This window comes from Pempheris klunzingeri, chromosome 9 (assembly GCF_042242105.1).
Source record: "Pempheris klunzingeri isolate RE-2024b chromosome 9, fPemKlu1.hap1, whole genome shotgun sequence".
NCBI lineage: Eukaryota > Metazoa > Chordata > Actinopteri > Acropomatiformes > Pempheridae > Pempheris > Pempheris klunzingeri.
In genome coordinates, this window is record NC_092020.1 from 20173010 (window position 1) to 20317188 (window position 144179).

General features: G+C 41.8%; 2 protein-coding genes across 2 annotated transcripts in view; both read right to left on the reverse strand.

The window, feature by feature from the left end:
• Positions 1-5111: 5111 nt before the first annotated feature.
• Positions 5112-84438, reverse strand: ppargc1b (peroxisome proliferator-activated receptor gamma, coactivator 1 beta). Its single transcript, XM_070836774.1, has 12 exons — positions 84358-84438; positions 28344-28529; positions 24303-24506; positions 16673-16798; positions 13625-14684; positions 12987-13032; positions 10489-10553; positions 9291-9945; positions 8182-8239; positions 7711-7829; positions 6442-6569; positions 5112-5832 (listed from the first exon to the last, which is right to left on the reverse strand). Exons 1-12 carry the CDS (start codon positions 84436-84438, stop codon positions 5741-5743), a joined length of 2820 nt encoding a protein of 939 aa, XP_070692875.1. The 3' UTR covers positions 5112-5740.
• Positions 84439-137817: 53379 nt separating this feature from the next.
• LOC139206824 (serine-aspartate repeat-containing protein I-like) overlaps positions 137818-144179 on the reverse strand; it is a 13646-nt gene continuing 7284 nt past the window's right edge. Inside the window, exons 2-3 of the mRNA XM_070836422.1 lie at positions 138377-138709; positions 137818-138219 (exon numbers count right to left, since the gene is read on the reverse strand). Of these exons, the coding sequence (XP_070692523.1) occupies positions 137818-138219; positions 138377-138709 (735 nt within the window). The remainder of the gene's footprint in view (positions 138220-138376; positions 138710-144179) is intronic.

Genomic DNA, 144179 nt, shown 5'->3' on the forward strand with positions numbered 1-144179 from the left:
TAAATAGACAATAAAATCAATAGTAATGAAAAACAACAAAAACAATGTATGCCCTTTATGTCAAAATATTTTCTTCACCAAAAAAAAAAAACACCCGCTCACATTTAGCAGATTTTGACAGTTTGCAGTCCCTACTATGTGTCTATTTGACATCACTGTTGCCATCGAGTTTGACAGATTACCCATTAGTTTCTGTTTATTGTACAACTGTTGATGTTTAAATGAGAAATCTTTTTGCAGATTAAAGACGGAAGTGGAATCTGAAGCCAGAATCAGGCCGATATTGCAAGCACTTCTGTCCCGGTAGGGGCTAATTTGTTGATGTAGCTAGCTGACAGATACATTGTTTTCCAAACTAACGAAACAGTAAGTGACATAAAAACAAAGAAGAGTTTTCAGTGGGTCATGGCATTGGAAACATGACATTTATAAAACTGACTCTGACGCGGCCGCCAAAAACGTCACATTTTTCACGAGCCACACTCTTTATTGTTGAAGTTCTATTTTTTGGTCAACTTGCCTATCAAGTTTTATGGTTTTCTTGCCATTTTCCATTTTTGTGAAATGAAGATTGGAAAGAAAGGTATTGCATTCTGACAAGGGTAATTCCCTTTGGAAGGATTTTTTTTTTTTTTTTCATTTTATTTTTTTTACTTTTTTTTTATTTATTTGGATTCGTTGTCCATCGACCTAGGACCTAGACCAAGCGGACAGCAGTATTATGTTGAAATGTGTCAACGTGTTCTCAAAACACTGAGGAGAATGGTCAACATCAAAGTTTTCTATAAGAAAGTATATAATCATCTAGATATCTACACAAACACACAAATATATATTCATATATATGTATATACCTTTTTATAATATGGCTATTGAAAAAAGTTTTAATTACGTCAGTAATTATTTAATAATAAACCACATTGGATTGGAAAGAAGTTGAAACAGTAATAATAAAAGCTAGTGGTAGCTTCATTTTCCCCCCAGATTGATTTTTAAGGCTTGCCATGATGAAAAATGGGGTAGTTCCGATGTCATTCACCTCTAGAACAATGGAGGTACCCTCACAGGCACAGCACAGCACTGAAGAAATCCCACCACATCCTTGCACTCTTAACATTTTCTCAAATAAATGGAAGCTTCATTGTTGGATGTAGGAACTGTATATGCTGTTCCTCCATGAAAAGGAAGCCAAAGCAACAAGGGCAAACATAATTTTTTTTTTCCCCCACATACATCATTTGTCATGTGGAAAGGTTAGCAAACAGTTAACATTTGCTAAATAGAAGCCTTTTCAGGTAATATTTTGGTCATCAACAAGGTCTTAGTTAGATCTTCTGCTTTTTGCACAGGCATCATTCACAAATGGGTCCAATCAGGCTGCCTTCAGCTTTATTTTCCACTCTACTTTAGCATCGCACGATCTTGAAAATCAGCTTGTTGGCCCATTATACCATTCTGTAACTGTAAAAGTGTCAAGCCCAAAAGCTTCCTTTTTTGGACCATGTAAAGGTGCATCAGTGAAACTGGGATTTCTACAGTGTCTACCTCATCTGCATCAACTAGTGTGGAACTGTAACTGGGTCAAACCAGCGACGACTGTTTTTTCTTCTTTTCCTCCCTCCCTTATTTCTCATACATGTTTACTTAGTAGCTGTTACTGTAATACAAGTGTCCAATGCAACTCAGATTTGAACAAACCTGTGTGCCGTCAAAACGTGGTAATAACATTGTTACGACAGCTTTCTTTCAATGAGAAGAAAATATTGTGAAGATATTTCACTACTTGGGACATTATTTGTGCAAGAGTATATTAGTACGATTTGTTTTGTATAAGTGTTATGTGTTTACGACGCAACTGACCACATTCTTCCTGTAGTTTTGTTTTTGATTTTTTTTTTTTCTTTTTTATGTTTAACAGCAGTCTACATACAGTACAGTAGCCTATTGAATCCGCAGCTCGAAGATTGCCCGTGTCGTAGGTCAACAACCAACCACACACTGTACATTATTACCTCAGGTTTCCGGAAAGGCTGTCTTACAGATAAAATTATTATGTATTGCATTTCAAACTGCATTTAACGAAAACAAAAATTCAAAAATATTTAGTCATTTCATTAATAGCAAAGAAATAGAACCTTCTAGTGTGATAGTCTAAAGGGATACTTGTATCTTTTTTGTCTTTCCTAAACAACAGTGTTGGACTTTGTGTGAAGTCATTTAAACTCATTTTTTTCCCTTAATTTCCTCTCTGTACTGAACAAACATTAACTTATTGGAACAAAAAAACTGACCCGACCATCTCCCAATCTCCTGTCTGATTAGCAATCAACTATGACCCGCCACCTATTAAAAAAACACACAATACATTTTATGTTTACAACGAGGCATAGTGCTATATACACATTTTATATTCATATATTATATTTTCTTTTTTTAATATGTAAACCAGCACATTCTCTCACTTTTTAGTAGTATACATACTAAGCACAAATACTCATTCAGTTGTTCGCAATTAATTTTGTTAAATTTTTTTTGTCCTCTTTTCAAAGTTGACACCTTGTTTCTCAATCAGTATGTATAGCACTAAATTGTTTTTGTTAGTTTTGGACATCAGTGAGCCCAAAGGAGACGCATCCCTCTAGGCCACATCTACTTGCTGTTATTTTTTTTTTTTAAACACTGAATAAGGCGCCTTTGTACTTAGTGTGCGTTCCTAATAAAGTCAAAGGAGAATCGAGTGATGTAAACATTCAATTTTTTGTGTGTGTTACCAAGGAGTTGATTAGATAGAGGAAGGACAAGGAAGAGCAGGGGGAAAGAGGGATTATCTGTTAAAAAGCGGAGACTTTACCAGGATTTGGGAAAGACCTGGAAACAAGGCCTTGAACCCACTGAGAGACAGAAAGCGATAGAGTTAAAGTTAGAGAAAGAGTCGGTCTGCATTTTATTAATATTTCCTAGGCAAGGAGAGGAGGAACAGGGAAATCGGGAGGAATGGTGTGTCCTTGAGGAAAACAAGGAAATGAGGGCAGGGGGAGAAGATTGGGAATCCTCCCCTACAAACGCACTCAAGGACCAACCAACCACCCAACGAGCCACCGTTCGACCCCTCCTGTCCCCTCCTCACCGACCTGCAAGCGCCAGCAGTGTCCGACTCAAACACGAGACAAAGACAAAACACTCAGTTACACGACGACACAAGGTCGAGACTCCAAGAAACGGACACGCTAAAAACCGTTATGAGGCAAGCGCAGGAAAGAGTTAGAGAAAGCGAGATTATTCCCCTCACATGGGGCTTAGTGGTAGGTAAGGAGTCATAGTATTAAAAAAAAAAAAAAAAAAAATCAACCAAAACAACCCCAAACTACCCATAGCCCCCGTCAGCCGGGGACACCCTCACACAGAGAGAATTTCTGACAAAGAACAAAACAAATATTGAGAGACTTATAAAAGAGGAGGGGGGAGAGCATCCAGTTGAATAAGGAAATAAAAATACAGGGGGAGAGCAAGAATGGATGGATGTGAGGTAGAGATGCTCAGCTGATACAGTACCTCCCAGACAAGAACTCAGATTCTCGGCTGAAACTTTTTGTTACTTTCAAGCCCATCCCTTGCCCTTCCCTGGCTGTGTTCTGGGTGGCGGTGTGGTGCCACCGGATTGGCAGGCTTGGAGGCTCTCTCTCCCTTCTTTTTTTTTTTTTTTTTTACAGCAGGTGCTACTGGCTGCGTCAGGAATGTAAATTAGGCGCTACCCGACTGCACCTCAAGCCAGAATCGTTCACATGCAGTCAACCGGATGACTGAGCAAGTCTACCTTTTTAAAGCACCAAAAAGCTCCACAATCTTTGGGCAAGCAGAACTGGGGAAAACATGATGATTACATTCAGATTCTTGAATACATTCCTTTTGAACCAACAGATTCATCTACTTCTAGAAATGGCAATATTCCGTGGGCGGGCAAATTGGTCTTGCCTTCCTTTGCACTCTCAAACCTAATGTCAAGCGTTAATATCACCAAGAAAAAAGGATTCCTAGACAATCCAAATGGTTTCATTCTATTTACAGTACTTTGCCCTGTAATGACTGACGGATTTTTACGCGAAAGAAGATTGGAATGAGATGGTTCGGACAAAGTGCGGGTGTGATGAATTCATACTGAGTTCGTTACTGAAAGCGCCAAAAGCTCCCAACTTTATTTCCCCTTTTCAGTCCTGCTTGCTGCAGTCCAAATGTAAACAGTAACTGTTGCATTGGCTGTGGCATTCGGGGGGTGTCGTTAGGCTGCGGCCTTTATCGGACACATGTTCAGTGGGACCCTATCAAAGATACATCAAGACCCCTCAAGATGTGGAAAAACATTTACCTGGAAGCCCACATATATTCCTTTATAAATGCTGACTAATCTTTTGAATAACCAAACCTTAATAAGAAATTTGACTGTGGCAAATGAATCATATTTCAGAAGCAATTGACAGACTAACTACTCAACAGTGTCTGACAACAATGGTCCTCTGCATTTTGGTGTCAAACTACTTCTAGAATGAATGTCTGGTTGTTACTTAACCAAAAAAAAGTAAAAGCGCTGGGGAACTACTGTAAGACCCAAGCCTGGCATATCATTTTTGAAATTCTGTTGCACTTATTAAAACATAAGACATTTCGAAAAATAAATTGGAATTCACTGGGTATCACATTTTAGCTTGTTTTGTCACAGTTCACAGAATGTGCAACATTTAAGATGAACACTTATCTAATAAATGCTTTAATTTGCATGGGCTAGAAACAAATGTGAGGCAAAATTTTTCCCAGAACCAAGTCGGGGTCTTAAAATATAAAACACCTTCCAAACAGAGCCTGTAGCAGCCAGTAGCAGAAGCCAAAATAGTCAGCATGGCAGAGTTAGAGATCAGAGTCAAAAGGGGGAAAGTGGGGGACAGCGGAGAGATTTACCTCCTTACAGTGCATAGATCAAATCAAGGAAGCACTACAATTACAAAAAGAAAAAAACATGATTTTTTTCTTCTTCATTTTAGATTTGTAAACTTTATCAGTCATCAAATGATTACGTTAAATGTTTTATATATATATATATTCTTTGTCCATAACGCACACACAATAGATTTTAAAATTTATAACATCCACAATTTTTCGCTAAAACAAAGCAGGGTTTTTTTTTTATCTGGTTATATAACCGCGCAACTTCCTGGCGAACATAGCTTTTAGGTTCACCACCCGTGACCGGAAAGAAGGAGGTTTTTTTTCTTTTCTTTTTTTACAAAACAAACAGAACAAAGAACACGCACACGCAGAAACGCACACCACAACGACCAACGCAACGCAGGAATAGCAAGGAATTGCTACAGAGGTCTCTTATGCCCGCTCTCCCAAGGCAGGGCGATGATGTCAGCACAGACAGCTTTGTTATTGTTGTTCAGCAGAGAACTGTATCATTATCATTTGTAGTTGTACCATTGCTGTTAAAAGTCCTATTTCCTTTATTGTCTCTTCACTCCTCCGAACTCCCAGTGGCTTCCTCGTTTTTAAGCAGTATCCTCCGGTGAAAGAAACTTAAAAAACAACAAGGTCCTTATCGTTACTTTATTCCAATGGTAAAAATGTAAACATTTTGCGAGGTTGCCTTGCATGGAGGTACTGAGAGGCCTGTCTGAGGGCAGAGCCGTGTAGGTGGAGGGGTGTTGCTGCAGTTTACTAAGGCTGGCCAGTCAGGGGCACTGTGCTGTCAGCGGTGCAGGGACTTCTGGGCCTCCTTCAGCAGAGTGTCAAAGTCCAGTGCATCGTACTTGCTTTTGACAGGGCCCGGACCTGCCTCATCTATAAGACAGAAAGAAAAGGTCATTGTCAAACAAGAGCGTTCCAACTCAAATTCCTTGTAGAGAACATTTCCCCGGTACAGTTTACTTAAAGATCATTTCAGATGGACTGTGTGTGTCTTAAACCCAGTAAAGGTGCGGTAAACATCTGCCTGTACATTTCAGCTTTGGTGAATTTTGATGTGCAAATTTGTGCCACTCTCCAACTGCAACTGTTATGTCACAAACAAAACTAGCTCCAAAGTTGCAGCAAAACCAGTCAGTAGTCACTACATTACCAGCACTACTAATGTTGCAATGATTGTCAAATAGCTTTTCATTCACCACAGTCGCACCAAAGGGTGACACATTGAAAGCAATGCCTTTAAATGTCACCCAGAAGTAGCTTCACAATGCATTACTGATGCTACGCTTGGAAATGTGAAAATCTTTGGACACATTAGTTGGGTTTTTATAAAAGTCTCGGACACAAGCTCAAAAGTGTTATCTCTCACATTCAAGAGGGGCCACCAAAGTCACCTCGTGAACACTGGTGCAGTTCATGCTGGTTTACTGTTCGATCCACTCATTACTTTGGCTGTGTGTGTGTGTGTGTGTGTGTGTTCATTACCTAGATCTATGTAGCGTTTTCTTGCCAGCCTCCTTAGGCCCGCAGGTCCATTCTGGAAAACAGTCTCCCGTTCTCTCCAGTGTCTTTGAACCCCCGGCTGGCGGATCTTTATCACCCCACAGCGCTCCCTACAACCAGACAGGCAGAGATGGACACACGCACTAAGATCAATCATATGCATCAGTCAGTGTACTCTTGGAATGAAATGGTCCAGTACAGACCAAACCCAAAGCATCTCCCTCATCACTGATCTGCCCCTTGACTGTATATTTCAGCACTATATCCACTTTAAAAGAACAAATGGCCAAAATAGTGAAAGGACAAATGTTTGGGTTTGTCTGCAACAAAAAGAGGGCATCCTTATTAAGTTATTTTTTAAAGTCATATTTAATTAAACCCCATGGGGAAATGTGTCCTCTGTAACTGACCTATTCTATCTATCTAGGAGCAGAAGCCAGCAATACTGAAAGGCCCAGGGCCCGACTCTGGGGGGCCCAGTTCTGAGGTCAATGCCTTGGTCAAGGGCGATAGTATGAGTATTCCTGGTGTCTAATATTTGAATTGTTTTTACTTTTATGAAAACCAGAGCACCTGGAAAATGTTGACTCTAAACAAAAAGTGTGGAGTTTGAACTTCTGTTGGTGTCTCAATGTTAGTACTCAGTGGTCATCTGTGTTCCAGTATGAGGGGCCCCAACTTTTTAAACACAGAAATGAAAATGGTTGCATAAACCTATGATTCAGCATTAGAGCAAAGACAGGAACACCAGAAGCTAAAGCTGCTGCTTCAGTCATTAAAAGTTAGTTTGCAATAGTACAAATGTGCCTGACTTTTTACGATATAGGATACATAGAATGTGGATTTAACAATTGTGTTGCAACAAATCATCAAGATTCGGATTAGTCCCTCAACAAATGCTCCCTATCATTATCTTTTGTTGTGTTCATTGCAGCTCAACACTGTTTCCCACAGATTGCCAGATTACTTCAGTGGAATTGAGACAGGCATTTCTGATGACTGCTGCTAATTACACTTCATTTACCAAACCCAGTAACTCAATTTTTCAAGCACTCACGTCTCAATCTAGTATGAATGACAATAACTTTATCCGACTAATGTACGCCATCTGAATAGAAAGGCTGCAGAGAGTCACAACTGGCAGTACATCTTGCGTACACACAAACCACTACACATGGCACGAGAACCAGGTTTACTGTGTCTTTAAAAAAAAGTTCCCGTATCTCCAGGAATCCAAAACAGGACACTCACTCGTTGCAGATGATGACTTTGCAGTCCTCTGGTTTCCCGAAAACCTGGAAGCGTTTCCTCAGCATGTTCTGGGTCACGCTGGTTGGCAGGTTGTGGATGTAAAACACCTGGCAGTTGTCCTAGCAACAGGGAAACCATGGCAACAGTCAGGACAAAGGACAATACAGAATACAGATAGACATGGGAACTGAAGCAGGGAGTGAGTGTAGGGTGTCTCAACACTTCAAACACTGTGTTCATTTACATGCATTCTATTATTCTGATCTTGCAGCTGCTGTATGTGTGTCTAAACTCAAACACCTATGGGGCATAAGCCATTTTCTTTAAAGGTGTGCTTTATTGTCTTGGCCACTGGTGAGCTCAAGGGTACTGTGGTAGAATTTCCTTTTTTCATTTAAGGCAAAAAAAAAGTATCTATTTCTACAGTATTGCGGTATGCAGAAGGCTGTAGAGCATGCGTGTTCCCCGTACCTCATCAGACTTGGCTTTGTTCCTCTGCTTGTCGTCGGGACAGATCTCCGAGTTCTCACTAAAAGAGGACGAGGAAGAAAAGGAGAAAGCGAGAGAGAGAGAGAGAGAGAGAGAGGATAGAAAGTGAGATAAGGACGGACACAAGGTGAAACTGAAATGTCAGACATGAGGAAACAGGTGAACTGCGGCAAAAAAAGGAGACTTTCTCCCACTGACTGCAGTATGGCATCGCTCTCTTTCCCTTAATCTCACACTCCTCTTCTGTCACTGTCATGTGCAGAAATAAAATGACCACTGACTGTATTCTACGTGAGAAGAGTCAAGTCAGACTGTAACTTACTCAGTCAGACTCTAGGATGGAAAAAAAGTACTGACTTTATTCTTACTTAGACGGGGCGGTCCTCAATTAAAGTGTCTACATGAGTTGTCTATTCTATTCATACTGTATTTCCATTTACATGCTACAGATAAGAACACAGTTAATGACTGAATACATCACCTTCACTGTGCTGTGCATTACCCTATGTACGTGCAGAAATTAATTGCTGAGAAACGCACCAAGTAAAGGTACTGAATCGTAACGAAATTTTACTTAAAATTTGAAAGCAACAAGGTTAGTAGTTGGTCACGTTGCTGCCGTGCAATTAGGAAATGCAATGTAGAGGTCAGAGTTCAACCTTTTTTTTTAGGCTCGTCTCAGGGTTGGGTTAAGATATAGTCTGTGGTGTCTCTTACTATAATATCTCTTCATTCAAATCTTCTACCCATTGTTTTTTGCAGCTACAGAAGAATAGATTCAGACTGAGGAGTCTGTGTGGTGAAGCAGTTGGTTTGCCGTATGTGGCACAATATGCTCAGAAAACTCCACTAAGGAGTCAGACTGTATGAGTGAGCGTATGAATGTCTAAATGCCCTTCAATAATGCAGAATTGTTCCTTCTTTCTCTTGGTGTTTCTCTTTCCTCTGGTCTACATTCTTCTACCACATGCTTCCTTTCCTCTGTCTATCTGACGCCTCCCTCTGTATTTCACTATTAATCTGATCTCCTTGACCCACATCTTCACACCTGTCCTCTCCCTCGTCTTGCACCTACTGTCTCTCTGTCTCACCTGGAGTCTGTCTTGCTGGCAGGAGAGTCGGGACACAGGTGGAGGACGGGCGAGGGTGAGCGAGATGCAGATGAATGCTCCGCCTCTTCCTCTGAGACCGGTGGTGTGGCTGCTGACGACTGGCAGTCTGACGGCAGCGATGACGATATCACCATTGTCACTGTCTGCTTCTCGCGTGGTTCTGCCACTTCCAACACCACCAGCCTTTCCCCGCTCTCCTTGCCCTTTCCGTCTGATACCTGATCGTCAGCTGCTTTGGATGATTGGGTGCCAGCGCTCCCTCCTTGTGTCTGCAACATGGCCCCGAGCATGGCAGCGCTTCGCTTGCGGCTCTCCCCGAGGCTCAGCGCACAGTAGTCGTGGTCGCCAAAGGTGCGGTGGGTGTCACTGTCACCGGCCTGGCCCATGCGCCGCAGTTGTGCGTACAGCTCTGTCTGCTCTGGAAGCTTCCGCTGGTGGTGGGCGCGGCTCAGCCAGGATGAGCCCTTAGTGGCAACGGCGGTGTTTGAAGCCGGGTGAACAGGCTCGCTGCCACCTCCTCCACTATCGCCGCTGCTGCCACCACCTGCTCCTTCACCACCTTTTCCTCCCTCTGCCGGTTTGAAGAGTTCATCCTCCACCGGTTTATGAGGTGGGGTGGTGGGAGGGGTGAGACCTGAGGGGGAAAAGGAAGAGGTACTCACATGTTCAGGAAATGAACTGAGCCTTGACAAAAAATAGTCCAAACCCCCTGCATAACCAACATGAAGTTTTTACAGTTCAGTTTTTGAATGGATTAAACACATAACATGTTAATTATTGCCCTTTGATGTACTAATATGCACATTTTGTTATGTTTGGACATAACCAGGTTCGCCGTTTTCCCCTGTTCTCAAACTTTATGCTAAGCTAACCAGCTGTTGGCTCCAACATAATATGCAATGTACAGATATAAGAGTGATAGGAGTATAGAAATAACAGTGGTATTGATCCTTTCATATAACTCTCTACAAGAATAAGCGTTATTTCTCAAAATATTAAACTATTCCTTTAAGACACTTGACAGACTTGACATCTCTGTTGCTGCTTTCTGTTACTGTTAATCCCACAGATTCGGTCCCACTATAACCGTTCCTAATGACTGTATCTTTAGAGCTGTAACCTGTTGACATCGATGTATATCCAAACAAACACCTGAGTAAACATGAGATGTGTTTACCTGCCGTTCCACACAGATCCACACTGAGCGTCTGCTCAAAAGGCTTGGTGCCGTACTGGGACTCTCTGGCGGTGAGAAGACAACAGATCAAAGGTGAGAGAGAGAAATTGAGGTTTGCTGTGTCATGTTGGAGTCTGTTGTATTTTTCAACCATTCAAGTCCAATAACAGCCTTAAAGGGTTCTCAGTAAAAGCTCCTTTTCCCACTAAAATAAAAACAGCACAGTTTCAGCTGATGTCTGCTGAATGTGAATTATGTTTCTCCCTGTAAATGGTACTGGCGCTTCTCCGCGCTCCTCATTTCTTATCACAACAACCATATGTACTCCTCTGTCCTCTCTCCTATTCTTCTTCTGCTTTCTATTTCTGGCTGTCTGTTTCTCCAGTTGCCATGAAAGGCAGGAGCGGTGCCGAGTGGATTGGCTTCAGGCGGGATATTACTTACCCACCAAAGAGAACAGGAGAATAAAATAATAAAAAAAAAAACACAAGTTTTGTTTTTGTTTTTTTGGTGAGTGCTTCAGAAGACAGATTCATTTAGAAGATGGACGGATGCCAGGGGTGTTTACAAGAAAAACATTCAGCTTTGTGACTGGCTTGAGCTGGAGAAATTCCAGGGTTTGAGGCTGGACGGGTGGGGAGGTTAATTCGGAAAAGTAAGAGCAGCGAGGGCACTCTGTCTGGCAAAGATTAAAATCTGAGTAAGCCCGCCAGGGGCCCCCGATTCATTAGGGATGTTGGAATAAAATCACTGAATTTGGGCCTGGTTTATCTTGTTACAAGTTCAGAATATTATACAGTCTTATGAGATTATACATGACATGACTGCAAACCGTGCTTACTGATATGCATTAAAATGAATCCAGGCTCTCTTTTTGAAGCATGAAGACAATTTTGTCATTTTGTTCACATTCTTACTGCCTTACAACGTTTCAGGTGGTGTGAGACTCAAAATCCGGTCTGGTCTAGATGGTCCTGTCGAACTTTGATGTGCTGAATGTAAATGTGTACATTAGTATTGTGTGTCACTCGGCTGTATTAATGTTCCTTCTGAGGTTTTAATCCTGCCAACACCAAATCCCCAGGACAAACTTGTAAAATGTAAATTTAAAACATGTAAAAATTTATTAATTATGGACTAGTGCCAGATTGTGAAGCACTGGATTATGTAATTGAGACAATGAAACAAACACCCAAATAGGATCAAATCAATTAGTACTGAATTTTAGAAATTACAGCAAAGGTGATTAAAGCAGTAATTTGCATGTTTACAGGCTTTAGATTAGTTCAGCTGAAACAATCCTCTGCTCCTTAATGGAATCAGTCTCTCGCTCAGCACTCATGAAGAAACAATTCACATGATGTTGAATGGTTTTCCTCAGCAATGTGGAACTGTGGCTCCCATTCAATCCATTTGGAACTCAGACACAAAGCGGAGAAACATAACCTGGAAAAACACCCCAGCCATGTTCTGCCGTACAGACAGCACAGCCATTTTACATATTCTGTGTCAAAATAACAAATGAGAGCAAATTTATCAGGAGGATCTGGAGGGATATAAGCTTATATTTTAAGTTAAAATCTTCCACTTTGGCTAGATCTAGATCATAACCTACTTGCAAAATACATCATAAGCTAACTTCACAGCTAAAGTTGGCAATCATAGCTTTTAGTGTAATCTTTCACTGAGATGCATACTTTGTTGGGTTTATCTGGATTCCTTTCAATAACATTAATTCTCACTAAAGATGCACTTAACTTCTTTTATCAGACCCAATAGTGAGCCCAAATGAACAATTTTACAATAACAGACTTCTGCTGGGGTCATTTAATAACAAGCAGGTGCTATTTAATGTTTGCACTTGTCTGGGATGGCTTGTGAAGTGCAAATATCTACCACTATGAATTTTAAGAGCCAATTTACATTAAGGTCTACGCCTACCATTTCATTAGAATGAAATATGTTTGCCATTGCAGGGTTTCCCAGGAGACATCTACCGTCCACCTGGCTGCTCTGCAGAGGCCACTGCAGCCTAGCTACAGCTTAGCTATAATCAACATTTACTCACAGTAGTAAACTCTTGGTCAATAATTAGCAATGCAGTTTTAATGAGTCATTTTGAATTATTTGGTTATAATCTATATAGTCGAGTATCTTGCACACAGATGTAGCCTTTAAGTTTCCTAAGTAGAAGCTGCATTTTAACTCAGTCCTCAAAAGAAATGATTTAAAAACCTACACTTTTGAATTCTTCTAAGCTTATAAAATAGCTGGTTATGAGCTGGTAGCTATTTTTTTTATTACAGTACAGTTTTATGATTGCACTAGGGAGGATTAAAAACAAATGTGCATTAAGAGGGCCAGGAAAAGACACATTCATAAAGCATGTTTCTGCAATGTACTCTGCTACTGCAGGCTAAATGCTGTATGAAAGACTCTTTTATGAAGCTACTAGCATGTGATGAAACACAGCAGGTACTTTACATAAAGATACTCACCCTGTGGACTTGGGGTTGAGTGGCAGACAGAGGCAGGCTCGCTTTTCTGCAATCAGAACAAAAAGCCAGTTACGGCCATGCATGACACTACATGCACACTCAGAAGATGCGTGTTGAATGTCTTTATGTGTTTGTGTCTACGGTTACAATCACACTGCAACTGAGTTTCTCAAAGCACCCGTCATGTGACTCAGATTAATAATCAGTGTGATCAGCAGTCACATTTCCTCAACTCTGGTCTGGATCTCATGGATTATATTTTACATTAACTTTCTATGTTTATGTGCTTTGGTTTTATTGTCATTTTAACCGTCTTGACTGGTTTTATTCTTTTGTAAAGCACTCTAACGTTAAGAACACATACGGTTTATTACTACAAGAGCTACAGTGTATGTGACTATTACTACGCTCACATCTCCAAGCATATTAGGTAAATCCCACACCATTCACATTGTCACATTTCTCCACTACAGTAGCTTCGTTAAGCCCATGCTGCACAGAGGATGCACAGAGACACGACAAAAATGGAAAGACAGCCACACAATGAACCATGAGATATGGATTACAATTAGAGTTATCCATATAAAACCTGATATCAGTGGCTGTAAAGAAAAAAAAAAGCCTGTAGTCCATCTCACCGCTGTGGCAGCAGGGTTTGGTCGGCTCCGTTGTACCAGTGCTGTTGTCACCTGACGTTAGCTGCTCTGGCTGCACCTCTGTTGTGGTTCCCCCTCCTGCTTGGGTCGGTAGGAGTTTGACCCCTGCTCGTCCCTCCTCCTCCTTGTCCTTCCACTCTCCTTCCCGCGCCCGTCCAGGCCGCAGCCTCTTGGCGAAGCGGCTGGGGAAGGAGGCCAGCCGTCGGGAGCGCCGAACTGAGAAGGAGCCGCTGTCCTCTGCTGACTCCCCTGGGCTTTGAGGTGTCTCAGAGGAGCAGTTGTTCCTCTCGGGGGAGGAAGAGTCTTTACGAAGCTCCAGCTTAGGGGCGGTGAAGCTGGGGGAAGGGGCTGGGGCTGATTTAGCTGGGGCAGAAGGAGCAGATACTCCTGATCTGTTGGGGCTGTGGGAGTGGGTGTAAGGAGGGCTGTGCAGTCTGTAAGGCTTGCTCACGTCGAACGAGCTGCTCTGCTGCAGGAGCTCACGGAGAAGGGAGTTTGCCTTCATCTCCCTTCGCTTTGCAAAGGGGAGCCTCCTTGGGCCATTGTTAGCTGTCCCATTCAAGCCCCCACTAGTCCCAGGAGTAGCCACCAAGACAACTCTGCTATGAGAGTTTGTGGTAGCCAGACGGGAGGCTTCAGGTCTGGCCCGAGGCCTCTGGAGGTCTCGGTCCTTTCGCTCCCAGCCCTGCTGCTTGCGTGAGGGCAGGCAGTAGGTGTGCATGTACGTGATCAGCTCCACCACTGAGTGCAGCTCTTTTTCTGAGCTGAACTGAGGCTTGGCTGGCTCAGTGGGGACGGCAGCCACCACTGCCACACCCTCCACCTCGCTGCTGGAAGACTCCTCTTCTTCTTCCCCTTCCTCCTCTTCATCCTCCTCCGACTCACTGTCCTCGTCCTCCTCTTCTTCTTCTTCGTCCTCCTCTGTGTCGGGGGCCGGGGTGTCCTCCGAGTCCTGGGCTGTGGTGAGGTGGCGGTGGAGCTCAGTGCACAGGCGGCCCACCGGACGCACCGCTCGGGGCTTCCGCTCCTGAGGGTGGTCACTCTGAGGGGGGAGACACACAAGCATGAATACAGATGCGAGACTTTATCCTCAAACTTTTCGCTCTCTACATGTCAATAACAATTAGCCAATAGCAGTTACATTTCAACAAAAATTTGATTCTCAATTTTGTCCATATTTTGCATTCCATTTTTGTTACAACCACATTATATTTTTAAATCAAAAATCAAAAAAATGCACCTTAACTGTATATCAGTGTTTCCCTTTGCCTATTTTAAACATTATTATTTGTTTTTGTACACATTCAACGGTGACTTTTGACCCATCTAAATGCAACATATCATCTATCTGGGCTTCTTTCAATAGACATCGATGCGAAATGACAACCTTGGAAAAAAGCCCTCTGTCTTCGACTCTGACACTAAACCTTGACATTTACTATTGATGTTTTAGATTAAACAGTTCATTTTCTATCAAACTTCAGCTGCGCAGAAAATAACTCGCCACACTGTTTACAGTTGTTACATGGGAAAGAGAAAAATGAACCACCAAACAACAAAAACAGACTCGTGAACGTATGGATGTATCTTCAATTTCCTGCCCTGGATACAGGAACATTGAGAACACAGCAGTAAATTTTGCTTCCGACTTCGTGAGGGATGAATCAGTGTGCAGCTGCGATGAAATGGCTGATTCTATATTACTCATAAAGAGAGAGGAGTGGGAGAGAGAGAGAGAGAGAGAGACTATGATTCAATGTTGCCCTTTTGCCCTGTCAGTCAATACTCCTGCCATCTGCCACAGCAAAGCCGCACTACTCTAAAACTAAAGCTCAGACACACGCACATGCACCCTGCCAGCACCAGCGAGGTTAGGAGGGTGTGTGATGGATATGAGCTTGGCTTATCCCCACGCTGCATCTTGTGGGTACTTTGTATCCTCCTTGCTGGAGCCACAGTGGAAGGCTGTGCAAAGGTTCACTGTGCTTTATGCTTGTAGAAGATAAATGACTGGTGTTGTAATCAATGGCCACTTGAAGCACAATGCTAGCAGCTATCCAATTACTGCTAAGTCATACAACAGTAGCCATTGTAGATGTCCTCTCTTTCCCAACACCACATCTATCGTGGGCAGCAGCTGAAGGTCCCCACAAGCTTTACGGCGCAAAGAGTTTCTCATCTAAAATGAGATATCTGTCATTTGGAAAAAAAAAAAAAAAAAAAAGCTGTTGTACTAGCTAGAGAACACCTAGCTGGACTTTGAAAAGTTTGCTATTTTTTTCCAATTCCTCTCAGGAGTAGGGTTTCGCTAATTCAAGTCCTTCAAGGCTAAACCTGATGGCTATCATTTATGTATAGGAGCAACTTTCAAAGCCATCCATGAGCCTGACATCAAGCCTGGTCTGCGACCTAAAAAATGTAGGCAACTAAAACTATAGTTCAGTTTTAGGAAACATGTGGTCATAGTTAAAAGTAAACAATGTTGACTGTTGGTAGGAACTAGGATAGAAATGGTTGGTTCTGGTGTCAAAGTCAGACCTGCTACATTCCTCTATCTCCTCCTTTTGGTTTAGAGGGAGAGAACAGCTATTATTTGCATGAGCACAAGAGGTGACTCAGATCATTTCAGGCATCTAAACAACCAAAATGCTGATATCTGTGCTATGTACTGGTCTGACTCCAAGTGCAGATGCTTGAGAACCGACTTTTGCAGAGCCAGTGATGCTGACTGAAGGCCCAAAATGCAACAGTGAATTACTTCTGCCTTAACTCGCCACCTCTGAGGGGAAGTGATTGGAAAAATCCAATTTTGTTATCTCGCCAGCTCTCAGAAGACACAGGGAATGAGGCGTTAACTCAGGAATGTAGAGATGTGTGTCTGGGGTTACAACAGAACAGACTGCTAAAGTTCAGCTTCACAGGCTGACAAAGACTGAGGGAGGATGGAGCTGTATTGCAAGTGAAGGGAGAATAAAAAAAAAAACAAATCTACCTTTTATCGACAGATAAAAACAGTAATTCATGCCTCACCTTGACCAGAGGTCTGACCGGCCGTAGGTGCAGGCTTCTGTTGCTATAGCGATGTCCGTGGACTCTATCTTTGTGTGCATCGATGCCCGTGGGCACGTTGGGAGGAGTCAGGAGCAGCTTCTTCAGCTAGTGAGGAAGAGGGCAGGAGAAATCGGTTACTTTACAAATTAGTATCTGACATATTTAGTTGTACTCATGACGACCAAATACAAAGTTGGAAATCTTTCAAACTGACACCAATTTTTGAGTCCTTGCTTACTTAAAATGATATTTAGGATTAAAAACTTGTCATGGGGTTAAGATTAGTCTTGATGTTACCATGTAAACAAATGTAATCAATTCCAGCGCATAGTAAAACGGGTCTGTATATAAATGGAGGGGAGGGGATGTCTGTAGTAAAATATTGCAGCTTTTTACCCATTTTATTCAGAACACCAAAAGAGATGAGCTGAAAAAATAAGAAGGCTCTATAGCAACATGAAAGAGTCCAACATGTGGCTACTTCAGTCTTTTCAATTTTCAATATATATTCTGTTGGCTGTTAACACACTGCAGATGGATGTTTGTACAAGGGAATAATGTGCAGAAGAGGCCATGAGGTTATGATACTGTACATTTATCATGTCCTGAAAGCTGACAGCTACATGGCACAGTCACGTTTCCCATTAAAGAGCTAGATTCAGCCATTTCTCTCGCTATAGGGACATGGAATATGACTACTGCTCCTTCCTCCTTCGCCTCCTTCCTTCCATCTTAGCAGTCTTGCCTTTTATCACCTTAGCTGTTCTTTTTCTCATCCTACTTCTTCCTCTGTCTCCTTATGTACCAACACCCCTTCTTCCTGTCTTCCCATATTCCTCTAAAACCTAGCTACACCCTCTTGTCCTTTCCTTTAATCCTTGTCCCGTCTTCCATCTCCTTTTCTCCTTTTCCATCCATAAATCTTCGCTACCATTCCCTTCCCATTTCTCATCTTCACTCTTTCTCTCAATCCCTGACAACCACCCTCTGTTAAACCTATGTAATGTTACATCAGCTCTTCAACTGTCCTACTCCTTCTCTCCATCACCCCCCATTCATCACCCCCAACTCTTCCATCCCTCTTTTCTGTGCTCTCCCTTCTTCGGATCAAACAGGATACAGATACAGATAGGAAACGGAACAACCCCCTCCCGAATCCTTCCCTGGGTATTACCTTTCAAATGGATATTAACGCAACTGCTCCTCATTCTCTACTATCCTTTCATTGCTTTTTTTTCATCTGTCTATTCATCCATTCATTCCAGTGCCTAGCTTCATGACAGGGCTATCAGCTGATATAAATCAGCTTAGGGAGAAAATCCCCCACTAAGCTGTGCAGCGTTTGCTCCAGAAGCAGACGATGTGGAAAATACAGATGTGGTAGGAATGAGGATTGGAGCAGTAGGATATACTCTACCAGAGCTTTATAACTACAGCAACCTACAGCAAAGGGCAAAGGGCGAAGGGCGCTGCTTTAGGTCGGCCAGAGTGGAGGTCCTCATCTCTTTGGAAAAAGTGACTGTGGTCACCTGAAACAAAGCCACACCTGCTGCAGGTGAATACAGTCACTGAATTGTATTACACTGAATATGATTTGGCCATTGCAGTGGAGGTGAGGGAAAAGTGTGTTTCTTTGTTGTGAAACACTGAAAATTGCTTTAGTACATCAGCCTGCTGGCTAATTAGAAATAGATGACTATTTTACATTGAACTGAAGAACAGACAGAAGCACTATGCACTCAAGTAATCGTTTTGAAAGCAATTTACCTAATCAGACTGTTTTCACTTTCACTCTTAATCGACTTGTAAATTGACTGACTAGGCATAAAACCACCCTACAAATGTTTTATTTAACCAGATGTTGTATATTCATTAAGCTATGACATCGAACTATCCACTGGTATTCAACAATGGCACCAGGACATCTTCAAAAGTATACATTAATCCTGCTGGCTCGCCTGTAGTTCAACTTTATATGGGGAAGTACATATATCTGAGAAGGGCTCTTAATACCACTTTATGGGCGTTTTGGGTTGGCATGCACCCTTATGAGAAAGTAATGTGAAACATTATATAATGAAAAGTTATAAATCAAACTGATGAGGTATTAAAAAGATGCTTCTTACAACAAATAATTGTTCATAATGGTGGTTGTTTGCCATAAAGCTACAAATCATTGTCCATACTGTTATTTACGTCACTATCGGTGTATCTTGCTGTTATGCTTTAATGAATACAACATTGCCACCAAACAAATCTGGCTGTAACTACAGAATACTATCTGGGTCAAATGACTGACAGGATGATCGCCTGCATCACTAATGGGGCCACCACGGCCCTTTGTGGGCGAGCCAACTTGGCTCAGTGTGTGTGATGATGCTGCTCTGTGAGTCCCATTGAGGAAAGTGAAGAGGATACTGAAGGTTTGTGTCTGTGTGAAACACTGAAAACCCTTCGGCAGCATCCGGGCCCCTCAAACGCTCTACTCTTCTCCGCTCTACTCTACTCTACTCTGGACGCCTTCCAGAGCTCCACTGGCAGCATCAATGGAGGCCTTGTTCGGTGGTGGGACAGACACACACACACACACACACATTTATATATAAAGAAAAAGTGGAGGTGCGACTGCAATCACAAAAGAATATAGTGACATACTCATTATGTTATGTAAAAAAACACAATGATGGAGCAAATACACTTGGAATGACAAGTGCAAATACAAGAGGAAGAAAAAATCCAGATAACTGAGCAGAGAGTGTAATGCAGATGTTTCCATAAAGGCCTCGCTGAATGGTTTTAAATAGTATGAAAGCTAAGTGAGTCATGCTATGGCCGTCACATGATAAACACCTCTGGGGGATTTTGAGGCAACAGCCATCATTAAAGCACCAAATGAAGAAATATATTCTCTCTAGTATATAGACTCTCTAGTAGAGTTCAGAGACTTGGAGAATGTGATAAGGAGCACTGACTGACTGACTGACTTATTGAGAGATGTTATGTGTTTTTTTCCTTTAATTTGTCACCCATCTGTATTTCCTAATACATTTCCAATTGCCTGGTTTCCTTTAAAGATATTAGAGATCTTAATCAGTTGCAGCGATTTGTGTATAACTTATCAAAACATGAATATAAGATAACTGTGATTACATTCCTTTTGTTGATTAAATTGTATGAAGCCTTCAAACCCATTTTCTACATCTACATCTACATGTATAAATACATCATTTAAATTACACAGCAATAAAAAAGAATAGATTTGGACTGAATTAGAGTTACGACTACTTAATACGTTTGAAATTTTCACAGGTAATGCAGATATCTTTAATCTGAGTCAACAGATTGGCATGTGTATTGTACATGTACAGACAGACAGACGGACAGACACACACACACACACACACACACACACACACACACACACACACACACAGCAGTATCACTTCTCACCAGTAGAGGGCAGCGCCACACTCAGGCCTGAACATGGTGACAGCAGTCATGTGACAGTAAACTACTCAACTGATGGAAATAGAGGATGATGAGCGCGCACACACACACACACACACACACACACACACACACACACACACACCTGGAAGCTTCAGTAGAGTAAACAACATAATGTTATTACACTAGGTTTTTCTATGTGAGTGGATGTGAATGTCAGGTTGCTATTTTTGCCACTGATAGTATGCGCAATGGAACCAGAGTGAGGACGCAGGAGGATATGATACATATACAGTTAAGTGAAATATTCTGCTCTCTGTCGGGGGTCAGCCCTCAGATTACTGGAGCCTAACTGTTTGAGACATTGCATGTCAGACCAAGTGACAAAAAAAGTTCAAAAAAGTGTATTTTACTCATTATTTTATAAGAGTGAAGCAGAATTATAGTAGTATAATGTAGTAAATTTTGGGGGGGTGGGAAGACATGGAAAGCATGAACTAACCATGCAGAAAAAAGAAAAACAGCGGGTCACTAAAGAGCTCTGTTATAAATACAGGTACTTGTAGTTGTGTAAACAGCATTTTAACATGTTAAAGGTATTATTACAGTTAAGTAGCTGCTACAGGTGAATAGAAGGAGTCGTAGTGTAGTTATTAACAGAGCCAGTGAAGACGAAGGAGACCTGAAATGCTAAAAATGGCAACATTCCCAAACTCAAAAATTTAAATTTTAAATAACAATTAATAATAAAGAACGATTACATTCCTACTGTCAGCTGCTCACTTGACAATTCTTGGTTGATCGTAAGTGGAAAAAAAAAAAGACATTTTTCTGTTCACCAGTGTTCCTGACATATCTGACAAATCATATTTGACATCTCATAACTTTAGATGTGGAAAACTCTGAATGCCCCAAAGTGAGTGGAGACTTGGCTCGTCTAGTCACAAACTTGCTGCCTGGAGGTGCTGCGAGATGATGCCCAGGGGAAGTGAGTTTCAAAAGTTGTAGCGGTGGCGGATGTAGAGATAGAAGGTAGAAACTGTAGTAGTAGCCTAGAAGCAGCAACAGCAGTAGTAACAGTAGTGCTAAGATGTAGTTGTGTGACAGAAAATGGGACCTGTGTGTACGTGAGGAAACTTTTGGAAAACGGTGTTACCTCGCAAGTTGTCAGAGGAATGAGGTAACAAGCAGTTGACTGAGCGCTGTGTGTCTGGGAATAGAACAGACTTTCTCAGCTCTACTGTTACAGTATTTGTGGAATAACAAGCTGGAATGACATATGCAGTGCTGGTGCAGGATAAATCATGAATGGTCCCTGCGGAGAAAGTGATATTTCTCTTTTTCACGTCATGCAGAGAGGGATGTCATTTGCACCCAAAGTCATTGTGGTGATGACAGAAAATTCCAGGAGCGAAGCTGACAGATGATGTAAGCTTGATGGAAGGGTTTTCTACAGTGACTTGACTGCACCTAATCAGATTCTCAGGATCTAACTATCCAACAGAACCTAGCACTTCACATTTGACCTTCACTGTCATTTCTTAGTAAATGGAGGTGGAAACGGGTAAAACTGGCAGGCGTAACTGATTAACCAGCCTGCAATCATTCTGATTTGACTTATAACCAAGGAGTCTTCAGGGTGAAACAAGGGCAGTCATATGTGGGGCCACAATGTTTTGCAACACAACAGCAAAGACGATGGCAGCTGGTGGTTTGACCGCTCAGTATCACTGACTTGTTTTGGACCAAACAACATGGCATTTAACAGCAACAAAACCAATTCTGTCTCACTGCGTACTGTTTGCTGTCACTATGTCACCAGTGGTTATCACTGCAAGGCTTGACATTTTTTTGGCTTCCTCAACTGCCAAACTATCCTTATTCCTGTGCTGAACCATCTAAGGTCATTAGAGTCATCATCATTTCCACCAATTTGGAAAGAATGCCCCGTCCTCTGGTCATTTTTCTCTCTGATGCTAGTCATTTAGATATACAGAAGGGTGGGATGTGACGCTTGATTCCAGCTCCTTAAAGCCTGTAAACTTTGAAAGCCGTTCTAAGGATAAAACAGGTGGTCCTATTGAGTCCTGTTGCTCATTTAGTTTACTTCCTTGAACCTCAAGTGTTGCTAAATGTCCCACCTTTCATTGTAGAGCTTAACAAACCTCCTCCATCTTCACTGACAGAGCTGTTTTATAGAACGACTCGGTGTGTAATTGCAAATGGGGAAGGCAGTGCAGCACGGTGAATATTTAAGCTGGAGTTATTCAGCCATCCAGGATGACTCATGGCCGCCGAACAATAGTATCTTTGTAGAATGCTGCTAAATCAGAGTGCACAAGAAAACCCTGTAAGCAGCCCCTTTGCTGTGAAATTTAAGTCAAATTAAGGAAGCAGGCTGGATTCATCTTGACAAGTGCAATAAGGCCACATTACAGTCATAATCATAAGCCATTTATTGCAGTGAAATAGTTTCCTGCTTCAATTAAGCTCCAGAGCAGGCCTGCATTCTTCTGACAGCAGAGTGAACCGAGGGGAAAGTAGGGCACAATATTCACTGGAAAGGGATACAGCAATTTGTTGTTCCTGCATGATGAGATGGACGTTTTGTGTTTTTTTGGGGGGGGGGGATGTGGTTCAGTTGCAGGCAGGAGCTGATAACGGGGGGGGGGGGGGGGGGGGGGGGGGGGGGGGGTACAGGGTGAGGGGAGAAAAACAAAGTTTGTTCCTAGAAGTCTGGTTCAGGGAATGATGGAGGGGCCTCGAGAAAAAAAAAAAGACAGAGAGAGAGGCATCCAGCAGCACTGTGTGAAAAGAGAGAGAGGGGGGGGGGGATGGGGTTGAAAACAAGCAAACACATAAACTGGAGCACGTGCTGGAGGACCACACACACGTTGGGTTACTAAACTTGTGAGGACTTTTGACTACTTTTACTCCTGATCCTAAAACCCGATCCAGAAAATAACATGAGTGTTACTGTCCTAGTTTTGGCAATTGTGTTGATCAGTAATGATAATAACTGCTGAGATCTGAGGGCATAAGAGCATTGCTACAATAAAGTTAGGAGAAACAAGATCCAAGCTGTAGTAAGCCTGAATTATCCTTTAATTCCAGCTCTGTCTTTAGCTTCTGCCTTTCTTTAAACTAAATATCTTCTAATTAAGTCAATTTTCAACAAGATATAGGGCCCTTACCTACGGTTTTTTACCAAAAACAAAAACACACCTTACGTTATTCCACATATTTAAAAAGACTATGTTTTATGATTTGATAGTTTATTTTTCTTTGTCATAATCCATCTTTGACATTGTGGGTAACTGTTGTCTTATTATTTAGGTAGATGTAGCTCATTTTGGGTCTTTTCTCTGTTTGTGCACATGACTTTCTTTTGTTATTTTTATGACATTTGTCTGATTTTAACTGATTCAACAAAAAAAAAACCTTACCCAACTTTTAGTTTCAAATTTGAATATAGCTGCAATCTAATAATACTGGCCTTAAATCAATTGACGACTAAGTATAATTCTAATCATTGCCCAATCATTCCTTGAATAAGCATCTATGACATGTCCTCAGTCTGATGGACAAACTCTATTCTTGTACGGACACGTGGTCCCTAGAAATACAGAAATACAGCACACACCCCACACACACAGGACGGGACTGGATGAAAGGTCACTGTGTGCCTCAGCGCCCCTCTGTTTTCCTGGAGTTAAAGGCAGACTTTGAACCTTGCGGGCCAACAAGGGGAACATCAAGGTTAGCAAATGCAACACAGATTAACATACTGGGGAGAAAGAGAGAGGAGAGCATGGGAAAGGAGAGGCACGACGTCGCGGGGGCGAGAGGGGAGGAGTGCTGGGCTGGGGGAGTGGATGGCGTTTGAAGCATATATGAAAGGCTCCACTTCAACAGGCGGCGGTTTTTGAGCTGCCAGAGACTTTTTGATTCGCACACCAGTGATAAATAAAAAGGGACATGAGTGTATTTGAGATAAAGTTCTTAAACAACGGTATATGTTCAGATATTGGTTGCAAAAGTGAGTTCAGGTACCTTAGAGTGAAATGCAAATGAGCGCTCAGATCAGAGGTCCCGCCGTTTATGGCAAATGCAAAAGACAGAAAAACTCCCAAGTTTACAAGAAGTATAAAGGTGTTCTTACTAGAGATGGGTCCTCTGTCTCGGCCCCCAGGGACTGGCTGAAGTCCTCTGCACTGAGAGGAAGATTGTCTTGTTGTTCTTCCTCTTCCTGGTCAGGCTCCTCCCCTAGGGCGGGGAAAACAGAGAACCCGCCCACCTCCGCATCCACCATGCCATCCAAACTGTCGGTCAGAGCGGCCAGCAGAGCCGCATTCTCCTCTTCTATCTGGATGGAGTCAAACAGGTAGAGAGCATGGCTGAGAATACAGGGTGACAGCAAACATGTAAAGGAAAAGTCCACTTCAACACCCACAACATTAGGCCAAGCTGGTCAGCACATTTCTAAAGTAACAAGGTCCTGACACGAGGCCTCTATCTGATTTGTTTACATGTACTGTTGATGTATTAGCTCATTGGAACATTTTATTAGTTTGACTGATGTAACATTGTCTAATTTTGGCCAGAAGAAAACCACACAACAGCTAATTGGACCCACAAAGCAACATGAATCAATATCTGTTTTGTACCAGTTTCCTACCCGTTCTAATTTTAGGGCTGCTTTAGCAAGAACCAAGGCTTGTATAGTAGAAACAGACAAGCTACAGCGATGGATAAAGCTTTAAAAAAATATACCTTGTTTAACAATCGCTCTGCAGTCAACAGAAATGAAACAACCACATTTGAGTCATTTAGTCTTGAGTCATTAAGACAGTGGGAGAATAGCCATCCCCTGACAGTTATATATGTGTACTGCATTTGTGCTTGGAAATTATTATCCTCAGCAGTCTTTTGGAAGCTCTTTGTCATTGCTGAATCACTCCTTCAATCCCCCTCTCCTCTATCTTCCTCTGCTATTCACTCTAATCAAATGTTACCTAAAGTGCTCTCCTGCTTCTTTTCTATCTTATTCATTAACATGGTCAGGATGGTGTAACTCTGACCTCTGACCTCATTAGACAGAACAATACACAGGTTTGCTGAAACAGGACTTTTTGGTCCAATTTTAAGATAATCAGCTGAAAATATATTGTTTATTTGTAATTCTCCATCCTTCCATCCCTCCTGTTACATCCTCTCAGGGATTGTTTGGTGTTATGAAGCTGCCATCTTGCTGAGAGCAGAATCTGGTGGAGAGGTGATAGCATGGCTGGCCCGCAGTAAGCCAAGAAGCTTCATTCATCTGTCGGTCCCTTGTATCATCATGCTCTATCTGTCCCTGGCTGCCAAACTATTTGCTATTATTATCATAAGTATTATTATTTATTCTTTGTCTGTCAGTCTTGCTGCCTCTCTTTCTCTTTGCATGATGCTGCAATTTACAATTTGAAAAAATCTCTATAGGATATCAAAAGCCATAAGTACGCAAAATCAAAGTTAAAGTGTGCAGGGATAAATGATAAATGATGCTATTCCTGATAATTATGGTTGTCTTTGGGATACATATGTTTCTGCCTTGCCTAGTTCACTCACTTTTCCAGTTAGTACTACATCACCACCCAATCCTCTGATACGTGTTCTTTTTTAATAATTCAGTTGAATTTTTTTCCTACTAAAATGCTCTTCCCATGTTCTGTGTCTTCATCCATCTCAGTAGATATATCATAATTAGAAAGGCTTTATTTGCATTTCTAGTATGTTTGGTTTGTACATTCAAAAGCACTCGTGAATATTACCTGATTATATTAAATAGATTAGATGGATATTAATTTGATTTCCTGGATAGTAATTAGATTCCACAATGACTGGGAAAGAAACAGAGAGGCAACAGAGGGGAAAAAAGTTACATCTCCGAGGATTAGAAGGAATCATAATGTAATTATTTCTTGATAAATGCATATGCTGCATTCTTCTTATTATCATTAAAGTAATAATATATTAATAGGCCTAACCTTTCTGACTCTATCCATTTTTCTCTCTGTACACTCTCCAAGGTTAAATGAAGTCGTAACGCCGATCAATCTCGCCCGACATGGGATTAGGTTCCGATACAGTACTGTAAATAAGTGGCGTATTGACGGACAGCAGAGACAGGGACAGCAGTGGGGGGGTGGGGGTGTCATCCATCTGCTTATCACTCTATTTATTACCGTGTGTTTATAACCGAATGCTGTCTGACCGCCGGCGCTGCTGTATTAGTCTGATCAATACAATACTGGCTAAAACATAATATGATGTGGGAGGGATTGAGGTTGGGGGTTGGTGGCTGGCAGCAGAGAAAAAAATATCTATACAGGTGAAAGATGAGAGAGAAAAGACACATGAAAAGTAGGAAAAGGTAATGAAAAAAGAAACAGTGAGACTAAAGAAAGTGAGTAAAAGGGAGCAGGAAAATGGAATGAAAATGAAAAAGAAATAATGTAAATAAAATAGTGTATGAGAAGGGAAAATTGGAAGTAAAAGAGAGACAAATGTGCCTGTTATATCTTCTCTTTTGTCTTATAGTTGCATCACTCTGAAAGATTTTGTCTCAATACCAATATCTATTACTGGTAATAGACTTAAGATGCCAACTGTGTCATAAAGTTTTGTGTCGACAGCAGGAAGAAAAACAGTCACTCAGGCGTTGGCTAATGGGGATCGAAATAAGAATAAAAATTTAGAGAGACACAGTTAAGTGGGCAGAGACAGACAGAGACAGTCTGTGTTCACCTGCATTCCCATCATGCCTTGCCTGTCTTCATTTAGCCAATACTCTGCGGCGCATCACAGTATCTGAGCAATTTCCACCAGCAGAGTTGCATTACATAGCTGATGATCTGGACCTAAATGCTACTTTATCTCTTTGTTGCTGTCTTTTTATTCTCAAGATGCACTCAATTTAGCCTTTGTAATGGGACCATGAGACATTGCCGGGGCTGGGAAACCTATAGACAATCAATGATCCAGGGTTGGCTTTCACACTGAGAAAAACAAGAAGGGTATTCCCTGAATTCATGCAGCAAGGGCACCTGATACTGGAGCCTTAAGGCTTTCATTGGCTGCGTAGAGGCATCTGGCCGACCCGAATTAATGGACTGCCTCCACCATCATGTTACACACTGCATAACAGGGAATTACTTTCTTGGAAGCGCCCTCTGAGACACACTGCATGCTCCAAAATTTGGTTGTCGTGTCAACTGACCCCAAGGTCAAAATGTATTAAAGGTGTAGGCAGTTAGGAGAGTGCTGTATAAGTAAAACGTCCAAATCCAAAAATAGCAACCCTTGTAGAAAAAAAAGCATTGGAATAGTCATTAACTGTATCTATCATAATTTGGTCATACTGTAGATGTCTTGTCTTTGTTGGCAAAGTCATGCAAAACAAGACAGTACCTTAATCAAAAGTTCAACTGATTCTGACTTACCACAGTTTTCTGGTTGGATCACTTAAAAAAATCCTCCAGCATGTGAAAATATATTTGTGAAGCTGTGGGCTCCTCTCATTTCAGAGAAAATAGTCAGCAAAAGCAGATAAATTGGAGTTAAAATTGTAACTATGGAAAATTACTTTATAGGAACACTGAACGATGGGCAAATGTTCTGATCTGTAGGACTATGCCTTTTCACTGACTAACACTGCATGACATTAATTACACTAACTATTTAAACCGATAAACTTTGAAAGGTGTCCTCCAGACATTAAGCGATGGGTTCAGCCATTTAGGGAGCCTTCTGTCATTGCTGAATTGCTCATGTTGTGTTTCGGGGTCCAGCTGCATGTTTTTTCCTAAATCAAATCTGATTTGAGAACCTCTATGTGGCTTCAGGGTGCCAACTTTGGGGATCAGCCTTGGACTTGGATTAGCCCTAAACCATAAGCAATCTGGACTTGATGAAAGGGGTTCTTTTCTTGTGTAAGAGCTTGTTTGTGTTTTTAGTATTTGCACTTTGCACCTTGTGAACTTCAAGTCAAGCCTTTGATAAATCTTATTAATATTGATCTTTTCATTTTAACAAATGTAAACAGTTACATCATCGATAAAAGTGTGACTAACGCCACTGCAGAAGGTAGAAGATGGTCAGTCTATACATACATCCACTGCAGACTTGAGAGAAACATCAGTTATACAGTATTCCGTCTCACCTCAAACAGCTCATCTGCCGTACTGTAGTGGATGGAGGCTGGTGACGCGTCCGCTGGCTGATCATTGCACCACTGTAGCTCGCTGAGACAGTTGACGCTGTCAAAGTCACTGGTGTCCAGCTGGGAGAGGTCGATGTCCGGGAAGTCAGTGTCCAAACGGTCCGAACACACCTCCTCCTCCCCATACTAAAGATGGAAAAAGAGAGTGAGAGAGGGGGAAAGTTCACGTTAGTCAAACATCGAGATTAAAGGCTAAATTCCCAGGCGGTTTGTCTTTTTTGAGATGCAACAAAAGTGCATGAGTCACTTTGTAAAACATAACCCCAAAAAACTGGAGGTGCTGATCACAGCTGGAGAGATCCTCGGTGAGAAATGAAAAAGTTTGTATGCGTCACTGGTGTCAGCCGCTCTGCTCTCTTACAAGATCACAAAGGAAATGATGCTGTTTCTGTAACCAACGCTCGCTGAAACAAAAGCTACCAAACATGGGAAATAATCCTGTTCCCTCTATGAGACTGCCAGAGTTTGCGTTTTCTGTGAAGTTCATCGCTCAGCGCAGCACTGCCATTGTTAGAATTACGGGGGTTTAGTTCCCATTGGGCCACCCTTTCTAAAATATGTATGCAGTTGAAGTACTGTGAGGCACTTTGGATAAAAGCATCCATCAGCTGGCATATACTGTATATTATTACACTGTTCACTGTCGGAGTCACAAGGAGCTCTCATCAACAGCCCCTCATCTCTCAACAGCTACTCATTATAGATAATGAGACTTTCATGTTAGAGGAGGTTCGACACTGAAACCAATAGAGGAATCTTCCCCAGCACAATGCAGGATCAGAAAATGTGTCACATGCACCAGCAGCACCTATCTGGAAGTGTAACCGTGCAGTTATCCCGTACATCTCCCAGTGGCTCACAACAAAGTGCAACCGTGACCCAAGAGGTCCTCAGGTGATTAGTTCCCCTTCGTTGGTTGAGGGTGTGTTAATCAGTGAAATGAGCTGCTCTGTTTAATCTGTCAACTCTTTGGTCACGGTGGCACACGGCTGATCAATCTTTGTTTTCTGTGTCAGTGTCATCCAGCTGGCGAAATCCCCTGAATCATGATTTGAACCCCTTCGCAAACCCTTGCAACCTTGATAGGAATCACTAAAATCCCTCAAGGATGCTCAAAACGCTCTTAACAACGCATGGAAACCTCTTACAAACCCCCAGAACACCCTCAAGAACTCTTCAAAACACTTTCAAGAAACCCTGAAACTCAAGACAAAAGCCCCACTTTGTGACGTCCTATAATAAGTTAGCAGCCACGTGGTCCGCAGTCACGGCACATGGCTGAGGTTCAGACAGAAACACTGAGCCACGTCACTGGCAGAAAAGGAAAAAAAAAAAAAAAAGGGGAAGTGTGTGTACGTGACTCAGTGTGAAGGGAAGAGACTGTGGTGTCCCGGCGGCAGGAGAGCGAGGGAGGAAGAAGGAGCAAAAGTTTGGGGAAAGAGGAAGGAATAGTATGAGGGGGAGGAGAGAAGAGAGAAAAGGGGGGAGCATGTGGAGAAAGAAACCAGTCAAACCAGATTTTTTTACAAGCACCGTCTACTTGAAGAATGTGTGTTGTGCATGTGGGCACATGAGCTGTTCTGAGAGATCAATGTCCTATTGTATGTATGATGACAAAAAACATGCTTCGTTATTTGTCTGTCTGATTCTCATTCACTTACTGTATATGCCTGCCCACACACACACACACTCATCTCACTAGGCTAGCAGACAGGGTCAACCTGTTACACAAACCATCTTCCAAAGGGAATCTAATGGACTTCATGGCTTTCATTCACAGACCTCATATAAAACTGTGTGTGACATGTTTAAGGTGACCCAATGGCACCCTTGAAACTACCGCAAAACCTTATCATCTGATAAAATTAATGGCTGATAAAGTCCCTCAGTTTGAAAGTAAACTTTAACAACACTATGCCTCTTTTTTTATATGTAAAATATTCTAAAAAGTAATCACTGTATAGCCGAGCTGGCCAGCTCAATCTGATCTATAAATTCACTAGAAATTCAGACTGCAAAGGGTCTGAGACGTATGTGAAAACAGCATGATCCACTTTCAACCGTCCATAACAAATACATTTTCATCATTTCATTCAGTTAATGTTAAACATCGGGGAAGAAACACTTGCATGTTGACATGCTGTCTCTGACAGTCCTGTTTATCCCCTTCCTTCCCTCTCTACCGTGGCTAATCATCAGAAACCATCAACAAAAGCAGTTCACATTTGCAATTTACATTTCACAAACAGTTTACACATAAACTTATGAATTTACATATTGACAATACTTCATAATCAACGGTTATCTCCCCAGTGCTTCTAAGCTCCACTCACTCTGGCATACAAACACACACACACACACACACACACACACACACACAGTCCACTTCACATCAAGCAGGAAACCATATACAGCTTCAGTTTTTTAATTACTACAATATCATGTCTTTATGATTGCTGCTCATTTTGCTTTGATCTTTATGACCTCATACAACTCCAAGTACAACTGTTCTCACTCTGCCTCGCCGTGTGTGTGTGTGTGTGTGTTTATTTGGTCTATGTGACGAGTGTTTATTTGGGTCAAGGAATGGATAACATTAGCTGATATCATTTATGGTTTCATAAATTAGAGAGCAGAATTGCATAGCAGCGCAGACATGATCAAAGAGCCAATGAGCAAAGTGGAGAGCGTTTAAAGGGAGAAGGATGAGGGGGGGGGGAAGAAAGAAAGGAACGAGGTAGGGGGAGAAGGAGCTGCACGGACGGAGGTAAGGAGAGAGGAAAGGAAAGAAAAAGGTGAAAGCCAGAACGAAGAGAAGGAAGAGGACGGGGACTGAAAAGATCGAGTGGGTGAGAGAGAGAAAAAGAGAGATGTGGGTCAGAAGAGAGAATAAAGAGCGCTGGAGGAGGAGCGATGGGGAGAGGGAGAGGGAGAGGGAGGGGGAGGGCAGTCGTGACTTGAAAGAGAAGCAGAAGAAGAAGAGGAAGAGGGGAAGGAGGGATGGAGCGAAAGATGAGAGTGAGGAGGATGCCCTCTATAAGACCCTCCCATTGCTTCCTCACCCTCCAGTTGCTGATGCAGGTGTGTTTTTACCTAGCTGTGTGTGTGTGTGTGTGTGTGTGTGTGTGTGTGTGTGTGTGTGTGTGTGTGTGTGTGTGTGTGTGTGTGTGTGTGTGTGTGTGTGTGTGTGTGTGAGAGTTAGCATGCAGCTCACATCCCTCTCACGTGCGCCTGACTCATGCCCCTCCACCACTCGTTTGCTCAGCGCACCCCTTCCTTCCCCATTTCATCCCATTTCTCCTCTCTCCTTTCCTCTCCCTTCCTTCCTTCCTTCCTTCCCCTCTTTGAATCCTCTAGTCTTTCGTTCACCTGTTTTTCAGTCTTTAGTTCTTCCTCATATTTCTTTCCCCATAAACTCCATGTCTTTCTTGTTTTCTTCTCTTTCCTCCTTCACTTCCCCCATCCCTTATCTCTTCTCCATCCTTTCACCTCTTTTCTCCCCCCTCACTTTTATTCTTTTTTCCTCTGCCATTCCCTTTCCTCCTCTTCTGACTTTTTTTATGCTTTCCATCTTGTTCCTCTGCTGTTTCCTTCTGTTCTCCTCTGATATTTCTTCTCCTCTCCTTCTTCTCTTCCCTGTCTTCATTTCCTCCCACCATTTTTGTTCCTGGTCACCCGTCTTTCCTTCTAATCCCTTACGTTTTCTTTCCTACCTTGTTTCTTTCTTCATCTACCTTCTTCCTAAGGATCCTTTCCTCTCCTCACCTCTTCTCCTCCATCCTCATCTGTCTAGCCATCACCTTCTTTGCGATCTTTTGCTTTTTTCTCTCCTCTTTTCTCATCCCCTTTCAGCTCTCCTCTTTTCTTCTCTCTCACCCCTTGCTCTCGTTTTCCCTCTCCTTCCCTCTTCACCTTGTTTTTGTCCTGTTTATCATCTCATCTATCTTCTAGTCCCTCTTTTCCTTATCTCTCCTCTCTTCTGTTTCCTCTCCTTCTGCTCTTTGCTCATCTTCTGCCCTTCTCTCCTCCTTCCCCTCTATCTTCTCTTCCTTTCGTCTTCCCTCTCTCCTTCTCGTTCTCTCTCCTTCTCCCTCATAAACTCAGAGGACAGGCTGATTGATTTCATTGTTTCCACTTAGCCTCTCTCTCTCTCCTCAGTCATCCCTCACCCCTTCTCTCTTTCTCTCCATTGCAGCCGTCAATCAATAAAAACATCCTTGGGCATGACACGCACACATTTCCAAACACATACAACAAATAACACGTGCAGACACGTCGTGCCAGAAAACGGGCAAAACTGGACATATATGCCAAGTGGAGAATGAGCAAACAAGTGCACATGAGAGCAGCGCCTGCCTTATATGAAGCTCTGCTGTTGGGTCCTGCTGTCTGTCACACACACATACACAGATCGAGATTGGCCCATGTCACATGAGGAAGACACACGCAGCCTCTCTGCTGCAGCAGAAGGCGATAGGCGGCCGGTGAATGTGGCTGCGGCATGTTCCCAACACCGCGCTGACTCTGAATAATGATGAAGCCCCCTGACAGCTACACAACATGACTCACAGACGCTGGGAGGAGGAAGCAGGCAGCCGAGCAGCTCAGCGAGAAGCAACACCTTCCCAGCTCTGCTCTTTTATCCTGTTACTTGCAGTTCTGTATTGTACACGATCACCGAACATCATGTCGAATTTATTGTCTGACTGCAGTGACCTCAAACATGCTTACTACTGGGTGAGCTCAGAAACAGACCAATGCTCCACTGGACACCTTGGAGCCTTGAAGAAAATGCTTGCATTGAAAGAAAAAGAAAAAAAAAAGGAAACTTTTGTAAATGCTGTGAACTCTTAACTGACCACAGCTGGCATGCTCTGCCAAAGAGAAAGTAACAAACTTTTCAGAGCGACCTTTCAGGCCTACAGTGGTGTTTGCTACGTCTTTAGTCACGTACTCTGGCACGTGTCTGTCGTAACATGCCTGCAAAAAAGATGCTTATTGGGGAAATATACACACGGGTTGCTTTAAGCGGTTGAACAAAGACCTCCTGGTGAGGATTGTTTCATTGTACAGTAGGAAGTAAAAATGATAGTTATAGTCTATAGCCCTCCTGCAATACATAACACAATTAGCCTGGTAAGGAAACCTAGAAATGAGAGGAATGTGTCTGTACCTACGTTTGAATCCATGAAAAAATTAAAGTTTGAACCTCCCCTACTGAGGTGGCCTTAAGCAAGAAAGGAGTTTGAAATCCAGAAGCCTGGGTATATGAATATAAATCAGGGTTTTTGCTGAAAAACATCAGTGTTTAGTCATACTTCCCTGGGAAAAATAAATGTGTTATGGCCGCTGAAAGGAAATAAAGAGGAGAAGAAGTGGCTTATTCTTCTCTGTTTTAATGCACTATAATGGCAATGGCATAACACAATAGCGTTGCAGGAATGAACACATCACTCACTATGTCTCTGTCTAAATCTTATGGCTTAAATGGAGCATTAGAATGGGCAGATTAAGCAAATGGGCATGAAATTAACGTAGAATACAGACACCTTTGAAGTTACTGAAAAGGCACACTTCAGGGAAAATTGCAATAAGTTCATTCTGAGTTTAAGGGGTTCATAAACAGACGATGCATTATAAGCTACTGCGTAAGTTAAGTCAGTAATGCTGAAACAGAGCAGAATAAATGCAAATGAACTGAGGAAAACGTTGTAGCACAGAAGGTGGATTTCACATAAACTCACAGTATCTACATCTATAATTTGTGATGTGAATGCAAAACTTAGGCCTGACCTTTGACCTTTTGAAACCTATTAAACCAACCTGCTACTATGTGCTTGTAAAGGGCATCACAGTGTAATAATTGTGGTATTGGGGAAATGGTGTGTAAAAAAATGAAGTGTGGTGACTTCCATTTGTGGTTAATCTCTGCCTTAGTAACAACAGTGAAAACCTACTGGCCCGTTCAGTCATAAAAAGCCTGCCGGGACAATCGCGCATTAAACCTGCGCTATTTATAGCAGGCCTGCACGTGGGAGAGCTATCTGGGCTAAAACGAGCGAGTGGATATGGAAAGGCCAGCGAGACTCTGCGCTGGTGCTGTAGCATGTGGATGTGCTGGACTCCATCCTTCACTTCTATCTTTAAACACACGCACACACGACACATTCTTTGAATGATTATCTCTTGTTTGACTCCTCACCATGGTGCTGAAGTAAAGTCTTTCCATTGGTATTCTACAAATAGCATATTGGGGTTTTAGTTACACAAGAAATTCCTGGAGGCTGGAATTATCTTATTAGACTTAAGGCTAAAAATATGAAGCTGAGGAACCTCAAGAAACATTACAAACTACTTATATGCATGCTTAGCTTAACATCTAAATTCAAACTAGCGATTAGTTGACCTGAAACAACTGTGCTATGTCCCAATTCCACACAACATATAGTGCAGCAAGTGCAATCTCACTTACATCAACTGGAAATGATACAAATGCTGTCGGACATCATTCAAAACTGCGAATGCAAATAGACTTTAGACTTTAATATGAATATCACCTGCAAATATTTAAATTTTTTTCTTCTTTTTCTTTTGTGTTCCCATTGCGGGACTTTAGATCATGCATGTTTATTATGCATATTAACTCTTTTCAATACGCAGTACTTTAGTGTAAACACACTAGGTACTCAGAACCTGCCTAGAAATAAAATATGCAAATATGACCCAGCTTTTCTTCACAGTGCAGAGATTTAGTTAGTTAGTTTAGTTTTTACTTTTCCCAACTTTGGTGTCATAAATTATGATGGGCATACAAGTCGTGATGAATGTGGTGCAAATCAAATAAGCCCCTCACATAAACTAACCACTCCTTGGCTTTGATAATAATGTGATACTTTATTGATCCACACAAAGAAATCAAAGCTTTCCTGGCAGCTCTACAGCAGGGCTTTTGTAATGTTATGTAAGGTCGGTCACAAGCCCAGTCATGTGCCAGTGAGTCCTCGCCAGCGTTCTGGACTGTCCAAACTCCCCTTTAGACACTCACTCGATCACACGCACACACGCACACAAGATACTCCACCACCACCACCACCACCATACAAGGTCAACTTCTCAAGTCTCTGTAGATCACAGGAGAGTGAAGGGAAAGAAGACTATAAGTCTCTTCTGAAAATGAGGGATGATTTCTGAGGTTAGCTGGTACATCCACTTGATTTGATCCCTGAAGAATTTGGTACCACACAATCAAGAGGTTTTAGATTACCAAGTAAAGACGTACATGCTGCAGAACCCCCTGTTACTTCTTGCAGAATTTGCTGAAAGCACTTCAACTTTGACTCCTAGGAGGAAAAAAAGAAAGCAAATTTTGCTCTTTTCAAGCGAGCTACTGTCCAGCACGGAGTTGAATTTTGCTGTTGACCTTTATGGATATTACAGAGGTTCATCGCTGACCCCAACTTTACTCAGATGGTTGACCAATTAGATTTTTTGTAATAAATTCTAAATGTCTAAAATGCTAATTTGACACTGTTATTGACAAGCAGCTGTAATGCAGGAGTGATCTGAGTAAATGCAGAGGTGAAGGGTCTTTTCCACGGATTCCCCCTGATCTGAGGGGTTTTGAACTTTAAATGATCAAATCTGACACCTTAAATCTGTCTTTGAGAAACACTGTATTACAAAAAATGGAGAGGGGGTATGTGTGAAGGTTAAATGACAGACCACAGCCCATATAGCTGAAAAATGGTGATGAGAGGAGCTGGATGGAGAGTTGTAATCACCTTCCAGCCTCACACATTGAAGTGACATGGAAGATATAAGGCAGGGTGCCAGGCTAGGGACTATGTTAAGTGTCCCACTGCCTTAACTCTCACTTTCTTGTAGGTCACTTTGACAGGAAGCGCTTTATAAATGACACCTCAGACGTCCCTGCAGTACCACTCAAACTTATTGACTCCCGACCTCCATAAATGAGAAAACCCTGCACGTGAACATCTAGCATCAAGCAATGAAAATTTACACTAAATTAGCAGATTTTTTTTGCCTTTTGCAAATGCTCAAGTCTTGATCCTTTTAATTTGGGTGAGTGCTAATTGCTGCAGTGTTTCAGTGCTGCGTATGCCAAAGAACACTTGTCAATTAGGCACTCTGGGCGGTCTCCTCTTTAGATGTTTTGGCTGCACTTTTGTCAGCACAGCTATGATTGCTTGTTCTTTCATCACTTTTTATTTATTTTCAAAACAAACCAGGAACTTTAAATTCATCCTGTACAGAAAGAGATTATTTCCAGGAAACAGTTCACAGACACGGCAAGTTTTTAAAAGAGGAAATGGATAAGCTCTCATGTGATGTTCCATATTAATCATATATCAGGATCATGAACACACACAATGTTTAGTTTGATTAATTACCGTAAATGTGAATATATTCAAAATCAATTCTGTGCACATTCAGGTCCTGTAATATGTTTACTTACGTCCCACATCCATCAAATGACCCTGTAGAATTATGTTATGACCTTCTGAAACACCCCTTTCTTCAGGTTGACAACCAATGCTTCATCGTGACATGAAATGGTCGCCTATGACTTGGTGAGTAATTTGTTGACAGGTAATGAGAGGGTAGAGCGGCACGATTTAAACTTCCCAACTCATTTTCTCCTCTGCAGCCAGCAGAGAAGGGATGTGCTTAATTACTGTGAACAAAAAGGAAGCCCCCTCCATCCACGGCCCCCCTCCATGTTTAATAAGGGCCACAAAAAGCCAATTATGTACAGTTTGATTATTGAGGTACAAAGTCAGACAATGAAAACTCACAAGGGTATGGACGAAAGCTAAATTAGGATGCAGATCAATGGGAATCATTATCTCATGGCGTTTAATCTTTATTTATCCAGAGAAGCTTGACTGAGCACCAATTTCTTTTTTCAACAGTAATCTGCTTTACATTCACAAAGTTAGCATGCATCGACAGTCGGTTGCTGCAGCTTATTTCTATCCTTTAGCATGAAGCATCAAACCTGGGGCCCATTAACCCTTCCAAAATCAGATTAGGATTGTCATAATTTGTTATGTGTAGGCATTGTCAATGAGCTGATCAATTGATTAATGAATAAAATGTTAGAAAATCATGAGAAATGCCTGATAAATGAATCGGAGACGGTGTATCAGGATGTGCCATAAGGTTAGCATGAGACACTGAACAAACCAGAACTAGAATGGCGGAAAGCTTTAAGGTAGAACTCATAAAGCCTGTTTACGTTTAGTTATGTTTATGTCGGGCAAAATCAGAAGTCCAGTTCAGTAATTCAGCCACGGGTGAATCCGCCGTCATCTGCTCCCTTGTAGGTATAATTTTGATGCACACAGCGTACACATCACAGCTGCTTGATTCTGCATTCCCATTGGTTAAAAAGAACTATATCATAAGCCTAAAGTAAGAGACAGTGGAGGAAAGTGTGAGGAAAAAAAGAGGGACAAAAAGTGAAAATGAAGTCTTCCAAAATTTGATTCTCCAAAATGAAACATGTTTCTGACAAAGCAGGCGACCGGTCTGATCCTCAGAGACTAACAGGAAGACAGAGACAGAGAGGAAAGAGAGACAAAGATATTGTTACTGTGCTCCCCCTGGAGTTACTCTTTTCTTAGTGGGAATGAAAAATGAGCAAGAGAAGAAAAAAATAAATGGAAAGAAAGGAAACGTTATCCTCGATGCAAATGTAGCCTCTGATTCTTTGATAAGTTCAGCAGTCCATTCAGATACTGCACTTACACAGAGACAGCTGTCTGTGTATATGTGTGTGTGTCTATATTTAGCTCTTATTCTGGTCTCATGACCAGTTCTTCCACAAGCTGCTGGTGACTTGAGGAGTCACTGCCAGACACAGATGACCTCTCTCACACACACACACAGCAATATTATGGAGTCAATTAAGTCAAACAGAAGAGCTCCGGTCGTAACTTTGTGTGCGTGCGTGTGTGTGTGTGTGTGTGTGAAAAAGAGAGAGAGAGACCTTGACCTCATGTAGTGTTGCTACGGCTTCAGTGATTTATGTGAATGTGAGCCTCTGTGTCACACACACACACACACACACACAACACACACTGAATGAGTGAATAAATGAAAGGCTTAATTGGCAGCCAGTGTTTCTTATCACATGACTCAGTGTGTATGAATGAGAAAGAGTTTAAAGAGAAAAAAAAAAATCTTTATTACATTTGCCAAACCTTTAAAGGAACATCCTGCCTAATTTTCCTTAAATTAATTTAGTTAATTTGCTTTAACCCAGTAATTGACCAGCGGGGGATCATTCACGCAGTCAGTCAGTAAGTCATGAGGTCAAAGTAGGTGTGTGCGTGTCTGCGAGTGTTTGGTCTGCATATGTGAATGTGCTGTGATGAGCACAAATGAGGCCAATTGAGAAGGAAGTGGGACGCTGCTCAAAACCAGAGTGTTGTAAAGTACTGGCTGTTCCAATCACTGCTGCTCTAGGATGTGTGTGAGTGTGAGTGTGTATGTGTTCCAAAGGACTGAATGTCCTTATGCACTACAGCAGGGTAACATCACTCACCTACCATGCTGAGGTGCCTATCAGCAAAACACTAAGACTCCACCAGTCTGCACCTTTAACAGCTGTTTGCTGAATGTTCTTATGCTCAACAATGACCAAAATTGTGCATCAATTGTGCACCTGCATCTACTACGTATACCTACTTTAATGTGGTACCGGAAGATGCTGCAAGAGTCTGCTGTTCTGGTAGGTGAAGGTGGCCTTGTTGGTGCAACCGGACATTTAAATGGCTAATCTAAGAAATTGCACTGCTAGGCTCTCACATAATCACGGGAAATTGAGGCACCTGGGCACCCCAGTTGACGTCTGACGTCAGGCTATAGTCTAACGTAAGGGATTAGACTTTATGCAATAAGTATTTATGACAAATTCAGCTGCTTTCTTTCATTTGTGCTATGAATGTTGTAGTTAGATTATGATCTCTGACCTTTGACTTCAAATCAGACAACAGGAGAGCTAAACTGATGAAACGAAATGAATAGATACAGAAAGGTAAGATGTAGTAGATGTATTGCCTCAGTGACAAGAACACACCTCTTTCTCTCCATTACACACACACACACACACACACACACACAGTCACACATCAAAGAGTCTTTCTCTTTTTGTCTTGACAAAAACATGCTCTTTCACTTCCTTTCTCTTTGTCTCTCTCACACAACCACACACACAGTCTCCAAATGTTTCTGTCAATACAACAAGTGTTACTGAGTGCTGCTGATGCCACTTCAAGTCTCAACTCAAAAACGTTCAGGAGTTTAATCAAATGCTCATTCTCTCACTCTTCTTTCCGTTCTACTGCTGCCTTTAAAAGGTGAAACGTGGAAGTTCCAGTTTGAGTCTTTTTTAACAGTTTCAATTCAAGTTTTGTTCCATATTAAACAAAAGTTTGATTTTGCTTTTGATCTGCCATGCAAAGAAAGTTTCAACGATCTGTTAGCTTTTCTGTTAGCCTCCTTGATCAAAGTGGCCAAAAATAGAATGCTTCTTAAAACTGCAGTGAAGAAAACATCCCTTTTGTTTTGTTTCAGTGCTTTTTTTCTACCTTGGACACCCAAAAGCTTCCCAAAAGAGTGGAGAACTTGCTCATAATTTTCTAAGTGACTCTCGTACATATTTAATCCTGCAAAACAGCTGGATTAGCGAGATATTACACAAGAATCCATTTTGCAAAGCTCAAAGTTACTTGTTTGTGGCCAAACCACAATGGTTCCGACCAGTCAGCATAAGCTATGGGAAGGGGTTAGCTGTGACAACAATGAGAAACAACTGTTTGTTTGTTAACAACAACAACGGTGGTTCCGAATGAGGTTGGCGCAGATGCTGCTAAAGGATCCGTTATATCTGAAATAGGGAGTTTTTCTTCATTGAAGAAAACAGCAAAGAAAAGCATTTTAAGTTCTTTAAATGGCTTGTTGATCAGACTGGTTAAAGCTGTGTCAGACAGTGAGACAGATCTTTGTTGTTTTCCCCCAACCCAGCAATGGGTTGCACCACTGACAGTGGGTTGAAATTCATCTAAATTACATTCACAGCAGTGGCATACAATTAAAAATCAACTGTGATCTCCCAAGGAGTCACTTTCTTTGGCTAATTCAAGGTGTCTTTGGGTCACTGACGGCATGGAATCCAGTCCGTCTATGGCTCTTCCTTCCTGCTGCGAGATCTGTTACACTGATCTCACCTCCAGCCAACCTCTGTCACTCTGCAACCTAATCTGGCTCTATCCCTCCCTCCTCCACCATCTCTCCATCCCTCGGCTAGGAAGAGCAGTCGAGGCACAGAGGCTAAATCTGGAAGCAGCAGACCAGGTGAACCCTCGCCTGTCCCTTGCATATAAGAGGCTAATGACGGAGGGATGGAAATACACACATTAAGCCAAACAGACTTTACTCGATTCAACGGGCTGATTAAAATACTGTATGTGGAAGAGGTGTGCTTGCTTGGGTTTTTTTTTTTCTCTGTCTAGGCATAAGTGTCTACCTCAGCTGCATGCAGAGGCATCCACCGATCAATCCTTCTGTCAGAAACATAATGTGGCAGTCACTGTACTTCCTGCTTAGATTCTCTGAGCGCTGGCCAAGGCTAGGGCCACGCCCATCCCTGCTTAATTGTTGTCAGATTAGCAGTCAAGGCTAAATCGGACAATGATAAATGCCGATGGATAAAGCCACAGCCAATCAAGAGCGAATGAAGGATAGCACAGCAGCTCAGTGAAATGCGAGAAGGGTGGGAGGGTGACAGATGCTGAGCTGGGAGCACGGTTGGAGGGTAAAATGCGGAGAGAGACAGTAAAATACATTTGGGACACAAAAGTCAAACCCAGAACTTTGATGTAATATCAATTACATTTGATGAAATTCAAACATAAAAACGTAATACCACCTGAACCCTTGTATGGACGAAAGCTTGTCTAATCCTGATTATGTTTTTGAATACTGTTTTTAATCTTCTTCCTTTTTATCCAATGCCAACATTTCCTTGCATCTTTATCTGTGCAAATTGCTGGACAATGGTGCCTATCATGTCTACAACAAAGAGAGATAGTTACTGCACTAAAAAGAGCAAGCAGTCATCCTCTCTTTGAGGATTTCATTAGTTAACTACCATGTGTCACTATTGGACATGAGGTGCAATAGTGTTGGTAATGCATTCCAAAGGGGGCAAAATGCTTAAATACGTCAATATGTATATAAACCTTCTAATTTTATGGTCGTAACAACAAACAAACACTTTAAACTAAACAACCTAAAACTAGTGGGATCTGTTTAACCCATCAAAAAGCCATATACTGGCATCCTTCTAGAGTCAAACCTGGGTTGACAGCAGCATCGAAGTCAAAACTGTAAGCATCCACAGCCGCAAAGACCCGAAAAGAAATCGTGAGTGACAGTGTGGCTAAGGTTGGTGACAGAGAGATGAAGACAAGAGAGAATAGTGGTCTAAAAGGAGCAGAGAGCTGCCGTCTTGACTCTGCAGGTGGCAGGCCTGCTGGGTAATGGGATCGGAGGGGGAAAGCCGATTCAGAGCTCAGAAATAAGAGCAGTGGTGGCAGCTGAGATGGCATGGAGGCCCTGCCCGCCAGGTTCATTCAGGGCCACACTGGACAGACCGGAAAGAAAGAAAAAAAAAAAAGGAAAAACATAGGGGTGTTCAGTGGAAAAAGGTAAGAGGGAGTCGGGAGGATGAGTGCGTGCACAGACACTCAGGGTTTAAGAGGATTGAAATCCTTCAGTTACACTTCAGTTGAGCCGTGGGTGTGGGTTTGCGTCAAATTTAAAGTTCAATAAGTGAAAGAAGGCAATAGATAGGTAAAAAGGCAGAGGGGGACAAAATGATGATAATAGAAAAACATGATGCAATAGAGCAGGTTCTCAACTACACTGGCTTCTTCTGAATTTCATGGAGTCATAGCTGGAACTAAAGATGGTTAACCTGGATTTTGATGAAGGATTCAAATCTGTTACCTAACATTTGGCTGGTAGACAGAAAGTTAAGACCCCGTACACTATTTACATTTAATCTTAACTAAATGTCAGCCAATTGTGTGAATTGTTCATTAAATTTAGGACATGAGCTTCAATATAAAGCTTAGATCAAATTGCAAATTAGAGAAGTGATTTAAGGAGATACTTTAGATCAGATTTATTAAAATTCACTTTTTCACTATACAATTCACTTTAAGTGAAGTACAGGCTGTTGTACCAACATCTACTCTACATCAAAATGTCCTCTGTGTCCTTTGTCGTCATTCCTCCAACATGTCGACTTGCAATCTCTTTAAGCACTGGTAACCACTTTCCATATTCCCTGTGAGAGACCTCTGTTGATTAAATTGCCACTGCACAGGTTTTAACCCTCGGTGTCTACCGTGTTCCAGTCTCAGGTGTCCATCCGTCTCAGTATCTAATTCCTCAGCACTCGGACTCGGCCTTTAGTTGCACCAAAACCCTTGCACCCTACCTATCAATCCATTACACCCCTCTGCGTGGACATCTTTTTATAATGTATGGTTGCTCAGACAAGGAAATGCCACAGTAGCAGACGTGATTTTATCCGGCATTATGTTACTGCTGGTTGATCTTTCTTGAATGTTGAAGAACAGAAGAAATGTCAAGTGTCGTTAAGCAAGGAAGTAAAAATGGACTCCAAAAATGTCTAACTATTCCTTTATTCACCCTGCAATCCCTTCACATGTATTTTATGACCCTGTAGATGGGTCCTGACCCCTTGGGTGGGTCCTGACATCTTTTCTCATTTTGAGAAAGGCCATTACTTTTTAATTTTGAACAGATCAGACCAGGGCCTAATTAAGCTTAAGCAAGTTGTCTCTCAGTGTGCAGAGCCTGAAGTTGCAACCTTACCTCTACTGCTTCAGGAGTGAATCCATCACTGTGAGATCAGTGTGTCTGATGGCATTCTCAATAGCTTTGTTAGCAATTAACGGCGAACGCTGATCCCAGCTAACCAGCGGATTAGATTGGCTAGCTGTCCAAAACTACATCCACAACTGAAGCTTCAGGTCTCAACATGCCATCCATCATTTCCTGTGGTCCATCCTCTTACTACATCTTTACTTCATCCTTCTATTTCCCACCCTTGTTCAATATTTACCTTCTTTCTTTCTTAGTTCTTTTCCCACATTACCTCCCTGCTGTCATTTCCCTTTTGACTCATTTCCATTCTTCCTTCCTGTTTTACCTTTCCTTGTTTTACATTTAAAATTTCCTATTTTTTTTAACCCTCCTATCATGCTATTCTGTAAACCGCTCTCCCTTCCCTTCCTTCTTTTCCATCTCTACTCCCATTTTTCATTTTTTAATTCCTGCTGTTAAGACAACCATGTGACTTACAATGCTCCATCCTGTGTTTGCATTAATGTTTGATAAATGCTTGTGAGTCCTACAATGCAATAAACAGCATACGCGCTTGGTTCTGCGCACAAGGCATCAAGGTCAAACCTCCACAATAACTCGCACTAAGGAACTCATTAGGAGGCAACAAATAGGAATACCCATAAACCCGTGCAACGTCTTGCTTCTCATTTTCCTCCTCGCCTTCCTATTCTTCCTGTCACATGTCATGGACAGTCTGAGGCATGACACTCATTATTCCCTGCAAATTACTTTCCACTTAAACATCTATCTGTCTTACAGTGGAGGATCCTCCATCCTGGAACACTGAATTCTTTGGATTTTTTGGGGGAGGGGGCATGAAAATGGTCAGATTTTAAGTAACAGGCACTAAAAATTGATTAATTGTAACTTCCTGTTATCTGTAAGTGATCGCTCTCCAATAATCCATATCTGTTAAAATCTTCTTTTCTACCTCCATCTTGTCCATCCATCCCTTCATTCCCTCTCTTAGCTGGTAATCTATCTGTTCAGGCGGGCAGTGTTTGTAAAGCTCTTAACAGGATTGAAGAAAATCTGAAGTGAGTGAACCTTATCACAAGGGTCAGGTCAAAGGTCTGCAGAGGGGTTAATGACGGCGCGTACATGTCTATGTCTCTGTGGATTACCTGTGTGTGTGTTTGTGTGTGTGGTGGAGGACGATGCTAATTCTGTAGCATCGTAAGAATCTGCCAATCGCGTCGAACCACGCTCATTTTGAGGCTCCAAATCCATTGGTTCAAATGGCCCTAACTCAGCAGTGACAGCCAATCAGATTACTTCACTTTAACTCCGCTAATAGGCAGCATCTATCACATTTAATCAGCGAGACTTCCAGTATTTGTTAACCTTAATTTGTTCAAATTTATGAAATGTATCCATGTATTTCAAAAAGCAATTTGATCAACAAGAAAGAAGAGTCAGCATATATTACCTATATTTTCCAGATTCATTTCGGTGGTTCAATTAAAATTCAATTTAACTTTAAAAATGTAATTTTAGAACTTTTATACAAGGACTCAGTCTGGGATCTGGTCCAAACATGGTCTACTTTGGATTCTGCCAGCTCCACTGCCCTGATCCTGGACCAGCCTGCTGTCTGCTGATGTTGTGTCGTCCTTCCTGCTTCCTGACAACACCGTCTGCAAAATAAAAGGACGATGCTGCCGCAACACAAGCACTTTTTGCTTATTCTGACGAAAGGGCAGCTGAGGCTCTATAACGTCAGAGAAAGGAGGAGGAAGCCGGCGCAAAGCAAGGGCGTTATGTGGAAATACGATCCTGTGGCCCCCGTAATACGATATCACTGAGTCACCGGTGGCAGCGGGCCTTAATCAATTATCAAGAGTCAAATTAGATAATGTCTCTGTGTGGAACGACCTCAATGTGAGCAAAGTCCCATGAGGAGAGCTTTTCATGGTGGGCCAAAATTCGGGGGAAAGGTAGTAAGACATGACAGGTGTGTTCACTGGAACCACTTTATCATCAGTTTCCTCTGCAGCACCACATCCCAGACGCCACTGCTGAAATTTGACACTGAAATATCAGAGAGAGGTTGGGTTCATACAAAGGAAGCAAAAGAAGAGGGGAGAAATGAGCAACCCCCTGTAGTAAGCTAATGAAGTGAAAAGTTGTGGGCATGTCGTCGCCTTTGCTTTTGTCGTCTTTCACCTGTTGTAGCGTCTCAACAGGACTGTGATGCAAGAAGTCTTGCTTTTCTAATTATAATATAGTGGATTTGGAAGCTTGTGATTTTTTGGTGCGGACTAATACCAATATGTAGCAGTGAAGTACTAGCAATCATTTAATGTTTGTTCAGATATGTAGTCTTCTTTGATCGCAAGTAGATCAAATCTGAAGCCGAATGTTAAAAGGAGAAGCTCCTTATGTTTCAGTCTTTTCACCCAGCCGTCAATCAATCAATCAATTAATGCATCAATTGCCTTGAAAATGAACCTGACAAGGTCAGCGCTGAGATGGGACAGAACCCATTGCTGAAGCAGATGGATCAGACTCGAAAAACTTTGATGCATCTCTCCCTCCCTTCCAGTCGGGTCGGTGCAGTTCGCTAACGCAGCCCAAACAGACTCATAAACCTAATGAAAACTTTAGCACTCACAGCTAATTACATGCCTAATCACATCCTGTTTGCTTTCCCACAAAAACATAAACAAACCTGTGTTTGTTTGTGTGCGCGTGTGTGTGTGTGTGTGTGTGTGTGTGTCTGTCTGTAAGACAAATTGCAGCTGATTGTGATTTCTCCGTCGGTTGCAGCCTCCAGATTATGGTGTGGAGCTGCATCGCGAAGATTGGTCACCGGGCAAACTGGCTTCTCATTACTGAGTGGTAATGTGATGCCTGGCTTGCGGATACACACACGCGCACACACACACACACAAAAGTGTCAAAAACACATTCAAGCAAAGTTAAAAATACCTACTCATGTAGAAGTAGCTGAAGACTAGCTAAAGACACAAGGAACACACACTGTCTGTCTCACACATAAACAAATTTACACATTTTAATGATACACACAGGGTAAGTAGGGAAACGCACAAATTAGAACTAGACTAGAAAAATGAATACATTTACATTTTAAAAGAATGAAATACTAGAGAAACACACACCTATCTGCTAGTTAAAATATTACAATGCATACTGTATGCACAAACAAATAGCAGAGGAACACATGCAAATATAAACCAAATACACGGATACACATGTTAACTCTGGTGTCCCCCCCAGCACACCGAGTAGGAAGGCATCGTCATGAAGACACACACGCGCACACACACGCGCACACAGACACGCGCTATCAGTGATCCAAAGAGCCCATTTCTGTGAGTAAATCCTATAGTCTCAATTCAATTGTAATGGGCTATGTTCCCCTACAGCAGGGTGGGCCTAGCTAGCTGTAACTAATAGAAAAAGCTTATCACAGCTCAGTTACACACACAGACACACACACACTCAGACACACACACACACACACACATACAGACTGGTGGCTTCTCAAGGTCGATTTCGAGGAAATGTGTAGATAAACGAAACTCAGCATGTGAACTGAGGGGATGGAGGGTTGAAGAGAAAAAAAAACAAATATAGATAGAGGAGAAACAGGGGTTAAAGGAGCTAGCATCAAATAGCATCTGATATCAGCCAATCAAAGCCAAATTAATTATGACACCTTTGCATAATTACTGTAAACAAAAGAGATCATGGTGGAGCTGATGGGAAGCCTTTATCTCACATCAATCAAATTAAGATTGCATTTCCCACTGCCTCTTGTCCTCCATCCCCTTCCTTGAATGTCCTTACTTCATGTTTTCACTTCTAAGAAATGTTCTTGCTTTCACATCTCAAACTGAAGACATGACCACGGTCTCTGAGAGGATTTGTCCTAATTTCCTGTTATTTTATCAACTAATGTCAATATTACACCACGATTTTTCAAGCGATTTCACTGATGAAGACAAATTTCCAAAGTTGGAATAAAATTATGGGAGTTTTGGTAGAAATAAATCAATCAAACAATAATAAAATCAATAAATCAAACAAACATCTTTAATATTTATGTAAGTTTATAACCTTGGCTGATTTAAAAGTCTTTTAAAAGTCTTTGAAAATCCTTCTAGTGTTTGGTAGACATAAATCAATCAATTAAAAAAGAATCAATATTAATTAATAATAAAATAATCATTAGCCACAGCCTTGCCGTATTGTGCCATACGGTCAGGTTGAACACCCCACCACACACCCACCATTTGTCTGCTGCTGGTCAGCCCAGCTGGCAGCTGTCTCACACACACACACACACACACACCTACATACACATAACTGCATAACGCTTGCATTTTCCCAGGACATCAGAAATACAGCACACATACAATTTACAGGGGTTAGCAAGTCAGTCAGCACTTTGGTATCCTTTACACAGAGACAATGACAGTAGGTGTCTAACGTTACAGCAGCTTGGATAACACACACACACACACACACACACACACACACACACACACACACACACACACACACACACACACACACACACACACACACACACACACACACACACACACACACACACACACACACACACACACACACACACACACACACACACACACACACACACACAGGGACTGAGACCCAAGGAGAAAAATTAAAGGAGACATTTAAAACCTGAATTTGTTTCCACCTCACAAGCAGGCGGCACCACCTACAGCTGTGTTTGTGTGAGAGAAAGAATGTTCACAGGTACTGTATCCAGGCAGATTAAGCACTTATATCAGGGTGATGAATCGCAATGGCCTGGTCACACACACACACACCCACGCACACACATATACACAGCAAGGCTGATTTATGGCCTGTATTCTGTATCGCTGCCATTCTATTAGTGCGAACGGTGACTAGTTTCATTACTTAGGACACGTGTGAAGGAAGGACGTGAGACTCCGATAAAGAGGGGAAGCAATATGAGCGATTTAAGAGGGAGAAGATGATGAGTGAAAGAGGAGAGAAAAGAAAAGCAAGAAAAATGAAGAGTCTGGGATAAAAAGAGAGAAAGAGGGGGGAAAGGAAGGAGGAATAGAGGAAGGTAGGGTGAAAAGGTGAGATGACAGAGAAAAACAGAGGAGGCAAAGATTAACAGAGGATGAGCAAGGAGAAAGGAGAAAGATAAAAGGAGAGAAATTGGGAAGGGGACATGAAGGAGAGGAGGCAGACTGAAAATAAAAAAGAGAGAAAACACTAATGTAAAGAGAAAAGGGAGAGAAGAAGTGATAAAATTAGAGGATGCAGAGATGGAGGGAAGAGGAGAAGCAGGTAAAAGGTAACGGACCAGACCTCGGTCACCTGATCTAATGGCTCATATAGCAGATGCATCACGACCAAGTGTGTGTGTGTGTGTGTGTGTGTGTGTCCTCTTGTCTCATTCTCATGCAGCGCGCGGTGTGTCTGCAAACTCACCCTCTCTCCCTCCCTTCTCCCTATTAGTCCTTTTCTTTATCCCCTCCCTCCTCCTCTCCATCCCATCTTCTTTCTTTTTAATGCTCTCTCTCTCTCCTCTTTCTTTCATTTTTCCCCCTCAGCCCTCCTCTCTTCCACCCCGTTACTATGCTCTTCAACCCCCCATCCACTCGCTTTCTATCATCCCCTCCTCTCCACTCCTCCTCTCCATCCCTTCTTCTCTTCCTAGCGCTGCAGAGCAGAGAGGTGAAGCTGAGCATCACGACGCACCCGTTTCGCCCCTCCTACCCTCCCCCTTCCATCCCTCCATCGATGAGTCCCAGCATCCATCCCTTCATCCAATCGTCCAGTCACGACTCCTTAATGGTGCAAGGAGAGGGAATGACAGGAGAGGAAAACACTGAGTCAGAGAGAGGGTAGAAAAGATGGAGTCAAAGGGGAGGATGAGAGCAAGCAAAGAAAGAAAGAAACTTTGACTTCTAAGTCATGGTAGACTGCCACAATAGTGTTTTTGCTGATTTATTTATATTTTTCCACTTTCCTAAAAGCACCTGAACAGAACTGTTGCTGCTTTACGCTGCATCCACAACAATAACTTTGATAAAAATGAAAGACGGCATGCTTCTAACTGTGATGGATTACCTTTTTCAAGCAAGTTTCAAGTCTGTGCTGAAATGAATGGAAACTAATGGCTGCCTTGAAGGCCAGGAAATTTCATTCATCAATCTAAAAAACTATGGTCTGCTACAGGAAATGGCCGGCATGAGTTGCGTTTAATACACTAAAAGTGTTTCTAAACTTTTGAATTTTGAAACTCAGCAAATCATTGCACTGTGCTACTGCTCACGGTGTTTCCACTTCAGTAAATGATGTGTGGAAATTAGAAAAACTGCTACTTAATAGTTCGATCTGAAGCATAACACAATAGCCTGTTGGTTACACGGAGCAAGGAAACGTTGATTTACAAGGCAGGAAAGATGGAGTTGAAAAGGTTGTGATGACCTTATAGTTACACTCACTAGTTTGGTTTGAGGTCACCAGTGAAGATGCACAGTTTTCCAGGAATCTCTAAGGTCAATTTCATGGGTTCTTTAGGATTTTGAACTTTCTACAGGAGGATCATAAAACACAGTTGAAAGGTCAGCGTGCAGCTAATGAGGGAGAGAGGTTTGAGGAGACAGGGGAAGACAGAGATATAGACAGCATGTGTCTATATGTCTCTGTTCTAAATATAGAGTCAAGCTATCTGACAAGTACTCATTTCAAAACATCAGTACCAATGAGGAGAAAGAGAGAGATAAGAAGGTGAAAGAAGGAAGGTAAGAGAGACTTTTTTTCCCCCCGGTGTCGGTGTTCATGAGTCTCTAATTTCAATTACTTTGCTTTTACTCTACTAAAGGCCCCTACATACTGTCCATTGCCGCTTTTGGTCTTTTAAAACGCAAGTTGGCCGTTGGTGGACGAGCATCACAGGGCGATTTAGGACACTAATTTGTTTTCGCAGAATTGGTCAACTTTTGTCTGGGGCAGCTCAAAACTGTATGAAGCTCCTCTCTTAATCCATCTCTCACAGGAGCTCTCCTCTCTACGTCTCTGTATCTGTCTCTTTCTGAGTCTAAATATGGAAGTTATTTTTGCAGCCATAGTCGTCATCTCTCTTCCTCTCTCTCCCCTCTCCATTGCCCCTCAGGGAAATGCTCCCATGCAACGAGAGAGAGACACAGACTTCCTAACAATAAGCGCGACTTTGACCAACACTTTCTTCTTTAAATCACCCATTATCCTGCATTGCTACTTTCTGGCTACACACCATGTGCATTTGCAATGGCGCAAACGAAGAAGGAGGCGGTGAGATGTTCTGGATCAAAGTTCATTGGGAAAATTCAAGGATTTAAAGAATCAACACCAGACTAATCCAACTTCATTATAACTTTGCTTCAAAGACCCAACCTGAAGGTGTGTAGGCACCATGTGCATACATGTGAGAGAGGATTTTAGGGTGTCAGTGGAACCTAATCGCCCTCTTCATGAGGCAGTGGGAAATGGCGGTGGCTTGGAGGGGCGGTAGAAGTTTGTTTTGAAACTCTAACGTGGTCTGGAGGAGTGGAGCTCTGACCTTTACACAGCAGGGGTCTGTGTGTGTATGTGTGTGTGTTGCGGTTGAAAAGGCAGTGTGAGAAACAGCTGTCCCAAGTTGCAAACACACAGATTTCCAACAAACACACTCTATTTTGGTCTCATAAATACACACACACACAATGCTGGCTGCTAACATAGCAGGTCTTTTCTCACACACGCACAAATAGGACAAATAGGTTGCTATGCTCATCTCCCATTGACTTCCATTCATTTTGATGTAGCAGGCCACCTGTCCAGTACCAAAAAGGTTCTAGCTTTGATACAGCTGATGTGCCCTAGGACAAAAAAAACAAAAAAACCCTTCCAGCTGAACACAGTAACACAGGGTTTTCACAAAAACACATGTTTTGACACTTTCAATAGACACATGTAAATAAACACCAAAATCTACTGAAATAAACAGTATAAACACACACAAAAACCTACAAATATATACTTTTATCGAATGCTTCCATCGCATTCCCCATACAAACACACACACACTTCCAGCAAATAAACCCCTCCCACACCATTTGGCCCAGAAGGGATGGTATTACAGTAAAAACGAGCACAGCTGTCCCTTACGCTTGGCCACGTTAACACACAGCAGCGATTACAGCTGCAGCCACACGGCTGATACTGCACATTTAAAGATGTTATACAACCAGAAACTACTTTTTCTATACTGTTACGGCAATAATCCATAACTTTTCATACATCTAAATGCCCTGCAATGCACATTTGTGACTCCACACCACTGTTTATCCAGTCTACGAAAGCTCAGTGTCCGATCCAGTCAAAGGTAGGCCACTGAACAGGATTAGATGTGCTTTATGTTTATGGAAACACCAACTTTAATTATTTAAATCAATTTTATTCTCTCCCTCTAACTAAATCGCAACAAACAGCTTCAGGACTGTGTTCGCCCACTATGCTGACTGCATGCATGCAAGCAAGATGGACAATCATTTTAAAAATAACTTAAGCGCCTCTTCTGCAACTGCTAACCTGGCCTGTACCTCATCTGAACTGCCCGTGTCCTCACTCTCAACCTTTCCCAAAAAAAAAAAAAAAACTCTGATGGCTTGCAAATGAAATGCTACCAAGCCCCAAGAATAACCTGGCTGGCTGGCTGTGAATAACGATAGCACAGCAATTAACAGCCAGCTAAACTAAGATCAAAGAGTGTTCTCACGTCCTGATGTGTCCCCCTGACACTAATTTATACTCACTGTGCGTCTTTTCTCACACAAGCAGCTTCATCCAGGGATCATGGCAGTAAAACAGAAATTTTGGAAAGGATTTGGCAATCTCCCCAACACAAGACCTGGAGGAATTCCTGGGAATATTTCTTTGCAATGCTAGGGTGAAAACTTTGCACGCTTGACTCCAGACTTCTACAAAAGTGGTATCAGGTGCACGAGGATAAGGTAAACAGTCCTATTATACAAAATTAAGTCCCCTGACAAAGAACTAGAGGAAGCTCTTTAGATGAACAAAACATCAAATTACTATTTTTGCATCGAAAAGTGAAACATGGGAAAAGAAAAGAAAAAAAGGTAAACATTTTGACAATGACACAAAAAAATGTTTCTTTGTGTTTCCTAAAAGACTAAGAGTCTCTACCAGTTGATCCAAGCAGCATTTCTTTTTCATTTGAATGAAATTGCAAGTTTGAAAACCATTAAGGCTGTTAATATTTCTAATTAAATGTCCACAAATTGGACTGTTTCCCAGGCCAGGGTGCTACCAGCTGATAATGAGATTAAATTACACAATTATAATTGGAAAACCACAAATATTCTTCATCAGCCATTTTTTGAAAAAACTACAATAAAGTGATTTTGTCCAGTGCGTTGCTTAAAGGCATCATCTGGTTTTGTTCTCACTTATCAGGACCGTCATCTTTCTCTCTTTGTGTCTCTGCCTATCTCAACATCTCCCTGGTATCCTATTAACTTCTAATAAATAGGCAATAAAACATTTATCAGTCCCAGCGCCCTACACGTGAATCACAAATTTACTCTCACTGAGCCCGCTCTGTGTGTTTAAGCAGGCCTTCACGCTGTATGTGTGTGTCCTGTGCTTATAAATCTGCATGTATCATTTCAGCTGATGGTAATGGCAAAGCCTTAAAAAGTTGTCCTGTTCATTTTGACATCTTATTTCTCTTCAACACACACACACACACACACACACTAACCCTGCTTTGATGTTCCTAGCAGCAATACAGAATGGTATAATCAGTTTTGCAGTTAATACACAGCAGTAGAGGGAACAGCATTAGTTTTTTATTGGGACACATTGAGCGGAGCCTGGACCCGCTAACGCAACTTACAGCATTATAAAACATTACAGGCAGACAGCAGTAACTAAACATCTCACCTCTGACTCTGCCACACTTACATCTTTCAGATTTATCTCCAGGGGAGGCTGGATGAGCAGCAGAACCCTCTGTACCGTCAGCCTGAGGGTCAGTTGCATTAAAACTTGTGTGGATGCATTAAAACTATATTTTAAAAAAACATATTTACCTCAAAAATGTTATTAATCCTCTACTGCGTTGTTTAAAAGAAGAGCAGAAATACAATAGCTAAAGTTTTATCTGAACTCGCCTTGTTTTCTAGTATATAGTACCTTAAACACAACATCACAGATAAGAAAACAAAGAAAGAATATTACCAAAAATATAAAGTTAAGGGAATAGCTTGACATTTGAAGAAAAATGTTTTCTTGCCATGAGTGACAGCATTAAGGCGTCTTATTGTCAACAAGAATTAACAGCACCTAACTCACAGATTTTTATCTTTCTGGTTTTTCCACACCAAACAGAACTAATGCTTTCAGAAAGGGATGAAAACCCTTACTTGCAATATAAGAAGACTTTAACTTGAACATGCACAATCTTCCCTCCAAACTTGACCAACATGAATAACCTGAGTTACATGAGACACTTAGTGCTCCACTGCTCTACTGGATAACAATATCAGCTTTGTGTCTTATAATGTAATAAAAGCGGATTGTATACCAAACTGTTTGAGAATAACTCAAGTTTGATCGAAGTCCAAAACCCTCCACACTGAGTGTGCTCAGTCAGTGCATCCCGAAGTATGAATCAAATGCCCATTTCTTTTATGGCTGTGTGTGTTGAATAGTAGATTCACTCCTCTTCCCCAATATTAAGGTTTTTCATCCATAATGTCTTTATTTTTTATTTTCCATACACCTTCCAAGTTCATCATATGAGCAGTGGATTGTCTATCAGACACAGATGATAGTAGCCCATCTTGACATTAAGTTTGCTCTTACAGCCAAAGCCTTCAAACACATATACACATAGAGATGCACACTGATCTTTTTTCTCTCTGGAGTCTGATTGGTTTTGATGCATCGTTCAAAAAACATAGCTTTCAATCAGAAATACTTTGATTTTCTATCAGAAAAAGCAATTGCATTCCCCCGGCAGCTTTTGTGTTTCAGCAGTCCTTATTACTGAGTGTGTGTGTGTGCGCGCGTGTGTGTATCTTGGTGGATAGTGTGAGTCAGCGATGTTCCCTGCTGTCTCAGAGGAAGCAGAACAGAGGAGAATGCTTGCAATAACACACACACACACACACAGGTAGGTGCATGCATCTATGGGAAATCTGCAGACACACAGTTCATGCGTGAAAATGACAATACATAGACGCACACACATTTAAACAGACAGCCCCACACTCACACAGAGATGTGACAAGGGAAGTGTGTGTGTGTGTGTGTGTGTGTGTGTGTTAACTGACTCATCTCATCAGTATCTAGCTAATGTGGAGACAGACGGCTGGGCCATCTGCTCACAAGGCAACAGCACACCAGCAACTTTTTCAAGCAACGTCCCCCGGCAACATTGCTCTTGGTGAGCAGTGATTGGCTGATAGATGCTCCAACTGAACAGACAAAGGAAACATCCTCATATGGCACATTTTGTTATCAATTTGTTTTGAACACCCTTTGGACACTTGTGGCTATACGGCTAATCTTTGCCCTGGTTGCGCCTATAAGGCTAAATAAAGATAAAGTCCACTACGCAGGGCTAATCTTTAGCCTGATTTTGACTAAAGGGCTTCTAAAGGCTACGCAAAGGTTAGATGTACAGCCTAGTACGGCTATATGGAGCTTAACATGAGTCTGCTGTCTACGACAAGGCTACCAAGGGTTTATGCAGCAGCCCAAACAGGTCTAACCAAGCCGTATTTATAAGGCTGCTAGCTAGAAATACACCATGTCAATATGCTAGTTTATACTTTTTCCATTTCATCAACACCTAATTTATGAGCTCGTATAGTTGCTGCTACGATTTTACTTTATTAGCATTACTGTCCCTGGATTGCTGACATTAAAAGCACCAAGTGTCCAACATACAACTGCAATTTGCACCAAGTGGCAGAAAGTAAGACAAGCATCAATATTGATAACACCAATGAGAATTCTTACGCAATTCTTAGCAAGCAGCAATTATTGGCAAAAATCACATCTGTGCAGTGCACTGTGCCCCCTTGATATCCCAGAATGCATCTGCTAGTCAATACAGAGGGATTAGAGCGAGACCTTGTTTGGGTGAGGTGGGAGATTTGCAGCTTAAAGACGCAGCAAAAAAGGGGTGAAAAGGGCGTTTAGGGTGTAGGAGTGTGCCTCTTAAGGGGGGAGGGGAGCATGCACTTTTGGCAAAATCCGAGATTACACTGACTGGCAAACCAAGGTCATTCGTGGATATTTGGGTGAATTAGGGCCATACACTATATCAGTGCTAACGAGTAAAAACCCTATCACTCCAACTTTGGTGGTTTGGATGTTATAACTTCAGCTGTAGGACAGCAGGCCCTTAAACAGGTTGAGGAATGAGACTTATGAAACCCTAAAAAAGTGCAAATGCTAAGAGGATAAAAGTTCACATTCCGGGGATACAAGTCTTCATCCAGAAATAGATTCTTCTGATATTACGACAGTGGGTGTCTTGTCACTGTAAAGATTCAGTTCATCAATTGAGGTTTTGCTTCAGTTATTGTCATTTTATTTTCATGCAAGCACACACACATACATCCATATATCTCCATAAGCACAGCAAGGAAAGCAAACTTTTAAGGAAGTTAATTACAATGACAAGGTCTACAAATGAGTCAGAGACTCAAAGTTTTCTGTCAAACAGACAGATATCCACAGTGACAAAAGGGTAGGGGGTGTAGTATTTTTTCTGGCAGTGTCGTGTACACACATACACACACACACAAAATTAACAAAGCTCCAAAAATATAACTCAAAGCCATCCAACTCTGCCGCTTCACACACTCCTCCAGTCAACTAACAACATTATTCTGACAAATAACCTGTAATTCCCAGTGCTGGCCAAACGCCAACACAAACCTTCATCTCGCTCCAGCCACGCACACACGTATGCACATGCGCACACACACACACACACACACACACACACACAGTTTCATTATGGCATTTCCGACAACTCAAGTATAAATGTCTATTGATTGCCAATATGGCTCCATTATCAGGATATATATGTTTTTACACGTGTTTGTGTCTGTATAGGGCAACACAGAGTTACACAAATAGAGAAGTGAAACATTTCAAAAGGACTCTCTTTGGACTGGAGAATACCTTCAAATGTTTTTTGAACACAGATGTTTTCTTCCCGTCAAATTCGTCTAACAAACCAATTTTCCCCTCATCCTTTCAGCGTGGCCTCAATTTTCTAATTTGTTCAAACGTTGTAATAACAATTCTGTACAAACAACAATACAAGTTCGGATTGCAATCAACGTTTCATTAACCTGAGAGGGACCAGCGTTGCCATAGCAACTTCACCATATTCCTGCTGGACCGTTGGCAGTCACTCAGTTTTTTGTTGTTTTTTTTACCTTAGGAAGCTACTTGAGATAGTTCTGTCAATGTTATTGCTCAGTACAATGCTGAGGTAGGAGCAAATGAGCATCTTAGGAGAAAGCTTGAGGAGAGATTACGAACACACAGTAACAGTAGTACCGTCATTCCAACTGCCATCTCACCTGATCTACGGTATGTGTGTCTGTCTGGGAGCACATTTTAGAGAAAGAAAGAGTCACACCCAGCAGAAAAGTAGCATCAGGGTAGCCTCAACAGTGTGTGTGTGTGTGTGTGTGTGAGAGAGAGAGAGAGAGACAGGGGAGTCCTGTCTAACAGAATGATAGAGGGATAATGTTATCCCTCTATCATTCTGTAGCTCATACCAAAAAGAAGCAGAGCAAGTGTGACACAGCAAGTTTCCATGAATGCCCTAAGTGTTCACTAAACGTTTACTGATGACAACTTTCTGACTTGTTGGGAAAACATGCTCCTCATTTTATAGCATCAGGACAACTCTGATGTAACTTAACTTCGAAAACTTGTCGAATGCCCAAGTTCAGTGTTGGCAAATCCGCTCCACATCTCATAAAAATGTTCTTTCATCATATCAGACTAAATCTGCAGTCAACAAGTCATTGATTTCATCAGCAAAGATGTATTGTGGTTCAATTTAAACCTCACTGTTCAAACCGAATTTAGCTGTGTTTCTAAATAAGCTGTAGAGCAGAGTAAGGAAGAAAGGAATGGAGAAAAGGAAAACAGGGCTAGAAAAGCATGCGAGACAGTAAAGCTGAACGGATGAAGGATGGAAGGAAGGAACAGAGGGAAAGAGGGAAACAGGATGGATGAATCGAGAGAGGAAACTGAGGAAAGGAGGCTGAAAGGAGTAGAAGGAAAAGAAAGATGGTGAAGGAAGAGTGGATCAAAGTGCTCATCGATGAAATAGGCGATGAGGAATGGAAGCAAGAAACAAAAAGGATGGATGGACTAGGAAAACAAATAAGGTAATAAATGGGAAAAAAAAGCAGGGAGGAGAAGATCTGACAATTACACAGGCTGCTGTAACATAAACTCTCGCTCACACACTTTGGCACAATAGCAAACGTCACTTGCCCAAACACACCTTGGCTACCTGTGATCAAGCATCTCTTCAGCCTTGACAAAGGACGCATATACAGAGTTGCTAGGCAACAAAGAAGCAGGTAAAGGGTTGACTTTAACAACCCTGCCAACACATGCACACACAGTTGTGAAATACACAGTGACATTTCTTGGGTTTACTACACCATGTTGGCTGCTTCCCTCACCTCCTGCATCTCCTTGGAGACGGTCAGCAGTGCAGAATTGGCCCACACACACACACACACACACACACACACACACACACACACACATGCATAAACACTATTAATTATCTCCCCTCTCATTCAAATCTGTGAATCGTCTCGATTTCTGCAGCCAAAGTGACGAAGACGAACGAGAAGAAGAGGGCGACACTGGTAGGCCGTGTCGTCCTAAAGTGACCCGCAATACACACTGAGGCACACGCTCATACGTGAACATACGCACACATGATCACGCCTCAGGCCTTCAGATGGGGACACGTGAAAGAGAGAGAGAGAGAGAGAGAGAGAGAGAGAGAGAGAGAGAGAGAGAGAGAGAGAGAGAGAGAGAGAGAGAGAGCGTAAGGTGGTTTCTGAGGCCAACTGTTTCACAAAAAGCGAGCTCAGTTTGCATTCAAATGCACTGAGGCAGACTTTCACAGCCACTACTCTCTAAAGAAGTGAATGCATTAGGTGAGGCATTGGGTGTCCACTTCCCCCCCCAATGCCTCTTCTTTCCACTTATCCTCATCTCCTTTCTTCCCTCTTACCTCCTCCTCTTACTCTCCTTTTTCCTCCTTTCTTCTTCTTTTTCCCCCAACTCACAATTCCCCCTCTATATCTCGTCCTCTTTCTTCCTTTACATCCCGTCTCGTCCCCTGTAACCTAAGCTCTCTCTCCTCTTTCCTACCATCCTCACTCTTCTCTCCTCTTTCCTCTACTCCCCTCAGACCTCTCTCCTTTTTCTTCTCCCCTTTCCTCTCCTACACTCTTCTTCCACCTCCTCCCTTTTCCCCTCACCTCTTCTTGTCTCCTTTTCGTTGATCTTTTTACTTGGTGTCACCTCTTCTCTACCTCCTGTTTTACCTCCTTTTCCTCCCCTAACTATCCACCCTTCTTGAGGTAAGGATACTCCTCCTTTTCACCTCCTTCTCATCTCTCTGCTCCCTCCTCTCAACCCCTTGCCTCTCCTTTCACCTCCTTCCCACCCCTCTTCCCCCCCTCTCTCTCTCTCTCTCTCTCATTTGCTCCTGTGTCCTTTCCCCAAGTCATCCCATCTCCTCCTCTCCTCTTTCCTCTCCTCTCCTCCCCCCTCCCTCCCCTGTTGTCCATATCTGCTGATATGCAGCAGTCATGAAGGTCAAACAGCTCCCTGCCTGAAGGACACACAGCGGTGGTGGATGCAGCTATTGCGGCTATGCAGTACAACATGTGAGAGTGTAGCATGAAAACAGTGCAGCTACAAAAATAGTATGCAGCCGGCTCAGTGGATCCTTCCCCCCTTCCCTCTGCTCTCTGTAGTGCTGCCTGCAGTACCTGTATGTGCAAAGTATCCCGCTGAAGAAACAGAACTACACAAGACATGTCAGAGAATTATTGAATTCCGCTTGAAGCTGCGCAACCTTTCCTCTCTCTGTCTCTCTTTTATTTATAGACTTGACATCCATGGAGAAGCAAGTAGTTATCCTCACAGGGGTTCCAACTATATGGGTTTTGAAGGCCAACCTTGAAACCAATACTAAAGCTGCAGATAGCCAATTTATATGTTATCATGGTTTTGTGTCAATCTGCAGGAGTCGTGTCTTTCTATCTTGTTGGACTCCCGTTATAGAAAAGAACGGTTCATATCAGGTAACTCATCCACAAGCAGATTATTAATGAAATTTGTCTAAATTAAATTCTGCGTCAGGTGTGGTCATTCTGCTGCCCACAGGAGCTCATACATTTTGGGAAGCATTTTGTAATTCATAGCCATTGAGTGCTTTGTGAAAGATGGATAGATTGTTCATCACTCTCGTTTGGCACAAAGCAACACAAACCAACCAAAATGACTTAGCGCGGACATTTTGTATGACATTTACACACGTCATCTAACAGGATCTCTGCCAATCAAAGCTAGAGTTAATCAAACATTTGCCTGTCAACAGCATTTGAAATCACAAATATGTAAAGTTGTTTGGTTTGGCTCCAAATGTGACACTTTTCATGCCCGACAGTTACAAGTTGTCAGTGTTTTCCCCAGATTTGTCCTATTGTGAGTTTGGAGACACTTTTAAAACCACATTCACACTCCTGTGGGCCATTAAACTTCCACTGTGATTGAATCAATTTGTTCTTAATTGCTTGATTTAACATTTTATGTGCTGTATCCCTTAATATTTACAATTGATCAACCCAATTACTTTCTCCAGTCTGTGTAAAACCTTGCAAAGGCATATCTATTCACGCTCTGGTTTGCTTTGCTTGCTTGAAACATCATGCTTTTCATTTATTTTTATCATCAGTGTTTTCCTCACTTCAATGGAGCTATTCACGGATATCTGGCCCAGAAAGATCTAAAATAGAGATAACTTACACAGTTATTGCTTTAAGCGACTTTTAGTGTTGTTTGTGGGATACTTTCTTGCTTTAGTTTGACTTGTCTCATGATATCTGAGCTGCCTGAACAGGAGCCATGCATCTGTTAGTTTGAAAATATTTTCAATTAAGTTACTTGGCTTATCGAAAGCGTAATGCATGTGTTTTAGGCACCTGATTTAATCCAGCTTTAAGAAAATGCTTAGATGTTTTTAATGAAGTGACGCAGCTTCCAAACATGCAGTCATTTCATTACAGCCTTTATCTGAAACCGTTTTCACTGAGGCTCTATTTTTTACTGAGGTCTGATGGCTAAGAAAGTGTTTCTCTTCCCCAGGGCTCAGAACACTGTGCTTGGCCCAGATAGACACAAGGCAAACCTACAGTAACAGCCCAGTGTGGTACTATGATATCAGAAATGTAGACTGACAACACAAACCTGCCTTAATGGCAAATGCAGCAAATGAAGTGACAATATAAAGTCTATATTTAGGATGTCTTTGCTGCAAATATTCAAGAAGGTTGCACCGTGTGACTGCATTTGCAGACGTTAATGTGTGAAATACATTTTATGAAACCAAGCACATAAAAAGACTGCAACTCTGTCAATCAAATACAATTATAATTAGTTGAGCTTTTGACTCAGAACAGGTCACTAATGGAATTCAGCTGCCAATAAAATGTCTTGATTGCTTCAAAAACTGTGGAGACAGCAACACAACTGATGTGATTTAATGTAAAAACCTGTCCCCGAAAGCATCAAATGCCACTTGTTGCACCTGAAGGTAAAAATCAAACAAATCCAATTACATAAGGAATGTGCTGCATAATGACTGGGTGAAATGTAAATTAGATGTAGGGAGAATGAAATGGGCTGTAACTCTAAATGACAACAATAATCCTTTACTCCTTTATGATCTAGTTTCAACTGAGCCCATTTAAATCAAGCATTTAGCTGCTGCTCTCATACAGGAATGCAGCAGTAGAATGAGCTACAGTTTGCGAGGTCAACAACATAAAAATGCGTGAGGCTTTAAGCATCCTGACAGCTTCTCTTACATTTTCTTACAGCCTAAAACCACCCTCTGACTCTAAAACAGCTTCTTAAAAGTTCAACGTGAGAGCTGCAGAAGCGGCCTGTGTGGTGGCCAATCAGTGATGTTTCTCCAGCAGCGACAACACACACCATCAAGGTTGCTCAATATGGACGGGTCCAAAGGTGACGGGTGCTGCGCAAAAGGACGGGTGGGTGTCGGGTAAAACACAGATGAGTGAAACAACTTTGAGCCAGCAGAAGATAACGGAAGAGTTTGACCGCTTTCACTTTTCTTCAAGCACCTTTGATCCAGTTTCATCACAAGAGCACGTGAGGCGCCTGTCCTCTGGCAGATATGCGCACACACAAACACGCACAAGTAGTTACACAGTGACCTCACAAGCATGCTCATATCAGAAGCTTTTCAGGCACGTCCTCTACATACACCAGGTACTCCCACGCCAAAATAAAATAAAGTATTTTGAGCACACACATGCTCACACGCAGCTATTAATATGTTGTGCATGTGTGATTTCATGTTTGTATGCAAGTGTGTGTGTGTGTGCGCAAAGAGGTGACAGCAAATGCAGTCCTCGCTCTGCAGCCCATCCTATCCATCACTGTCAGGACAGCCAGGTGGACAGAAACACACACACACACATATATATATATACCCGGGGGTGCGTACACAAGTCATCACATGCATACAGAAACACAAGGAAAGGGAAAAATAAAAGCATGACTAGGCATTAACACATCTACTTACAGTAGCTTGTACTGCTGAGCCAGTTGCATGGAACAAACTGAGGTCGAGAGCACGCAGGCATGAAGGCGTGTGAACTGACTATACAGAATATAGTTAGCCTTGACCTTTGATTACTTTTAATGCTCCTAAGAAGCAGGCAAGGTGACTAAAGATGTAGATATTTATCACCGCAAAGCAAAAATACCTGCTGTAGAAGTCCTGCGTGAACACATGAAGTGCTGCAGGTATGAAGCAGTTGGTCAGTAAGCGCCTTGCTAAAGGGCACGCCAGTCAGACTAAATAACACACAGTGTATGACTGCTAATGCACTTTCACTTCCACTCAGATGTTCCAATGGTAATTTTAGAAGAACACTAGCACCTCCTCCTAAAGATTTTTGTCGGGGCGAAACTAACACCGTGCGCTTAGTTGACCATACTTTCGAAAAGGTTAGCCATGCTGAGATTGAGAATGACTTTTTTCAAGGGAGACCAGCCAAGAAAGCAACATCAAGACTTACAGACAAGTTGCAGACAACCAATAAAGTCAGAACACAGTAAAAGCCACATATAAAGAAAGAGTTATGCACTGGTAAAAAAAAAAAGATTTTAAAAATTGTAAAAAAGTTTATCGTAAAGAGCTCCGGCAGAGAAACCAGCAAGTTCATTGTGTCAAATCCCTTTTAATCTTGACAAAACAAGGCAAAGACGACAAAGCAAAGCCAATTTGAAAGTGCTGTCTCACCACAGTCAGACAAAAATGTGTCTATTGATCTAATATGATAAAGAAATACCCTGCATTGGAAATAAATGACATTGAATGTTGAATGGCATTGAAGGTACTTTTCAAATAGTGTTATCTAACTGTTACATTGACCAGAAAAAGCCCCATCTACATAAGAATTAGCTTAGCTGAGCATAAAGGATGGTCATCTAGGTAAACAAACCCACATGATCTAAAAATCAAGGATAAAAAGAATCTGTTTTTATTCAATAAATAGTCAAAAACTAACCGTATCTGTTCAATTCTATCTAGGAACACAACAAGACACTGTTCACAAAGCTACTGTAAGTCCTGCAATATAGTGGCTTACACCAGTGTGACACCGGGGTGTGTGGATGGAGGTCACAACTGTACAGTGTGCATGCAGTGTTACATGATGCAGGCTAATGTTAGACTGAGCTGTAACCAGCTCTGTGCATAACATGTTAACCTACAGGCCAGGGGGAGCACATGTCTCCTTCGACAATCAGATATACCATACACAGAGGCACAAACATGGGGGAAACACACACAAACACACCCAACAGGCACAGAGAGCCATAAAGGCTGGCAGTAAGTGGCGGATCAGTTGCTGCTACGATCAAGTATCAGACCTCCCACCTATGCAATGATGAGAAGTGTGCGTCTTCAACATACACACAAAAACACACACAAACCTGTATCAAGTGGGGGATCTGCTCATATATCTGTGACTCACACACACACACTTCAGTCCCCCACATAGTCACCTCTCACACACACACACACACACAAACAAATATCCAAGGACACCATCACACACACACAAACCCATGTGCACGCATGACAACCGGTAACAAACACACTGCATCATCATGCACAGACGCACAATCACTTATACATGCACGCTCAACACCTTGTCACACAATCACTCTCTCACACACACACACACACACACACACACAAACACACAGAGAGGCAGTGGAGGATGGCCAGTGCAATCACCACCTCTGTCCTTGAGCAGAGTGAGGGATGCCGGGGTGCCACATCATCTCATACACACACATACAGTGCATGGACACATGGACACACACGCCATGAACAGACAGGGCGATAAACTACTGCCTTTTCAGGTCCATGCATTAAACACACACACACACACACACATGTACAGCATATTAGAAAAACTGAAAAGGTTATGTTCCACATAGACATGATTAGAGGGCAAATTTATATTGCGTGTATCCCGTTATTATTCTTCTCCAAATCTGTGACATTTTAGGTTGTTTCCATACAGAGATGAGGAACGATGCTGAACCTCTCTCTCTCCCTCTCTGCAGCCTTTTCCACTTTTCTCTCTCAATTCCCCTCTTTTTCGGTCTTTTATACCCTCTCAGTTTTCAATTAAACATAAAAGACACTTCATCATCTCTCTTGATCCGCCGTCTACATCTCACCTCTCTTTGCCCTTAAACTATTTTTTATGACTCTAACTTTGTCTCCTTTTCTGTTTCTTTGTTATTTATTCTCTGTCTGGCTTTTGTACATTTGAAGCTACTAAGCAGGTTATCTTTTTTTGTCTATGTTGTCTCTTTTCAGAAGATGCTTTAAGCTTTGTGTTATTGGTCTTTTAAATGATTTAAGGAGTAGGAGGGAAGGAAGGAAAGAAGGAAGGAAGAATGATCCATCAACATCAGAAGCAGTGTTTCCGTTAGCTCCCATTGGTCACAGACCGTCCACACTATTACACCTGCAGCAGACTAGGCTGCTTAGCCAAATGTGAGGAGATAACCAGGGCTTAATGGCTTAACACACACAGAATTAGTCCAGTACAACCAGTTGCACTGCTCTTCAAGTTCCAGTCCAACATACTGCTGTGCTTCAGTTCAACTTCTGAAATGTCAGAAGTGAACACAAAATAACCCCAGAAATGGATTTGTTTTTTACCAAACATTTGGACAAAATGGCCCACTATTTCTGTAGTTTCCCCTGGATTGTTTTGAGTCTAGAGACACTTATAGCTGCAGGGGCAAGAAAAGACCCATTTCACTAATCTCACAGATGGGTAAATGTATGAGATTTGCCTTCTGCCTCCTGTCCTCCAGTCTGCCCTAACACGCACACACACTTGTGTGCGCAAACACCAACAGAAACACTAATAAAAGAAAGCTTGAAATGTTCCCATTGAAACAAATATCTGAAAACAACCTACAGAAGCAAGAAATCACATGCGACATCAGAAAATTCAGCTGAGGAGAGGAAAGTAGAAGAGAGGTGAAGAAAAATGGAAATAAATAAGAAAAATTAGATGAAAAGGGGAAACGGAAAGCAAAGAAAGGAGTAAGGAAAAGGTGATAAAGCAAAAGGGTTTGAGGAAAAATCAATAATGAAAACGGCTGAGGGAGAAAAGAGGACAAACACTACAAAAAGAGGGGCGAGAGGCAGAGGAGAGAAGGAGAGAAGAAAGGACAGAGAGGAGAGGACGGAGAGGAAAGAGGAGGAGGAAATACAAATACTCACACACACACACAAACAAACACTTTTCACACAATGCAGGAACCCCTGAAGTAATAAGAACCACAGCATGAGACGTCTGACTTAAGTCTGTGTGTGTGTGTGTGTGTGTGTGTGTGTGAGAAAGAGTGTGTGTCGCCTCCCCTCTGGACTGAAATGCACGTGACGGAGAGACTCATGCAGCAGCAGAGCCTTATTAGGTAGAAAAAAGAAGGAGAGAAATAAAGACACAGAGACATAGACTTTGTACTACAACCTATGACCTCCTGGTTTATCTCTAAACACAGTTCTGCAGAAAGTGAACCTGCTTCAGAGGGGTGTGTGTACGTGTGTTTGCGTGGAAGTGTGTGTGTGTGTGTGTGTGTGTGTCCCTGCAGCTGTGCCAAGTACAAAAACCAGAATATGCGTGTGCTTTCGTAAGTGTGCGTTCATCATCAGATGTGAAGCCGCGCGGGCTTTGAACTTCCCAGCTGTCCCATCAAAAGATCTGCTTCCTCTCTACATCACACACACTCACCCACAAACACACCACTTGCATTTTTATTTTGCCATTATGTTCTGGCTGGCCCACAAAAACACACACACACACACACACACACACACTACGACAGCACATGCTAAACGCTGTGCGTTCAAAAACGCACACACAAACAGACACAATGTCCTCTTTTGTTTTGCCATTATGGCTTGGTTTGCCCACACAAACACACACACACACCTTTGTTCTGCCTGTGGTCATTTCACTTTTTCTCTGACAACTACATGTATTAACAATAAAGAATACTATGATGGCAGTTTCATAAATTAAGAGTACAAATGCATTTTCAAAACCAGTAAAGAAATCAAGATTCATTTATTTTTAATAACGAGCATGTAATGTCTTTATCTACAGATTAGGCTCCTGCCTTCTCCGTCCCAATGGTTATTCTATAAAGGGAAGATGGCCATAACAGTAATACGAACAATGCACCGCAGACCAAACAACTTGTAAAAACATGCTCAAAGATTGTCAGAATGAGAATATCTGTAGTCTGTTTTTCTCTGCTCTCTCAGGTAGCAGCTGCTTTGGTAAATGTCCCTCGATGTCACCATGTCTGCAGCAAATCTTTCACCTGGCAGGCTGGAACTGGCCTTCACTCACTCACACACACGTGCACACACACACACACACACACACACACACATACAGACACATGCACACACGCACAAACGCGGACAAAGCTCTGAAAATGTCGCAGTAAATAACACACAGGGTGGAACAGACAGCTGATGTGAGACCTTGTGTGTGTGTGTGAGTGAGAGAGCAAGGCAGAGACCATGTTTATAGTGGCAGAATGACCTTCACGCCACCACCTCATTCTATTGCTATACTTCCCTCATTCCCCTCATTTTAAAAAACACACATGCACACAAAAATCACACAAATGCACTGTTGTGAGTCTTTCCCCCAAAGTGTGTGTGCAAGCAACAGCTAAGGTTCTAAGAGAAATGATGTTGCAACTGTTCAGTTTTACTCTGATACACACACACACACACACACACTCCTTCACTCAAGGAAACATAGACTCCAAGAAAAAGGGGATAAATTATGGACACACGCACTGTCACTCTGTGAATTTGCAAATTTGTGGGTGTTTGACGAGCTGTAAAGTGTGTGAGTATGTGCGCATGTTTGTGTCAGTGTGTGTGTAGGATGTTCTTATGCAAGTGTTAGTCATCTCAGCAGTCTTGACATTTCTTTCCATACAAGAGGAAGAAGGCAGATTTGCTTCCAGTCAATCATCAGCCAAGAAGAATTACTAGACAGCCACATACAGTAGTCAAGTATTACTGTAGTAATACTGAGAATCATTGCTATTCTTCCTTCTAGGCGGCAGCAAAAATGATACATTCCCAACATTTTACCAGAAATTTTATTATATTCACTTGTGAACATAACTAGACTCTAGGATTTAAGATTTGAGGTGCGGAATTATGTTACTGCACTTTTACCTTGACGTCAGCTCAAACCTTGTTACTGGCAACCTCTCTGGCAGCAACCTACAGAAACTTACATATATAGTTTTGTATAGCAGAAATATCTTTTGTCTTCCTCCATCTCTTGGCCCCCTCAGCTCTCCCTTTCTCCAGCTTAAAGGACTGTCCAGTTGCTCCATTAAGTGATATTTTGTGACCTAGAAATAGCACAAATGTACCATTCAGTTCTGCTGAGAAGCTCAAATGGAGATGCCCAAGTCAGAAATAATCGGCACTTCAAGAGCTCTGGGCTTCCAATATGGCCACCAGAGGGGACATTATATCACTTCTCTCTAATCCCTCTATTCTTCTGTCGTACACCTCTGAATGCTAAAATGACGACATCCCGATGACTGCGATGCTAAAAACACGATTATGAAGTGAAGCTGTGGGGCGGCAAAAGTGCATCCCTGCACACAATAAACTGTTGGTTTGCCAGGACAGCTGAAAATCTGTATTGCTGGTGTGTCTTCCTGTTGCGCTGGTGCCCATGGTACAAGAACACGGCCAGAGTGTTAGGAAGCACAGAAGGCTCTAGAAAGCTTTTCTGTGCCGGTTTCCGAGGTGTTCAGCTCCTCATTCAGCTGCTGGCAACAGGACTAATGAACTGCACCAAGGCTGCTTTTCTAACGGGACCAGGACATACACACATACACCTACACACACACACTAACACACAGGGTGATCATTCAGTCTTCCCAGTAGGCGGTCCACTACATTACCAGACAATATGGCAGTAACACCACCCAAACACACATAAAAAACACAAAAGAGAGAAGGCAGGCCTGGCTCTGACTTGAGTATCAAATAGCATTGCTCAGTGTTGAGACACAGGTCCAAACAGGGCCTTCCAACAAGCATGATTTCTACTGCAGGGCCAGTAGGGGCCAACCAAGGCTCATTTAACTAAATACAAATGGAGGAGTGATCAAGTCCATAAAGGATATCAATCACTGATTTCCGCTGCCGAGCCAACTAAGATGTACCCAGTGGTGACCAAGGCTTGTCAGGGTCTCTTATTCATTACAATATACCTAAAGAAGAAGCTCAGGCTAATTTAAGTCTGGTTTGCAAGACTCAAGCATCCAAGGCCATACAGGGCTAAGAAAGGTCCACTAACTGGCCTAGGTGCAATAAAACAGAGCAACCCGATGCTTACCCGTTAGCACAAATACCAACTGCAGAGCTAAAAAAGTGCTAACCATGACATGTTTATTGACCTGCTTTGCTCTGCAGGAGAAGACAAGGCTACGCAGAGCCGTTCTTCACCCTGGTGTACACTAAAATGACCATTAAGGGCTTTCCAAGGCTTAGTAATTAACCTATAGTTAAATTTGCAGGAGAGGCCAAGGCCATAAATGGCTACTTTTCAGCCTGGATGTCAACTAAAGGGCCAAATGTTGCTCCTCTAAGACTTACTGATTAGCCCAGTTTCCATTCGTAGACTAACCAGAGTTATACAACCCTTTGTTTTACATTCTGCAGTTTGTTCAGTCCTTAAAACAACAACTTTGGTCCTTTACTCTGTGATGAAAACCTTGATTATGACTTGTAACAATGCAATACATTTTTTAGGCCATTTTCCACTCCATTTTAGTGCACCAGCTGCACAAGCTTCAATTCCTAGAAAGGCAATTTTAAAAAAAACACTACATGCAACTGATGAGAGAATCAAAGGTCAGAGGTCTTACCCTCTGTTTTTCACAATCATCGCTCAGAGATGTAGAGACTTTCGACATCTGCTTTCCTCCGTTTAAATAATGAGACTCTTTCTTTGCTTCCCTATCTCTTTCACCCACTCCTCACCTGTCTGTCTCTTTTGTCTACTCTCTCTCTTCCTCCCCCAGTTGCCTCCTGAAATCACCTGCAGGGGAATCGATAAGCTATCAGACCATGAAGACTCCCAGACTCTCTCTCTCTCTCTCTCTCTGTGCATTTCATGCTGTATCATCCTGCCTCTGACAGTGTTTTTGCTCCTCATCCTGTCGGTGTGGGACTGTGTGCGCAAATGTGTGCTGTCAAACTAAATCTCAGATTTGATTGACAAAACATCAATCACTCACTTATGGAAACTTGTTCTTGTCACTGTGTGAGTGTGTGTGTGTGTGTGTGTGTGTGTGTGTTACCCCTGGTAAACTGCTATCTCAAACCAGACAGGTCCAAACTATTGCTAGAACGATATTCAAGTGAAATGCAGTGCGAGGGAGAGATGGAGAGAGAGAGAGAGCAATGGTGACATCAAGAAGAACGAGAACGAATCAGAAAGAGTGAAAGGAATGAATACAGTAAATGGTAGAGGAAGAGAGAAAACGGGGGAAAAAAAGAGACATTGCCAAAGAGCAAATGGAAGAGAGTGAATGAAAAGTGAAAAGAGTGAGAGAAATAAAGAGAAGGAGAGAGTTGAAACGAGGTCAGGCGCTGCTGAGAAAAGCACAAAGCTGAGCAGAGCTGAGGGAAAAGCATGAAGCTTGAAAGAGAAACACAAGAGAGGTGTGTGTGTGTGTGTGTGTGAGTATGTGTGTGGTAGAGAGATACGAAAAGGTGTGCGATGACAGAAATGAGAGGTGTGTGGGGCGAGACAGACAGAGAAAGGCTTTTGGGTTTGAACATGCTGCATACAACACGTACAAACACACACACACACACACACACACACACAGTTCTACTGTGGGCAGGCGGGTTTCTAAATGCACTAGTGTGTGTGTGTGTGTGTGTGTGTGTCGTAGAGGAAAAACACTGAATCCTAACCAATCAGTAACTTGCTAATTGGCACATTAAGGATCTATCAGAGAATAAAAACCAATAGTGTTCATCTAATGAAGAGTTTTTCAGCACAGATAATGAAAACCTGATACAACTGATATTGATACTAATGTTGTTTTAGTCAATATTCAGCGTCTTTACGGCCTATCCCAGGTCGCACTGGGTGAGAGGCGGGGTCTATTTCACGCACAGTCATTCATTTTAGGGCTTCCAAATAACCTCACTTCCATGTTTTTGTGCTACGGGAGGAAACCCATGCAGAGAAGGGGATAATAGCCTAATACAAATTCAGAATTCTAACTCAGGACGCAGGACAGAGCTAAACACTGCACCACCATGTCACCCATGATTCTTATTATGATTAGCAGTAGGAGTAGCAGGCTGGGTGTCCAACCGCAGTACTTTTATTACTAACTGAGCATTGAAAACCGTCTTGCACTGAAAGCTGGTAGTGAATGCTGGGCAGGCTCTTAATTTTATTAGTTCCATTTTCTGATTCAAATCATAATTTTGCTAAATTTAGACTGTAGGTTATGTAATCCAACTTCTTGAAAGGCTGCTGAAGTTCCTAAGCATGTTCATATGCGTAGGGTATCGTTGTTTCCATATCGGTACAGAAATTCAAATCAAAAATGTCTAATCTAATCTCCTAATGAAATCGAGCACTGGTCAGTGAGCCCTCATGGCTGTCTTAATGCTATTTCAAAGGCTTTTTTTCTAATATTTAGTTTATCATCACAAATCTCGACTCCAGCAGCCTCCACATACTGGTTTTGGTAAACTCCAGAGGAGCCCTGGTTATTAATGCAGAGAAAATACATGAAGAAAAACTCCTACATCGTAGTGACAATAAAACCAGGACAAGCTGATCCAGTCTGCAGTGATCAGACCCTCAGTTCTGTTCAGCTGCTGATATGCTCCATTAACATTCAGTGGTCGGCAGCAGGAGACACACACACACACACACACACCCACACCCAAACATTTACCCATGTTAAACACGTTGATAACTACACTTAAAAACAACCATCTTACACACATTCATAGCCCATGCCTGCAGAGGAACACATGTTCAAACTCATGCGCAAACACAGTCAGCATGAAAGAATTTGGCTTATTACCCATATTGCAACATTGTAGTGGCATTCCTCCTGTCAACAGCACCCGTGCCTTGGTGTGTAAGAGGGAAACAATGAATGAGAGAGGAGGAGGAGAAATACACTACTGACTACAGCATGGGTGTGTCAATATTTTCAGAGTGCATTCCGCAAGACGCCACTCATTTTTTTATCTGTTGAAGGGGATAGGATATTGACTGCAGACAGACAGACTGACTGAGGGTGTGAGAGAGCGCGGGACTACACAATACTAATAAGTCAGAGCCGATTTGAGCTCATTTCCTCATTAACCTGAACGTGATGCTCTTTGCAGGCAGGTCTCAATTTTGCCATTGCAGGGATTATTGCAAATTATTGGATCAATCTCTGCAGCACCTGACAGACACATTCTCACATGAAATAGTTTCTTCTCACTTCTTGAACATGATGCAAAAGCGAAGCTGAACAATGCACACGCTTTTTGACAAAATCCATGGCAGAAATTAAGCATTTTTGATTGATAGCGCACAAAATGTTTAATAATGTCAGTTCTATACAGATATGATGATTGGGTCTGTCTATGCTAATACTACTGCCTAAATCACAGCTTAAATCAGTTACCTTTATATTTATTGATTAATTATTTAGTGAGTATATGATCATATTGTGTTATTATTCGCCTTGCCAGAACTGTTACTATCAGAGAAAGGCACCTAATTGTTGTAGCTGAGTCTTGATTATACAGCACCCAGGAAGACGATCCATTATCTTCATGCTTCGTATCCACGCTTACATGTGTGTAGCTGTAAATTTGTACATGTAAGCATTATGCATGTGTGTGTGTGTGTGTGTATTGAGTGTGTAATGCCATATCACTGTGGCACTGAGCACTGTGGTCACGCAAGCCTGAGCAGCTTTTGGGAAGTAGGTCAATGAGTACCAGCGAGAGAGAGAGAGAGAGAGAGAGAACATCATGACGGGATATAAAGTGGAAGAAGAAGAAATAAAAACACACGCTAAGGCAGGAGAGAGAATTGACTGTGGAAAATTACACACATTACAAAAAGCATGCCTGTTTTACTAGGAACATGTATACACACGCCATGTATGGCGTGAATGCTAACGTGTGTGTGCACTGAATGTGTGTGTGTTTGTATATGCATCCCAACGGACAACGATGGCCTCACCCACCTCTCTCTCTCACTCTCTGCGCTATATGCAGGTAGAGGCCTGCTGCTTGCTGTCAACCCACACACGCATGACTCACGCACTCACAACACAACGCATAGTCTAATTTACACAAAACACACACACACAAACGCACAACTCTAAACTTTCCATCACTAAGCCCAGCAGAGCCGCCTAAGCCCATCACTGCAAGCCAACTCCACCCTAATGTGTTTATCATTATGAATTATCAGTGAAATTACATCACATTATCGGGAGAATATATCACAATATCAGAGTTATTACATTTTGGACTCCCACAGAAAGGAAATTGATTAAGTTCTGATGAGTTATTAGATTAGTGGGCAGTTACTAAGTTACTGCAAGACTGGTAATTGATAATCTCTTTTATTTTGTGAGCTGAACATAACAGGGTTGGTTTGTTCCAGGTTTGATTGAGTGTTACAACTATTTAAAGCCACATGGAGATTTTGTAGTAATTATGATTGAACCAGAGGTCACACACAGGTCAAATGTGTGTGATGTGACAGTGACGAGTGCACTTCTGTGCCAGCAAACCTATTTATAAACACACACTCCCTCCTGTGGCACACACACCGAAATGAACAAGCGCACACATTAATGCGCTTTTTTATCTGAGGAAGCAACATCTAAAAATAACAACAAATGGCTTTTAAAGCAGAGTAATGGAAGAGGAGAGATGCTTAGTGCATGTGTGCAAGTGTGTGCGTGCTACTGCACTGAACCACATCAAATAACTTTGTCCTGAATGTCATGGGCTGTATTTCTAAATAACTGCAGCTAACTAACTGTGTGTGTGTGTGTGTGTGTGTTTGTGTAAAAGTGCATGTTCACACCAGTCTGTGCTTGCCTTCCCCTGGCACCTGGTTGCCATAGCTATATGCCATGCTGACATCTGGATGTTTGTGTGTGTGTGTGTGTGTGTGTGTGTGTGTGTGTCTTCATGTCCTCGTGCTCCCTTACACCATGCCATGGAAATTTCCTTTAACCTTTTCTCTCATTTACACCAGTGCCCTTGAGATCCCATACACACACACACACACACAAACCAACACTAACTCACACACACAGAAGAGGGTGCGGTAGTGTAGGCTACGTTAGAGATAGACCAACTGTCGTTATGTTGAGACTATAAACAGTTTGTGCGTACAACAACTGCTACTCGTCTACTTCCACTACTACTATTATGACTGCTTCTATCACCGCTACTACAACTTGTACAGTAATATCACTTAAATCACCACTGCACTACCACTACAGGTAGTACTGACAGTTCTGGAAGTGACTGTAGTAGTAGCAGCAGCAGTAATTCTGCCATGACTGCTTCTATAACCCCTGCACCACTACTGCTGCTATCACCACCACTATAATGCTGCCGGTCTTAAAAACTCCTTGTTTGCTTGTCTGCTGCCATCAGTGCCTTAGTGCTATTGATAATTGGTATTTCTGGCATTGTTACTAGTGCAAGATCAAAATGCTACCAGTGATAACTACAGCTGTCACTGTTGACACTGAAAGGTCTGCTGCCGCTATAACTCTAACTACTACTACTAGCAGAGGGAGGACAAATGTTAAGAGGGTGAGCAATAAGTCAGTGTAATAACAAGCTCACATCCCTGCTGTTGCACTACTCCTTCAAGACCAGCAGAGGAACTGTTTAGAAACTCTGCATTACCCCTGAATGAACCGTGTAATCCCTAACCTTGTGCAGCATTGGTCATAATCACATATAATAATCCCGCTAGACCAGTGGATTACTGGGAGGGAAAAGACATACTGGTATATACATTTGGCTTGGCAGAGTACCAGTGTGTGTGTGTGTGTGTGTGTGTGTGTGTGTGTGTGTGTGTGTGTGTGTGTGTGTGTGTGTGTGTGTGTGTGTGTGTGTGTGTGTGTGTGTGTGTGTGTGTGTCACCTCTTTGGGTCCAGCAGGCTATAGTGTTGTTGTCAGAGGAGTGATGATGTGTTTGTGCAGTTGGGTGGTTGCCCATCTACGGTCCAGACATCTTTACAACTCGATCTGTCTGGCGGCTAAGTTGGGGTGAGCCCCAGCCAAAACACTGGCAAAATATCAAGGAGAGAGACCTGTGGGCTGTGACGGAGCCCCAACCAATATCGGAGCAGCATTTACACCTCCATCCCTCGCACAACTCCCATTCATCTCCAGTGTTTTATTACAGTGCGGCACGGTGACAAAGTCTCAATTTTAACAAGAGTCTCAAGTCTCAAAGTCCAATTTTTTAGCTGTAGTAGAAAGGGAACTAGCCCTGCCTTGTACAGTAGATAAATTCCAAACTCCACTTTTATACATCTGTGGACAAGATTAAAATAAATTCAATATTTCTACAATTATAATCATATGTTTCATGAAAGCCCTCTTTTTTGTATTATCACATACCGTTTGAATGGATCTTGATTACACTAAATTATCAGAAATATGGCTGTAGAATTCCATTTAACAGACATGATCACTGCTGTTACACCACTACCCATAACCACTTTGATTATCTCTTAAATGCTTCAAATGCCGCATGTACAGATGCAGAGTGATGGCTAACGCTGACATGTTGCTGTGGTATCAGCGTCCTTCTCATCGCCTCTCATCTCATCAGATTTTAGAGAGAGACACAGCCCTCGGTGCACTCTTTCTGCTTTAAAATAAGACATTTCCCTCGTGGCTGCCCCCATGATAAATCAGGTAACTGAGGAGGAGAGCTTTGAAGAAACAGGGCAGCCAGCTAGCTCGGCGACGGCTGGGCATCCACATACTTCCCTACAAAGCCCTGAGCTGCTGGGTGAGATTGGATTCCCTCTCCTTCAACCTCTTCCTATCTCCCTCAGGTGTTGTACAAAGCTGCGATGTGTGTGTGTGTGTGTGTGTGTGTGTGTGCATATGTGAGGAGAATGAGAAAAAGCCTCGTGCTCATGTTGACACTATCAATATAACAACAGAGTCCCTGTGATGAATACAAATTGCAGGTAAAGGTTAGCTAAGGACAGATGACATACATACACACACATCTGCACACACACATACATCAACATGTGTGCTTGGAAAAAAGGAAAAAGGGCCTGAGATGTGTGGGGGAATTCAGATAAGGGATGTATGCATGCCTCAGCTTCCTACAGCAAACATGTAACATATTAGTCATCTTGTGCTTCTTCGTTTCATACAACATGCACAGAAGAATGGATAGTCAACACAACACAAAGCCACTTTATCGATGTTCCGAAGCACAAACCCAAGATAACACGCATGCTACGCTTAGCCAATGCATTGGTTGTTGGAGTAAAGACCACCTGAATGAAAATATGTATACAGAAACAACAGAAAGACATCCAAAGTGTCCCGGAAAATCCTGCCAGATTATCATGTTAGGGGGCACAGAGCAAGACGGTTTCTTTTGGGCATCACGGCAGTTTCAAGACCACAGAATGGCCCTAGAGCAGAAAGCACAGTCATTGATCCAAATGACATGGCTAAGATGCTGAACCTGCTCACTGCCAGCGAGCTGCAAAGGTTAAATGCTATGTAATAATGATTTAACAGTAAATAACCTAAATGATAAATTCCCTATGGTCTGCTGAGTGTCTGAATACAGCATAAAGATAAGAACAATATAAAAAGAGAAGGTATGAGAGGGAAGAAAATATGATGAGGGGTGATAACAGTGAATATTGTGATATATAACAGCCCTGCCTATAAAGAATACAATCTGTTTAAAACTAAAGCCTAGACAGGGAGAGAGAGAAACGAGATGGAGGAGAAATTTACATCCTCACATCCCACTCTGGTTTGAGTCACAGCGAGAACTGCAACAACCTGGAACACGGCGATGAACGAATAGATTTTCATATAAATTAAGACTGCAAAAGGCAGATGATGAATACCTAATAAGACTCTCGCTCACTGGTGTCTCTATCACTGTCGGTTTCTCATTTCCTCCCGTTTTTTTGGCCTGCCATATCTGTTCTTTCTGCCGCTCACTGTAATACATGCGATGAAGTCATTGTGCGTGCTGGACACTTTGCACGGTTGAGTGCTGCTCTGCTGCTCCACCTGAGGGGAAGCAAAACTGTTGGGAAGATCCTGCAGTGGGAATGCAAGATGTGATGCAAACTGGATTCTCCAGATTCTGCAGCAGATCCCCATCTGTAAAGATCCATGTCTAGGTCCATTCCATATCCTGATCTGAGACCAGTTTCTCTTGCTGACACTGTGACCTCTGACTCTTCCTGTTCCCTTGTGCTGCAGGCATTTATTTCACTGAGTCACTCTGGAGAGCTGAAGTCAGATCAGTCACTCAAAGTCAAAACGTATATTAAAAGGTTGTAAAATAACTAATAAATCATAAGCTCCTTCATTTCAGATTCAACACTGTTCAATAGAAATTAGTCTTGGAAGGCTCTGTGATGGAATCCAGGGTGCAGAGTAAGACTACAATCTTTGGAGGTCCTAAATATGGGCAGAAACAAAGTTCAGGTGCAGCCTGATGATCACCTTACTAGTGGAAACCAATCTGATGATCCTGTGTAGTTGTGTTTGGCCCTGAACCAAGCTGGTCAGTAAGCCTTTGCTAGCCCTGTTTGTCCCTGTGCTAGAAACCAGGCTAAAGGTTAGCAAGGCCAGGGCCTTACTGTAATCTGTAGGGGAGTCCAAAGATAAAGGTGATTAAAAGAGAACATGTAAATGACATATTATCATGATGAAAGTCAATGGGTGGATTGTAGCGATAATGTTTCACAATCGACAGCTTAATGATCTGGGTGATCTCTTTTCTCGCTCTCTATCCTGCGCGAGCTGCACAATTACTTACATTATTAGAATTGTTATTTGAGATTATGTCTCCATGCAATCTCAATGCAATCGATTCTACCATAATTGCACTTACAGGAATATCTGATGTATCAAATCAAAAGCTCGAAATTGCTCCCGACTTGCATCAACAAGTGGCAAGACTTTGTAACACCATGTGACAAACCAGCCGTCTGGACAGAAACTCAAACAAATCACACGTGAAGCAAGATACAGAGGAGTAACAGAAAAACATGAGTCAGAATCCAGGAAACCTTTCAAATGACTATGAACTAAAGGAAAAGAAATACATTCACAATCTGGATAGAGTTTTGTGTTTGCAGGTTTTTACATTGCAAAAGCATTATGACAATCAGGGGAAGATACTATGCAATTAGTGCTTTGCCATATGGTTGCTGCATGGCACAGATTCATCCAACTACCTGATCTTTAAGATGATGCTGAAGCCAATAATGCTATGAAAACAACTATGAATTAATTTTCAACTGGCTGCATTGACATGAATCACAGGAGCCTTCCGCGTTACATCAGCACCCAGAAAAGATCAGATTACAAAGGCACTATTTGGCACGTCAAAATTGCTTTCCTCTGAGTGTAGCGAGAGATAATTGTAATCTCAATTCTGAGTGAGAAAATCGTGATTCATGTTTAATCCAGAGTCACCCTGCCCCAATTTGTGTGGGAGTGTGTGTTGTGTGTGTAGCTGTAGCCTGTGATGCCAGGCAGCCCTGAGTGAGCAGCTGACGAATAACCACACAATTAATTATTGAGAGACCCCTCACCTGCCTCTGCTAGCAACAGCACACATGCAGTTTATGATCCTTGCTTACAGGCATGCGTTGAGACAGGCCCCTTGGGTTGGGATTGGGGTAGCAGGAGGGGGTGGTGGGGGTGTTATAAACCGGATGCTTGATGAACCTCAGAGGGATTTGGGAGGAAGCAGCCATATTCCCAGCGCCCACTGACGCACACACAGAAACACACTTGTAGAGTTAACTCCACTGTACTTTAACTTCCACTACACTTAACTCGCACACAGTCAAGACTACAAGGCACCTTGGTGGAGCGCTACAGTAACCTCCATTGAAGAGCCAGGCTTCCACAGCATTGGATTAGAAAACTTCACCTTCACCAGAATCAATATTAGCAGCAGTCACAGAACAAAAGCTGCATGTGTTTCATCGATGGGTCACGTTGCCATTCATTTTAGCACAGAGGAAGTGCAATGATACAACATGCATGCTGTAAATCTAACACTGCCTGCCACAAACAGGCAACCATGTTGCTGGGCGTTTCTCCAGAATAATCCTCCCCCACACCTCCCTTTCTTCCTCTCTCAGATTATGGACAGGGGAACACTTTGTTCCATCTACTGACACAATGCCTTGACCCCATGAACTTGCTCAATTTAGGCTGCGGTATTGGTGAAAGTCTTCACAACATTATCAGATACATATGAAATATCAATGCAACTGTAATATAACAATGTAATTGTACTATAAACTCATGTGTGAACTGTAGCTCATTTTTACACATTCTGTAAAATGTACTGTAAATGCACATGTGTGTCCAGCACACAGTAACAGAAGGGACAGGTGAATCACTGCAAGGCGGCTGCAAGATGAACACATTGCACTGCAGCACTGCACATCACGACTCAGACAGACAGACAGAGGAGAAACAGAGAGAAAGATAACACAGAACTGGAGATAAAACAGGGAATGACAGGAAAAATCTGAAGGAAAAAAAAATGGAGGACAGTCACAACAAAAAACCAAAATCAGTGGACTGAGAAGGAAATGGATAAAATATAGTGACAAGGGTCTGTCTGTCTGTCTGTCTGTCTGTCCCTGGCACAGCGCAAATCTCAGTCATTGCCAATGACACTTGCGTCCATCACTCTTGGATGGAACTTCAAAGCCTTGTTATTTATACACCTGTCTGTCTGCCCGTCTACCTGGCTGTCTGATCCTTCACTCTTCTCACCGTCTAATTTAAATCGGATTCATTGGCATACATGAAGAAAGTGATGCTCCTACCTGCTGGCAGATTAAGTATAAACGCATTATAAGGTCAGTTTATATACACCATGTCCAGCTATCAAGCTATATGTGGTCAGTAAGGGACTGTGTAACTTCCGATCCGAAACTTGATAGGAACATCTGATAGCCAAGGATGAGAGGCATCATGGCTAAAGGATAAAGTGCTGACTGATAGTATGAGGCTCTGTAGGGCTACACAGAGGCACGGTAATGGCTTTAAGCTTTATTACGTTTTCCATTTGGTACGTGTAGGCATCTTTTCAGAGACACAATTAACGTTTTAACACACTTAAGAGCTTGATTTGTCTACTTGATAATGACGGAGGAGCACAGAGGAAGCAAACATCGAAGCAATGACTCATTTGTTGAATCATTTGGACTTAAAGTAGAATAGATGTGCAGCATAAATAGGATGCACATAAAACCTTTATGATCCATGTGAGGAAACTGGTGCGACTATTTTTACTTGACAATTTGACCTCCAGACATATACAGGTCTTCAGAGAAAACTTGACAACAAAAAAAAAAAGGCCCCACGTGATTCTAAAGCACATGCAGTTCATTTATTGGAATATGTTTCTAACATTGCATTCTGATCTTAGAGACAAATATGTGATTTTAAAATAGGAAATGGTAGAGTGAACATTTGCCCCCACATGCGACTTTCTCTTCAAGAACAAGATTGCTTAACTGCCACATTGAGAGTAACCGACAAGCCAAGGCTAATATTTTACTAGCATGTGCCCTTGCTGGTTGTGTCCTGTTACAGCAGGATGTGGTGACTGACGTTAAGTCTGCCTGATCTTCCCAGAGTCAATCCCCTGGATGGACCCAGAGCGGCTCTCAACACCTGGTCAATGATTAGCATCGAAATAGGTCTGGAAGACCAACTGTACTCTAAAATGACCTTTCAATAAGTCCAGTCATACAGCTAGAGATTATTTCAGTGTCTTTTAAACACAAAATGGGCACTTCATATTAATGGAACCCCTCTTTGAGATCTAGCTCTCTGAGATCAGCTGACTACAATTACGTGGTTTCATAACGCATCCGATTTGCACTGAAACTGGGCGGCAGCTTGTTAGCAGCAGCAAGTAGTGTCAGATTCACATACTGTAGACATCAGCGTCTTTGCATGGAAGTGTCAAGTTCATGTAGGCATCAGTGTCTTTGCTCAATGAAGCTCTTGCCCAGTTAGCTAACCAACAGTTGATAAAGATACAGCTCAATAGTGTTTAAGAAAAGTTTACAACCTGAAACCTGAAAAAAAAAGTCTACTTCATCAGATCTTTCACTTATTCATTATGGAACTAATCCACAACACTATAATGGGAACCTAAATTTGCCAACAGTCAATAACAACAGATTGGATGATTTAATGTACAAACGATCTACACTGAACTGACTGGATTGTGGATCTAAATCTTTACTAACATTGTCAAAGGCCTCTAAATCTAACATGCAATTCAACAAACCACATGTGCTGTCAGTAGTATAGAAAAAACTGTGTTCACTGCAAGTGTGGCATTGGCCAACCAACGAGGCATTACATGCAACAGGTGCAAATTTTATTCAATTCCATGTGCAATCAACCCAGTTCATTTGAACACATCATAGACTGCCTCTGAAATACAGGAAGATGTAAAGAGGACAAAGACAGGAAAAAAAACGGGGGGTGGAAAGGAAATTACAGTGAGCGTGTGCTCTGTATGTATGTGTAAGTCTGAGCGGTAGAGGCTGTATGAAGTGAAGAGAAGGGGAAGCAGTCACATGCTAAGAGGAGGAGGAGGACGAGGGGGGGAGGGACTGCCTGTCACTCGTCTACGTCACGGGTAACGCCTCCCTCCCTCCCTCCCTCTCTCCCTCCCTCCCTCCCTCCACTACAACTCACATGACTGCAGCAGCCCTGTTCTGTAACTCCAGTCACGAGGATAGAGTAGTATTACAATAACCAGCCGGCAGGGGCGAGTGCAATAGACAGAGAGAGAGAGAGAGAGAGAGAGAGAGACCGACCTAGAGAAAGCCACCAGCCAGCCCCTAATAATCCTGAGTAAATATTAACATGTTAATGCTGCGTTTGTAGAATAGATAACCTTATCGGACTACACATGAAGAAAGAATTTAAGCTGTGATAGTATGTACTTTTTTCCCCTTCCCTATGCTCAAGTTGTTCTATCTTTTTCCCTCTGTGCCACTCAAGGACTTTGCAGCAGTCCAGCACTACAAGCCTGAGAAGAAAGAGCTGCAAAGACTTTACAACATGAATGTTACCATAGGGATGTATTCTCCTTTTGCTTACCATCAAGTATCTTTACGGTTGTTAAAATCATCTTATGGTACAGTTTCTGATAGTTCCACATATTCTGTATCATCTTGTTCCAGCTCTTTGCTGAGGCTGTGTGTGTAATATTCAAACTGCTCCACTCCATCAAATGCAAATCCTATTTACCGACAACATTTTCCCCAGAATTGTGCTCAACATGTTTGGTATCTTTGGAAAACGTTGAGATCTCCACTAGGATTTAAAATAAACGTATGCACATTTGAACAATGTCAGGCTGCACAGCGTGAGTTTACAATGACTGTCCAACCAGTTAAATGTATTGAGAAAAAAAACACACTGGAGGATCTTATGCTAATATTATTTGAGAATCATGGGAATATTGCCATGAGGAATATTGTGCCATACCATAAGACTTATGACCAAAAGAGTAGGATAAAGCCATCATAAACTCAATAGGCATACAATAGGTTCATGTATGTATATCATAGATCAATTATTATGAGGGATGTCATAGGACATGATACATGTTTTGGTGCATTTCCTTCCAAACGATGTGTTATTTTTTTTTGCCATTTCTCTCTTTTCATGTGTGTACTGTAGGCCAGTGTGTGTGTGTGTGTGTGAGTGTGTGTGTGTATGTGTGCGTGATGTGGAAGCGCATGTCACTACTGCACGTTATAAATAGCCGAGAGTCTCTATCTGGATCCCACCGCACACTGAATTAACCTGGTGTTTAAGATGCCAATCAACATTCCCCCCCCCCCCCCCCCCCCCCCCCCCCCATTGACACACACTAACACACACACATGTACATTCAAACACACACCACCGATGACCGTGCAATCAGAGCAACAACAATCACCACGTCGCAATCTTACGTCAGACTGTGATGCAGTAAACACACTGGGGGTCCTGTGACAGACTGCTGTGGGTTCACGTGCACGGTAATGATCCGTGCGTATGTCGGAAGCGCGACTCTATAGCGAGGAGGGAGTAGGAGATTACACCTGATACCGTGTGAGAATTACAATGTTTCGCCAAAACCCCGTTCGGAAACCTGCTAATTCATCGTTTCCTTCAAAGCACACAACAATGCACACGTCCTATCATACAGTCTAGGTGCTAGTGCTAATAAATCATCTCTCCTAGAGCATTCGGCATACATTTTATGTGCAAAGCATCACTCGATTTCGATTAAATCTCAACTTTTATAATTTGTGAACACCACTCGTTACCGCCCTCCGCGGGGTACTTGGGTAGGAGATTATACTGGGATTAACAGAGCCGGGTTTTTTTTTTCTTCCAAATCACACATTGTTTTAATGAGTGCCGCTTGGTGTGTTGACTGTAACCCGAATTCAATTAAAGACCCTATTTATTCATTCAAAACATGCGTGTATGTTTTAGGTGCTGTGCATCATTGCCAATGAGCAAGGAATCTCTGAATTGCAGGGATTTCGTAACGCAATTTGGCATCTTGACGATCTCTTGAAAAAACACTCCAAAGTCACTTCCCTGCGACCCCCGCAGCAACACTGAGGGTTAACAAACTGCTATCATCACCCCTCCAGACACACAGCCCAGGGATCCGTCGTTTTCGGTTTGCCAAAGCACACAACCGTGTGAACCAGACGTTTTGTAACCGTTGCCGTACGATTACGCAAACGATTATGAAAACGTAAAACCGCATCAAGTTTCTCAACAGATTAAAACCCGCTGTTTCCTTCCCATCTCATTGCTTTGATGGGCAGCGTCTGCTAATTTGACCAATTAGAAGAAATTACAGGAATCATCAGTGGGAGTTGGTCAACTTTTAAGTGCACCGAACAGCCTGCAGATATCCAACACAGAGATCCCCAGTTAAGCTCACCGTGCTGTGGCAAGCAGCTTATAATGCAGTGGATAAATAACATTACACAGCACTAATGTATTGCAGCGCTTCCACGACCTGACACGCTATTAAACACCCCCAATAAATAAAACATTATTTCCATCCAGCATGAAATACACCAACAAAAAGACGCACGAGTGTGCCTTTTCTCTGCGACTTTTTTTTTTTTAAAGCCATACAGTCCCGCAGCCCATGGATTAGTATCATAATGTCATAATATCATAATAGTCCTCTGGCTAAATCCATGCGTTCAGAGGCGCACCACGTGTCCAAGTCTCCGGCACTGAAATTAAAACTTCCCCCAAGAATGCGTCAAAAGTTTCCAAAGCGCCCCTTCTGCATACCAAATAATCCTCCCCGAGCAGCAACACACCGGCTGCTCTTCGCTTCCATCACCGACACAAAAATATGTATTCGTTTTCATCCGTCAATTTCCCTCATTGCTCATGGCTGATGATATTTCCTCCAAAAAACACGTGAAAGCCAGACGTCAAGCCTTAGTACACACTCACACACACACATACGCACGCAAGCACACCGACACCGGGTCGCACTGTGCCAGGGAGATGCTGCTGACAAGCCGGGCGAAAGCCTCGCATCAACCGGGCATAGCGTGCGCCACGGCCGGCGACGTGCAAAGATGCACGCCGGTCTGGAAAGCCCAGAGTTCCGTGTTTCCAGAGAGGCCGCGATCTTACCTGGCTGCCGGAGTTTTCTGTCAGGTAATTGAAGACAAAGGACGAGAGTTCCTCATCTAATAGTGGAGCGCAGTCCGCCATCTTCTAGTGAATGAGGAGCCGCGGAGTCAGAGAGCGGTGTATAGGAGGAGGAGGAGGAGCAGTGGGGGAAGGCTGCCTGCAGGGGGCGCATCTGTTTACACACATAAACAAACCAAGACATTAAAGACATGCGGGTTTCTGGCGTCACGTGAGGTCTGGGACCCCCCCCTCCCTCCCCAGGGGTCAACACAGTGTATCCAGGGGTTTCATTTAATTTCATGTTGATTGAATGAAAGGAAATCATTGCCATCAGAGAATTTTCAGAAAGGTGTGTTGCGATGAAACACAGTGATTGTAATAAATCACAAAATATTTGTATTATTGTCATTTATATGTATTTAGTTTTTTTTTTCTCCATTTCAAGGTCAAACATGACTTAGTTATTCTGTATTAACGAGTCCATTCAGAATTCAGACAGAAGTCATGTTCCCACTTCTTCACTAATTTTATGGGTTAGGAATTTCTCCACGCCACTATGTTACAGATTTAATAGTAATAAAACTCCTCATGTAGGCCTGTTAAGATCAAGAATTAAACATTTTGCTCAGTAAACACATGACAAGGGTCATCAGTTGGCGGCTGCTTTTATCCAGAGCAGCTTCAGTCATTATCACAAACACACATCACAAAGGCCTGATCACTCAGGATACACTTGCTTGAAAATTCCTGTTGAACCACTCTCGATGAGCACACACTTTGTTTTGAGACATAAGTGTTAGCAGCACCCCGTTGCTGTTGCCGGGCAACTGCAAAACCAGCGTCCGTCAGTCATTTAGCTCACATAGTTGGTGACATTAGCTGATGCCATTGTAACACAGCATGAGTCACAACACTGATGCTACTGACCGGACAAAACCAGCCAATTAAACCTTAGCTGTTTACCGGGCGGCTGAGGACTTGTGCAAGGTAGCCGCAGCTCTTGCAAGCTGTTGCAACTGGGTTTGTTTGCTGCGGCCTGTCTGAGTTGTTTGTGTAATGAAAACATTTTAGCATTATATCAGCAAAAAGGGGTTTTGGCTGTATATGAAAAATAAACCAATACGCCAATGACTGTGTTTGATTAGTTTCATGTCATACAGTTTACAAGAACACAAATGCACGAGGGCAGTTATTTCCAAACCTGTTCCTTGGGGCCCACTGCCCTGCATGTTTTAGATGTTTCCCTGCTTCAAAACGTAGGACTCAGATGACCAGCTCAGCAGCGAGCTCTGCAGAAGCCTGCTAATGGCTCATTGATTTGAATGAAACATCTAAAACAAGCAGGGCAGAGGGCCTCCAGGAGCAGGTTCGGGAAACACTGCACCCGTGAACGAGTTTGATCGCAGAGTCACAGTATGTGAATGGCCGGCAGTCCGCGCTGTGTCAACATCATAACATGTAATGGGTCAGAATAGCACACATCAAGATGAGACTTTATATTAGTTTGGTATCTTATTGTGAAATTATCACAATATCCATCCATTATCCATAGCCTACTGCTTATCCTTAGAGGGTCTCGGTGGGCTGGAACCCCCAGCTGACATTGGGCGAGAGGGTGGTTGACCCCGGACTCGTCGCCAGACAATCACAGAGACAGAGACAGACTATCATTTGTGTTTATAGCCACACCTACCGGCAATTTAGTCACCGATTAAACTAACCTGCATGCAGAACGTGCAAACTCCACACAGAAAGGCCCCAGTCGGCCTTTTACAATATCCTTAAAAATTAATCTCAGAATAATGTGCACAATTTTACATCACTCTCACACACAAAAGAATATTACATGATGCAATCTAACCTTTTATTGTAATGTAAGATTTTTATGACATTTTTATGGCACTCTGCGGTCGTTATCGCATTACAAGTTTCCACAGTTGCAGCTATTCCCACGAGCAACTGATACAGACCAGAAGGGAAAGTCAAGCCTTAGGACACAGACACTAACAACGGTGAATGTGATGTTATCACTGCATTGCAGCACAAACATTTTCTGCCTTGTAAGTGTGGGTGTGTGTGTTGGTCAGGAAAAGGTTAACTGTCTGAGGCAGGTGATGGGCATAATAGAGTTCTGAATGTCTTTCAAAAGCCTAGTTGACAATGCTGACCTTAATACAATGTGTGTGTGTGTGTGTGTGTGTATGTGTGCTCTTTTGTTCTTCTGTCTTTGTGAGGACCAGTGCATTGTCAAACTTGAGAGAATAGTTTTGGAAAGTAAGAACATTTTCTGGGGTCCTCATTTTCTCTTATTTCAACTCGGGTCTTACTTTTGTAGTATTGTTGTATACCTTTTCTGTCCTTAGCAATAACACTGTGGCAGGAATCACAAACAGTCCATTGATCACACAGGTTTTAAACAAAGCCCCAGATCGGATATATTTGTTTTGGGGAGAAAACGATGAACGGCGAAAGGTCAAATTATCTCTCAGACTGTCTGTTGGAGACATCCAATACAATTCACAGGCCGACACCTCGTTAAAATGTACCTTCAGTACTTACTGTAGCCGTACACACATTTGGTTTTCCTATGCAATTAAACATTTCACTGATATTTCCACTTTCAGTTCTCAATACCTTACCTTTTGGATGATTTGGCTATGGCGTTTGACTTTATTGGGCGGCTGTGGCTCAGGAAGTACCATCATCTGGTTCTTTCAGGCCAGTCCGCATGTCCATTCCCTGCTCCTTCAGTTCACATGTTGAAGTGTCCTTGAGCATCTTGACCTAAATTGCTCCTGAAGGTTGTGTTTTCAGTGTGTCGTGTTAGTTTTGATCACACACGATCAATTCCAATCTCCTCCTGATGAACAGGTTGGCACCTTGCATGGCAGCACCTGCCAGCAGTGTATGAATGTGTGTGTGTGTGAATGGGGTGAATGGCATGTAGCGTAAAAGTGCTTGAGTGGTCGAAATAATAGAAACGGGGGCGATATGAATCCTAGTCTATTTACCGTTGCTTGTTCACAAACGCTTGTGATTCTTGCCCTGCCAGAGGTCATCGTGATGTTGTTGTGTTTCCACACCTCAGTAAAAATGATCCTAAACTATAGAAGGGGGGTCAAAACTATGCATATAAGAACCAAGCTGTTAAAAACAGAAATTATTCCTCAAGGTTGAGATACAGGCGTATTTCTGTGTTAAGAGAGGAAGTGTTTGTCTGTTGAGAGAAAAAAAAAGGAAATGCGTATTTATATATATTGTATGTTTCTGTGTATATCATTTTGTGTGTGTGTGTGTGTGTGTGTCATTTGACCATACTCCAGTGAACTGAAATGGAGACATTCCTCTTCCACTTCCTGATGATGAGATTACACGTATGAAGAATATCAATTTTCAGGTATCAGCAGCTTCAATTGAAACGCATCATCTCTGCTTGTTCCTACTTGTCACTTTGTTGCAGTCAAAAGCAACATAAAATAAGTGCTCGTTAAACCACGTGTACAGTCAGGCCCTTTAAAGACATAAAATATGATAAACCACACCTAGTTCTCCTCATCATTGCATGAGAAGTAATGAAACAAATGTGGAAATTTCTTGGTCAAAACGTCTAGGCTAAAGAGCTGATTTTGGTATCACTACCTCAGAATCAAAGAGTGCAGAATCAATGAGGTTTTTTTTTTTTTTGCCATTTCGCAACAATCATACAGCAGAAAATCCATCACAGAAGAGGAACAGGGATCAAATTCTACAACCACAGAAGACAGAAAGACCAGAATGCCATGCACTTACACAGCACTGCCTTACAGATTTCTCAATCATTACACAACCTCGTTTTACTTTTCTATTGTGTCTATGACATACTTCCGGATTAGCATGTGTAATCTGTGTTGATGGTCACAGAGTCAGGATCTTTCAGCCTCTGCTCGCTGACAATTTGACCTTTTTTGACCCTGTTCCAACAACTTATGGGAGTGTAACATTAAAAGCTATGTCATATCCACGTTAAAAGAATAATCCTTTACCCATCAAGTGCAGCGTACACAGCAGAATCCACATTGTAACATCAATATATTCTGTCTAGATCCTCAGAGACTAATCAAAGCTCCTTTGCTGAAATACAAATTCATTCATGAATATAAATCATATCAACTGAAATACAAAAGGTATTTGACATGTTAGCCGAGTCTCAAGGGTTAGGGTTAGTAAGCAAAGACTAAACAAAGACGTACTGCCTTAAGGCCATCATTGTTTCAGTTTATATTGCACTCTAGCATTGCATATCACTACATAAATGTGCAGTTAAGCAAAATACCCAAGACTTAGTGTCATACAGTGAACCTGGGATCGAACTGAGGGTCATTTGGTAATCTGTTTTTGTTTTGTAAGTGTAAAACTATTTCTGGAACTGAAGCAAATGACGCGTTATTTAAGACTGCTATAAAAGACAGCAATGTTACCATAAACTACCAGGCTGCTATGTTGGTCTGGTCAGTGGTGGCCTCAGAAGAAGGAGCCAGCATTACTGAAATGTTGCCAAACTGTTTCAAGTAGCGCTCCAGAGATGCTCTCTTCTTATGTTACTGCATTTTAAATTTACATTTTGGGCCTTCAGCCAGAAATCTGGTCCAGAGAGAAGCAAGGCCAACAGCAGAATAACCTTCATCAGTGTTACATGGTAAACCAACGTTCAGTAGGTTAAAGGTTGTACAACAGCGTAGCAGAATAAAAAGAGGAGTTTGCCTTTATAATATACACTCTAAACTAAGTTGTCTTTTAAAAAATAGTAACTCTGTAGGGAAACCTCTCCTGACCACAAACAACTCTCTGCACTTTTTATATTTAGTTATCTCTGTGTACAAACAGTAAAAACTAAAAGAGAGAGAGAGGAAACACAAAATGTACCGGAGAGGCAGGGAATGCCACTGGGGCTTACAAAACAAATGTCTCAACCCAAAAGAAAACTCCACTAAAGATGACAAAGAGGCTATAAGATGCAGGAACCCAGGCAGCGTTAGTGGCTCAGTATATCACACTGAGCTGCAGCAGATCACCACAAACACTAAAAACAATCCAGGTCTCTTGACTGTAAGCTGAGATGATGTGTGTTTCAGCAGCATCCGGACCATGCAATTTGACATTTCAATAATGTTCAGTCCTCAGGGTGCGGTCACCCATCCAAAATCAAAGCTGTGATCTAAGGTCAGACAGGGCTGGAATGTGTCAGGTGGTCTCGGAGGCTAGTGCAGTGTTTCATCTAAGTGGACATTCCCATAATAATCCAGGTTACACTCACAGTTAACCTCCATGCTTTGATTTGTGCTGATCAAAAAATAACCCTCTGCTGACACGGTGAGCTTCCGAACTGAACAACTAGCAAAGTTCAGGTTGACCTCAGATAACTTCAGGGATAATTGGACATTCCAGCACTCGCACCTCCACACTGAAGGTGAAAAAGCAAAAATTAGTTTTTTTTTTATCTTGTTGGGATGAAATTTTTCTTTTATGGATGTAAACACATTTCTTATCACACACATTTTTTCATACATGGTGTATTGCCATCATTTACAGTCATTTTCATAGAATAAGGGTTAAAAGGTCGCTGAAGTTTTGATACCGCTTGCCTTCTCTGTGCACTTTGAAAGTAAGGAAGCTGTGCCTCCCGAGACTCCCATTCTTTTATAGCACCTGTCTCAATGAATAAAATAATGTTCAAGTTTGTATTTTATTCAGAATAACTGAAGGCCAAACCGTCCTGCTATAACCGATCAATACAGGCAAAAACACAAAACATACAAAGTATTAAAGGAAAACAAGGTTTGTAAAGCCTGAGCTGCTTCCTATAAAAGAATTTTAAAAATCCTGGATGACAGGGAAAGGGAGAGGTGAGGTATGACACAACAGAAAAAAAGTCTTACAACCCCACAAATGTACCTGAGCTACCTGGAGAATAGCGTGCTGCACCTGGAAGCGGGAACACTGAAGCACCCTCAGTGCCCCGACTCTCCACTGCTACATCCAAAGCAAATTTCATGTCAGTCTGACCAATTATTGTGAAATGGCAAACCTACCACGGACCAACTGTTTGCATGTTGTGCTTTTTTCCTAGCAGTCCTTGCCATTGTTAGCACATTGCCTCATAACCTTTGTTGGTTACCGATGCATTCAAAACAATTCAAAACAGACTATTCTCAGTAAGTATTGATTTACGTTGACTATTAGTTGCATTTTGCTGGTAATACTTTGTGTTATTTATTTAAGCTAACATAAATGCAATGCGTATTGTGTTGCTTAATGTAACTCTGTCATTGTTACTTGCAGTAAATAAAGGATTCAAATACTTTTGAGTATTATATAAACAGAGGAGCAATTTGTCAGGAAGCCAAACAGTCAGCTAGCCAGACACACTAAAGACAGTCAGCCATGCTGCCCCTGAGCCAAGAGAGCAGCATCACAGCGGAGCCAATGAAACACATTTTAGTGTGAAATAGGCCAATAAAATCTGTTATGTGTGCACCAGTGCAGCACCTATAGTATTAAATATTTCCATAAAGAACTAATAAATCATAGTAAACAGTAGCAAATGAAGGGTTCTATAGTCACAATCCTTTCTGGTGCTGCAATCAAGCTTTGATCATAAAAAGATTAACTGTAAGTGATGTGAGTGGCACACGGTGGTAGAAAGTCAGAAATGCAGATCCAGATATGCAAATTGACGGGAACGTTTTAGGTTGATATTCAAATCAGAAAATCAACATCAAGCTAAGGGCAGTTTCCTCTCGTTTGTGTGTTGTTGTTCACCTCCATTTTAAACAACACTGATACAAAATAAAACCCAACATCAGCTCCCACAGTCACCACTTGCCTCTGACTCTCCCTCTGCTATATTTAGCAAAGGGGTCCTAAAAATGAATCACATTTACATTTCTCATCCTTAAAGGCATCTTGCATAGGACATTACTGAAACAAGAGCGCTCTGATTTATGGCAGTGTTTAATTCAAGGCAGCGGGGGATCATTGACATGTAACTGGGGAATTTCATTACTTGGTTGGTCAATCTGATGAAAGGCTGCAGGGAAAATACTGCGAAGAGTGGATCGGAGTGATATAGGTATTATTTCATCCTATGTGGTGTGTTCGCTTCTGTCGCTTCTTCATTCAGTCATTCATTGGCTTGCTCGCTCACTCGGGCAGTCCCTCTGCCAGCAGGCTGACCTTCACCTTTGCGTTACTTAACTCAGTGCGTCATGTGTGTGTTCACTCACACTCACACTCATGAGTGGATCCAAATACAGCTATGTTACACACGCTTTGACCACAAGGCAATGCTTTAATTAGATACTTATTAACACACTTTATGTTATGTATGTCAGAGAGTGTTATGTATATTTCACCTTCATCTCCCAAAGTGCATCAGTTATGTAAATTCAGCAAAGCTATGCGTGTCATTACTCTCATACATTTTTCATGGCCAGCATAGTTACTTAATGATTTTGACACAACCAGCTTGGTTTCCTCTGGTGCGAGATAGTGGCCCGTCGATATGATGAGATGACAAAACAATACATGATCAGATTCTGTTGTAATCTACAAAGAAAAATACTCTAATGTTTTTAGCTTGTGATGATGAACATTTAAAAAATCATCAGTCACTTTTTCCTCATCATGACAAAAATCATCTTTGTCAGTGTCTTTCAAAAGTTCATAAAATACCCTATATAACATTTTAGGCAGAAGTTGACCAACGCAGCTATAAGGACATGTTTTCTTGCTTCTATTCGAGAAAAAAAACACCTCGAAGCGCTCCAGGCAGAACAAGGAGAAGCTTTGTATTAAAAGTTTTCATTTAGTTGGGCATAATGGTTGAAAACGTCACCAGTTTTGATCACACAGGCTCTCTATCAGGGCAGAAATAGTATCAGGTGCTTATATATTAAACCTGATACTCTATACAGACAATACAAAGTGAAGAAGTTCTTCAATCAGTGTTTCCCACTTTTTGTCGTGCAGTCACCACCTCTGATGGACTATCAGGACCATTCATAACACAAAAGAATGTCAGACCTATAAGGGAAGGTGGGAGGATTTTCTGCATGTGAAACTTTTTGAGCGCTCTGCCTCTACAGTCCCTTTATGTTTAAGGAAAAAACTGTATTTGAAAAAAAAAAAAAAAGGCGGCATACCGCTAAAGACACAATGAGATATCTGTTTAACGTTTGCTTCTAGATGCAAATGTTTTTTTTTTCCAGGCTCCGCGGAGCATGAGGAGGCTGCATGTTACATTGCCTGTTGGCAGCAGGCAGCAGGGTTCTCGGGAGGCCTCTTGTGGAGCCATGATACGATTTATGATATAATTCATGAGATGATCTGGAGTCGAAGCCAGGCTCTCTGTTCCAAGTCGAAGTTACATCACAGCCTAAGATGCTTATGAAAGATCTGGATATGAAGATGACACTGTAAATAGATTTTGGCGGGTATGTCCTCACATAGTGACCTATCAAAGACCGTTGCTGTATTAATAATCCAGTCGTGTGATGTTTGGCATCCGTTTGGTGCCTGTCATCTGTCTGTCTGTCTATCTTGGCACTCTTTGCAGTTGCTGTAATTAAAAATGGTGAAGGAGCGATGTGATTGCTCATGCTCAGACACCTGTAACAAAAACAAAAAGTGCAGATTGATGCATATTGAGCCAGGCTGAACCAGCCATGTATCTCAATTATGTTTTGTGCTCTTAATTTTACCAGCTAAATTCTTTAGCAAATCTTTTAACTAATTTCTTTCCCTAGTTTCTCCCTGGTCCTTACAGGTTATCTGTGACAGCTGCTGCTGTGTTGAATTGAACTTTGGAAACATTTGGCCCTGGACTGGACACCACTGCAATATGCTGTCACTGTTGCCAAATTTCACTAAAAATCGCTGTATTGTCATAAAAGTACCCAATGTTTTGCTTCAAATTACGGTTTTTCCATCCAACATATAAAATCCTAATTAACTGAAGTGTATTTTGTTGAAATAAGACAAGCATACGCACAGTTATTATGCAACTATGCGTGCATCTAAGCGACATACTTATCAATAATTGCCATTATTGGGTTTGTCCTGTGGTACTACGAAGAATTTCAACTCCCCAGAGCCTCTCTGATATGTTAAGTGAATATGTGTGCAAGAAGAAACAAACAGCATTCAGAAGACAATCTTCTGTTTTATCAATAATCTATACGTAAACTACACTTACTATATTGACAAATTATCTCTACCAAGTTTCTTAAATAACATTACATTAAGCAGAAAATGTCTTCATTCAAGAAGTTTATGTAGGTTTACGAGCTCGGAGTCTAACATCACAGGCATAGATGAGACTAAAGAATACAGAGCAAAGCTTTCACAAATATATAGGATTCCACAAGCAAGATCTGGTTTCAGGTATGTGAGGGGGTACCCCCAAAGATGGACTTAACCTTTACATGTGCTGACCATCGTCCAGACAAGGTGGAGTCAGGAGGATAGAATGCTGACTTGAGAGGAATGTGTATGTTATCTAGGACACATGTCCCTACAGCATGTTACATGAAAAAGACATTCTAACACCTGCAAGCATTGTACATTATGGTGATCAAAACAGGTTTTTCATCCTCTACTGTAAAATACTTTTTATCCTTCATTCTCTGTCCTGTTCTTGTCTTTGTGTCTCTTGCCCTATACCGTCAACATCCTACATGCCTAAAACCACGACTGAAAAGCACACAGAAATGGGTTGCAGTTTGTAAAAATAAAGCTATCAAACCTTATATGGATTTGATTGTGATGCTACGTTTCAAGGTCAGTATTAAGAAATCAGAAGGTTAAAATAGGGCAGTAACTTGATTTTAGTAGATCTAATTAATTAAGTTGCGGCCTCTGATCTTACATAGCACTTTGATATGATGAAAGTGCACTTGTGTGTGAGGAGGGCATGCGTCTGTGTGTGTGTGTGTGTGTCGGTGTGTGCGGTGGCAGCTTTAATTTTAGTGCATTAACCAAATATTGCTCTGAAGACACAACAGCACGTTTCTCTTACACATACCGCAACCGGCTGAGGCACATTGAAGCAAAAAAACCTACGAGCAAGCTTGTTAAAATGATCTATTTTTGTAACGGACGTTGTCTTTTGTAAATATTTGCTGCACATGAGTGTGCCGCTGCCTTCAAGTGCTGTTGTAAACACAGTTGGTGGATAAGTGCACATGAAGAGCCATGCAGCATAAAACGTGTAACCAGGAAAATGGCAATTTTCAGTGGTAACTGAATTGCAATTATGTGGAGCTGAGAAGACGTAGAGATGATAACACGGCCTGTTAAGATGGTGGCCATGCATAGAGGGAATAGTGGCCAATGAATCAAGTATAGCATGAATTGTATTGCTGATGTGCATTTCATCATATTCATTGTACTGCTGAGGCACTGAGTCACTCTGAGCTGGTTTAACGCCGAAGTAACTGTAAAGGTTACTGGTTCAATTCTTTTACCTGCATGCTCGAAATATACAAAATGTTACATGTTGTGAAATGTTAACACAGCTACACGTGAATTATATCATGAAGATGCATCATTATTATTTACAATTTCTTTTCTTCACATTTCTTGTTTGAGTGATATTAGTTGAGCGCAGTGAGGCATAGGTTAAAACATGTCTCTGGACGGCCTTACATTGCATTATGGGTACTGTAGCACTGTAGATGTGTGTGGGTTATTATACTGTAGAACTGAATAATGAACAACAAAGCTCTATTTAGCCTCAAGCCACAATTTCAGTTTCACAGCACATATTTTCTTTTTCTGTCCACCTGAAGGCATCAAGTTCTACTGAGTTTAGGTATGAAGGAGAAGTATCTCTGAAGAAAAATCATTTAGACGTAAAAAAATCAGAACAAAACGAGGCCAAACAAATAAATGACAGCTTTCTGCTGCACTTGAAGGCAACATCAAAACTAGAAACACTGGTCTGACCTTCAGTCCCACCCCAACAGCCACTCCTCTCTCTCCGTTTACATCCCCACAGTTCATAATTCACTCGCTTTAGCTGCAGACTGCCCTGAGCTGTTCACACATGTAGTTTCTCGCTCATAAAAATGTGTCGTCAGTAAAGCGCGCTGCTAGAAACTGTTAAGGATTAAAGCAACAAAAAACAAACAAACACTTGAAGCAACGCATATCTGCTGGTCGTATTCTCTCACCGGATTGGTTAATAATAGGTGAATCTCGGGTCAAAGATGAGCTCATGCTGCCCAAGGCTCCACACATTCATACATAAAAAATGATATATTGTAAATACGCCAACACGTGCACATCAAGCCCGGGGTTGCTGACGTGACAGTACACATACATACAGTTTTTCACGTTCACATTGCCTTCGGCTCCACATTTTCCAAGGGTAACACATGAAGAGTCACACAAAAAACCCACATATGAGTGTATGACAGGAGAGGCTTACGTTGTGCTTATGTACATTAGCTGAAGGGGAGAGGAAGCACTTCGGTTAACCTCCATTTACGAAAAGCCTCATCAACCAATGAAATCATGGGAAAGGCTACAAACTAAATGAATCTATGAAGTGGTTTAAACTCTTTGCTGGAGAGGGTCAGATCTCACTACACAACAGATCTCTTCACGTTTTTGATGACTTGGACCTGGTTTTTAATTATCTATGAGTGGGTCTATAGTTATTAGAAAATTAGCTTTTTTAGCTCAGAAGGTCACAACAACTAGAAGAATGCTCCCGTACACTTACATGTGTCAATGTACAGTGAGTGTTTCTATACGCACACGTGTGTATAATGTATAATAAAACTACTTTCACATTTTTTCAACCCGATGAGGATGGAATCCACAGTTCTACACACACATTCACACAAGCACCATCATAGTTGTGAGGCAGCAATGAAATGCAAATGTAGTGATGTATCATATTTACTTATCCTCTTGACTGCATTTGCATAAAAGTATCGGCTGGAAATGCTGCACTGATTGACATTTTATTTTGCTGAAAGTTCAGGAATTTGAAACTTGCGCAGCATTTTAATGGGAACATAACTAGTAAAATCAAATTAAATACAGGTCATCATTTGCTGCGCTCAACTCCTCTCTCTGTCTTCCTTCCTCTCTCTCTCTCTCTCTCTCTCTCCCCGTCTGCTTCTGCTAACACAATTTTCTACCTCGTCTCATTAAATGTTTCATTCATGTTTTCATTCCCTCTCTCATCCTACATTTTTCTCTGTTGTTCCCTCGCTCTAAACAGCAGTGATAATGATGCAATTGAATCATAGGAAACATCATTATATTCCCATTACAACTACAGAGCATAACTAAAGCGATCCGTTAACACCTACGGGAAAAGCTTTCTCTGCTGCTGGCATTGTGCAGGCAAGGATGCTAATGTGAGCCTTGGACTTTATCTTCAATATATTTTTTAAGAAATCAGGCAAAACTAAAGAACAGAAAAGGAACACTGCACAGCATCTCTCCCCTAATTTAATGCTCATCAAGAATGGAGAAAATATGATGCACACAGCATTTAGACCATCATGGGACACTAAACCCGTCCACTAAAATCCTGCATAATGAATTATCCTCATGTTTACATGCATTAGATCATGTGTACATCAGTACCACTTCAAGTTGAGGGCCCTCCCATGAACAACCAGTGTCGTCTTGATCAATTCTGTAATAAAAATGCGATCTATTAAACTCTGATGAAATGCCAATATCAGCCTCGTATATAAACATCTCATAATGCTGTCAAGAGACATTACACAGTGTTACACACAGCAGCGCAAACAGACAACATCCTCTATTGATGATTATTATAGGAAGCCATGTCTTGTTTGTGGTTATCAATCAGTGCTGTGGCCTATTTCATACACGGGTCATGTGTTCATTGATCAGCAGAGAGGCAGGGAGCACGTTCAACCCCAGCTGTGTCAAAGCAGACAGTCAATAAACACACTGTTTTGTGGAGATTGAGGGGAGCTAAGCTTAGTTAAAACTCTGTCGTTCGAAATGTTTTTGTTGGAGAGCTCTGTGTGCTAATTTGGGAGTCGAAGTCAAAACTCCATGAGCGAATCTACTGAAATGTCCTACTATATTATAGCTTTATTTATTGATTTTTCAATATATACATACTTTGCCAAAGGCCATCAAACCCACATCCAGACCAGGAAATGCCACAATCCGGTATAAGGAACATAAACAAATTACCATGACGGCAAATAACAAATTACAGCAGTAGTCAGGCAACATCGTGGTTGAGTGTTCAGTATTCAACCATGCCTTGAATCAGGATAGAAGTTCCTTTATATGCATCAAGATGTCTGTGTTTTACATTAGCAACAATAACTATTAATAATTTGAAATATTTGTCGACTGCGCCTTCAATGTACATTATTTTCTAGCATTGTAAAGTACAGATCACCATTTTTGAAGGAAGCTGGTTTGTTGGATTTGAGTATCCACTGACATCAACTGTCATGTCATATGAACGGCATGAACAATTAAGTTTCACAGTTCAGATCAGAGTGTCAACTGACCAAATCAACCATTGCCACAGTTGATGCAAAAAACAAACAGTTTTATGTGTGAAGGGAGCTTGACAGAAAATTGAAGGAATGGTGTGTGTGTGTGTGTGTGTGTGTGTGTGTGTGTGTGTGTGTGTGTGTGTGTGTGTGTGTGTGCGTGAAGTTCTTAAACTTCTATCATTGTGAGGCCCGACTTAAGACCTCAATAGCAGAGATATCTTATCCCTTCTTCAAAGAGCCGCTTGAAGGTCAAGAGCAGGATTTAAGGTTTGTGCTGGAATTAGTTGAGTTTAAGTTAAGCATGTAGTTGTTGACAGCTGCTGACTAGGGAATATATCTGTCATCTCACCACTTCCTTCATCTCCTTCTCCTCCTCCTCCTCTTCTCTTTTGTCCAACTCTTCTCTTCTCCTACTACATTCAATCTTCCTCCCCTTTTCTCCTGCTTCCTTATCATGATCCCTTTCTTCTCCTCCACCAACTTCTGTTTCTGTTACTCCCCCCCCCCCCAACTCCCTTGCCACCTCCATCGTATTTACCTCTCCCTCCCATAGCTCTCCAACAGAACCTCCTTTTCCACTTTTCCTTCTCATACCATATTTTTTTCCTCCTCATTCTTCTTTCCTTGCTCCCCTCTCTTAGCCCTCCACCCTCCTTTTCCCCTTCATCATTACCATCATCCTCATTTTCTTTCTCTTCCTCTATGTCTCGCACACACAAAGGTGACACAAGCGTGGCGCAAACGTGTGTCCTCATTTATATACTGTCTCACTGAGGACATTCCTGATAAAGAGGAGATAAAAGAGAGCTTTTCAGTCCCATCATAATATTTCCAAATTCAACAGTTTCCACTCTTTCTAATCCACCTTTTCACCAATTCAGCACTCAGGTCTTCTGACACTCACAATTACCAATAACAGAGCTGGGGAAAGAGGTCAGGAGTGCAATATTATTTCAAAAAGTCATTGCGTTCAAGACCCAAAAGAGAACACGGGTTTGAAATGATCACAATGGTAAAATGTAGAATTAAACATCAAACTTTTTTGACTCCATCTTTGATAATTTAGTTACATCATTGCCATAACTGGCAGAAACTGATACATATTTTGGTTCTATGCACAGTACTTGGACCAATGAATCATAAACCACTTTCCTTCATCAATACTGAAGCAAAATGCACTTCCACACAACATATTTTTCAACTATATTTAGCCCAGCACATTACTAATGACCTATGAAACATTGCAAACATCAGTAACTTTTACAATGAAGAAAAATACCCTGCGACCGCACAGCGTGGAGCCTCTGCGGTGGGCTGTGAGTGCGTTCACGTCGCAAATCATATTCACTGGAGTATCATTCAATTCAAGTTCAAAACATTAAAACTGGACTGACTGGAACTGGGAGTGATGAAACATCCCACTGTCTCTATATTTGCTCTGGCATACTCTTTATCTCCGGGCCAGAATTTTTTAGGCCTCCATGTGCAGAAACGCAGATCTTGGATCACCAGGCACGCTTTCCTGGCTATCTCACTCTCAGCGGCCTGAGAGATAAAAGCTGAATGCAGAGCAGCTCTCCACATGTGAGGTGCCGCTGTAAAAGCCATCCTAAAAAACTACATGATTCCCATGACCTTGCTTGGTTGATTTCCAGTGAGAGGAACCTAAAGTGTTTTCTGTGAAAACTAGGACACAGGGGCGTGTTTCTCCTCTCCCACAGCTGAACAGTAGAGAGAGAGTTGGTGCATGTCTGTCAGCAAGATCAGCCTGCATACTAACAACTAGATGTTATGCAGCAAGAATAAAAAATCTGTGTAAAAATAAGATTGTGTTTACTTGGAGATATTTTACAGTACTATGAATGATGTAAATAAACCCCAATGGCAGCTTCTAACACATCTAAATAATCTACAGCCTGTTTTGCTGAAGTTTGCCACATCTGTTTGGTTATTAGAGAACTTTAAAACTGACATCTACTTGAATGGACTTTTGCGTAGGATGTGATTACTTCAGGCAGGTTATCCAATTATCAGTAGAGGCAATTTCAGTTTGTGATACAGAACCTGTTGTCACCAAAAGCAGGAAGCACAACTTCCAGATGTGTCAGGAGTGGGATTTGAACCCACGTCTCCACTGGGAGACCAGAAGTCCCATCGCTGAGGAAGGATCCACTTTGAGTCTGGCGCCTTAGACCAGAGGTCCCCAACCTTTTTGGCGCCACGGACCCGGTTACATGTAAGGATAACGGGGGATAAATACGACGAAATAAAATGATACGACCGGCATAAAAAGATATATAAGTGCATAAAAATACAACTCACCATTACGCTGAATTAGTGGGAGCCCTGAGCTTGTTTCTCCGCACCGAGCCGCTCCCATCTGGGGGGTAAAGGGAGACAATGACACCCGAAGTGCTCCTCATGTCCAGTCTGTTCCGTAACTTTGTTTCGGTCGCTGTCACTGCAGAAAACCCCACACAAGGATAGGATGTTGGAAAGGGAAGCAGGGTTTTCAGTGCCTTTGCGGCGGTCTCAGGATATTCTGCCTTTGATTTATGATCTTGATTTTAAGCGGGAGAATCACCTGTGGCGATGAATCCGTATTTTAAGTAGGACTCCTGATGTTGTCTTGTAATTGCAGCTTTCTTTTTCTTGGAAGTCTTCTTCTGTCTCCTCATTGGGCCTTTTCCCCCTTTTCAAAGAAGCTTTCCAAAGACGTTTGGGTTTATTTTTTACTCATTTTTGCTAGCTTGAGGGCTTAACTGGGGTTACACATCACGTGACTGAGACGAGCGTAATGACCTGTCTTCACCTGTGTCAAGAGACACAGACCGGATGTAATTAGGAGAGGATCCGGTGATTTTTCAAAATAAAACTGAGTCTGAAAACATTTTTCAGACTGATCAATAATATATATATATATACACACACACACATATATATATATATATATACACACACACACACACACACACACACACATATATATATATATATATATATTTTTTTTTATTTTTTTTATTTTTTATTTTTTATTTTTTATTGATGATTTTTTTTTGTGCATCCATGTCTCCCTCACTTGAGTCCTTGGGTCTTTAGTGGAGGGGACTAAGATACAAGTAGAGATGAAAAGAAAAGAAGCGAGGAGGAAGGAATTTTTAGAGAAATTAGACATCCTTTCCTCCATCATCTGAAGTCTGTTTCTGATGATGACGGCACAGATGGATCATCTGTCAGTCAGCCTCGGCAGCGCTCTGTTGAGCCTTTTGCTGCTTTGGAGTTTGTGTTTGCATATAATGCATAATAAACAAGCAATCTGAGACATCTGCCTTTTGTCTGTGTCACCGTTTGAACAATACCTCACATGCTCGTCGCAGTGGGATCAGCTCAGAGACTCAAGGGGTGTTCTGAGGTGGGACCTGGAGCGTAGCTTTGAACAGACAAATCACCAAGAATGCTTCCATCACTGGAGGCAGCACTGACATATTCAGAAGTCAGAGTCGCAGATGTGCAAGGTACGTCTAGGTTGATAAACAGAAAATTATACACAAATAACAGATGTGCAAAATGCAGCTAAATATGCAAAGTTCCTGAAGAGCTTATTTGAGGATCCATTCTCAAACTACCAGAGATTATTTGGACTGTGTCACAAATCTGGGTTGTGATCATTAGTGTATATTTGAATGACCTCGTGGAAGACTCATTGCAGATTAATTCTTTTTGACCATCATTGCTTCAAATGTCCAAAATTTAAGAAACTGAGGTAATTGTAATGTAAATTGGAGCTAAAGGTGGCTCCTACAGCTTTAAATTGCTTAAATTTGTAGCTCTGAATTTAAAATCCCCAAATTTAGTTCCCAATTAAAATTCCCAATCTCCTAGGTAAATTGATTTAGATATGAGTTCTCAAAGTTAATCTAGATGACTTTAACGTCCGTAAAAGCAAACCTGAAGCAGTCTTAAAAGTGGTGGGGTCACTTTGTTCCTGGGTCAAGAGTAACAGCTGTCAGAATATGAACCCCCGCCTTCACTTGGAGACCAGATTCCTCAGGCCAAGGACACCTGACACTCTCCAACAACAGCCCCTTTACTTATTATGTCCAAAGGCCTGTGTGAATATTGTCCTTGAGCTAATATTAAGACCACTGCCTTCTCCGAACAGTTATGTATTTGGGTAGCCAGAAAGATAAAATTACCGGTTCCATTTTTTAAAAATTTACATATTTTCAAATTTGGCTCCTGTTACAGTTTCAGTGTAGCTTTTAAATGCTGTAAAGTATTGTGATTTCCTACAGTAACCTTGGTGTACATTGACTTATTCGCTACATGGATATGATGGAAGATCGGCAGGATCATTGATCGATATGCATATGTTCTCCTGAATCTTTGCTTTCTCTATAAATTTATATCTTTTCACATCAGGAGAAACACACAAGATGTATGGCAGTGAATTATGGACTAAATTAATAAGCAAACAGATAAATGTGCCGGCAGCGAGATTCTGACCCATGGCTCAACTTGGAGACCAGAAGCCGTATTTTATGCAGATGGATTAACACTGAGCCTGCTGCTGTAAATCAAAGGCTGTCTCCACTGATGTCAAGCATGGCATCTTTGTTGTCGACTTAGTCACATTGCAGATCCCCCTCAGAATTCTTTATTTCTTAAAAGAAAACCAGTATAAGCATATGTGATGGGTTATTTTTCCTTCGATGAGTGCTGTCAATCAATAATAGATTCATTCTTCTTTGTGTGCACCTCCTCCCTCTATAATCCAGAGCTTTGATTATCTCTCAGCCCATCAGCGTTGTATAGCCATTAGCTGCTACGCCATACTGATGCATGCATTGTATTTATGTATCTCCATTAAAAGATAAAGGCAGGGATAATAACTGGTAGGTATCTTGGTCCAATTCACATATTAGTACTTTCATTTTTGCATTATTTGCAAACTTGTCCAGGAAATGTGTCTGTAACTAATCAATGCTGCTGTTTTGGCCAGATCTGATATATTTAGAAGATATATTTTATTCCAAGAGACTACCTTGTTAAATAGAATATAGAAAATAAAATAACTCATCTGTACTTAATACTACAAATGTTACTTGGGTTGTTTTTCTTTGCACAACAGCTGGATAAAAACCTCTGGGATTTGACCGGTGGGTTAAAAGAAATAAAATAATAGAAAAAGAAAAAAAAACACGCAAAACACTCTTAACTCAGCACGACTAATCACCTCTGTTGAGGCTTATGGTGTTTCCTTTAGCCAGGCAGAGGGATGTTTACATTCAACACACAGATTAGACTGCACAGTCACATCTGTCAGCCTGCACACACACAAACACCCACCCCTCCCCACACACACACACACACATACACACAGGCTACCATTCCATTCACAGCTTTCCCCCTCCTGCCCTCCACTTGTTACATCATGTTTGCTCACATAACATTGTGTAGTAAATCAATCGTATGTGTGTGCATCGATTAACCCAGATTGGTCAACAATGTCCAAACACTATGAATGTGAACCTACACCAACAATATGTGTTCATACAAGCACAGATGCGCGTATGGATGAAACACACACACACACACACACACACACAGAGGAGCAAACACACTAAACAATCTAGATGCAACGGAAATTGCACGTTTTCATTCTTGATCACACTTAAGCATGCGCAGACACAACTACGGCTTCTCAGATCATCCATGAAAAATACCTGCATTTGACTAGCTATGTCTCTCACCTTCTCTCTCTCTATTCCCATCTGTCACATACTGACGCAGAGGCTTAACATGCATTGTATTTAACCTGGTCATCCTAGGACTTAACACACGCCAGGAAGAGAGACAGATGGAAACTGAGAGATATATTTATCCAGATTTAAAGAGTTTGTAACAATGAGAGCAGAGAAATGACAGGAAGCGAGCGATTACAGAGATGTGTTCACCACATCACACTAATGAACAGTCAGATCCGTCATTTCAATAACTGTACAATAACCTTACAACATCAAAACATATTTTGCACTAATAGCTAACCCACATACATGATTTTAACAGCTTTGCTTGAGAAGACTTGTTTACAGAACAAACTGTGCTTGATTGTCATCGTTTTGGCTCTGCTGTTGGCTTTTGTTACACCTGTTATCATTCTTACGTGAATCTGGTGAACTCATGAAACTTTGAGCAAAGCTTCACCTGGTTTCAACCTTAGAAGACGTTTGATTGACTCAGAAACACCTGCGTGGGTATGAAGTGGGGCTACAAGTAAAATTGTTCTCATTGTTTATTTATCTATCATTTATTTTCTTGATTTTCTTTAATTAAGTCTATAAAATGTCAGAAAATAGGGAAAAATTCTAACGCACAAAAATATCAGTTTGTTAGACTAGACAAAGCAAATTAGTCCAGCAAATTACTTCTTTTAAATCAAAAAGGTTTTGAGACACCTCTAATTTGCAGGGCATAGTTTGCAACCCCTTCAACTCCACTGTCAAATTAATGCTACACAGCCAAAAGTTGTTAAAAATCTAAATGGAGATCCAAATATGTCAGGCTACATTTCAGGAAAATGTTATAAAATGATGCACATGTGGAAATCTTTCATTTAAAGTAAGACATCTTCCATTAAAAGGCATAGTGACTATAAAAACATCATGGGATTGAATATTTCACTCAGTTTAAACTTCATTTAGTTCCAACAAAAAGCAGATGTACAATATATTTATATGTGATACTGTCTGACAGGGTGGAATAAGATTATTTTTGGATGTTAAACAAAGAGAGAGGTTGATTCGAGAAAGTGTGTGTGTGTGTGTGTGTGTGTGTGTGTGTGTTGGTGGGTCATTCCAAACGAGTGACACAGTCACACAGAGAAGGAGACAGAGAGGTAGAGACAGATAGGCAGTGTGATACAAAAACCCTGCGTCCTGATTGGCTGAGTGGACCTCTTGTATCTGAGTGGAAGGAATGAGAGCGGGAGAGAGAGAGAGAGAGAGAGAGAGAGAGAGAGAGAGAGTTGACACTGCTTGCCAACACGTGCTGCTCAGTCACATGACTCAACACTCTCGTTCTCACTCTCCCTGTGTCTTTCCCTGCTCACTCGCTCGCTCTGATCGCTCTCTTTTCTGATGCTCTGCTTTCCTTCTTGCTCTTCCTCTCTTCATCCCTCTGTCTCTCTTTCCCATCACTACCATCTCTAGCTCTGCTCCCTCTTATTTGCTTCCCCATTTTCATCCGTACCTCTCCCCTTTCTCTTCCACGCTCTTCATTTCTTTGACTTTCTCACTCTCTTCCCTCCTCTTCTATCATTTTCTTTCCCCTATTTCTTGTATGCCCTCTTCATTTCCTTCCCTCACCTCTGTTATCATTCCAACTCCTTTATCTCCACGTTCCATCCATCTGTCTGCCTTTTTTTACCTCTCCTCTCAACTGTCTGCACTCTCTCTTCATTATCACCCGTTACTCTCTTTCTTTTTCTGGTTTTTCACATTTTGTTTCTGATTTAATTGACTTGATTTGCATTCTACATTCCAACTAACAAAGTGCAAAACAACAACAACAACATGCTGGCATTGTTTTACAATGAACATATCCTTGAATCTCCAAATCTCTCTTTCTCTCTCAAATGCAAATTTCAAATTAAAATTTACTTCAACGACATAACTCTAATCTAGCAGAGTATTGACAAGGGAGGGTGGACAAAGTTTACAATCTCTCCCTGTCTTTGCTCTTCCGCGGCTTTGTCCATCCCTCATCTCTTCTCTTTTTCCCTTCTTCTCACCCACCATCTCCTTTCCTTTCCTTCTCTTTCTCTCAGTATATATCTGTCTGATTCTCCCTCCATCTCCCACAATCTCAGTGCAACTCGTCCAGGGTCAGTTCCTCAGTCTGGTTGGCAGTTCAGTTTGTCGAGCCTCTCCACTGAGCCCATCCAGATGAACCAAGCACTCCTCGGTCGTATGCAGACAGGCATGCACACGTAAACACACGAGAAACAAAGAGAAGAAGGTGCTTTTTTTTTTTTTTGCAATTTCTATTTCTAAAGATGCAATTTCTATGATACAGAAATTGTTTTCTTGCTCTGGCACCATGAGAACATACATGCTGCAAGAAATCATTTCTCAAGCTGCCTTTATTTCTAAATCATTAAAGTTATAATAACCACTGGCGGCACTCATCCTGGTGAAGTTAGATGGACTCAGATCCAAGAAAGAAGAAGAACAATTGTTACTGAATTATTGATTTGACAGTGATACAAATCCAGTCCTCCAAGTTCGAAAACAAAATGCACACCTATTAAGCATCAACCGTCTTACTTTTCTCTGCACAATATGAATTTTGCACTACTTGAATGCTGGACAAGACGTAAACCGTGGACTGCAGTATTATTGGTCCAGTATGAATACAACTCCATCCAAGAGCAGGCTGAATGAAGTGTAGATCAATATTGGATCCCTGATGTGTTTTACACTTCTCGGCTTGAAAACATAACAGCATTATGAGAAATGAGATGATTCTACATAAGGTATGTAGTAGAGCTGGGACAAGGCATATAGGCTGGGGCCATGGCTTAGGGGCCATTTAGGCTGGAGGTCACAACTCTATTTATAAACTGCCCAAATGTGCCACTGCAGTATGGTGACCTAATGTCCAAGAACAGTGTTCACTCTTAACCTCTTGAAAAATGAGACGGCAACGTATGGCATCTGGAGGGAGCTGGTGTGGAGGAGGGAAGGGGGGAATGATGATGGCACATCAAGAAGGAGAGTGAAATGGAGCAAATGACCCAAAAACAAACAGGGACAGAGGGAGAAAAACAGCAGGGACAGAGAGGTGCAGCAGTAGGCTGAAAAAACGCAGACATCTTGCTCTTTGAGGAACAGTCACCAGTGAGGGCTTTTCTGAATTATTTTTAATATAAAAATTTTGGCTGAGCAGACTAAACCTTCAATAATATTAAGTTTGCAGCTGTGCTCATGGCGCCCGTCATCCTGTGTTTCACTGCTGCAGATTGCCGTCGCCGTAATATCAAAGCTTTTGCTGTATACTTGTGCAAAAGAGGGTCACAATCTTAATTTTCAGGGTCACAAACTAAAAAAGCTGCAAATCACAAGATTAATAGTTGCTGGAGCGAATAAACGGATAAATGGAGACCTTTTAGCCAGGTGTCTTTCACTGCCTTTGGTGTGATGTTTATGCATGAGGAAAACATCTCAGACAGTCCACACCTTTGCTAAAATCAATCCATGACACCACTGAGGGCGTACTTTGCATGAATTAGAGGGGCCTTTGTTGCTGTGTGTGGGGACAGCAATGCAAACTGTCATACACAAAACAGGAGTAAAAACAGCCTCTCAGGTATTAGCTCTTTAGTCAACACAACACGGCCTGTGGCAGGTGGATAGCAGCGGTACTGATCCATATTCTGCTCTTTGCTTTGTCACGGCTGTCAGAGAAGGGGGGCGGGGGGGGGGGGGGGGGGGGACGTGAGCCGAATCGTGCTGCTTGTCCTGAGCCTACAAGGAATATTGATTGGAGTGAAAACAAATGCATGCATGCCTCCACACACACACACACACACACACACACACACACACGCATGTGCAATGTGCACACACGAGCTAGAGAAGAGTGAAAAGCGCAGACAGATATGCAGGTGATAGATGGACAGAGAGGCTGCAGGGGAAATGTGGGAGAAAAAATTGACATTTGTATTACATTCTCCTTGGCTCTACAGCATTCAAAACAGTAAATTCTGTATATCAGAGTGAGCTTGAGGCATTGTGGAAAGATAATGCTGACTGACTCACAGTCACTGATTACCTGCAACTACAAAACAATAACCTCTGTAGGCGATTCCCTCAATATCAACTATTCTGTATTTCTCAAACTCCTTTCTTGCATCCAGTTCTATTCAAAGGAAACAGAAACAGAAAACCAGCACTTGTAATAACTAACAAGGTCTTTATTGCTTTGAAGTCTGTAAATTCAGTTTAAAGGGTTGGACTTTTTTCTAACCATGAAGTTCTTACAGAGACAACGGCTGATTTATTTTGAGATGCTTAAAAAGCTTTAATTACTTGTTCAGGGGTTGGGATGAGAGTCCATGGTGGTATCTTCTTGTAAGAAGTTGTTTATTTATTTTACCAAGCATTTTAATTCCTATTGAGTCCAGGACCCATTTTTTTTTAGAAATCTAGTGCCGCCCTGAGAACTTATACTATAGTCTATACTCATTAAATCAGCCTCATTAAAACATCTTATTACTCACTTTCATTATGTCGTAGCAGCAGCTCTGCAGCGGTGAGAGATTCGGGTCCACATAGAGCATATATTTGACCAACTTTTAGAATCAAGCACTCTAATTCGTGCTAAATGTTGTTGCAATAAACTTCTCTCAGTCTGTCTTATTTACTTGGCAAATAGCCTTAGTTATTAATCAGAGGTCTAATACTTGAGAACTTAATCTGCTGTCAGGACTTAATCAGGATTTTGCGGGTGTGGTTTGATCAGATTTGATTGACAGTTCTGGCAACAAAAGCAAACAACCCCACAACTGTCACCACGTTTTGATTCAAATGTTCCTGAACCCTAATAAATGCTCAGAAATATGTGTCATTGCCCTTTTCCAACTGGGTTCTGTCTTCCTCAAACTAGTAAGAAAAGCAAGGACAAAATAATTACATTTCTTACGTGAGCTGCACTAATTTTGGGAGGAAATTGTGTGTTAAGAAGCTTCACAGCACAAAGCTGATTGGAAACATGTTTTTGGAGCCTTTTAAAGAAGTGAATCACACATTACAAAATTGTGTTTATGTCCATTTGTAATTAGGAGTTACTGGGAAAAGCCAATGTTGCATAAAAGAAAAATCCTATACTGTTAACTGAAGTGAAACAAGACTTGTGATAGACGTGCTTTTTTGTTGCACAACTATTTTCAGTAGAATTATGATTCATATCATTGTTTAATTGACATTCGGATAGCTTCCATAAAGACAAAATTCAGTGTCATAATCAACATGAGCAGGATGATCTATGAACTTTACAACTGCATAGATAAGTACAGTGCAAAACCGTCTTCACAGACACTGGCACAATCAGAATACAGTGTGATATCTGTCCCTGTTGTTGGATCATGAAGCAAGAGTATCAACATTAATGACCATGTTTGTGTCTAACTGACTTTGAAAACAGGATGTTGAAGAAATGACTTAACCCAAAAACAAAGCTTGAAACTTGAAGTTTCCAAAAAATATGATTCACAGTTCAGATCAGTTCCTCCCATGAAGAATGCAACATATTCCCACAGATCATTTGAATGTTGTGAAATGCTCATTTTACTGTAAGTGTAGTAGTCTGTTTGTGATTCTTTATTGGGGACTTGTAGGTTTGATCCAAATTGTTCACTTGAAAATGAAAAATGTGTTTTGAAGATATTTTTGTCCATCGTAATAATTTTACTGTAAGTAAGTCCAATTTTTCAGCCTTTTGCCATGTGCAGTTGGTTTTGGTTTGACCCCTTACTGCTGCTGTGGAAGTGCATGAACAGCAGACGTGTGTGCATGGGTGGAGGAGAATGCGTGTGTGTGTGACCTGGGCGTTACTGTATTAAGAGTGTGTGAGTTCTTATGAATAATGTGTGTTTACAATGAGAAATTATATTGAGAGTGAACGAGAAAGAGAGAGAATATGCAAACATTGAGTAATCAGAATTCGTTGTGCGTGTGCGATGTGTATGCATGTGTGTGTATGTTTCAGTGTGCATGTGTGTGTGTGTGTCCAGTCGGCTGTGAGTGAGTGTGTGAGACTGACTCAAAGCAGCGTGTGTGTACTCTGCGTTGGATGTGTCGCATTCTTGTCATTGATGTTTCAATGGGCCGGTGTCTGTTCAAGGCAACTTCTGCTCTTCAGCCCCTGAAGAGGACACACACACACACACACACACACACACACACACACTCAACCCTTACCCTACATGAAGGCATTTTTGGGTGCACAATCCATGTAAAAAAACCTATATTAGAGTATGAAAGAGATGAGTCTTTTTTTTCTATAGTAATATTCAGTCTTGATTTAATTTTCGGCAGTGATACATAATTGAAACATTTATTTCCTCTTCAAAGAAAAGGAACTGCATACATTGTGCCAAATCAAATGATTCTTCACAGGATCACTGCTGTAAGACACACTTAAAAGGGTCAAATGTAAATTATTCGGTATATATGACATATATAGTAAATCAGATTCTAGCATCGAGCTGCTAATTCTAACCAAAGAACCCTTCCATTTTCCATTCATTTTGTATATTTAGGAAAATTTGGCAGCGTCAGAAAACAATTTGGATGTTTTATGTGTTGTGATTATGTGTCAGAGAGGAAAATATTTCAGCTTTTTCAAGACAAGACAAGTCTTGTTCAGACCTTTTATTTATATTTGAGTTGCTTGACTTGAGTGTATGCTTTGCTTAAAAATCTTACTAACTTTTTCAACAAAATTTGTTTGGTTGAGCTTTTGGTTGAGAGTTACGGGGGTGAATGTTACTTGTGTTAAATTCCATAGAGTAAAAGACATAATAACAGAAGTTCTTGTATAAAAGCTGATGAATGTTTAGGAATAAATCTATTAGGATTGCAAAATCATTGAGTTATGGTATTTTTCTGAGTGCAGCTGAGCATGAAGCATCCTGTACTTCAGAGTGCAAGAATCCAGAGTGGAGTCACACTCATTTAGACCTTGGAGGTATTTGGAGCTATCACCATTCAAGCCAAATTCTTTTCATCTCAGTTGTTGCTAGTTCACACCTCCACCTAACAGCCAGCAGTCTGGACAGTTGTTTCAACCTGGTGGAGTTGGCTGGCTGTCAGCTGTCTGTCTCAATCACTGCATGTGTTTTTTCTACAAAGCTATCTGCATGTTTAAGGAGGAGCCAGTGAGGCAGTCCGTTTTAAAAGCAAAAAAGGCTAAACAGTAAAATCTGAAATAGTTACAGTTACCTGCCAGGCTGAAACACTTTAGATTATGGAAGACTGATGCCACAATTTAAGTGCAAGTAACATTTCGTCTCTAAAACTTCCCAAAATTGCAAGAATCAGACTGCAAAGCCATTCTAAAACTCAACAAAATACTTCAATATGCAGGTGGTTTTCTAACAACCAGAGCAGGTAGGCTTTCAATGCTTTTCCAAGGAAGAAACTGTAATCTAAATAATTGTAAATCATTACACAAGCTTGCACTAGTGTCCTCATTTCAACTCCTTGGAATTTCTTGGCAGTGATCCAGGCAGATTTGAAGTCACACCTACCTGCCCATTACTTGCCCGAAACAACAGAATAACCAGGCTGTGCCCTGCCCTGTGCACACATGGACAGTCGAGACAAGAACACCCCAACCGTTTCAGAACCACAAGCGCTGCAATATCATTTTAAGAGGGAATTCAAAGCCTGGAAGATGCGGCAGACCAATCAGGTCGGTCCCCTCAAGCAGCTGGTTGTGTAAGAACTCTGTTGTGTTTTCTACATGAAAATCACTGCTCAACACACCAACACGCTGCCATGAGATGCAAGAATAGAACATGACTCATGAGAGAGACTGCTTCACTCACACACACACACACACACACACACACGCATCCACAGATGTTAAAATATTCACATACAGACTAATAATCGTGTTCATACATTATACAAGTAAACACACGGGGGCCTGGTGAAATTTATACTGCAAGAGTAAATGATGGTGACAGACGAAACAAAACTTTGAACGTTAACGCCTGCAGAGAATACTGATCAGTACCGCAGCAAACATACATAAAGTAAGAAGATGTCCATGTGAATTAAATGAATCTGAATTAAATCGATAGGTCATTTAAATAGAATGTTTAAATACTAAGGAAAATGTTCATGACAGTGCAATGCATCACCAACATTACACCATCATAAATCAAGGGACTATAATCTTGATAAACAAATATAAAACATTTATCTGTATATATATGAATGAAGTCAGATAAGTGAGGTCCTATAAAATACAAATGATTCATCTGAATGGTGGGATATCACATATCTAATGAGAAAGATCATTTCAAAATTATCTTCACGTGTTAATAAGGATTAAAGGGATTTTTCATTTTTATACATAACATTGATTCTCTGTCAGGTTTTTCAATAAACATTAAACCAGAGACACACAAATGCACATGTAAATGGACTTTACCTTTTTTTTCTAGTCTTTTTTTCTCAAAGCTCTTTAACAGTACATTCACCCATTCACACACTGATGGCAGGAGCTACCATGCAAGGTGCCAACCAGCTCATCGGGGGGGAAACTAACTACTGACACACACACACGCACACATTGGTTGGGGGTTCAGTATCTTGCCCAAGGATACTTCGACATGCAGAAGCCACAGCAGCCCAATACACAAATGCAGCACATAAACATAGAGTGTTCACAGACAGAGGATATAAATACACGTGAATACACACAGACTCTCCATCAGTGTGTGGGTCTGTGTGTGTGTGTGAGTGAGTGATGAAATGCAAAGTGACTGCAGGGATCTCGCTGTGCAGAGTGATGTTACATGTTGTGATATTGCTGCACGCTGCACAATGTTTTAAACGAATATTAAACCTGCAGTGAAAGTGTTCCGATTACAGCATTGGTGGCTAGTTAACTATCAGCACATTAATTAATTTGATTTGCTGAAAATGTTTCCTGACACGGCGAGCTTAACAGGATATGACTGCTTTCGAGATTTCAAAATGTAATATTTCCACTTCCCTGCTTCATTATTAAGCCTCTCTACATGTGTTTTATTCTCTCTCTCTTATCCCAGGCTCCCTCACCCTCTCTCCTCCCGCCTTTCTCCCTGAGGTTTCCCTCTTTGTAACAGCGCGTAACTCTCTCTCACTCCGTTTTGATGCCTCTCTCGCCCTCTCCCTCCTGTTTCCTTACCTCCCTCTCTTTCTGCTGCACACTGTCTCTCTCAGCTTTATTTTTGGTTGAGAGAGATAATCCCTGAGTCACGTGGAGAGAGAGTATTTCTGAAATGTATTGCTGGATTCAGGAGGCGCGCGCACACACACACACACACACATAAAAAGGCAAAGAGGGAACAGAGGAAGATAGTGTGCGTGTATTTTGCAGTGGTTATAAAGAAATCATGCCCCTGAAGCTCATTTGAACTGAACTCAGAGGGCGAGAGAGGTAGAAAACAATTTGAGTGAGAGACAGAGTTGGAGGGTAAATAAACACGCACAGCCAATAGAAACAGCTGTTGTTGGACAGTCACCAGAACATCAGATTAATGCAAAAGAGGGGGAAGGAAAGAAGGCTGAGGACAGAGAGAGAAGGAAAAGAGAGACAGGGAGGGAGGAAAAGAAAAAGAGGAGGAAGAAGAGGTAGAGAGAGGAGCAGAGAGCCAGGACGAGATAAAAGGGGGAGAGAGAGAGAGAGAAATGATGAAAACAGAGGAAAAGGAAGAGCTGGAGTCATGGGAACGAGAGAGAGGGATGACTTATGTTTAAGGAGGAATGAGGAGATAAAGAGGGAGTGTGTGATGGGAAAAAAGAGCGAGAGGACAACTTAACACTGTGTTTTAGCTTGAATGCACCTCCTTCATATGATGAAAGATGCATTTAAACTAATGGCAGTACCTCTCCACTCTACTGCAGCTACATATATTACAGTAATACACATAAAAGTCTCTTGGAATCCACAAAACTACAGGTATCACAGGTATCCATCTGATACGCGCACCTTCAAAATCTCCTTGCACAATGCATGGCCCTGTAAGTTAAACCTCCTGTCACTCAGCAAGTACAAAGCAAGCAAGATTCGCGTCTGAAAAACTGTAACACCTTATGTACACAGGAGGCGTATCTTGAGCAGCAGGGCAGCAGCTGCTTCAGTGCCCCATCAGCGCCTGCACAGGATGTGTTCAAGCACAGTATTAAGTGTAGGTCATTTGCATTTTTGCTCTGCTCAATGCCCAATACACAAACAGTGTAGTCACACACACGACAGAGACGAAAATAAACTTAAAGCATAGATATTTGACCTGTGCAGACAAGCGGATTGATTAGAATAGGAGTGCATCTGTTCCAGCCAGGCTGAACTCCAAATGCCACCTTTGCATGTTCGTTTAAAAGTAGTCTGGGAAAGCATGTTCCAGCCTTGACGGACAGAACAGATATGCTTCGCTTTTAGCAGAGCTTTCTAATTTGGCTGCTTCACGACTTGTGTTTCTCTTTTACTTGACATGGAAAGCAGTAATGTCGTGCTAACGCTGAACAGACACTTGCAAGCACAATGCAAAACGCTTCCTTGATAATAAAGAATATGTAATGTGAAAAGTGATATTCCTGAGTGGGGAGGACACTTCAAACACTTACAGTTGAAAACTGTAAACTTTCCACAGCACTGAGAGGTTATTTCTATTCTTATATGTCTTGAGAGGAGGGTGAGAGTCCTTCTGAGAGGACATGCCAGTGGCCTATATATTGGGGGCATGAAGTAGGGGGCATATACATTTAAAAATTCCCAATTTTTTCCAATTCAGGGGGCAACATTGCTTGATTTTGTCTTTAAAAGCATAGCAGTGGTGTAGAGTAGGACTGGGAATTTTGTTTTTGACTGTATTCACAAGCTCAAATAAGTACGTTTACTGATGAGTTACTCTTTATGAGTGTGTATGCAGATTTGCCCTTTAAACATTCAGATTATACGCATGTGTGCACAAGTGTGTAAGTGTGTGGCATTTGCTGGCAGCACAAATGAAATGACATGATCTAATGACCTGAACACTGCCATAATGAGGAGAGAGAGGGAGAGAAATGGACAGAGAAAGGGGAGGAAAAGTGGGGGGGAATATAAAAAGGAAATAGAGAGAGAGAGAGAGAGAGAGAGAGGGGGCAAAAAAGAGAGGAGAGAAAGATAGAAAGAGAGCAAAGGGGAGAGAAAGAGAGGGAGTGACAGACTATTCCTGAGGCACCTGCCCCTTGCTCGCTCCAGTGAGAGAGAAATCTCCTATAATTACCTCAGAGCCCGCAAGACCACACACACACACACACACACACACACACACACAAACAGGAGGAAAGTGAGAGACGGGGGGAAATCCTCAAATAACCTCAGTAAATCCATCCAAAATGTTACAAGCTGACAGCTCAGGCACTCGCTCACTCATACAAACAAACAAATACACATACACACAACCAAATACACACACGTGGGAACAACCACAAGATGCTGAGGGGAAAAAAACCCAAAACTGGGTTAGAGAGAGAGAGAGCGTGTGTGTGAGCGAGAGAGCGAGAGAGAGAGAGATGACACACACACACATACACACAAAGATAAATCGAGATAAAAGATGAAGGCTCATTTCTCCAATGCAGATTTGTAAAGATTAAATGGTCTGCACAAGTATGTATGGATGTGTGTGTGTGTGTGTGTGTGTGTGTGTGTGACCTTATGAAACAGTGCGCCAACACAGTTTCTTTTATGCATGCAGACACAGACAGACCAGTCCCGACCTTCAAAGTAAACCAAAAAAAAAAAAGTCATGAATATTCAGATGAAATACTTGTTAACTGACCCATGTACTTATTTACTCCCCTCTCAACTGCTATATGCACATTCTCTCTGAAAAGCAAGGCACTAACAGTGTCTGACGTGGAAGTTCAAATCCCACTGGGGCCAACTGTGCTAAAAGGCACTTTGGATGAAAAGTGCACAAAATGTCTGTAATGCCTCTCGTGCTTTCCTGGGTGTCAAGTTTACTTCAAGTTCTGTTTTTATCAACTCGTCAGAATGCCAACAGACCCCGTTGCTAGGAGGTACGGTCAGTGATGTTAGGATACTTTTTATTAAGGCTGGGCCCAGAAACAGGAGAGACTCAAAAGCACGATGCCAGAGACTTTTAGACAGTTGAACACTCTTTAATTGACAAACACAGACAATACTCACAATACTTAACTTGGGTACAATGACTCAGCTTGAAAACAGGAACCTTGACACTTGGACATGACAAGACGATCTGGCGCAGGACAAAGGGAGACACAGACTATTTATATAAGGGGGAACGGGTGGAAACAATCAGGGCGGGGCAGACAATCACAAAGGCGGGAAACGCACAAGGGCAGGAAGTCAGAAAGAAGCCTGAAACGAGAGGAGTGTTAGTTTCCACAATAAAACAGGAAGTGCGAGATGAGACTAGACACGAGTGAACTAGACAAACTTAACAGACACGACGAGACATAACACTTTTGGTCTTGTGCCACAGTTTCTGACCACATGGGAATGCGATCACAAAAAATTTCTTTTTCTTTATTGATTGTCCATCTTAAACCAACACCTTTTTTAAGCTATGTTGCTACTTGTTAACAGTTAAGCTAACTCTTGCTGTTAAAATTAACATAAAATGGGTTTAACTATCTATAAACTAACTATACAAACTCTTTTTGGTGCAATCGTGATAATCCAAAGTGTCCAGATATAACAAAGCGATGATGATTGTGGTGGCGTCAAATAGGCCTATGAAATTACAAACCATTTAACCACTGTTTTAATACAATATGCAAAAAAGTGGCAACGGCATTCGAGCATCATTGAGGTCACTGGTGAAACAAACTATGTCATAAAATGACTTAAGATAAGACCAAACATTTTCAGACGACGGCTTGTGGCGCCTTTGGTAAGTGCAATATTATATAGCAGTTATATACTGTTAATACACTTGTAAAGTTGTCCCAGTTTGGCAGTGGCAATTAATCAAGGTGTGCAAACACTAAATAAAAATACAATTCTAATCGCGCCTGTGTCAAAAAATTGAATAATAGTCTGTGTAACAAATTAATCCTCAAGAGTTGTCTTTCCTCAACGTCACCACACAACGTGACAGAGAATGATAGCTCAGTGGAAACTTGTAATAGACACTGACAGCCAAATATAAATTAGATACTTCCAAGATCAAACAAGCAGTTGGTTATGATTTATTTTAAGCACATTTCAAAATGTAACGATGACCTATAAACATCACTCTGTGTTCTTTGCTATAATGACTAAATCTGCTTTTTTTTTTTTTTTTTCGGTTATCTGTAGCCTATCATGTTCTTATCAAACAAATTGCTGAGCTGGTACTTCCAGTGTGTGGCTATCAAAGCAGGAAGTTATAAATCACTGAGACTTATCATCAGCAGAGGTGAATGTTTACTTTGAAGAAATAGAATACAGGGTAGTGTATGTCATTTGTCTTTGTGCTCAAAACGTACTGAGGACATCAGTCAGTGGAAAGAAAGCAATCATGCAAATTCAACTTTATGACACATCTAAGTAACCATAATGACATTTGTTTACAGGACCCTGAACCTTTTAATTGACAGTTCAATTAGTTTATATCCTTGTTTATTTACTCGCTTTACAACTTAATTATAACTGTAGCAAAGAAGCTAAAACGATTTTACCCAGTTATCTATACCACCAATTTTGTTGTAAAAATGTCTATTGTATGGCAGAGCTCATTGCTGAGCTAATTGCTAGTTTCACTTCACATCCTGCACTGATACAAGCATGAAGCATCACAGTCTGAACCTGCAACTACGTGACCTACTTTCTGCCTGAAATGAATTCAGAAACTGATTATGGCTGATAGTTTGAAAGAAATGTGCCATCTCCAGAAAACTTTCTCCAGATTGGAAATTAGAGCCAAAGACCAACGGCAGCTGTGTGAGTGATGCATTCATCGCTTAAGGTAAAGGACGGATTAATGCAGATATCAAAGTGGCTGTCCAACATCTATTGTACAGCTAATTAAAACTACCTACTGTCACCACGCCAGGCTACAAGTGAACATGGGATGGTTTTGTCTGGCTAAAACCACAATCTTAAAAAAGAAAAATTCAAAACCTGACTACTCAGCAATCAGGGCATACTGTACAACTGTATATGTAGCTATAAACAAAACCATATAATAACTAATTTCTAAAAACATTGTAAAAACTGAAGGAATGCGTTCAGTGTTCTGAACCCAAATCCCCATAACAAGCAGCCAAGAGAAAGCCACAATAGCACAACAGCACCATCCTTCCATCCACCTATCCAGTATCTATACCACTTATCCGTCAGGGTCGTGGAGGAGCCTGGGTCGCTGGAGCCAATCCGAGCTGACCTTGGGCGAGAGGCAGGGCACAATATAAATACTGAAGTAGCTGTACTCACTGTATGTACTCACTGTACAGAATCAACTTTGACTGTTAAAAACACATATGCTAACATATCCTTTGTAGCTGCCCCTCACAACTGAAGCAGATTTAGTGGGAACACTGAGAGACATCATATCTTCACCTGGTGTTTGGTGTGATCTCTCTGATACAGTCAATAAAATACTAATGGGTACATCTTTTTTTCTGACAGAATTTTCTTCTTATCAGGATGGAAAAGCCTGTTAGGCAGCATTTAGTCCTCCACAGCGACTCCTTACTGCAGGTTTCATCACAAGTTTCATCACAGGTTCTACAGAGTGACTCCCCCGAAGCTGCAGAATTGAATGTTTCCATACCAGAGTGATTTCTCTGGTTAGCCAGGACATCGTGGAGAAAGGTTTGTCATATCAGTAGCAAACATTTGTTTATAATGGTTTATCAAGCAATCTAGTCGTTTCATTATTTTACTGGGAATTTTACAAGGAATTGTAATGTCAGTGGGCTTACAAAGGCCTTTGATTGGCATAAATAATGAAGTGATATTTTCCTGATGACATGCATGGAATATAATGGACACCCAAAAGAAACATCTAATGAAGTAACATTTCCCCATACCACCTCCTGTATAATAAAACTGCTTTTACATTTACTCTTAGTCTCTGTGGAGGTTATAACTTTTTTTGTGAGTGCTACAATTTGTGGTAAGTATGGTCCCATCTGTTTGATGGATGTCTAATGCAAATGTGCCTTTCCTGGAGGCTTGGTCGCTGCATCATTTCAGAGGCTAACCTGAGGTCCCAGAATTTTTCACATATTTCATATTTGCTGATCTGACATCAATCAATAAATAGAGCGGTTTGGCAGGAAAAAGAAAAAAAAAATCCAGTCTCTGCGTCTGCCACCGGCCTGCATAAGTCTGTCCAATTATTTTACTTGGATTGAAATTAAATGATTGGATAGCAACCTGCCTGCCTGCCTGCACACATTCATGTGAAGTCATTGCAGATGACTGGAGTTTACCACAAAGCTAGGCAGACTTACTGCTAAAGCTAGCGAGCTAGTTGCAGAGATAGTGCAGCCAAAATTTGAGACCTGCACATGGTCAAATGGCACCTTTTATGACCTATTTTGTTTCAATTATACAAAATGCACTTTTTAATGTCTTTCAATCATAAATGTATTTATCATTTACCTTTATTTAACCAGAAAGTCACATTGAGATTAGAAATCTCTTTTACAAGGGAGACCTGACCAAGGTAGCAGCCATATAAAATCAAAAGCTATATAAAACAGATACATGATACACAAATAGACAATAAACAGTAAAACAATAAATGTGTCCCAAGTGTCTCTGTTTAGATGTAGACTTATGACATCATAAGGGGATCTGTTGATCACGTGACCTCCTCCAGCACTTCAGCAGGCGGACTGTCCCTGCCCACTGAAAACCTCCCGAATCCATCTTGCCGTCAGCCATTGTTTTTTTTCCTCCCTAACGCCAGCTAGAGCTAACATGAAGATTTCATAGGCGAGAGCAAAGCAGCAGATTGTTTTTGTTCTTCTAAAATGGAGCGTTCAGCCATATCTGGTACAGCAGCTGGCTCTAACATGTCACCTAGCATGTCAGTGCAGTGGCCAATAAAATACATACAAGCATGTACAACAGGTCTCACAAGGTTGAATACCTTGTAACATGTGATGTCTACCACTGTGCTCTTTCTTTTCTTAACTGTTTTTAAAAAGTAAAATGCAATTAGGAGAAAAAAAAAAATACTTCTGCAGCTGTCATAACCTTCTAGAGTAATAAAATCTTGTCTCAAAGGAACATGACCTGCTGTGCAGTGTCTGTGTAGCATCTGATAAGCCTTACAACTGAACTTCTTGGTTTGCATTTTATCTTTTCATCAATACCCTGTAGCAACACGCCCACGCTAACAAAGCCCCTTGAGGTGTTTTTCTAGACAGCCGTTATCAGTCTGAATGTGCAGTGATGCGTGATTGCAAAATCATTTTAGTCCGTTATTGTGATGAAAGCTTTCAAAACTCAAGTTGTCTTGACTTGATTCTGAGCACTAACCCCATCAGCAATACAGATAACCTCGGCCTAATATTTTGCACTCAGGTGTTGTCTGACAGAAACATAATTACTAAAGGCCAATCTGCTGCCTAATTACAGTGCTGGTAATGACATTTAGGCCTGTGTGTAGTTTAGCCCCTGGAAAGGCCACATTTTCACCTCACAAATGTTAAGCAAAGTTAGTTTTTGCCACAATACCCCATGATTACATTATCAGTGGTTTTAGGGCACCTTGTGAGACCTTGTCCTCTGATAAGCTATCAGCCTCAGCTCTACAAGGTGAATTACAACAAGCTCAAGAGGAGCCCTTGAGCAAGGCACTCGACATCTGACATCTCCCATTTGCTGAGCATACAGTGCTGTGTGTAGGCAATAAAAGGTAAAAAAAAATGTTGGAGTGGCATATTAATTGCACAGTGGTGAATGAGTCCATGAGTCAATGAGTCCATACTGAATTGTATGTTTACTCTACTTTCATTTTGTTATCAAGATCTGGAGCTGAATCAGGCAAAGGGGTGGACACACACTACAGTTGTTAGCTGGAATTTGATTTGAACACTGTGACCGGTTGGATTAAAGGCCAGCTGGTGTAAAGAGACACTTCTTTACCTCAATTCCCAACATTTTTTGCCTGTGTCCACTCGTGTCTTTGGATCTTTGCCACCTCTAAAGTTTTGTTTATCTCCAAATTTAGTCGGTTTGGTCTAGAATCTAGTCGGTCTTGTCATTTATCAGTCACACAAGCACACATACACAGAAACCTAGAACAGCTAAACACGATACAGCATGTTATTTATTTATGTCTATTATGATTAAACTGCTGCAAACCAAACGTCCTTCAACTCCTAAAAGTGAATTACAACATCTAAGACACAGATAGAAGAGGAACTATCCCTGAAGAGAGAGAGGGGGAGGGAGAGTGAGAGAGTCGTGTGTGCATTGATTTGTGAGGCTCTCATGAATTTGCATTACTGTAATTAAGCGCCATAAAAACAATGTAACTCAAACTGAAAGTACACAAGGTCTAGAGCCTATAAACCAATAAGAGGCACACACACACACACACACAAAGGCACACTAAGGTTCCTGTTCATTCAGTTTGCATCCATTTACTGTGTCCAGTCCATTCAAGAACAGAGGATAAGAAAAAGAAGGTGAAAGCAGTCAATAAAGAGCAGGATCAGAGCTGTGGAGCCACAAAAGAGAAACAAGGAGATGAAGAAAGAGGTGTGAAGGATGAAGAGGCATGTTGAGGAAATTACCATAGGATACGGAGAAGGAGGAGGAGGAGGAGGAGGAGGAGAGGACAGAGAGAAGATGGGATAGAAAGGTGAAGGGGATGAAGATGGTAGAAGACAAGGAAAGATTAAAGAAGTCTAGAGGCAGGTGCAGAGGGGATGTTTAAGGAAAAGGTGTAAAGACGGGGTGAAAAGAGGTAAAGTGGACATAAATACTGGTGGGGGAAGGACATGTTGAAGGTGATGTTGAGGACTAAGAAAAGAGGAAACCCCCACCACCTCCCCCTCTGTCTCATCCATGTCTCCATAAGGCTTTAATCTCTCTGGGTTGAGAGGATCAGAGGTCAACCAGAGGACTCTTAGTGAATGGTGGGAAAAGGATCTGTCAGCACACACACACACACACACACACACGCACATGGATGTACATTGCATACGTAGCATCCATTGCCTGTCACCCAGGTGCACACACACATACACATGTTAATACAACCTTCCCCCCATGTAAACGCTACAGCACATGCTGAAACAGAAATGTGTTGTAAACTATAGCAAACAGTGTCCTCTTTAGGAGGAAAGATGACATAAATATTCCATGTGTGAGAACGCGAAACCTGGATCAAATTATGTCTGATCTGATAAGAAGCTGGTGAATGTGCCCGTTTTATTAAGTAATCCATTATTTCTTGAGGCTGTCACTTATAACACAAAATGAGGAGACGTTTGCCGGCTACACTACACAGGCACACACAGAGTATGTAAAGGTGACGCACACACAAACATTCAGTAGAAGCTTATTAGCTATTATTGTAGATGTACAGATTTGCAGCATGGTATTGCAGTGCAGTTATACATTCACACATGCACACTCGCTCATTCTCTCTCTCGCACACACACACACACACACACACACACACACTGCAATGTGTCCCCTCGCTCATGTGACTCAAGGACAAGTATGAGTGGCCGAAGGTCAGCTGGTTCCACATGAGCAGCCGACATTCCAGTAGTGTCACACTCAGCTGTGTGTGTGTGTGTGTGTGCGTGTGTGTGTGTCAGATTTGGTTGACCTCTCTGCAACATTTGCATTTTTAACACAGCAGGAGGACTCTCTCTTTCTGTCTCCCTCTTTCGTTACTGTGGAACTCTTAAGTGTGTGTGTGTGTGTGTGTGTGTGTGTGTGTACGCATATTCCTATGTGCATGTGTAAAACATGAGTGTGTGTCTGCATTTGTGCGTTGGCTTGGGTCCTGTGGCTTGGCGCAAGTTCCCATTAATGCTGCTATTGATCAGTGGTTGGTATTACACGTGACTGTGTGTGTGTGTGTGTGTGTTTCTGTGTATCTCACAGTGCACGTTAGTACATAGTTGTGTGTTTGAGTGTGTGCGTGTGCAGATGTAGCTGATTGAAGGCCTACTTAGGTTTCATTGTCCATAGTTATGCATGTTAGGCTGACCATGTGTGTGGGTGTGTGTGTGTGTGTGTGTGTGTGTGTGTGCGTGTGTGTGTGTGTGTGTGTGCGCGAAAGGTGATGATAATAAGCCTCCATCTAATTCTACTGGTACCAAGGCCATCTCAAGGCCACATCACCTTCCTCTGGAGTGTTTTCTTCTGGATCGATGCTCTCACAAAGAGGAGGAGTAGAAGAGCTGTGGTCACAGTGACAGAGGAGAGCTCAGGTTAGCTTAGTTTGCTTTAAAGTACCTTACTGATTTTTTTTTTTTGACTTAATATGCTATCACATTGTTGTACTAATGGTATAAAAATCTATTAATTCTGTTCATTCTAGAGCTTATGATATCTTAAGATTGTGAATCTTGTTTCTAACTATGCTGATGGAACAAAAAATGGACCTTTGAGTCATGAACAAACAGTGTAGTCAAGTGTCGCAGCAGATTTCCATGAAAGAAGGACCTTGACATGACTCACATTGCATTTAGCTTTTAGGCTCATTTTTTTTCTGGCTTTTGCTGCACAAATACAGGAAGGATTTACTCGTGTTTTACTCCACTATGATATGAAACATAACTGGCTGTTTAGCTAACTGGTCTGGACATGCTTGATCTCTAAAAGCAAGTAAATAGCAGCAGTAGATAGATATTGATAACATTTGATAAAAGACAAGCCATGGACCAATTTATCAATTTTGAGCATCCAGTTTGGAGTTTAGAGGATTTCTCAGCACTGCAAGAATTTTTTGGACATTTTATCAAGATTTTATACCACTTTGTGTATTTTGGTGAAGAAAGATCCAGTTGCATATTAAAAATGTCTAACCATTTAAACCATTCAGAGGATTTTGCGGCCTTTGGTAGAGGTACCTGCTCTGAGTACTTTCTAAACTAAACTAGTCAACTGCTGAACGCACAATGCTCCAAGGATGGTGGCGTAGGTCAGTCAATCAGTTCAAATTAATCTATTTGAGTGTGAGGAGCATTGTAGCCTTTAGGTGCTGCTTGCAGGGTTTGGGAGGTTGTATTAAGCCTTTATGGTGCAATCGTCTTGTCAGATCAAAAAAGTCTTATTTTATGTCAAACCATAGTACCTCGTGAATACAAATGATTCACACTGTAACATAGCTTTTCATGGTTCTTAAGCATAGTGTTACACAAGCTGTCCTTGTGTTGACTCCTTCAACACTGTGGCCTGACTCATGAAACCATTACTGACCTCCCCTCCAAACAGTAGAAACACCTCTGTTTACTTCTTGTTGACCTTTCATTGCTTGCAGTGTAGCCGCATCGCATGTAATTTCATGTGAACTGATGCAAGGGTTGTTGTTTTACCATGCTGTGCCTAACGAGGGTCAGTGGGAGGCCACGGCCACCCTCCAAGCCTTCCTCTGACGCGTTAATATGCATACCCACAACCAGGAGTGCATTTACTAATGGGAAAAATAATGATGATAATATTCCAGGGGCAGGGAGTGCAGGTCCCATTTCCCATCCCCCTTGCCCTAATTTCTGCCACATTCACTAATCTATACCATCTAATAAAACACTGACTCTTATCTCCAGACTGAAGAGCCTGAAGATGACTCCGAATGATCAAATAAAACTCTTCATCAGGCAGGAGAGAAAAATGCATGGAAACAAATTTGGAAGTGCGTGAGCATTTCTAATGTATTTTTCAGAGTCTGAGTCAGAGATGAAACCAGGTAGACTCACAGATTAATGTGTGATACTGTGGAAGTAAATCTTGGATCAGAGGATTGTTTTTATTCATCCAAACAAATATGCAGTTAGAGTTCCCACTAACAAACCCATTCTCTTGCTCACCTTCAGTGATATCTAGCCATTCAGTTAGATTTGGTCTTCTTTGCTCAAGACTTCTACCTCCAAACCAATAAAATGTAGGAGAATGGAATAGAATTGTTGTTGCTGACAGCTTCAAGCAACACTAAGTCTACAACCTTTTTCGTGGCTTTGTGAAGTGATGGTACTGTATGTACAGTGGATCAAGGTTGAATCTGAAATTTTGTTTTTGATCATGATTTAAGAAATGTTTAAATTGTAGTAGATGTTAACATGCTGATGCTGCAGGTGATGTTTATGTTTTTGAAAGTTAAGGGACCAACAGCACCATCAGCATTCATCCTCTGGGAGCCATGAATGTCGATACAAAACTTTGTGCAGGCACAGAATCCTCAAGCAGATGTACAGACATTTCACTGGGTAACTTAAAAGTTTGACCCGCTGCAGGTGCTGGATTTAAAAAAAAAAGAAAAAAAAAAAGTGGGCAACAATGGACAAGTTAAGTCCTTGAGATTCATACTAGAAGAACCCAGAGAGAACCTAGAACATCAATCATATCAGAATAATGTCAAGATGCTGGTGGAGCTGAAGGGAAAGTCAGCAGGATTCATCCTCTGGGGACCATAAATGTCCGTCCAAAATTTCATGGCAATCCAAGCAGTCCACAGACCTCACTGGCGACAGCTTTTATTGGAACTACTTTCTGCTAACTAAAAAGTCCCTCTGATAACTGCTGACTGTGAAATATCCTTAATAATGGGGACATCGGGGCATGCAGGTACCTCATAAGGCTGAATCCTTACTGCACTGGCCTGAGTTCAATTCTGGCTCGGTTCCTTTGTGGCACATCACCCCCCCCTCTCTCCCCCTGACAGTCACTTTCAAATAAAGAATAAAAAAGAAAGAAATGTCGCTATTGTACGTTTCAAAATGTATTTTTCCATTGCTGTGAGCACCTTGGAGCACCTTCTATTCACTTCCATTGTAAGAAGTGGCAGCAGAAATCTCAGCCAGCTGTCTGTCAAAACTTATATGAATAAAAAAAATGTTTGTTTGTTTTTCTTGCAGAATTTTGATGAACTAACTCTTTCTTTAATCATATCAGTGTTTCATGAATGATGTTGTAAGTTATTTTGAGGTGATGTGATTTGCAGCCGAGATTCTGTGTATCTGCGTAAACATAAATAATTTCCAAATCCACTGACACGAGGAAGTTGTCATGCGGGCCTGGTAGTTTTCCTCTCCTCTTCCTCCCCTCTCAGACTCAGTGTATTGCACTCATACAACTCTATTATGACAGCTGGCTTGGAGGAATTCAAAACAAGAAAGCCTCCAGTCTTCCCCATGGGCAGGCAACGTCCATAACACACACAGTCAGACCTATGCCTGCACAGGGTCTTATACAGACAGACATATACACACACAGACACTCAGACATGCATGTAATGGTCACACAGACGTGCAGAATAATTGACACACACACACACACTCACTGCAGCCCCCACCTCTTGTGTTTTCATAACGCAGTGTAAAGGTTAAGTCTGTCTCTGCTTGTTTAACGTGCACACACACTCACACACACCGCCGCTGAAGTGGAGAAAAACAAAAAGTCCTAACGCTTCCTTTAACCCCTGGCAGGTGTAGGGGAGGGGCCATGGGTGGATGTAAGGATGTAGGGGCCGATAGGCTGCAGAGGAGGCCCGAGCGAGGGGCAGGCAGTTAGAGGGGAGGGGGGAAATATAGTGTATGACAGTTCATTTGACTCAAAAATATGGTATTGTCAAAATCATCTGCTGCTGACACTTCTGTCTCCACATACAATGGAGGTAAATGGAATTTTGTTCTGTGAACAGAAAGTAGATCCAAATGAGGAATGTTAAATATGAAGGCTGCCTTTTTTTGATTCTCGTCTTAGTCTTTGTCTACATTTTATTCCCTTGTTTCTTGAATTTTTTTTGTCCTTCTTGCCTTCCCTCCATGTTTTTGTCTCTCACAGCATGTGTCGAGGACAGCTGGAGTCGCTTCAGAGGACAGCCTGAAGCCAGCTCCCAGGTTACACTACACACACACACACACACACACACACTTACACATCTACACAGACATACTGGCTGCAGTCATTATTGAGCTTGGAGACAGTCGTGGGTAAAAAAAAAAAAAAATCATTATCATTAAAAATGATTATATGTGTATAATTATTGGCAGCAATGTTTCCTCATCAGATTAAGTAGGAGAGAAACAACTGGAAAGAGGAAATAATTTGATGCAGATGTACTTTAAGGGGAGTTGAAACAACAGATGGGTGGAGAGACCTACCTGCCAGTTTCACACCCTGCCAACCAGCAGGTTTTTATGCTATGCGTATAACCTGTTGTTTAAAATGAACAGTCAGCTAACCTTGCCATGCGACCAGCACTGTAAACCTCTAAAGTCCGGTTAGCATATATCTTGTTTTCCTTATTTCCAGAGAAAGTCAGTAGAATAGAACAGGACAAGTGATACCCACAGGAGAAGAGGCCGTTATGCATGCTGGTGGCATTTGTTTATGGTTTAAACAACCCCTTGTGTGTGGGAGTGTGTGTGTGTGTGTGTGTGTGTGTGTGTGTGTGTGAGGTCTGAATACCTCTCTAGTCACGTTGTGTCTTTTGTGTGTGTAGCCACAGTGTGTGTGGACTGTGTATTTGTCTGTATAAATGTGAGCAAATTTCAGTATTACTGTGTCTGTGTGTGTGTGTGTGTGTGTGTGTAAATTTTACCAAATGAGGATTCTGTGTCCATGCATGTGTGTGAAGGTCACCGTGTGTGTGTTTGTATGTGTGTGTGTGTGTGTGTGTGTGTGTGTGCGTGCGTCATTGTGCTCATATGATACACTCTGCAAATAGCAGCGGACCACAAAAGAGAGCGGACACCAGCGGCTGCTCCCTGTGGTATGATAGAAATACAACACGCACACACACACACACACACACACACACACAGTTATTCCCTGGCTGAGAATGATAATGCAACTGCCAGACGAAGAGAGGAGGCTAGCGTGTGAAGATAGTAGTTGTGGATAAATAAAAAAAAAGTAAGAGTAAAAAAGAAAAAAAGAGAGCAAGGAGAAAAGACAGGAAAGATGGAGAGAGTTAAAGAAAGAGAAGACTTGTGTTCTCCTGGCTTGAACAAGGTTGAAAAAACACGGAGCTGCTCCTGGAATCGTTAACCATGCAAGTGCAAACTCTGCCCAGCACTGGAAACCTGCCTGCTGTCAGCCACTGCATCACGCACTGTCCACGGACATGTGACCCTTTCAGCAGCAACATGACGAACTGAACGTGTTTATGTGCTGATTAACATTACATATATGAGCCTCATTGTGATGCAGGCCAAAGGCTGTTTCTTGCATGGATCCATCAATAACCACATTTAAACACCTGTCTACATGGGCAATGCAATGTAAGCGGTTATTACATTTTGATATGTCACCAGTTAATATATCCTATTAATCTGTAAATCCCATGAATCTAATCACACTTTTCAGATTCAGGATATGGATTAACACATTTATACAAAATCTTTAATTATGCTCTCCTCAGGCTGTGTTCTGTTACTGTTTAGCCCCGCAATTATGTCATGTCCTCTTCCAAGTCCCTGGCATTTGGTGCACAGAATGCAAATTTGCAACAGCAAACATGTTGTGAGGGAAAATAAACCCAAATTACAAATGCTTCAATTAACATATTAAGATGACTAATTTATGAATGTATCTGCAAAGTTGCACAACGTCAACACCAAATGTACCTTTCCCAATGTTATCTACTCATGTCAAGTAAAGCATGGTTAATGTTTTATGATCATGGTTTGGCACCTCAAAGCACCGGTTAAGGAGAAAAAGAATTCAAGACAGTTTTGAGGTGGCGTAGCGGTTTTGCATTTTGATCACAGAAACAGGAGGACACGCTGAACTTCTCTTCAGGGTTTAGCCTGTTTCTATTTATATCATGTTCTTTTTCAGCGCAATTTAAAATCCTTTCAGTTTTATTCTGTCAGTGTGAGGGAAAATGCAAAAATATCTAATTGTTGAAAGGTAGGCTGTGTTTTGGTACTGTTGATACCGTTTCTATGCTCAGTGTGTAGTTTTGGCTAGTTAATGAAATGTTGTCCTCCTTCAGACAAGCCGATTGACTGAAACTTAAAGTGGTCTTTTTTTAGAGGTGTATCTCCTGTCCTGTGTGTCAGTGGGGGTCTCAGTTTTAACGGTCATGGCTGTATTTCACACAGACGTTAAAAGACTGTCAGTCTGGATTGCAAGAATTTACACAAGCTCTGTGGCAAATGTATGTGTTTGCATGTGTGTGTTTGTGCAGATGTCATGAGAGACAAGACAACACAAGTGTTGAGTGCATGAGGGTGAGAGGAGTCCAGAGAGAGAGAGAAGATCAGAGAGGAAACGAATGTCACCTGAATGATAATGATATTACTCAATAATATATTTTATGATCATGCCAGTAAGTCTGCTGTGAATCTGCAATCAATTTGAGAAACCGATAGAGATGAATAAGTGTTCTGATATTCAATTCATCACTATTGCTTACCATTTAAACACTTAAACCACCTGCTACGTCGATTCCTCAGGTGCAATTTTGCATTCTTATTGCCACCTAAAGGCTCCCTGTGGGGTTTTAGACCTCTAGTAGTGCTACAGAGCTGTTTTTCTACGAGTCGGTCACTGTTTTGTTTTAGTACACATACACACACATGCACAACTGTGACACGACACACAGTCCTGTCGATGGTTTCACTGGCTGGATTTAGAATACTTGTTTTATGATGAAGGAAATGTACTTGACATAGCTTCAGTTGTATTTTGTATTGTATTGTGCCTCTGTTTGATTTACTTTTCATGCTTAACTTTGTATAAAATAGATGCTCATAGCGTTTGCAGTATTCTAGTTCCAGTGCATCTATTTTTGCAGTTCCTCTTTCCTGCTGTGACAATTTGGTTTCCCTGAATGGGATCAATATTGTCAAAGCAGAAAACTTGGTTTTTATTGGTCTTGTTGGCAGTTTGGGACCAAAGCCAAAGGTTCACTGTATTTTGGCTGTAAAGTTAGATTTACTGATTTTTGAATCACATATAATTACAGCTAATATTAGCCAAGTAGCTAACAACAAACTTGCTGTTAGTACACAGCAAAGTGCACCGTGAATGACAAGTGTTTAGGCAGATTTAAACTAGATAACGGTGTAAAAACCAAAAACACAACTAGCTGGCTAACAAACTTCCATAAAGCTACTGCATGAGTAGAACATAGCTTCAACCCCTTCAAAACCTTTTCCTGCAATCAAAGGCACCATCGACATAATCAGTTGGTTTACATGACTTTTTTGTCTTGTTTTTTTCTTCAGCAGTCTTGCCTGCCTGTTCGTGTGCAGGGAGGACGTCCTCCGTGTGGAAATTTGTCTCCTGATTGAAATAAGTGGGAACTGCATACCAGAAAGTGTACACTCTGTGTGTAAAAAAGAAATGTTTACTGCACAGTGGACCCATGTTATTGACCACACACTATTTCAGTGATGGGTGATGGAATGCAGAGCTATTTAACATTTATTGTAACAAAAAAAAAAACAATAAAAGATTTTTTTTTAAATAACACTTAAAATACCCTTAACTGCAAATTAGTTTTTTTTAGCGCGGCAGTATTTTTTTAATGATTGTGGTTTGGCCTATGCACTGTGGTGCCTTTTTTTCTATTTTATTCTATTCTATTTTGTTCATTTAAAGATAAATTTTAATGTTTGTACTTATGGCCTAAAACGGTTTTATGGTGTATTTTCCCATTTATGATACTGCCCTTTTTCAGAGGGCAACCCAACATGGCTGTTGGCACATAAAAAAAAAAGGAAGTCACAATCATAGCACAGTTCCCACATTATGGTCACCCTGCCCAAGCCTTTAGAATCAATGTTAAAGTTTTACTGCTTGCTTTAAGGGCACAGGCGGCCCTGGCCCCCTCATGCATTGCTGACCTTGTCTTCTCATACATTCCTGTTCACACACAGATCTGCTGACCAGTTGTTGCTGGTGGCCTCCAAAGAGCTGGAATAGCCTCAGTGCCTTTTTTAAATCTCTATTCAGATGTTTTAAATTGGCTTTGAACTAGTGTGTGTGTGTGTGTGTGTGTGTGTGTGTGTGTGTGTGTGTGTGTAGTGGCAGGTGGATCAATGTGAGAGGTCAGACACTTCAGTGATCTTAAAATGAAACTGAAAGACAGCATGCTTTGGAAATTGTGACGACACTCTTAGCACCTCTCTCTCTCTCTTTCTATCTCTCTCTCTCTCTCTCTCTCACACACACACACACACACACACACACACACACACACACATCCCCACTTAGTGAGCAAACTACAATTTCTGTTTCCCTAGCTACCCAGCTCACCATCTGACCTTGGCTCCGATTGGCTGCTGTAAACACACCTGTCAATCTAAGGAGGGTGCACTTCTTGTTTGGCTCCTGGGAGACTGAACCAGCCAATCGGATGATGATGGTCTTACCACAGTTATTCTCACATTTGCTTTTACAGATCACTTGAATGACATTACAGTGCTTATACAGCGAATTAGTCAAATAGAAAATGCATTGGAAATTTGGGAATTTCAACTTTAAGATGAAATGAAAAACTTCAATGTGAAATTAGAAAATTTAAGTGAAAAACACAAATGTTAGTTGTACAGTTCATCATTCCTTGAGCTATTGCAAAAATAAACTACTCAATTTTTAATGACAGTGTTGGAATTCTGAGGCCAAAATAAAATCCTCTGTGTGTTTGTTCATGTGCGTGTGTGTGTATAAAATCCTGCATTGGTAATGAGAGACAGAGTTATAGTATTACTCAGTACTACTGCAAACTGTGTTTGTGTGAGCTGCAGTAATACTGCATGCACACACAAACAAATGCGCAGCCTCTGCTCTGCGTCCTCTCCAGTCTCACGCCGCTGTTGATTCAAAACAGTGTGAGTTCATATTTCAGGCATGAAAGGCACACAGAGATGTCTGAACCATGTAGTCTGAAAAGCGAATCATACACACACACACACACACACCAGCACACACAAATCTCCTGTGTCCACCCTCCTTCACAATAACTAAGCTTACCTTTCTTGTTTTCTAACTTTCTCACTCAATCTGTCTCTCTCTAAGAATGTGCTGCTTGGTTTATATCATTGTAAATAGAAAATGTAATAATAAATAAGTCGAAACATCTTTGGGCTATAATGATTTGAGATGGCACTCTGTCATTATTTCTGATATGTTATCGACAAAATGATGGATAAATGAAAACTGTTTCATAGTTTGTTGGATCTGACATTGCTGGGAACATCTTGGAGGATTCAAAATAGATTCCTTTGGGTTTAAAAATGCTCCTCCACACACGATTTCCAGCTTCGAAGCCTCTGTCTCTTTGCGTATATCCTCCCCCTTGTAAATTCCTTTCCATTTCAGCTCAACTTTATTACACTAAATATTTCATATGTCTCCTCATCTGTCTCTCACTCTGGAGTTTCAGCTGTAGAGTCGCTCAGCACAGTTTAGATGCTGGTGCTGCTCACCTAAATAAAACTTCACTGTAAATCTGAGATGACTAATACATTTGCTCCTCACCTCCACATCCATCTCTTTTCCTTCACCTCAGTTTCCTGTCACCTGCTTTTACCTTTCCGCTCCTCCGACGCCCAATTCAGACTGACAGCGACAGAGATGAACACTAGCGCAAAATTGTATTCATTTCTTCTGTTGAGAAATACTGAGAGAGCTTTTCCTCCCAAAAGTTGCCTTTCAGCAAATCGTTTACATGATGAAAAAAAAAATTAAAAATGAGGATCTCAAGTTCCTTAGGATAAAAACAAGCAGCTGTGTTTTGCTTTGTTTTGATAAAACACTCTGCTTCATTAATACCTGCAAGTTAAAAATCGACTTTAAGACCCTCTGAGATACCTACAGGACGTAGAGAAGAAAATCAAAGATGGCACTCTCTGATCACACATTCCATCCATCCATTTTCTGCTGTTTATTACTCTTTTCCTTAGCTACCTCCTTCACCTTTTGGGATGTCCAAGAGCACTCAGATGTCAGCTGGGATATATTATTCTTTCAGTATTTCTGGGCCCACCTCAGGGTATCTTCCCAGGTTGATGTGCGTAGAATACCAAACCCCAACAGACAGACATCTACTGAAGGAGGTATCTGAAACAGATGCTCGAAGCATCTCAACTGGCTCCTTCTGGATGTTCAAGTGCCTATTCCTGCCTCCCAGGTTGAGTCTAGACACCCTTCAAAGGAAACTCACTTTATTTGGTCATTGAAAGCTGCTATTTACCAGTCTAATCTCCATAAAGATCTGCAATAAAGAATTGCAGAACAAATCTGCTCTCAGCTTTCATAGCTTTGGTGTCTAAATAACTGCATGATACCATAACTTTACTGTTAGGCGCCCTGGTGCTCCACACGCACGGTGCCTTATCCAGAGACCTCACCGAGCACATCTTCACCACCTGCATATATGGATTGGGGACATAATCCAGTTATGCTCTGGAAATAAACTCTGATGCTCTGATGCTTTGCTAATGAGCCCATTTCGACGGTTTTCTTGGATCTATGTGCTGAACTGGGTCCAGCATTACACAGACCAACCAGACGGAACCATTGATCAGCAGGCTCATTTCAAAGCACCAATATTTATGAGGTGCCTTTGTTGACCATTTATGGTTGAATATGGGTGTGTGGAGGGCGGGATATGAGGCTGAGCCACGTGTGCATTTTTCCAGGTTGACTGATTTATACAGGGAATACTGTTTGCAGATGTGAGTGTGCACAGTTTCATAAATTTAAATATGTTTCACTGCACGCCAGTATGGAGCTTATGCACGGTTTTATAAATGAGGCCCCTGTCCTCAGCAGAAAGCAGCTTTGTCTGCACAGCGTTATTTACCTGAGCACCATTCTTAATTCATACTCTGCTCCTCCTTATCTCTTCTGCATCCCCCTCCTCACGTCCTCATCGCCTCTCCCTGCACCTTCAATTTCTCTGCACCTCCTATGGAGAGAAACATATTAAGCATGCGCATGGTAGCCATGAACTCCCAGGCAAAATATAAGTAGGTAGACGCACACACACATTCACAAATGTGCTTATAAAGAGTCATTTTCCTTGACTCTCTATCACAGACATCAGCAAACACACCCTGATACTTATGCACACACACACACACACACACACACGCACACACAGACAGTTTTCCCCACAAGAGCAGTCCAATCTATTATTGAGAAGACTGCCGTCATTTCAGGGCCTGAAGGTTACTGGCATCAATAACTCTTCTGGTAGCCACTAGACGACCCCACTATCCACACACATTCTCGCACAGAGCTGGTCACATGACAGAAACTCTCAGTGCAAGCAAATCCAGACTCAACAAAAAGCTACTGTGACAGCAGGAATCAAGGCTTCAACATTTGCAATCAAAATTATTGAAATGTAGACTGTGTCGCTGTGCTTTTCTGTGCTTTTGTCGGACAGTTTTTTTTATTTATCCTAAACCAGTTTGGGGGACTGATTGTGCTTCAACATGACAATGACGCCCGTATAGAAAGCCAGATCCATAAAGAAATGGTTTTCCCATTCGATGTGGAAGAGTGTGACCAGCCTGAACGGGGCCATGACCTCAGCCCCAGCCATCACCTTTGGGATGAACAACTGTGAACCAGGCCTTTTCACCCAACATCAGTATTGGACCTCACTAATGCTCTTGTGGCTGAATGGGTAAATCCCTGCAGCCATGTTCCAAAATCTGGTGGAAAACCTGAAACCAGAAGATTGGAGGCTGTTTTAGCCGCACATTACTGCCTGTGGTTTTGGAATGACATATGGGTCCATATACTTTGTTAAAGTAACGACATACTTTTTGCCATAGAATACAATTATATATAATACAAAATAGAAAAGGCTATCTAAAGAAATGTAGCATTGACAACATACGCTGACATGATTATTATTCTCATAATTAATGTTGCAGCATCCATTGATTTCGCCTTTATTGTCCTGCATCTTCCATTTGCTTTATTGTTGACAGGTAACGCATCACACTTCCTTTATACAATAAATCAAATATGTGAATAAAATGAATGAATAAAAAGGACGAAAGGAAGAAAAAAAATCTAGCCTCCTTTGGCTGTTTCAGGGTGACTTTGATCCTTGTTTAAAAGCGATTCAGGTCAATCGCAGCTCTTTATCAAGACCACACTTGATCTTTTGACAATGTCATTCATTTATGTGTGTGTGTGTGTGCGTGCTGTGGCTTTAACGAGGTGTAGCTTGGTTATCAGGAAAATACCGTGTCATGATGCTGTGTTACTGTTAATGGTTTGCCTTTAAGGAAACAGAGTGCTGCAGTAAGCATATCAGCAGTACGATGGGTGAGGGACATACAACAGTGAAGGCATGAAGGGCGACCGGGAGTCATGGAGGTCAATAGTGTGTGTGCGCGTGTGTGTGTGTGTGTGCATGTGAGAGAGAGAGAGAGAGAGAGAGAGAGAGAGAGAGAGAGAGAGAGGTGGTTTACTCATTAACTGCATTCAAGTAATATAGGTCTAACACACAAACACACACACATACATACTGTAAAGTAGTTATTTCAATACATATGATAGATACTGAAGAATTTGTATCACTGCAAATGACATATTTGGACAAAATGGTTTTTTTTGGCTCCATTCAAACATAATATGCAATATTACACACTTAACTACTACTTAAAATCATGTTTAAAAGGTTAGTGTTAAGATGCCTTTTTAAGGAAACAAAATAATTCATGCTTATGAAAGATATAAATGATGATAAATGATGCTTTACAGATATAAACAAAAGCTGTTTTTACGAATGTGAGTGACTGTAATTTTACCACAGAGCGGTTATTAAAGGGAGACAGAGAAATAGAGAGGCAGACAGTATGTGCATAAAAAACTGACATACTGACAACAACTACATGTCAAAGGTTATCTGGATTCATGAAATGAGTTATGGCTACTGTGTGTGTGTGTGTGTGTGTGTGTGTGTGTTGGAGATTTCAGATGTGGGATTAGGGCATCATCATCTGGTTAAAAACACAAGGACACAAGGTTTAACATCTGACCACCGCAGGAATTCTACAGATTAACAGACTGACAGACTGTCCGCTTTGTTTCCATTTAATACTACTGAAACTACTACTACTACTACTACTACTACTACTACTACTACTACTACAACCACCACTACTACTACAGCATCTCCACTATTATCAATACCACTGATATCACTTTACCAATACTAATGCTGTTACTTCTACTGTTACTACAAATGCTGCTACTACTAATATGACTGGTATTATTAATGTGCTCCTACTTCCACTACTCCCTCAGTACTACCACAAAGGCTCCTACTTCTGGTGTACTAAATAGTAAATAGTCCTGTACCACTACTACTCCCACTATGACTACTACCAATACTACTGCTTTAACTACCACTAATCCCACTATAACAACTACTACTAACAGACTTGTACTGTCATACCACTACTACAATTACTCCTCCAATCAGCAATACTACTATTGCACTTACTACCATTAAAACTGCTACTAATACCATTATTAAAGGCATTAAAGGTATCATTTTTACAACTTCTGCTGCTGCTACCACCTCAACTACTAGTACAACTGCTCCAGGTATACTGCCATTTCTGTTACTGCAGCTAATACTACCACCACGTAGAGCAGCTACTTCCACTGCTGCTGCTATTAGTCATGCTGTTGATGTAATGACAGTTATAAGTTCCACCGCTGCAACAGCTTCAATGCTACGACAAGTATTGCAACCTTTAACTCAACTACTACCTGTGCCTGAGCTACAAGAGGCATAACTCCTACAGTACTAGACCACTACTAGTACTTTTATTCCTACTACTACAACTACTGCTGCTACTGTGGAGCAGTAGTGGTACTATTATGGACACTGCAACTATTGTACTAATAATAACTGTAGTGACCAACACCTGCCAGTTTTAGTCTTTGATCCTGACATCCAGCCAGTCGCCCACCGGTCGTCTCTCCACCTGTCTGTCATGGCTGTCAGGCCGGAGGCTGTTCACACGCCTGGCCTGAGCTGTCAGTCACTGTAACCTTTGACCCTGAATGTGTCACTAATCATCAGCATTGCAGTCCTCTTGACAACAAGAAACACAAGAAGACATGAGCTTTAACACCTTCTGCTTTTATTTCTTCTCCTCTGTCATTCCATGACTTTTTTAGCATTTCATTTCACATTTTGCTGTTTGCTGTTGTCAGTACGCTGAAACTCTCATACTTCAAGGTACTTTCTTCAGCCTGGGCTTTTAAGTGAATTGAATCATCTTTGTGTTCAGATATTACCATCTTTTTTTCCCTAAAATCATTCAACTTTTCTTCTATATTTTGTAATTATGTTTCTGTAGTCTGTGGTTAATCCATACTTTATGTCCTAGGCACCACTAACTCTACTACTAACCTGTGAAGGGCTGCAGAGAGGCATGTAACATCTCTATGGTGTCACCTACCTGTTCACAAAGGATTCTCAGGAAAGATGCATGAAATACAACTTTATTAAATAGATCTCATTGCTGTCACCTTCACTGTCTAGTGCTCACTCTCCCACAGCTCGGAGATGTATTTCCTGCTACTGCAAACGTTTCTAACTGCTGCTAGTTCATATGACAAGCATTCAGCTGCCTAAATGTGGTCTATTTTATTGTGAAGCAGTCAGAGGAAACACAATGTACTGTATTTGTCATCAAAATGTGTTATAAGACAATAACAACAAGTCATTTTCTGCATTTTTTGACAGTGAATCTGTTTATGCCAATAATACAGTAATGGAATAAGAAGGAATTGTAGAATTGTAGGCAACACATGTCCAACTCTTCAGCAGGTTAACTACCTCCTTTTATTAATTTTTTGTATGTTGGATAAACCGGAGCACCTGGAGAAAACCAGTTTAAACACAGAGGAACAGATCAGATCCTGACCGCTGGATCGCTCCCGTCTGTCAGGACATGAAACTGAACCTCTGTGTCTTGTTTCACGCCTCCTTATTTTTCTGCTTCTTGTTCTTGTACTGGCGGCAGTGTTTCGGTGTTAGAGCTTTCTTGAAGCGCCTCCACAAAGATGGCTGGCCGGTGACTTGGGCCTCCCCCAGTGGGGCGACCTCATCAGTGACTTGGCCCTCCCCCAGTGGGCCGACGTCGTCAGTGACCTGGCCCTCCCCCCGTGGGGCGACCTCATCAGGGACCTGAGCCACTTCAAGTGGGAAAACCTCCTTGTTGACTTGGGCCTCCTCCTTTGGGGCGACCTCTTCGGGGACTTGGGCCTCCTCCTTTGGGGCGACCTCCTTGTTGACTTGGGTCACCTCCATTCGGGCGACCTCTTCGGTGACTTGGGCCTCCTTCTTTGGGGCGACCTCTTCGGTGACTTGGGCCTCCTCCTTTGGGGCGACCTCTTCAGTGACTTGGGTCTCCTCCAGTGGGGCGACCTCTTCGGTGACTTGGGCCTCCTCCAGTGGGGCGACCTCCTCGGTGACTTGGGCCTCCTCCTTTGGGGCGACCTCTTCTGTGACTTGGCCCTCCCTCCTTTGGGGCGACCTCTTCGGTGACTTGGGTCTCCTCAGGTGGGGCGACCTCCTCGGTGACTTGGGCCTCCTCAAGTGGAGCGACCTCTTCTGCGACTTGGGCCTCCTCCAGTGGGGCGACCTCTTCTGTGACTTGGGCCTCCTCAGGTGGGGCGACCTCCTCGGTGACTTGGGCCTCCTCAAGTGGAGCGACCTCTTCTGCGACTTGGGCCTCCTCCAGTGGGGCGACCTCCTTGGTAACTTGGGCCTCCTCCTTTGCGGCGACCTCTTCGGTAACTTGGGCCTCCTCCAGTGGAGCGACCTGGGACTCCTCCGGAAGGGCAACCTCCTCTGCGACAGAAGTGTTCTGTGGTGCATGGAGGTCAGTTGTGATCAAGTTGTTTACCTTTGAAATGGGGGGTTTTCCAATCTGCTCACACACCTGGAGCATCATTGGGTTTTTGTAGGTATCAACTTGTTTCTGCAGTTCATGCGTCTTTAGTTTGAAGACCAACAGAGAGTCTCTTTCGCCTTTCAGCCTTTCTTCCAGGCTCAGGACTTTGGTGACTCTCTCATTAAACTCAAGCCTGAGTTCCTCCAGTTCTTTTTTCAGGAGGTCAGCTCTCTGCCTTTCAGCTTGGACTTGATCTGTGAGATCTTTGATCAGGTCGTCTTTGTTGTTGCTCGACCCGTCCAGGGGTTTGGCTGCGAGGGCTGTGGAGGAGAGACTCTTGATTTCCTGTTTGAGCCTCACCACCTCCTTGTCTAGATCGAACCTCAAGCTCTGCTGCTGCTTCAGTTTCCACTCTGCTTCCTCACGCATGTACTTCTCATTGTAAGAAGTTTGCTGCTCCCTACGTCTCAAACCTCTTTCATAGTGAAGGTCGGTTAGGGCTTTCTGCAGATGCTGGTGCAGAGGTGGATTCCTCCCCCAGTAGTATGGAGATGACTGGCCACCCTGGTGGTTCTGAGATGACTGGCCACCCTGGTGGTTTTGAGATGACTGGCCACCCTGGTGGTTTTGAGGTTGCTGGCCACCCTTGTGGCTTTGAGGTGGCTGGCCACCCTTGTGGCTTTGAGGTGGCTGGCCACCCTGGTGGTTTTGAGGTGGCTGGCCACCCCGGTGGTTTTGAGATGACTGGCCACCCTGGTGGTTTTGAGATGACTGGCCACCCTGGTGGTTTTGAGATGACCGGGAATCCCAGTAGTATTGAGATGACTGGGAATCCCAGTAGTACTGAGATGACTGGCCACCCCGGTGGTTTTGAGGTCGGCCGCCACCCCGGTGGTTTTGAGGTGGTTGGCCATCCCCGTTGATTTGAGGTTGCTGGCCATCCCCGTTGTTTTGAGGTGGCTGCTCCCTCTGGGTGTTTTCATGAGGCTCTCTTGCATCCATCGGACCAATCTCTCTTGCATCCATCGGACCAATCCATATTTTCGACAGCGCTGCTGCCATCATCAGGTAGTGTAGCTAGTAACTCCTGTTTTTCGTCCTCCAACTCCATGATCTCTCCCCAGGTGAGACCCGCAGGCAGCATTGCCTCGACTGGACTGCTGTTGGCTTTCATTGATCTTCTTAATGGAACCAATCGCAGTTGTAACGGGTTTTCAATGGTTGTTGAAGTGTTCTTCGAACGGTGGTGTGTCTCGGATGTGTGGTCAACGTGTATCTCTCTCTGTCTATCTCCCTCGGCTCAGTTTGGGTTCCGTCTCTATTTATATCGATTCAACATTCTGGAAGCCTCTGAGGTCATCAGTGACACCCTCAGCCAACATTCTGGTTACTTACAAACTTGTTTTTGTTTGAAAAATAGTTTTTCCAGTATTGTTCATCACATAGAAATATCTCAAGACAAGATATCTCAAGATATCTTGTGTATATGTCAATGGTTGCAGGAGTCCTTTAGGAGTTTCTGAGAGCTCTGGAAGTGGCTCTGCTATGACTTTTCATATCCGAAACTTTAAAAATGTCCGATTTATTTATTTCCTCATAGAAATGAATGTGAAAAATTTTCAACATTCCCATTTCTTCACCCGACTTCTAGCCCTCACAGCTCCTTCATGCTTTTAGCTAGAAACTCCATTGAAGCTTTAAAACGTTCATCATCTCTCCCTCTTTCAGCACATACCTCTACTTCCTTTGTGCCATTCACCACTTCATCACAGTCGTCTTTAAAAAATTTTTTAAACTTCTTCTCATTTTACATGAGTGTGTATGTGGCCGCGCTAGAGTGGGTGACGTCATCGCTAGAGTGTGGAGGAGCGGAAAAATCACATGAAACTTTTGTCCTTAACTCGCTGGTTTGGCCGAACCGTTTCACCCACAGTCACAGTTTATCACTCAAAATGTAGCTTAAGTCTTTGGACACGCAGTCATGTGACTCACAACACACAGAAACGCATGCAGCGTGTCCCACGAGCCTCGGAGCGACGGGAGCACCGACCGAATGCCTCATTGACTGCCATGTTAAAATGACAGAGGAGGGAGAGAGAAACACTTCTCTTGCGCTCATTTCACCAGATAGAGACCTTAGATTACATCTACGTGTTCAGGAGACTCTCTTATGTCCACTGGTCTGCACTTTATGGCTGTGACATGGACCGTTTTCAGTAAAACCTGCATTTTCAGGGCAATGCAATAAAAAAAAAAAAATCTGACGTAGACGTGTTACTTCCTGTTGCCACCAGGTGGCGCAATGACTGTGGTCACTAATTGGCATCTAGATGTCTTCAGGTTGGGACTCTTATTAAGCGTGACAAGTTTGAAAGAGATTGGATAATGTACGCTGAAGTTATAGCAGAGCCGGACAGTCATCAAACGGTATAAATTTAGTGAAGATAGCACCTTGTACAGTGGAGTTACAGCACTTTTAATGCTCATGGCGAAGGAAAATTTATTATCGAAATCGCCTGGTCGTCATGGCAACAGCTTTTGACGGAGACTAACGGTGTTCGCTCCAGACCAACATCAACATCTTGAGGCTTCCCTGACCAAATTTGAAGTGGATCTGATCAACTGGCTGGTCTTGAGCCATCATAATGTAAAACATAGCATTTCCTGTCACCACCAGGTGGCGCTGTGACTGTGAATGAATATTGACATGTAGACGTCTTCAGGGCGGGACTCTCATCAGACATGTCAAGTTTGGTGCTGATTGGATCACGTACAGTCAAGTTATTAACAACTTCCTGTTTCATGGCGAGTCATGGCGAGACACTGAACTTTGACAGCTCGCCACGCCCAAACCGTTCAAATTCTGTAGAGACCTTTAATAACTTTTCATCGTTGATGCCTTCTCTACCAGCTGACCAAGTTTGAAGTCGATCGCTGGAACCCCCTCGGACTAGTTCGTTCATTTACGTCCCCTGTAAATCGCCAAAAATGCGTGAAAAATCCAATATGGCCGACTTCCTGTTGGGTTTAGATCATTGCTCCAAGAGACTTTTTGTGTTCGTCTTGAAGAGATATATGAACCCTAACCCTGAACATGTACATAAAACGCAGTTCCGGGGCTGAGTTTAGGTGGCACTACAGAGCCATTTTGTCACACCCATTTGCGAAACCTATGAAATATGTATGTATGTATGTGTGTATGTATGTAATATGTGACTGAATTTTCTGCAAACTTTCATGACTTTTCATGCATGTTTAGGCCCCCAAAAATGCAATTCATTTGCCTAAAAAAGAAGAAGAAGAATAATTCCTTGCATTTCAACTATGTTTTTTAGCCCCCTGGTCTCCTGTTTTTTTTCATCTCACGTATTTTTTCGAGGCCTACCTGCTCGAGGCCTATGAGGTCCGTACACCTCTTGGTTCTTGGGTACTGGCCCGTTTTCCTCCCTTGCACATTTTTCCCCCACGCAGTTTCAATAGGGTCCTCGCACCGCTTGGTGCTCGGGCACTAAAAATGATACTGATTTCAAATTTGAAAACTGCAAAGGAGGCATTCACATCTGCTTAACAAATAAAATGTAACCGTGTAATGACTTTTCTGTAAGTGAAGAACTTCATTTAATAATAATTTGTTAAGGTTCTTTGGTTAATTTTCAACTTTCAGCACTGATAAACAATCAGTGTTTCAGCTCAGAGTTTAACCTGATAAGACAACAAAAATGAATCCAGTTCACATATTCAACACCGTAACACACAAATGTCTGCACACACTTGACTCAAGTCATATACCATATGCATTCAACCCTTGGACCAGACACACACACACACACACACACACACACATCCACATACATGCATACACAGAAGAACACACATATAACCCTCATTTAACCATAAACACACATGCACAAAGCTCCATTTGAGCATGTACAGTATGTATATAGAGATACATGTATATTGAACCAGGGTCACCATCCAGTTTAGGCCCTGAAGTCTAATTTGTAACAATATTGATCATTGTGGAAGTAGGGCAATACACACACACATACACACACACACACCACACCCTTATCTGTTGTTTTACACACCAACAAGTGTGATGTCACTGGAAAGTGTTCACATTTCTTGTGTGTTTTTGTGTTTTTGAATGTGTGTGTGTGTGTGTGTGTGTGTGTATTCTTCTGTGGTGAAAACACTACACCGCCTCACTCTCTGCCTATTTACAACCTCACAACAGGGCCTAACAGTTGTGACTGTTCAATTTCTGTTTTTTGAAATAAAAGTATGCAAATTTTACATTAATGAGAGTGGTGGAAAGTAACCAAGTACAAATACATTAAGTACTGTACATTTTTGAGGCACTTGTACTTTAGTTGAATATAGACCATTTTATGCTACTTTATACTCCTATTCCATTATATTTCACAGGGAGATATTGTACTTTTTACTCCACTGCATTAATTTGACAGCTGCAGTGACTGGTTATTTTTTAGGTTAAGATCTTATGCAGAAGAAAATATATCTGGAACTTATCAAATCAGTCAAATGATTTAATGGGCTTTTCCCAAACTTTTGTGACTATACAAAGAAACAGCCCAAAGAAAATATTTTTAATATTATTCTATAGCCTTTTACTTCACTTCTTTTTACTACTTTTATTTCAGTAGAACTTTATATAAAGGGATTTTTACTTATAATAGAGTTTTTTTTTACATTGTTGGCATACTTTGAAATTGTCAAACAAAATGTAAAAAATATTTGTACTTAAATAAATTGTCCCATATTTTGTGTTGTCCCATATTATGGACGATGTACTTTTTTTTTTTTTTATGTCTTTTCAACATAAATTTGTATCTCTTGTTTGCTTATAGACCACCAAACTACAAGAAAAGACTACCCTCTCTCTTTTTCTCATGCTACACTTTTCAGTAAGTGTGTGTGAAAACACAGTTTACAACAGTAAACAGATACAGTTTACATTTGGCTCCCTTTGTAATGTCATAAGGGAATCTGTTGATCATGTGACCTCCTCAGCCCTCCTCCTGAGTCCACCATTGTTTTTTCCTCACTTATGCCAGCTGCCAATATGTTTTTTAAACATGAAACCATGTAAATCTATTCTAAGAGGACTTCAAAATACAAGTAGGAACTTGGAGATGAGCAGAATATTGGACCTTTAAGAGCAAAATAAGTGCTAAATTCAACAAGTTATTTGAAGGACATTTCTGGTTTATCACAACATGGGTTTTATTTTGGCCCTCGTTTCTCTCAGTTATGATAACATATGATAACATCAAGTTGTGGTAACAAGGCAACATTGCTACAACAAAGTCCAATGGGTCAAGAAACATGAGCAGTGAGACAATTAGACAGGTTAAAAACAAGCCATCCGTTCATCATCTAAACCACTTTATTTTGTGGTAAAAACCAAAATGAGTGTATC

Bases quoted from the DNA above. Each gene is read 5' to 3' on its own strand.
- ppargc1b (XM_070836774.1), bottom strand. From the start codon at position 84,438: ATGGCGGACTGCGCTCCACTATTAGATGAGGAACTCTCGTCCTTTGTC. The intron at 6,570-7,710 runs GTGAGTGTCCTG...GTCTGGTTGTAG, and splicing joins AAAGTCATCATCTGCAACGA to GGAGCGCTGTGGGGTGATAA. The intron at 5,833-6,441 runs GTAATGAACACA...TCTGTCTTATAG, and splicing joins AAAACGCTACATAGATCTAG to ATGAGGCAGGTCCGGGCCCT.